Genomic DNA, 116,021 nt, shown 5'->3' with positions numbered 1-116,021 from the left:
ATATCCAACACAGTATATAGACGTTATATTGTGCCATTTTATGAGCTGCATTACTCAGGGACTTCCTTATCTATTGCATTATTTCCTGTTTTAGCAAAACAAATACCGTTTGCTTTTCTATTTTCTACAGTCAGAACCATTCAGTCATGCTTTTAGTGCCAACTTAAGCTTTACCTCTTGTGAAAGGTAAAGGTTTATAGATATAAATGTGAAATTAATGAATTCTTTCTGGTGTAGCTGTAACTGGATGTGGTAAAACCTGATTAGCAAATGTCCAAAATCGAAACTGTAATATCTGAACTGTCTTAGCTTTTATCATAGTTTTTAAAAATCTAATAAGTTACTACCACATGCCTCATGATCTTAAAAATAACAGTAACAAGATGTTGAAATAACACATGGACACCGTTTATAGTGTTGCATAAGTTCCACATTTATTTTATATCAGACAATGTGTTAAGGTGTAGCTACACAAACATTTTGACTCATAACTCAAACACTCACAAGACACATTGAACTACTACCCATTAAGATGGTACCAATGGGTTTCAACTGCATATTACACCATTCACAGCAAATCATGTTTATATACAATGCAAAGTAGAACTGAGAAGATAGAAAAATGTCAGTGAATGGAGTTTGTGCATATGATGAAAATGGAAGCACACAAAGAAATGCTGTTGGTGAAGAGAGCCTATCATTTGTTTTGTTTTATTTCTCTGATAGAGGTTGCTGTATGTAAGCTCTGTGATGGTGAATGAGTGAGAATTATAATGTCATGCCTGGGCGTCATTGTGTGTCGATGTGACGCAGGCAAGGAGGTGCAAGATTTCATCCAATGCACTCTCAACAACATTCTGACAGAGGTGCACGGACAAAAGACAACTGCACCCATGCACACGCCGCCGAACATAACGAATGATATATTTTTTTCCCCTTCAGATATGTGCAGACACAAACGCAAAGCTTTAGAAATGGATCAGAAGATTAAACCACAGTCTGGAACACTGGAGCACAGTTGTTTTTATATGTAGGCAGCTTGACAATCTTCCCATGCAAAACTGGACATACTTATTTAGAAGATGTTCTTTGCAAACAACACAAACAGCACCTTTCTATAACTGTGCAGATAACAATAACAGCATAATAAGAAGCTTTGATACATCAACAGTTTAAACTAAAGCAGCTTTGGTGATTGGTCAATTTCACAACAAAACGTTCATAACGTTTATACTTTTCTCCAGATTATAATATCTCTTATATAGCCTTGGCAGTACTAAGCATGTTCTGGAGGTTGGCCGGCCTCAGTCATGCTTCCTTCTTCATTACTGTTTAAGGAGACTTCAGGTAAATGCCACATGACAATCAATCTGGTTCCTAAAAGACATTTTAAGTTAGGATCCGTTCCAAGTCAAAGTCATAGTAACCAATATTTGCCAGTGCAGACAAACAGTATTAAGAAAAACCTCAAAAAGTAATAGTTAACTTTCATGAAAAAAAAAGCAGTTGAGAATGACCAATCACAACAGCACAAATCAGTGGTGTGTAACATTCCCGGGAATTTTCACCATGACAAAGCTTCTGATAACCAGCACTTTCAGCAGCGCAGTGTGCATTTTCACTCGTACACAAACAGAGGCATTTCGCTAACAACACAAACACAAGCTGTTTGCTCTTCTTTATTAAACATTAAGCCAACAGTCATAACACACAGCAACCAGTAATGAGAGAAAGCTACACTATGAGTGCTGTTAAAAATGCATACTGTAGCCTCTAAGCTTACAGTCTCCACTTTCGTTTTTTTGTAGTTTGTGGAAAGTTTAAGGTAACACGATGCTTGAAAAAGGTTGAATTATGTGAACATCACAAAACACGATGTACACAGTAGGTCCATTTCCATGTGCAGATTTGGTGAACTGTGCAAAAAAAAGATTCATGTTGAAAAATCCAACTTGGTCTAATCAGCTACCGGTTGCTAAAACACAAATGATACAGTCAAACTAGTAGATCATAATTTTATTTTGTTAATTTTCAGAATCTTTATTCCTTCATCGAATTGAATGATAAATTGTCTGAGATTGAGTTTAAAAGTGCTTTTTGTTTGAGTGTCTTTGCTGTTGCATTACTAGTGAAAATGGTTTGCTTTCCACTGGTATCAGTTGGCAAACACAGTCTTTAGTATCTGGTGTCAGCTAAAGGACTGTAGTCTAAATTCAGACCCTGAAAGTAATTGCAACAGATTGAGAGATTGAGTCTGACTGTTGTTCAGAGACTTAAATATGGCTTAAATAGACTAAATATAAACCAGCTCTGCTTCTGTAGTAGCTACAGGACTGAAGGCATTAGATCAGAACAGGAGAATGTTCACACAATTTGACATGCGTTCTGACAGCTAACAGTGTGGACAGATGGTTTAAAGACTATAGCCATTATGTTTTTTTTGCCATTCCATGCTTATCCAGACCAAAGTAAAGATTTTTTATAATTGGACATTTCAAAATGATCATATTTACAGTATGTGCCCCTCTTTTACCACTGTACTGAATGCTCCTGATCTACTATCTTGACTAGTCATGCTTGTGTTTTGGTAGCCGCTAGCTGGTCAGATAAAGCTGGATTTTCCAGCGGGTATATATGTGAAGTCGAGGATCTACAGGAGTCACAAGATATGCTTACAAAATGACTTAAGATATAATAAGTGGACAGCATCAAAACTCAACCTCCAATATATAAACCTTGGGAAATGATGAGCGAATGAATGGGTTGATGTAATTTGGGAGACTTGAAGAATGGCAGCAACAGTTGAGAATGTAGAAACATGGGAAGCTAGTAAAATCATATACAAGTTAAAACCTGCTGTTTGTGGTTATACAGACTTTTGTCTTATCTTGTCTGAGTAATGATCCTTTCTCTATTTTTAACTGGATATTTTGCAAAAGGCTCTTTCACCCTTCTAACAACTTCTAAATGAAACATTCAGGTGATTTACGCATAGTAGCAGTCATCACAGCATCACATCCTATTCTCTGTTCCTCTCCTGTGAAAGCATTCAGTGGGTCGAGGAGGGAAAGTCACATGGTACATAAGCAATTGATTATTAAAACTCATTGGGGTGGGGAAAGTGCCATTTGCAGATAATTGCATTAAACTTCATCAAAACATTGTCAATAAATACACAACAAAAATAAATAAATGCATGTTAAATAAATATCTAACTTGACAAGATTTTAATATAAACTTCAAAGTAAATCAACCAGAGATAAGATCTTTATGGTATAAGTTCATTTTAGAAAATATTAAACTGGATTATCATACAATTTAGATAAGACTCACACATAACCATCCATCTCTTTGTTTTTTGTTTTGTTTTGTTTTGTACACACAGCTATGCGAAACATGAGCGATGTTAATGTTTCTCATGGCATTCCCTTTTTAATGTCATATAATCGTATACAAATTTTAATGAAGACTATCCAAAACTTGCACTAGAGCCAAACCTGGGAAAAAATCTGGCTAAATCCCAAACTGCATACTACTATTCTAAACAGTATGTAGAACAGATGATAATTTAGTGTTCATTGTGGGATACAGCCCCTTTAGCATGTGTCTGTTGAAATGTGAAGCTGATAATAACAATGTTACTGGCTGAAATAAAATACTGACCGGATTCAACTGTAAAGAATACCGCAGTATGGCCATGTGATTTAAACATTCCTATATTGACCATCTACTTCACTGTTGGCTACTCATCTTTACAAATCTTGCTTAAATGTGTTTCACTTGATCGGTAAGTTTCAGGTTGTTGTTTCATTCATTTAAAGAGTGTTGGAGCTTTTTTGTGTGATTTAAGCAGCTAAAATGAAGCTAAGCAAATGCTTCTAATCTCCGTTACTACACTGATTCAAAACCTAGATTGGCCTTAGATTCTCAGGAGGGTTATGGGTTGAACATCCAGGTCCTGGTAGACACACAGGTGCTTAGTGCTAAATAGGGTGAGTGCAGGCACACACAAGAAGGAAGGAGTGTGACAGGCTTTAGAGACTTGGACCGGGCACTGGAACGGAGGACTCTATATACAGGGATAGTCTTTGTTTGTGGGCTTTGTTGTCTTTGTCCTCTCAAAGCCTCACCTGGGCTGCTCTTCTTCTGGACAGTTTGGACCTGCGACAAACGTTGTTCATATAATTATAGAATTGTTATGACAATCTGCTAGTACAGGAAGGAGGAAACACTTCTTGACATAATTCTATTTACCTGATGGAGCCAGCAAGGAGAGGGTTGAATGCATATAGCCAGTCATGCATCTCTTTGTCATTGCTGGCTTGCAGAAGTATCCCGCGATGCTCTGTGCACACGGCGAATGTGTACGGAGTCTGCAAAAGAATAAGACATGAGATTAACACAAAATACATTTTAGATTTTATTGTTTTATACAACCACTACATAGGGCTCAGTACATGCGTGTGCGTACAGATAAATGTCCATTACCTTCAGCATGGCCTGCTGGTCCTCACTGTACTCCACTTGTGCAGAGGACAGGTTAAGGATGGCTCTCTCCACTGTGTCTTTCTCTGAATTGTAGATGTAGACATACGGCCGGCGCACCACCACGTAGCGCTTAACCCAGCCATTAGTGTGCGGTTCCAGGAAATGCAGAAAGCCTTTTTTCGATACTATGGGGCTAGAAACAGCAAAAACAAGAGATGGTTTACAAGCTAACACTAGCACCCCTAATACAGTTGTCTTTTTATGACTAACAGACAAGTATGAAGAAAGCTTCACATTATCATTACATTGCTTATTATATCATTACCCATTTTATTTGGTAAATACATTCATTTATCTTTAAACATAGATTGCTGAGGTGTCTGCCATACATGTTGTTTTGTATGTTGCAACTATAGAAATGATCACATACCAATTAAGCGCATTCACATACATCAGTATATGAATTACAGCAAGCACTATTGTCAAAGCTGCTGTTATCAGATAATTAATTTACATAAGAAATTAATTAAGAAAAAGATTTCAGCAAAACAAAATTATATACTATTAAATGTTGCTTTCAGTAAATCTGTTAATCCTGCTTTTCCTTTTGTTCTCACTATTAAGGTCTGTAAACTGACCTGACGCGGATCTCCTGGATGTCAGGGACAAATGTGTGGTTCCTTGATTTGGACTCTGGAGCTCCGGTTGGGGACTTGTTGCTCTCTCCATCAGATGTAGAGCCTCGAATCGGGCTCACAGCACGTGAGCAAGGTGCTGGGGGTCTGCATATATAGGTTTACACCAACAGTTTATAACAATCCATTAAGAAAGTGTAGTCATAGTCATGATTTAAAATTAGGTTTTTTTGTAGTAATCTCTCTTTTTGCATGTTAGCACTCTCATGCTGGAGTAATGTGGGCTATGCCCCTTTTTTATTATAAAGATGCCTTAATGGTACAGCATGCTGCACAATTACTTATTGCATGCTTCCAGTGGTGTGCCAATAGTTTAGGGAAGCCTAGCTTTTGGGTGCGAGGGTTCAGTGTACACATTTTTTTGGCCATATAGTGTATGTGCTGCTACATACAATTTGTATTGTTCAAAGCAGTTTGTGGCAGTATTGTGACAATGAATTTATGTAAGCTAACATAAAAAATAAAGCTATTGTTAGTTCACCCTAGCAAAAGTTTTCCTGTGTTTCTTGTAAAAGAGACACACAGTCATTTATAGTCAGTAACTAGCATGCTATTTAAGGAAGACACCTTTTATGAACTTCCATACTTCGAGTACATAGTCTATACTTTAAGTCTATACATTTCTATTTTAACTTAATTTCAAAGCTTTACTTAAACAATATGAGAAAGTTATTATAGAGTAATGATTTTATTTTGTTTATTTACATGAGTAAAGAATTTGGATATTTTACCACCTCAAAAGGCACACGATAAAATCAGTCAAGTTCATCTCAGATTTTGGGCCATACAATAGAAGAAATACTTTTACGGCATTTGGGACACACTTTTACACAGAGACTTACATGAATTTCATTCATAAAACTGAGCAGCTATGGGCTTTGCTCAGGGGGCCAACAGTCGCAGGTAGTGGTGTCAGGGATTTTAACTCATGACTAAGACTACAACAAATAATCAATATAATTGCTAATAATCTATATTGAAATTCGTTGTCAAATATGGTGTTATCGAATTAGTTGAAATGCTCAAGTTGCAGATTAGTGAGATGGCAAGTTAACACAGCTGCTTGTGAAATGGTGGAGAGTACAGAGTCAACCTGGAAAAGTGTGGGTCCCTAGACATGCAAGGCAATGGAGGCAACAAAGAAGACTGTAACCTGCAAATTATGCAAAGCTGAGCTTGTGTGGGGTGGAAGTACCACAACAATAGATGAGCACATGAAAAGGAAACACACTGGTGTCACAGATGAGGGTGAAACATCAGCACGGTAAGCAAAAACTGTATAATCCTCATCATGTGAAAATGGCATAGTTTAATAAAGTGCTATTGTGTAAACTGTTTGCTAACTTTGGGAAAGTCGCACTGGATATGTTCTGTCGTGACTCGCGAGCATCAAGTTGTGCAATCAGTTTGTTTGCGACATTTTTAGTCACTGTTGTGGTTTTCAGCGAATGCTTATGCATTTGTACATCAATGCAAATTTTCTTTTTTATATTAAATCTAACAAGACATCTCCCATGCACTCCTTAACAAGCAGCCACTACGAGCTTTAACATATTTTTTTTCAAATAGTTAAACTCTGAATTAGAGTTATATATTGTTAAGAATAAGCAAAACATCTCATTTTAAAAGTTAATCGCCCGATTAATCGATTATCAAAATAATCGTTAGTTGCAGCCCTACTCATGACCTTTGGATCCAAAGTCAATGCCAGAACTACTAAGATGTCAAAACAAGTGAACTGTGGTTAACCTGACCTGAGCTCAGTGTTGCTGCTGTAGCGTCCCTCGACCAGTGATGGACAGGTAGAGGAGGGTGTGAGAGTGTTGATGTCAGAGATCGAGGTGGAATCTCTCATCAGAGTAACAGACATCTCACTCAGCTGAAACACAAAAAGATTATATAAAAGCTCACACATAATTATGCAAGCCAGGCATTTACACGAAGGGTTTAACAACAAAAACTTAATATAAGAGTATTGTTTCTTATTAGCAGCTAACCTTGCTCTCACTGGCACTCACACACACATGACTGTAGTCTCTGTTAAAGGTGTGGGTAAGCAAACGCAAACACTGAAATGAGAGGATAAAATAGTGAAAGTCTTCATTTACAGAACAATAGGGTTATATCAATTACGCCATGATTAATGACAAAAGGGTAATTGAATTTATTTTTTAACAGGATTATTTCAAATTTTTACCTTGGCAGCAAGCTTGCGCTGCCTCTCATTGGTTATTTCATGCCCGGGGTCAGCGTCAAGGTCGTGACCTTGCCCCAGATGTTTGGAGGGGGAGGAGGACTCGGTCAGATCTTCACACACGCAGGACAGCAGCACCTCCTGGCCCAGCAGCAGGGTGGACTCTAGCTTCTCCCTTAGGAGGAGGTAGTGCCTGGTTTTCTCTACCTGCAATGGCACAGTCACACAGAGAATGAAATGTAAATGTAAACATGTACAGCATATTGAAGATAGCTTGAATCAAAGAGACACTATTGCATTGTAAGTAAAAGTATGCTCACACACACATGCACAATGCATTTGCTAGCTACGCCATTTTGTTTGATTTTTAGCATGGTATAGGGAAATGCCTGTATGTGGATATAGGAGAACACGCCATGGTGTGTTGCGTCTTGTACCTCCTGCAGGAGGCTGAGCTTTTCCAGCTCCCACTGATGGTCCAGGATGAGGCTGTCACTGCGGGGCCTCCATCCAGCCAAATTCTCCTCCCCTCGCACATACGCCACGGATGTGTCTAATACCCGCCTGCGCCTCCGCTGCATCCCTACAAAACATCACAGCTATTTAATGAGACTAGCTTAAGTGAACTTTATGGCAGGTAATTCATTCAGTCAACATATTAAAAATTCTGTAATGGCACAAAAGAATCAAAAACATTTTCTCTTCACCCTAATGCACAGCATTAAATTAGAAATATATATGAGGATTTGGAGTAAATTTGTAGCTTTTAAGTACTCTTGACTAGTCAGGAACTAGCCAGGAGCCAGAGCAATACAAATGCAGATACTCTTTCTTTGATGAGCCTGAGTAAGGCATAGTCTAACTGGGTTTGCAAGCAACTGGTTGTTGGTTTTATTTAAAATGATGGCCATTATGATTCATTTATAGGTAAATGTTCAAATATTACACACAATTTTTAATGATTAAGGTGATCATCGATTTTTTCATAACATTTCCAGTTTCTGCAGAGTAGAAATCGCATACCCTCTTGATTGCACTCACCTGCTATTGATTAGTGTCTCTACATAAATTCTTACTTAGCATTCCCTGTATAGATAACTGTTATAGTGTCTGTGGGATATCACATCTTGTGTGTATAATGCTATGGTCTCCTAGCTATTGCTTCACTCTAATTGTTTTGCCTTTATTTGTTGTTTGTCATTTTTTTTTTATTAAAGCCCTTCGTTTATACTCCTACTGTTAGATTCTATGCCATGCTGCATACTTTTAACTTTTTAACTATTAACTATTATGTAGCAGTCACAGAGCCACAACAGGAAACATTTAAAGTACTATAAATTTCCCATAATATGTTTAAAATCCTGTTCATTTATATATAGAAAAGAAAATGAAGGACCAATGTTTTACCTGGGCTGCCAGCATCTGCCAGGTGGCACAGACTGAGCTCATACACTCCAGTAATTCGGTTCCTAAACAGAAGTTACAATATATATAAAGTAATAGTAAAACACAATCACAATGACACAAATGAAAGAGATAAACGTCTGTTGCAGTAAACGATTTTCTATGTATCTTGTGTAATTGTTGTAAAACATGTGCTCTGTGTGTATATGTGTGCGTATACCCTTCAGTTGGCCTGAGGGTCCCACTGCTAAACAGGCTCCTGATGGAGCGTGAGGCTGAGAGCTTCGCGTCCCGGGAATAAAACACCATGCAGAAGTCTTTGGTTATTACTGTAGGCTGTGTGCAGTTCTCCATCTAGAAGAGTTGGAAATCATTTTTAGACAATTTCAAAGCAGTTTTTTTAATCAGTCTGAGCTTGCTCATACGGGGCAAAAAGCAAACCGAGATTCCATTTAATATTTATTTAAAATGCATGGCAAATCAAAATGCTGCAATAATTGTGGCTATTCAATGCTATAAATAAATAGTTATCGCGAGCACAGTCTGATATTAATATTGGAGTGACAGTCGAACGTTACCTCTAAGTAAGCAGACAAAGTCATATAGATTTTCTCCCCATATGGAGTCACTCGGTTCAGCAAAAGCGAGTTGTGCATGGATGAATCCCAGGCAGCTTCAAAGCGGTAGAATGTCCTATACATTGTATCAAAGGAGATTAAGCATGATCAATTTCTAGTTAAAATGAATGGCTTTAATAAGTATTTAATTAAACATAGCATAAAATATTAACTTGGCACTAACTGAGGCATCAGTCATTGAATGTCTTATTCACATTAATCAGCAGAGATCTTAAAGCACTATTTTAGGATCTCAAAAGCGACTTTAAAAAGACACAGATTACAGGACATCATCACAAGATATTAGCATGCCAAAAAAAAAAAAATAATACACTAAACACTGAAGATTCTTTCTAAACAACACAATCACTAATATGATGAAAAATGACAAACATTATAATGGAAATAAACGATGAAAAGAACTGACTGGGGTGAGTGGATGTGGGACCATTTTACAACGTTACAAAAGCACAAGCCAAGTATTCATGTCCCATAACAACATTATAAATGTAGTAATACTCATTGAAACCCCTCCATATACAAGTTGTAATTGTAATAAAGATATATATATATTGCCTCATATCTCTTCCTAATGACCATCACAATACAAATTGCTGATGAAAAACCAGCCCATCCCAAAACATAATTAAGCATATGTTCAGAATTTACTGCTTAACTAGTATTAGATCTGTATGAGAAAGTATGAGATGTAAGAAGGAAGGGTTGCATCTCAAAGACCTATTCCACCCTAATGCTCCTCTATTTTGATAAATGTAAGTCTTGAACTTTCAGATAGGTTCATTTCTATTTCTGGCCTTGTTCCATGTATACACTGGCTCTGGGGGGAAATGTGAGCAAGGGTGAGTAGTTATGGAATCAGATGGAAATGTTGTACTTTAGGGCACTTTCACAAATAGTCAATTTCCTGAGTTTTTGTTTGTTTGTTGATAAATACATTATTAAATTAATCAAAAAGCAAAAATGTTCATCAGGGGTGTACTAAAATTGCATACGTATGCATGTTGGAAGAATGTACTGTAAATCTATATCTCACTTCAGTTCAGAAAAGACAGCCCTGGTACTCAATAAACTACAAGTTAACTGTATAAAACTTTTATTTGAATATACTTTGTGTATAGCAACAAGTTCACATTTCCGCAATACTGCAGTTGTCCTTTAGCGCAGATTAGCTGCTCACATCTACACAGCAATTCTAGACATAACCCAAAATACATGGCATCTTTGGGTTACTTCCTGAAGTCAGATCAAATTTAAAGATAAATTACTTTCTCACTGGAATCAAACCGCAATAGAGTTCACTTGGATCCAAACTGAGACCAACCTCGATAAGACACAAATAGACCAGTTGTTTTAGGCCACACCTGAATAGCACTGTATGAATAAACCACACAGAGGTTAATGCACCAGGGTTTGAATCAAACATGCTAAATGGCATTCTTAGATGAGGTGTACTCTGGAACACAGGACTGAGTACACAGGACCAAGGAGAACAGGGTGGTGTGGGACAGTCTCACAAAATCAGATGTGTCTTGAATGAGAGAACAGCAAGAGAGAGAGGCAGAAAGGGAGAATGTGGAGGAGACCTTTAATGCTGCTATACAGTTTTTGTGACCTCTCACATTGGACTCTGTCTCTCCTGTCACGCAGGCTCATACACACTCTCATACACAGCCTCAAAAACCTTTATAATTATCATCAACACATCTGAATACACATACAAACGAGAGAGCCTGAGAGCCTGAGGGAATGGAAGAAATTTGCACACATTCAACAAACAGGATTTACTCAGTGTTTCCTCCTCAGTATTTTTCACTTCATACTCTCTTAACAGGCCGTCCAGCCTCTAAGTCATTATTTTGGCAGGGTGTGCAAGGAAACCATCCATTCTATACTTTTTGGCTCCACTTCTATCAAGGGCCTAAATGAGATTTGAGAATTGTTCAGTGCACAGGAGTGAGCTAGCTATGAACTATTGAGGTAATAGTTCCATGGATTAGCTTTTAGTGTCTGAGCTTTGCAGGCATCGCTAACGGCCAGATTCTGCAGCAGGTTTCTGTTGTCGCTAACATTTAAAGTCACTGTTTAAAGGGTGTAGGGACATAAAATGCTGCCTTTTGTGCTGTTGCCAGAGTCACATGTGTTTGATGAGAGAGCTATGGTACTTCTTTTACTAGCAACCTCCACCCATGCTGAGTGCCATGCACTGGGTTTGGATTGGAAATTACACTTGTTTTGCTTCATTTCCATGGTGCATGTTTTTATTTGCTAGCGCTTAGGGTTAGACGGGTTCAAGTTAGAGGTGCTTTTTAGTAAAGCAATAATATGAGCAGACAAACTAATTTATTAATGAATCTTTGAAAAATACTTTATCATGGTAAGGGCCATGGTGGGTCCCTAGCCTATCCTGGGAATACTGGGTGTTAGGTGGAAAAACAGTCTGGATAGGACTTATTTGAACGGTTTCGTGAACACACACACAAAGTCACACACACACACACACACACACACACACACACACACACACACACACACACACCTACATTAAGTTAATGTAGCTAATCCACCTACTGTCATGTTTTGTGAGGGTGGAAGGACCCAAGAGAAAAAATATATGGGCGTGGGGAAAATATGTGCAGTTACCAAATCTTAGGATTAAGTTTTCCTGGAGTTGTATAACCACTATGCCTTATTCTTAAGATAATCAGTGAAAACTCACTAAAAACTATAGAGACATAACTGGATGCTACTAAAAGCCTGCACAGCACTGCCCACTAGTGGTACAATAAAACCCAGAGCTATATTTGAGAGAAAAAAATCATCCTGGAGCCTACTGGAGTGTTGACCTTGCACATGATAAGGTCTTACACTGTAAATTGTAGATTAGCTCACACCACTGGGAACAAGAAGCCTAGCACAACAACCTGAATATGAGGCCACAAGTCATGAAAAGCCAGCAGTTTGTGAAGCTTGATTCTCAATCATCACTGCACACAGCAGCACCCAAAGCCTTGACATTTGTGGTGGAAATCAATCAATGCTGTGGTACAGCCTTAATGAAGTCATAAATCGCTACCCAAGAGATGTGTTCTAGATGTTCCAGAACAGTAAATTTTACATGGGTGGATCAGTGAAGAAACAGTGACTCATTACGAAATGACACAGATAATTAAAAAGCAGATTTTAAAACTGTAATCCATGTTATGACTTCTTTTTAATAGTATGTTTGGGAAGTTATGCTTTGTACAATAAAACGGGCTAGAAAAATGATCTCTACCCCACCTCCTGCAAATATTTAGGCGAGATTCAGCCCATAGAAAGTGAAGCCATGCACCCCACAGTCAACTTCACATCCCAGACCATACATACACACTCACAAAAACATTTTCATAAGCATAGAAGAAAAATGGGAAGGGACAAAAAAAGAACAAATACTGAAGGACACAAAAAGCAGCAGCAAATGCAAGTGAAAAATGGGAAAAACAAAGTACAATGGAAAGTGACAATGATGAGAAGAGAGTATAAAATGATGTATAGATGAAATAGGATAGGGATTGGAAAAACAATATACCTAGGCATGTCCGAATCAAGAAACTGTCTGCAAAAACACAAAACAACATTCTGTTAGTGAACTTGAGGGTAGATGTTTCAGCACAAGCATCATCCATGATGTTACCCGTGAAGGTTTGTGAGGATACTGTTACAGCAGCCATCTTGACAATGGTTCACTGAACAGAACAGTCCAGTCAGCACAACTGGCTAAGCCTAGGCATTAGTGCCTGGTTCTGTCTTTCGGGTTACTCCTTCGGCTGTGGTCAGTGGGATTATGCTTGATGTAAGGATTGCAAGGAGTTTGTGACTGTATGGGAAAGGAACTGGAAGATGAAGTATGTCAAACAGAGACACAATCCTATTGAACATAATTTTATATAAATACCAGAGCTCTGACAATAATTCAATCACATCATTAGATTAATTTGTTCTAAAACATGATCAATTCTGTAGTAATAGCTATTTTGAAGGGACTTACAGAAGATGCTTTGCATTATTTTACTGTTGTTCAAAAGTAAGGAGGCACCAGCGTTACCTTTGTATAATGGTAAGTTATTTTTCCTCCATGGGAGTCCTCTGACCAGAGAATTTTGCACTTTTTATGGACATGACAAGCTGCGTTTGTTATTTTAAGTCTTTTTTTTCAACAGAGAAAGAAGGGAGGCTGGTCATGAAACAATTGTTTATACATTTATCGTGTGGATTTTATTTGCAACATTATCAGTAAAAGGTTATATGTATTATTTAATTATAAATAGTGAAAGATATAATATGCTGTACACTTAACACATTCCTTTAACTAAACATTGTTTGAGAAAGAGCTGTATTATGGAGAACGATTTTGCCACATCCTGCTATAGGGAAAATCAACTTCACAACAACTTTTTTTATTGATTTCCTAAAAACGCATAACCCAAAATGCTTTATTTGCTTATTCATTTAGGTTATTTAAGATAAAACATTTAAAAAATAAATAAAACAAAAACCCTCACAGCAAATAGTGTTATCCAATGTCAGTGCATGTTACGGTTTATGTGATGCTGCTCTAGGTAATGGTATAGATTAAGCTAGTGATTTTATGTGCATTTTACTCTGACATGAAATGTGGTCACATTAACTAGATTGCTCAACATGCAATGAGTAGTGGTTTCTAACAGGCATGAGGATTACTTTATCCAGGGATTTTTTTGTGTTAGTGGTTTTATATTGTTAGTGCTCAATGAAATATGCATTTAATTCCTATAGGGTTAAATCTGAAAAGTTTCAAGTGGTACATGCAGATCTCAACCATGCTGTGAATAATCTATCCTCAGAGTAGTGAGTTAGTAGTGGAGAGGAAATGGAGCAAAATGGATAGAGTTAATGGATGAATAGACAGATGGAAAATGGACACAAAGTCACACAGGCAGCAAGGAGGTGAACTAGAGAACCTTCAATGTATTTGATAATCCATTTAGGATTAAAGAGAATCTCATTCTGGATACAAGTGAAACTTAAAAAGGGAAACAAAATGGTAACATATTGTTTAAATGGTATGTGTTTTGGCCTGTGTAAAAATATATTTTGAATTAATTCTGTATTATTTACATCTGTGTCAAAACCTGTGTGACAGCAAGTTTTTAAAGGCATTGTGGCAGTGAGAGTATAGTCAAACCACCAGTTGTAAAGGGGTGAGGGTGAATGAGTCAGCAGTGTCTAATTGCAGTTAAAGAAACTTATTCATGTGCCTGGTGTTCTCATGTTTATGACGTGGTATAAACGCCCTGCGTTGGTTCCTCTTAAGTGGTAATAAAAACATCAGGAACAGGTGTCACAAGTTCTGTGTCCAAAGCTTCTTGACCCATAATCCACTGGGTCCCATCATGCATAAGGATCTAACAAAGATTTGTTACAGCAGCGGCAACAACCTTTCTATAACCCTATATTTGATATTATATGAGCTTTGAGAAAAAGTCATATTGGAAATGCTGACATCCTAAAGGATCTAAGTGAAGTCTCACAGGCCAGCCATGAGAGCTCCAGCTGCCAGACACCACTGCCATACAGAGCAGAATAAAAAAGTCAATACAGCTTTGCTCTCCAACAAAAACTGGCACTACAGCCAGTGCTGTGTGATTCTTGAGTGCCCTTATGAGTCAGGCCTGTAAAAAGTCCTCGAAATGCAGCTAGCAGTGTTGTCATTTCTTTCTGGCAAAAAAAGAACTTTTGCTTTGCTGACCCTTTTGAACAAATCTCTTTTAGGTTGTACAGCACACCGCTTGTCAGCGCTTTGGCTGTTTATCTGAGATTAGATGCCAAGGCAGAAAGGAGAGGAAATGAAGTGCTCCAAAGAGTGTAGCTTGTCATGAAAGAAAATTTCTGCTTAGCTTAAGGGAAGCTGAACTACTGAACGCCTGCTGTTATTTTGTAGTTAATCATAGCATCAGTGAACAAAGTAGATAGAATTCTGTGCATTCAGATTGTCAGTACGGTTACTTCTGTACCTTATAAAGAGTGCTACATCCCATTTTCTTACAGGATTTCATAAACATAAAACTCCCATTTAAGCTTCTTGATACACTCAATAATAAAGTGAAGTACTATCAATGCAAAATAATCTATGTCTAAAAAGTCTGGCAATGTATCGTGTAAAGTGATGTGGAATTAAAGGCTGAAGTGCTAACAACCACCAGAACCCTAGAAAAACAGTAAACCTATATCTAGACTGCAAAAGCTGGGATTCTAAGAAATAAGTTTTACAAGAACATAAAACTTTTAACATCGAAAGTAGAACCATCAAGAGAACAATATATACTATATATATATATATATATATATATATATATATATATATATATATATATATATATATATATATATATATGGTCTTAACAGTCTCCAAAAATAGCATTAAAATAATCATTTATTCAGATTATTTTTCAGGATCTGGTGACTATTATGATTATAAAACCTGCCTGTCATCTGGAAATGGCTGGATGTATCCAGCCGACAGGATGTTAAGGGACAGGATGTTGGGATCGATGATGGTTTCGTCTGCTTCTGGTGTGTTTCGAATGCGGCCTAGAATGCAAACAGACACATAAGCGGTCTGCATTTTACCCAGTAAAACGACTACTTTTACTTTTCAATTACAGGAAAAAGAAGAATACTTACCTACAACCAGCTCACGAACCTCTTTCCAAGTAATATCATCCCCAGTCTCATGCACTATAGTCACTGTCACTCTTCTTTGGATTCCCTGTGGATATAAAGATTCATGTAGTTTAGCAAGTATGCTTTAAGACATATACTCATTGTTTGTAATTTTATGTGTAAGAAGTGATCTGGACCAGGAGGAAGAGCAGACCTGGTGTAACAGGAAAGTGCCATGACAGGGCATTCCACCTCTGTGGTCCACTACAGCAGGGATGTAGCTATGAAAGAGAGAGAAAAAAACAGAAATTTTGCAACCAAAAAAAAGCCAAAATAAAGTTTAAACAGTGAAAAAGCACCTCCTAGACATAAAATGTGCTACATCTTCCAGTTAGGACAACACTTATTATCTATCTTTTAATATTGTTCTTCATTGCGCTATATATTAAATGCATTTGATTCTCTATTTATCAAAAGTGAAATTAAGCAAGGGATAAAAAAATTACTTACTCGCCATTAGCCTCCAGCTCACAGATTTCAAATAATACCATTAAGTCGTATTTACAGTGGCACGGTCCGGCTGTGGGTCGTGTGAGGGTCGTTAGTTTTGTAGCAGGTACTGAAAGAGAGAAAAAGTGTATTTCAATGTTTTGGAAATGTAAGGAATTGTATTTACTCACAAGCTGGAAAAGAGGAATCTGTTCAAAAGACAGGAGAAAAAGGAGATAAATATAGTAGTCATCTGAAGAAATGAGGCCAGGAGGTAAAACATGGTTTAAAAATTGATAAACCAGGAACCAAAAGGATCAGAGGAAAAGCAAACTTTGTGTCTGAATGATTGAACAATCACCTGAATAACAGTGATCCTTTTACATTTGCCATTTTCAATTTGTTCGATTTAATCTATTGTTTATTTATGCTTTCTATATAAACCAATGTATTAAAGACATTTTATATGATATACCTTCTCAAATACCTATACTCTACTTCTTAATAATTATCTGATGTAAGCAATATTAAATTTGAAGTAGAGAAATAAACAGCAAATGTTAATGGACAACTGCAGCAATAAACCGACATTCAACTCAAATGTGACACATCTCGTGCATGCAGCGTAGGTTCAGTAGAGGACACACAATACTACACCACAAGTATGTAGAAGAGTCAATATTTCTGATATGAAGGACTGAGAAAGAGCTGAACAGACACACCAGTAATTAAGAGGCCTGAGGAAAGTCCAAAAACAAAATGCTCTCTCTTTCATGCAGCTATTTGTTCAATAACATCTTGCAGCTCCCCTGTAAATTTACCAGTAAAGGAATTTGAATCTGGCATGCAAGTTATTTTTATATTTAATTGGTTTTAGATATAATTAACATTTAATCATATATAAGACTATATTTAAATATGTAATTAAAATAGTACTCATTAAAAAACTTTTTTTTGCTGTTTTAGTAGACTTTTTAAAAATATATATATATATATATATTTAAATACAATGTTTAAGTGACCCCACACAGCCTGACAAAGTAGTTGTGTGCATTATTTTTCTTATAAATACTGGGAAACAGTAATTACTGGACAGTAAACCTATATCTAGACTGCAAAAGCTGGGATTCTAAGAAATAAGTTTTACAAGAACATAAAACTTTTAACATCGAAAGTAGAACCATCAAGGGAACAATATATACTATATATATATATATATATATATATATATATATATATATATATATATATATATATATATATATATTTTTATTTTATTTGTTTAATTCTATTTATATATAATCATTCTATTCTGAATGATTATATATAAATATCTGTATGTTCTTTTGAGAAATAGAATTAAACAAATAAAAAAAAAATCTAATATTTTGGACACCATGGCAACTCTCATGTTTTATCACAGAAAATCAGTATTGTTACAGTTTAAGTATGTGGTTAAACATACAATTTCATTTCTGTGAATAAATAATGAATCACATTGCGACTGGGATCTAGCCAGTTTTCTTCAGTCAGTTGCAAAGCGGTTAACTGCATTGGATGAGCTGAGCACCTTTGTTTCAGGGGATTTCTCAGACCTCGTACAAATTTGACTATTACAAACCCGGCTTCTGAGCTTTAATTACTGAACAGATAGAGAGTGGCGGGGCTGTCAGCTTGGCTTGCCCCTCCCCTTCTAGAAGGAAGGAAGCTGCAACCCCGGCTGCGTTAAGAGCATGCCCTGAGAGGGAGTCCACCAACACCCCGTTGAACACGTCAGGCACCAGGTAGCGAATCAGCTCCAGCGTCTTCTCCCGATCTGACGGGGCATCACTGTCTGCAGCTGAATTTCAACCCCAATGATATACAACGAAAGTAACATGGACCCCAAAGCAACAAAAGTAAAATACAAAGCGACAACTACTGTACTGCCAAAATGCTAAAGCTGCAGTATTATCAAAAACAAAGCAAAAATTCACACTGCCCTTTAATGGGGCTGTGGAGTGTACAGTGCTTGAATGTAGAATAAATATTTATAATAAAACTGCACTCACCGGGTTTGGACAGAGGCATGACTCTTGGGAACTGTCTTCTGCATGGACGCAGTGGGCTAATGAGACAGAGAGAAACTTTAGACTGTCATGTAATAAGATGAAATGGCAACACAAACAGAATATAATGACATATATGAAGTAATTATAAGTAACCTTATAAGGTCCTTGCACAGTGGAGGGAAAGGCTGTTTCTGATAGTGACCAAACACTTCAAACACGATAGGCTGGGTTTTTATGTATTCCACGAAAGATTTAGTGACCTCCACTGCAATCTGAGGATTCAAACACATAATATTGTCAATCCAATGCAAAAAATGTGATAGTGAATAAAATGACTTTAGTGTTGAGTAGTCTTACATTCTGCACATGATAGAAGCCTAGTGGTGGACCTCGTCCAGTGTTTTTCAGTGGCTCCGTCGAAAATGCCTCGTCATGGCGGTGGATAAAACTGAAGGAAGAGGTAATAAAAAGCTTTATAGATCCAACACATATTAAATTAAATGTTTTTTTGTTCCTTTAAACACAGTTGCTGTTTGCGAGACTCTACAGTAGGGACGTACTTAAACTGGCAGAAGATATCTGCATACTCGGCCGAGATACTTGATGCTTGAAGCACGGTGACTCTGAATGTAAAAAGCTCGCCAATTTTCAGGTGGTCCAAAGCTCCATCCAGAATGCCATCTTTTACTGTGCTGTCCATGTCATCTGGGTCAGCTAAGAAGATATAAAAACAAATGTGGAAGACAAAACACATTTAAATACATTGTAAAATAATCCGGATTTGATATATATATTCAGCTGTGAAATCATTGCACACCAGCCAGTTTCATATGTATTATTACAGATTAATTACTGTTCTAACCATAGACCAAACAAAGCAATACACAATAGTAATTATATAAAGAAACCTGGATCTTATTGCAACTTATTAACTGCTTGCTCTCGGATCCTACTGGGACTCTAACTGAGAGATTTATTAAAGGTATGTGCATGTGAATGGTATAAGTTTTTTCAGCCTTTAAATAAAAGCTTCTCATATGTGGTGTACCATTCTGGCTTGTTTCCGATTAGATCGTTTTATTAAAATTAATTTGGTGAGTGTTGAAATAAATTTTACAGTTCACACAGATACATGACTACTTCATTCATTACCGGCACAGGTGTTGTTGTTGACCTCATCGGCAGATGGTACCATCTCCGCATTCTGTCCCTCACCCTCCACGATCCGCAGCTCTTCCTGGAAAAGTCCAGTCTGGGAGAGACCAGCTGGGGAGGACTCAGATTGGAACTGAGAGAGAGTAAAAAAAAAAGCTTGTTTATGTACATGTATATATAATATGTACTATACACACACACACACACACACACACACACACACACACACACACACACACACACACATATATATATATATATATATATATATATATATATATATATATATATATATATACACACGTGTGTGTGTATATATATATATATATATATATATATATATATATATATATATATATATATATATATATATATATATATATACATATATATATATATATATATATATATATATATATATATATATATATATATATAATTTTGAATTATAGTTAGTGCTGTCAATTGATTACATATTTTAATATTTATTCACGGTTATACGAATGATTGTCATGAATTAACTTACGATTATTCGCAACTTAATTGTACATTTTTATCTAAATGTACCTTAAATTAATACGTTTCAAGTTTTTGATACTCTAATCAACATGCGCATGGACAAATATGGATGCTTTATGCAAATGTATGTTTATTTTTTGTAAAACAATACTCATAGAGCATGAAGAAAAAATATTCTTATAAATGTTTTAAAGTATTTATGGTGTTTTAAATAACAAATCATTATTACACCAAACTAAACTTTTGCTATGTTGCAGTTTGTTGAGGCAAGTTTTACCTTCTCGAACTGCTGGTCTTCAAAAGAAATCTTGGCCGTTCCAGACTGCCTCACACCTGAGCCATAATCAGGTGCCTCCTCATCAGCTGGAGGAAAAACCAGAGAGCCTTCACTTCACTTCTTCATGAAGTCACACATACCCTGTTCTTGAGACTAAACAACCCCAGGCCTACACATCCATATTATTAGTTAGAGATTGGCAAATAAATCTTTAGGGAAACACTGTTGCTGTACTATTTTATTGTCACTAGCGTGTTGCTAAACCTGGGGTACCTTTTTATTGTTACTTAGAAATTTAGGGTCCTAATCTTACCTGAAATTGCCTGCACTGCTACACGTAGGAAACCCTTGACCTCTCCCTTCTCGCTCACAATGGCTACTCGATGTACCAGGGGCACAGGATATAGCAGATTACTCAGATACACAAATGCCCTGGTAGAGAAGAGAAACATTGGATGAGAGAAGCAAACAAGAAATGCTTTTTGTGAGCAAGACTGACATTTTGATACAATAGGCACAAACACAACATAGAGCTGCAAAGCAACCAAACAAGCAGGGACTGCAGTGGCCCTTGACATGACTGCCCCTCACTGGAATCTTAAATGAACTGCTAACATGCATGTGTACCTTTTTTTTTAAAGGTTTCAATCCTTTGGTGGGTTTTAGGAGCATTGGCTAGGAATACCACTAAGCTCATCATTTCATACTGATCAAAGTAGACATGAAGGTACTTATCATTGGTGTGTAGTTGGGTGCGTAAATTTAATCCTGCTCGGAGATATGGTGCTTCATAGGAAAGTTATCAAGGCTTTTAATCCTCTCAGCCTGGAAGTGAAGATCCCTAGTGATTTAATCAAGCCAGCTGTCCTTCAAAGTTGCACCTAGGTAAACTTATTTAAAAAGATCACCATGATCATTTATGCTTAAATGCATTTCATTTCCTTTTACATTCAAAACTACTGGGTTTCCCATTATCCCATGGAGGGCAGACTAGGCGAAAGGAGTGGTCATCAAAGGCAAGATTGGTGAGGTGCAAAGAAGGCATGCTCCGAACAAAAAGGAGTGATCAGCAAAGGCAAAAGGCATGCTCTGGATCTGGACAAAAAAAAAAATACACCAAAAGATTGACTCAAAAATTAAAAATGCAAATCAAAAATACCAAGCACTGCTTAGTTGAAACAAACACTGCCAGCCCTATGATTAGTGTGACATCCAGATACAAACAGTAAGAAGCAATACTCTCACTTTCACAGATGTGTGATGTGGCAAGTGCAGCTGACCTCAAAAACGAAAAGAAACGAGCATGAGCCAATCCAGTAATCCAACATCCATGTCCAACCTCACGAATAAATTATTAAAATAAATGTTGTGGCATGCCTTGAAGAGACAGCTGTTCTAGAAACCAGCTCTTTCATCCTGAGATATAGGAGACATCCTGAATGACGGCCATATTACAGAAAACACTTATGAAGTGGCTGGATGTATTATTTGATCACATTCATGGAAAAACCATGCCATGTATAGGGAGATCTGAGGATTATTGTTTCTCTGTTAGGCAAACAATCTGAAATATTTATGCAGGAGATAAGCGGTGATTGGCAAAATGGACCTATTATGGATTATTAGGTGCTGCTATGTCGAATTTAGCATGAAGCGATAAATTCATCCAAAGCAATTTCATGCACTGCTGATATATAGGGTTTAACAATGCGTTATAAACACAATGCACCCTGAAAAAAGAATTTATTCCAGATTTATCTAAAATCTTTTCAAGATGGATGCCAAAGCTATACAGTAAATACATATTGCTCAGATGAAAGTCGAAATGTATGGAAATGAAAAAAGGAAGGTTTAAAGCACTCAAATGTCTACCAAATTCACATTGAATAAGATGTGATTTTAATGAGACTCATACAGTTTCCAGGAGATAATATCATTATATTATTCTCTTCCTTTAATATTATTACATTATTCTCTTCCTGTGAGATGATATCCTGCCTGACTTTATTTAGGAAAGATCCTTTCCAAGATGATTTAGCACAAGCTAAGCAAATGCACCAGCAGTCGCATGCCAACAGTGCTGTGATTATAAAGTACAAACCATTATGTTTTATTTTGCACACTCACATTTCACTTTAATTGGATCATTTGTACACCTGCTCATTTATGCAGCCATCTGATCAGCCAATTATGTAACAATTAATCATAAGTTCATGCGTTCTAATGCCAACACCACCAAGCCGCCACTTTTGGGCCCTTGAGCAAGGCCCTTTACCATCAATTTCTCAGATGTATAAATGAGATAATTATATGTCGCCCTGGATAAGAGCATCTGCCAAATTCTGTAAATCCACTTTGATTGTGGTATGGTTGTTGGTGCCAGACGGGTGGTGTATTTTATTTAGAAACTGCGGATCTCCCGCTATTTTCAAATACAGCCATCTGCAGGCTGAAACAGCCTTGGTAATTAAAGAGATCAGAGAAGAATGTCTAGACTATAAACTGACAAGAAGTCTATAATAACTCAAACAATGAAATCAGTGAGCAAAAAAGCATCTCAGAACACCAAACCTTGAGGAGGATGGGCTTCAACAGCAAAAGACCACATCAGGTTCCACCCCAGGCTGCTAAGAACACGATCTGAGGCCATCACAAGCACACAATTACTCAAACTGGACAGTTGAAGACTAAAAAGACCACATGATTTTTTTTTCTGTCCAGTTTTTGGTGAGTCTGTGCACGTTAGCCTAAGATTCCTGCTTTTGGTCAACATAAGTAGAATCCAATGTGGCCTTCTGCTGTTGTAGCCCATCCACCTTAAGCTTTAATGTACACTAAGATGCTTTTCTCCTTACCACAGATGTAAAGACCGATCAACCTCTGCTATCACCCACATAACTGTCTGAATTGTTTTGTTTTTTTTGCAATATTCTGTCAAATGTTTAGATACTGTGAGTGTGAAATATCCCGATCAACTGTTTCTCAAACTAGTCCATCTGGCAACAACAACAATAGTGTGTATTTAAATTCACAGAGATTACACTTTCTGATGCTTCTTGAGAACATAAACTAAAGATCTTCACTGTATCTGCATGATCTTTTGGCTTGTGTTGCTGCCACATGATTGGATCATTAGCTAACTGCATGGATATACAGGTGTTCTAAATAAAGTGGATGGTAAGTGTATATGAACACTTACCATAAAATTATGTAGGAAATAAATCAGGGCACGCTGTTATGGAAAATAATGATGCTGTTTCCGTCCTATGATATTTTCCACTTACAGCATGTCTCAAAATGTTTTATGCCTCTTATATCACAGCATATAGCATAAATCCCACTATTATCCAAGCCATGCTTAGATAATAAATCAAGAAAATAAAACAACACCTTCTGCGCAATCATATGTACAATTCAGCAGCAATGTAGTATAGAATTCTTTTCTTGATTGTGTATGTGGAACATTTATCTGTTTGCATGCACAGGTCATGTTGGGTATCTGTACAAGAAAACAGATGTCCTTTGTCTCAGTATGAAAGAGCTAGTTTCCTTTCCCAGCATGCTCCTGAAACCTCACCAACCTTCCCACTACACTGAACAAAGGTGCGCGCTCATAAAATGGGTCCTCTGCTGCGCCAGAGTTTCTGCAAAGCCCCTTCTCGTCATCTTTATAAACGTCATCATCTTCATCACCGAGCTCAGAACACAGCTCGTCCGACAAGAGCTCATCTGTGAAGTCCTCCATCTCTGCCCCAGGCCCCCCGCAGTGCCTCGACTGGAGGAGCTCGGTGGGTTCAGTGGTCTCGGTGGGCTCCGAGGTCGGGGAGGCAATTGGGTCTTTCGCTTGCTCACTAAGGCATGAGGTGAATAGGAGGTTGCTGGTGTAGCCAAAGACATGGGAGCCCAGTTAGTATGGTAACCCTGTTAATTAATGGGTCACCAGGGTCACCAGATTCATTTGCTTGGTTTTTAAATAGACTTGAACATATTTAATTCGTACAGGGTTACCAATAGCACACCTTGCAGAACAGCATTGTCTCATCTTTGTCTAAATGAGCTTTTCATAACTCCATGTATGGAGAGAGCTAAGGTAGATGTTCGCTGTCCGATTTTTAACCCTTTAAACCCCCAGGAGCTGTCGGCACATATTCTGCAGTGTAACGAGAGCTCTGATCACTTGTCCTAAAATATAGCATCAACTTTAATGATAATGCAAAGCTTCATAAGGACCTTTTATCACATTCTACAATCCTTCCATGCACATTAGGTAACTATAATAATTATAAAAAGACAGAAAAGCTGTTTGTTAAATATATATTCTATATTTTCTGATCTGACTTGATGCAGGAGAAGTTTGTGCTGCTGCATGATGACAGTGTTTCTCAAAATTCCTGGGGGTTCCAAGCTGCATATTTCTGTGTCTTTCCTCGGCACACGGCTAATTCAGGTTGTTTTTTGCAAGTAGATAAGTGTGTCACATCAGGAAAGAACACAGAGATGTGTGGTACATGCCTTGCTACTGGGGCTGAGATGTGCTGTACATGCTGCATGCTTCACAGCACATCTGCACCATGTGACCACTCACCTCCCAACCAGGCGGAACCAAGGGAAGCGGTCGTAGAAAGGGTCTCCTCCCGTCAGCACATTGTCACACTCCTCTGCGGCACTGCTGGGAATCTCTGCAGCTCGGTCATACATATCTCTCATCTGGTCTAAACGCTGCCTGCAGGGGGCGTCATTACATACGTTCTAATTTTTCATGTTCATTATATGGCTATGAGTCACTTTCTTTTAAATTGATGCTAGTATGCATATAAAGCCTTACACAAAAAAGTTTGAATGTACATAATAGAGTTTTATGAAATAAGAGGAAAAAAGGGGACTCTATAGAATTTGTTTTATAATTTTCTTGCAGCATTTTCCCCCCTTTTTTATCGCTCTATTCAATACCACAATAATTTGAGGTACATATTTTTTCAAACCTCATGTAACAAAATACATGTTCATATACATAACATCAAACATAACCCCTACAAAATATGTACAGTATAATCTTACTCATAGTTATATGAAATGTTATGGTACATGCCTAAGCTTCTCCAGGGTCCAGTAATGTGTGGCTCCATTTTTCTGATCTTGCACCTCCACAGCCACAATGGTGCGGGGAAATGGGCTCTTCTCGCGCTCTTTACTCACGTCAGAAGGCAGTAGGTCGGGAGGAAGTGGAGAGTACAGTGTGTCGGTCAGCAACACAAACTGAAACTGCACCTGTGAGCAAGCAACATGAAAGTTATGCAAATATTCTGACAAAACCATTATAAACAACTGGCAGCACATGGCATAAATATAATGCATATGCAATATTAATGAAGCCTGTAATCAATTTGATTTACCCCATTACATACATTTTATATACTTTTACTATAAACAAAGTCATATTTAATAAAGGTCATTAACCATACTGTACATGACTGAAAATACAACTCCAACCTTCTTTTTGAGCTCCACACTAATAGCATTGGCTTCCTTAAGAAAGATGGCATTGCCCCAGAGAAGGTCTCTGAGAGAGGTAAACTGATAGCACCTCCATTTTCTGAAAGCCCACATTGCCAGCTCAGTCTCCCTCTCAGTCCATTGCACTGTGGATAGAAATGTTTCAGAGTAGACAGAAGCAGCAAACAGGTAATACAGTGGAACCCGGTTATGTCGATGTCCTAGGGGGTCGCCAAAAAGCATCGAGATAACCGATGATCGAGATAAACGAAAATCAAAATGGCGGCAATATATTAACGTGCTTGAAATTTCTTTTATGTACTTTCGCGAGTTCTTCTGCGGCTGCACAGCGCCGATCGACATAACTGACGTTAAATGGCAAAATTTCCCCCCCTTGTGCTCGAGATATTAGGGTTCGGCAACATAAAAAAGTCGACATAACCGATAAAAAAATGCTTAGACAAAGCGAGAATTTGGCAGTTCCACTTCAAAAACGTCGACTTAATAGGGTTGTCGAGTTAACCGAGATCGAGATAAGTGGGTTCCACTGTATATCATATATTATATAGCGTAATTATATTTCATTTATTTATGATTCTTTATGTAACGTGTTAGCAAAAGCACAGTTAAGCACATTGACTAATAGCAAAATAATAATACACGGTATGGCAACAATTATCTAAATACTTGACTATAATACCCATATGTAGGCCTTCTCTAAACTGTTGCAACAACATTTGAAGCACATGATTGCATGCAATGTCTTTGTATACTGTAGCATTAAACTCCTCTTTACCAGAACTAGGTGGCCTAAACCTGTTACACTATGACAAAGCCCCTGTGCACAAAGCGAGATCCACAAACACATAATTCCATGTTTGGATTGAAAGAAGTTCAGTGGACAAAGCCCTAACCTGAATACCTTTGTGACGATTTAAATGCTGATTGCACACCAGGCCTCCCCTCACGAATGCTATTGTGACTGAATCAACATATTCCAACAACCACATTCCAAAATCTAATCGAAAGCCTTTCCAGAAGAGTGAAGTTTGCAACAACATAGTTGGACTAAATATGAAATGGGATGTTCAACAAGCACATGGGGGTGTGCATGGTCAGGAGCTAAAAATAAAAATTTAAGCCCACCTTCTTCTTCAGGTTCATCCTCTTCCTCTGCTGCTTCAGGATAGTAACGATCAACCTGCTTTTGCAAGGCCTCTAACTTGCTTTCATAATCCTAAAAAAGATAGTTATATATATTTATATGAATATCTTTTTCATATAGATCTTTACTCTGTGTGTATCTTTATTTCCATGCATTCCAACTCTGAGTTTTCATTAGGTTTGAGATCATATTGAATTGCATTTTTTTGTCAATGTCTATCAATGTTTGTTGTATTGAATTTCAGTCAAATATATTTCTCACTAGTCTCTGTTGCTCCAGAAGATTATTGGCTTCCTCTCTCTCTTTGCGGTACTGGTCCTCGAGCTCCTGAAGTCTAACCACACACAGGAAAAGATGCACAGATGCAGCATTAATAATTAAAAATCTCTCCTTCCCTGGTCCCCCACCCCATTTTCATGTCTCCTACTGTACCTCTGGTCCATCTCCTGTTTCATGTCGATGCCCTGTTTTTCTAGCAGCTCTCTTTGAGCAAAAGCCCAGTCCACTGGCTCAGCCGGAGTCTCAGCACACGGAGTCCTTTCCCGCTCATGCCTCGCCTGCTCCGGGTGGTTAAAGCGGAAGACATGGCTCTTGCCCATGATGATGCGGTTCCCTGTAAGTCCAAAACATGTATAAATGGTAATAGCAATTCAAACTGAACCTCTACTGAAAAAAGGAATATATACATTTAGCGACCTGGTGGTAAAATTGTCTTAGAGTATATTAGAAGCATATTAAGCCTTTAGTAATTCTGTGTCACATGAGAAAAAAGCTAATTACACATGTTGTACTCAATTCGGTGTAGTATAATGAAATGAAATTCAGTTTAATTCGAACGCGAAATGGTTTGAGGAAATCGATTCCTCTAGTCATTTTAACTTTATATCATTATCTAATTACACAGCTGAACTAAGCAGTTTAAAATGCACCATAAAAATCACTTAAGTTTATTTAAATTACCCCAGGCGACTGGGCTTTTGTAAATAATAGGTTAAAAATTCATACAGTAAAGCTGCCATCTTGTGTTGCATCACTATGGTATGCAAACAAAGATTAATATAGCATGGAGACACACCTGATCTGAGGACAGTGGGTTCGGTCACATTCTTTCCATTTACATAGGTTTCGGCTCCTTCACACGGCTCCAGAATGACTGTTAGTAAAAACAGAACTACACTTTAATACAATTTTCATAAAATACTATACTATAGTATAGTACAGTACAGCAATATCTATTTTAATGTAAAAGGTCCATAACGTATGTAATCAATTATTAGTAAGTTCAAGTGCATGAGTAAGCATATGTGTATACCTTCTCCCATAGGTCCTGAACCGCTAGTGAAAATACAGTGCTCATCCTTTATGAAATGTCCACTGAGGACAATGTCCTGCCTTGTCATCGCATCCTCTCTTCCCACCCTGACACAAGACAGCCAGGTATAGAAACAGCATGAGAGGAAATAAGTTGCATTAGTAGTCAAATATCAAGAAGCTCAGTTAACACACAAATGCTATGTTATTATATTCAGCAGAAAATTATGGTAACTACACCGACCTGGTGATTCCATCTTTAATGTAGTAAAGAAGACACTCTGACATCAAAGGATCTTCATTCAAGTTCACCAGATGAGGTGTCTGAAATATGATGCAATAAAATAATTAGTAACACATTAAACCTTCAGTGAGCCAGTAGTAAAGACACCTTTAAAAACCAGTGTTGTATGAAAATCACAAACAGATGTAGAATAAATGTGTAACTATAAACTACTAATAGCTGTCAATACAACTGAGAAAACATTTCTCAGAGTTGTGTTTGTTGCACTAAATCTAGTCAACTAATTACTTAAAAGAATTAGTGTGTAATTCCTAGTGGTGGACAGTAATGAAGTAAATGTAATTCGTTACTATACTTTAGTTTTTTTCGCATATCTGGTCTTTACCCATGTATTCATATTTGGGGAGACTTTTGCTTTAACTTTACTACATTTAAAATTTAAATATCTTACCTTTTACTCAGCTAAATTCTGTGAAATCAGATGTTTCTTTTTATTTATTAGTGAATAAAAATGTAACCGATCAAGCACGCAGCAATCCACCAACCAGGGTAGAGCACATTCTGTTTTTAATTTGTTTTAATTGCCCCTTGCCAGAGGGCAGCTGCTCAGGGCGGCATCTTGCCAGGGGGTGGAACGATTGTCTACCCAAAAAAATACTATCATAATTACTGCTCATTTGCACAGTCATGTCAGTTAACCTGGTCAGGACTCAGAGTGTACACCACCGCCTGGAGAAGTTCCCTCACTCATACAATTAGAAAGGATAGGTGGGGGTTGGGTGACTTAGCCTTCAGGGTTTTCAGTGGGAGAACTGACAAGACCTGGCCTCACGTCAGTATAGAGAACTGAATTCAAATTTAAATGATGGATGACAAAAAATGGTCTAAACCCTCAGGAGCCCAATTCATGAAAAAGAGAAAAGTAGTAGGGGGGAACATGCAAAAGATAAAGGTGTGTATGCAGTTTATCTCGTTATGAGGTTAGTATAAGATAATGCATTTAAAGAAATAGGCTAATAACTGTATATCACGTAGGTTATGCTTTTGCCTGCTGTGCAACAATATTCCTTTTAGCTGCATAACATTATAATTTATAGTATGTAGTTTATCATAATGTGTGTAGCAACAAAACAATTACAGCCTAACTGGTCTAGTTGGATTGTAGTTAAACTAGCACTTATTGCATTTAGGGTGATATTTATCAATGAAATGGAGCTTTTAGAAGCAGAGAGGAGCTTTCAAAGCTGAAACTAATCAGTGGGGGAGTCTTTGGGTCAATGTGTGATTCACTTGGTTGATGGTATCTACTTAGCATGAACACACAGTTTAGCATCGGTTCACCAGCAAGCAGAACATTTTGAGAGTAATAAATGATGGAAGAACTCCTGAGGCTAACTTACCACAGTATCTGTGCCCTTGAAGTCATTGAAAAGAAGGTTTTGGTCTCATGATGATAATTTATTAGATATCAATCAGTGTTTGACTCAAAATATCATTCTATTAATAGGTTGGTTTGCTAAGGGTAACTTTAGAGTCTTTTCACATAAACTGAGATGATAAAGCAAGGGTCTTGTAAAATGATAATATGATGATATAGCCATAACAAATCATAGTTCTTGGATACTTAAGTACATTTGAAAGCAAATACTTTTGTACTTTTACTTAATTAAAAGTTTAAAGGGAGCTGTTTTAGAGGAGTAACATTTAACCTACTGTATCTCTACCTTTACTCAAGTACATGCTTTGTGTACTTTGTCCACCACTGGAAATTACATGGTTGTTGTGTTAAATTCCCCAAAGTACCCAAAATCAGTAATAATAATGATATAATGATACAAATAATACTGTTAATCACCTACCTATTATATATATCCTATCATACATATCATATATAATATTTGTAATCATCTATGGGTCTTCCTTAGTAAAAAACCCAACACTGCTAACAACACACAAGAAAAGGTGCATGCAAAAAAACTGAGACAACCAAACCCAGTCAAATATAGATAGATTTAAAGATATGATTCACACAAAACTAAGATTTCAGAGTCATTATAAAATCTTACAATCACTTTACCATTAAAATAATAACATCAATGTCAATCTAAATAAAATAAGACATACAGACGTCTAAATATAGTGCAATAGCGCAGTGAGGAAAGTGCAACACTAGGATAGTTTCAGTAGAAATGAACACTCAGGAATCAATCACAGGATTTCCATAGCACTCCATAACCAACCTCATTGGGGGAGAACAAACCAACAGAGTCTATAAAGATGGCCTGAGGTTTTCTCTTTTCTGCTGGCTTTAGAAGGATGAACAGGAATGTAATCATTCGGTGACTCCATTGACTAAATAAAAAAAACGTATCTAAAAAAACGTATCTAACATTATGGCACGACATTGATATGATGTGATTCTTAATACCTTTTTGGGCGAAAAGACACCAACAGTGCCTCCATCTTCCCTCATGGCCACACCCATCTCAGCGAGCAGTGCCTCTCTGAAAAATATGACAATATAGAACTGCTTGCAAACTCTCTGTACTTGTGATGCTGCAATAATTGGTCCCATATACAGTAGATACTTTAAAGACTGCACTTGAAAAAAAACACTTTATGCAAAAAAACCTCACTTTTGCTTAAGTGGATGATCTCACCTGGACAATGTAGATTTGTATATTAGTGCTGCTGCTGTAATCATAAAAATGTCCCTGTGCACATCTGATTTAATTCAGTCCTACATGTGGAAGAGTAATGATTAACAATCACACTATCTGGTGTCACTCAGTTGGGGATGGGCTCAGTAGGGGATGGGATGAAGTCTGGCTTCTCTTCAATGTTCCTGTCATTTGTAATCACTGGCCTGCTCATTAGAAATCTATATAAAAGTGCTTTATACTTGGCAAATGTGTATGACGGCACAGTGTACTTCCTTCTTCGCATATCCTAGTCAAGTTAGGAAGCTGGTGTCTGAAGCACAGGATGAGCCATGATACAGCGCTCCTGGAGCACAGAAGGTTAAGGGCCCTGCTCAAGGGCCCAAGAATGGTAGCTTTGCGATACTAGGGCTTGAACCCATGACCTTCCCATCAGTAACCCAGAGCCTTAAACACAAAGCTATTACTTCCTCATCTATATGTAGATTTCTGTGAATTTCTATATCGATTAAATGTATGATTGACGCCACTTGAAGAACTGACCTTTCCATTCTGATGGCCTCAGTACGGCGAAGCTTCTCCTCCCAAGTTTCATTTAGCTCAGCAATGATTTTCTCTGTTTCCTAATAATTGGCATCATGAGAGATTTTATGTTAAATAATCAGTACTGATTGGTTATAAGAGAACATGGATATGAGCTTTTGAAAGCTTAAAAATAAGGATAAATAAAGCATTTGTGGATTACTTATTGTTAATATATGTAGTAGCACTTCTGAGTATGTGAAGGTATTTTTGAGGGTATAATAAGATAACAAATTTATCAAGGCTAATATAACTGATTCTCTTTTCTGGCCCTAATATGTAATCCGACATAGGTGTAGATGTAGGTATATTGTGTTCACTAAGTCACCTTGAGCCTCTCAATGGCCTCTTCACTCCCAGGGCTGAACATGATGCGATCATGCAGGCTGCTGATAGATCCAGCACGACTGGACAAGGCGGAGAGAGAGGGGGAGGGACTCATCCCTGTCATGGCATTGGTCACTGCGGAGAGATCACCCCTTTCATTGACAGCTTGGCCAGTATTGTTATTGTTCTTGTAATCAGAAAAGTCTGTTGAGGGGTGGGGGGTTGTTGGGTGGGGTGGGAGAAAGCGGGTGGGGTGGGGGGGTGGTCAGAAAGATATGGAGAGAGAAACAGGCAGAAAAAGGGAAAGTCCAGAGAAGGAAAAGTAGAAAAAAGGACAGAGAGAAATATATATATATGTATATATGTATATAGCTTAAAATGTGTCTGTCCAAATATAAAATGGCCGATACATGTGTGTCCAAGAACCAAAATGTAACACCAGAAAAGGGAGAACAGACAGGTTGTACAGTCACGGCCCAAAAAAAAAGAAAAAGCAGCACAAGCATAAAGCAGCAAATATTCACCTGCTGTGCTAAGTGTAGTGTGACCTACTAATCATCAGCCAAAGCACTGCAATAGGGACTCCAATCCATAGTCCCTCAGTATTCTATAAGCATACATGCAGATTAATCATACTATGCAATATAATTCCTATCTGTGCGTGTTATTCCAGTGAGGTAGCAGTATTTCCTGTTCTTTTACAGTAAGTTACATATACACCAACAAATCCTCTCTTGAATGTACTACACCCTCTAATATGGGGTTCATGTTGCTGCTAAAAGCTAGCTACTGTCATTAGGCACTCTACTAGCTCTAATAAAAACCCCATTACTAGTTCCATTACGCTCTGAATAAAATCCATATCCAACACAAGAGCGGAAGCGGTTGCATTAGAGCTGTGAGCCTGCTGTATCTCATGTGTGAGAAACATCATCTCATCCCCACCTATCAGTCCTAATGTGGAGAGAATCACGTGTCATAAACCTCACATTAGCATACTAAATAATTACTGCATGTTATTGCACATTATCAGACATTCTATTAGTGTAAGGGTTGAATATAATAGAGTAAATGACTGTGAGGATACTGTCTGAGTGACCTGCTGCATAATCAGGGCTCCGGCTCTCACAATGCTGCTATGGAAACAAGTAGCGAGCATTCTGTCAGTTATAAAAGAGAGCAGTTACACCAGAAATGCTAGGAATATTCTTAAGAATAATGAGAAAAGTACATTTTTAAAGTAAAAGCTTGGAATTTTGTCTATCTGTATGTGGGAGTGGGAATGTGGTTAGGTTTCTGGGAAATACATTAAAGATTATCACTCACTCTCAGACATAAAATTGTGTGTGTGTGTGTGTGTGTGTGTGTGTGTGTGTGTGTGTGTGTGTGTCTCTTTCTTTCGCCTTTTTTATCCACCCTTTTAAAATCCCCTCTTTACTCTACACCACAAAATTCTAAAAATCATGAAAAGCAGACAACTGATCATTTACAACAATATTCTGACCCAGAATTTTCATCGCAACCATAATACATCTGGTAAACAAGCAAGAGCCATTTAACCAATTGCATCCATTGTCTAATTTTCCCTTTATACGCATGACTCAGCAGACCTGAGTCATGATCCAATGGATTTCTCACTAGCCATTAGACTGATAAACCTGTACACCAGTAAATGTCAACTGGTAGACCATGGTCCAAATTCAAACTGAGAAAAAAATACCAAGCACAATCATCCTATATATCATTGGGGTTTTTTCCAAAAACTTACTCTTAAGGAGAAAAGAAAAAAGCCTTTCTCTTGCAATTCAATAATATTTTTCTTATAATCGCCAGTACTGTATTGCAGAATAATTGAGTGAATCTTCATAATTGCAGTCATACACTTTCTACAAGAAGACATGGGTGAGTGAGTGAGACCAAATACACTCTACCAAGCAACATCTTGCACAAAAAAACTAAAGAGCAGAGAGAGTAAAAGAGAAAACGCAGCCCTGCAGCACCAGTGTACACAAAGCACAGAGAGCCGTGCTTAAGCATTACACACCGAACCAGCAAACAGGCTCCAATAAAAGTCAAAAGGTTTTTAATATTCAGGATATAATCCACTAAACAAGATTTTAACTTTAACATTAATGTATAATTTAAAGATCATGAACTGTTTTATTCCAGATGTTCTGCACAGACTTCAAGCAAAACAACATGGTGCATGACTGGATTCTCATCTTCTGTGAGTCACTAATGTAGCATTGCAATGGCAGTAATGAGCTGAGTCAGCAAAATTAATAAACGTCTTTACTCTGAGTCAGTCGATATGCAGATAAATGGACACAGACACCGAGATGTGACTGGACACTTTTTCTAATCCTTTAAAAACGCTTTAGTGGTAAATAGATGAATAGAATAGTGTTTTTTATTAATTTTTTTGCAAAAAGCTCCGCAATGACAAAACACTTTACAGTAAAAATATCCAAGTGACTGTTCCCCTTTATTTAGCATCGGATATATCATTAGTCAGTCAATCGATTATGAAATTGGATGACTGTATCATTGTCATTGTCATTTAAGCAAACTATATGGACTCTGACAGCCTGGTTGCTAGTCTACACATGCAGCTACATCAATTTTCTGATCCCAACCAAGCCAACATTCAGCTGAGATAGCAGGAGGATGATTATGTGATTGCTCCATTTTGTTTTTAAAAACCCTGGACAGGGCCCTGGTGCTGCAGAGATCTGCACATCCAGGAAAGCTGCTAAAAGCACAGGAAATAGAAATAGAGAGAAAGAGAGGGAGAGCCAAGGAAACACACATTTCAAACCCAAACCAGCATTGTCATCAACTGGACCCCGATAGGCTAGGGGAGAGAGTGACAACGGAAAACAACAGAGTGAGAAGAATAAATAAGGAGAGAATATCAAATGAAAAAAGGAAAGGGAAAAGAGAAAAAAGAGAAAGGAGAATGTGAGAGTCTTTTAAATAACACATGTCCAAAGAGATACAGGCAGCTCAAAATTCACAACTTCTGAAAGATGATAGACATGTAGGACTTATTTTTTTAATTCTCTGTTGTAGAAACTTTTAGCAAAGTGGAACCATGAGATTACAAGAAGCCAGATGAAAAAAAAAGTAAGGAAAGGAGGGACTGCAAGAGGAATGGGGTAAGTAAGTGACTGAGTGTGTGAGTGTATGAATGGGACATACTTATATCAATTTATAATTTTCCTATAAGTGTGCATAACAATTGTGCACAATTATTTGCCTGTTATTCTGCCCATTTTAACTTGGGTGTAACAATAATGAATCAATAATGAATACAAATAAAACATTTGTATATTCGTAATATAATGCCATTGTTTTTTGAACATTTGATAATGAAATCTTACCAGTAATCAGTAATCATAATAGTAATTCATATAAGTAATGGCAAAGCAGAAAACAAAAAAATACAATTTAGCGTTAAACAGTTCAATAAACGTTCAATATGTGTTTAGAATTCTACAACTGCAACAACTTTATTCAACTTTATTCCAATTCAAAGCTACAAGGCTAATGCAGCTAACAATAACAAACTATCTAAGTTATCCCAAAATGGGTCCTATGAATTGATGACCAAAATCATGTCTATGAAGGCAAAATGTGCACTCACGGTACTTTTAAAACTACATTATAGACCAATATACAGCAACTCTTTCAAACTTGAAACAACCTGTGACAGCAAGGGTGTGGTCATGCACCATTTTTGATACTGAGGGTAAAAGAAGAGGGTAATTTCAGTAATAGGCCTTAACATGTAATCTACTATGTTTATTATATACTACACCGATCAGGCATAAAATTATGACATTATAACTTTATGACAGGTGATTGAATAACACTGGTTATCTCTTCATTATGGCACCTGTTAGTGGCATCAAGTAAACATTTTGCCCTCAACGTTGATGTGTTATAAAGCAGAAAAAATTGGCAAGCGTACAGATTTAAGTGAGTTTGACAAGGGCCAAATTGTGATGGCTAGAGGACTGGGTCAAAACATCTCCAAAACTGCAGCTCTTGTGGGGTTTCCTGGTCTGCAGTGGTCAGTATCTATCAAATGTGGTTCAAAGAAGGCAGCCAATGCTCAGTGATGCATATGGGAAGCGAAGGCTGGCCTGTGGGTTCTGATCCAACAGATAAGCTACTGTAACTCAAATTGCTAAAGAAGTTAATGCTGTTAATGCTCGACGAGTCAACTGTTTTAGCAGCAAAAGGGGGACCAACACAATTTTAGGCAGGTGGTCATAATGTTATGTATGATCGGTGGCCATAAAGTTATGCCTGGCTGGTGTATGTGTCTTGCAATAAAGGGTTAAATTTGTGCCATCTTCTTACAGCATCTTGCTGAGTAACATTTTGTGGGGCATTTCTTATTTCTGAGAAGGCTGCCCTACTGAAAAGCGCAGTCAGAAGCCTTAAAATAAAATTCACTCTGCTATCTCTCACACCTGCCACCTGAGCTCTTCTCTGCCCTTCCTGCCAACCAGAGAAAGACTTTTTATGACTTTTTATGTGGGAAAAGTGATGGGGTTGCATATATATTGTAGCAATTTTTATGTCTACACGCAGGTGCAACCAGGGTAACCATAGCAACCAACAGCAAGTCAAGAAGATAAGTAATTACCAATGAAAAAGTGATGCAAGATGGAAAAACCATTGTGGAACATACTGGATTTAAAAAATAATAATAAAAAAAACCCTTTTGCCATCTTGCACACAGTCAAGCAGGAAATAAGTTATTCTAGTTGGAAGATCAAGTTTGGAAGATCTGTATATAGTTTGAGGCTAGATCTTTTAAGGAAAAAGTGTTTACCACATTAGCCTTAGAGCTTGAACACTTAACACCAAATGTTGACATTTAGTGTAATTTGTCATTGAACATTTTACACATTTTATATAAAAAGGCGTAAACATTTAACAAGGTGTATAAAGCTGAAAGAGTAGAAAGCCTTACTTTCAATGATGTCACCCAAACCCTGGGCGTAGAGGAGCTCTTTCAGGCGTGACACCTCATCCTTTAGCTCACGCACCAGCCGGTTGTTAGGATCCTCATTGATGACGGCATTACAGCGGATCTGCTTAGCTCTGTCTGCATACCTGATTTAGGAGCAATGTAGGCCAAATTCACCACAGAACTTCATTTACAGTGTAGTCATAGATACTAGTGTTCATATGGTGTATTAGTCACTGGAGTGTCTAATACACAGATCACAAATAATTAGCACTCTTATGGTACTTAATTCATGACAAGATGATGAAATTAATTGTTCATGTCTTTCAGACACACATATTCCTTGAGGGCTCAGTGTTAGTGAAGTAACCTTGGAAGGGTGTTTAAAGAGTGAAGCTACAGAGGAATTTTAGTCCAATACTACATGCAATGATTGGCTTTCAACACCTTAACAGTAATAATAATCTCAATAGAGAGAGTGAGAATGGGAGTGTGTGTGCTTGTCTGTGTGTGTGTGTGTGTGTGTGTGTGTGTGTGTGTGTGTGTGTGTGTGTGTGTGTGTGTGTGTGTGTGATAGACTAACAATTAATAACGCAACAAAATCAAAAAGACTTGATCATACATAATATGCACATGTAATTTTTGTTATTGCCAATTTATAGATTTAACTTACATTTTTATAGAAATATAGTATAAATGACTTTAAATGCATTTTGTACAATCATATCACATCACATTTTTGATCAAATTAGGACTTTTTTCCAATGAGAACAAATTGCATGTTTTGTACCATTCTTTATCATAATTTATGTTAGTATTTGTATTTGTTTAATGTATTAATTTTATAAATAAATGCTTACACTTCCATGTTCCCAAAAAGAATCAACTTTCTAAAAATTTGCCAAACCCACACTACTTCAAAACCTGCCAGCGTTATCAGCATAGTGAGGCTGTAAATATGTGGGCAAACATGACTGAGTTAGGGAGTAATGTTTATATCTCATAGCACCAGGTTAGATCCTGAACTTGGGTTACACTCTGTGTTGTACAGAACATGCTGAAAAGTGGATTTTCTTCTCTAAATTTCCCACAGTTTTGAACAGGTATTCTCAAGATATCAAACAAGATCCTGACCATGTGAAGCAGCTAGTGCAGGTAAAGTAATGTGTCTATAGCCCGAGCAGACATATTGGTTTTAATAACTTGTACTTGTAATTTGCAAGTTTTTAGATTTGCCCTGCCCAATAAGATGGAACGCTGGACTACTGAGAGACACCTGAGTGTGCTGAGAGTCTCATCATAGTTGATATCTGCAGGACTCAGAGCTGCTACCATGGCGGTCCGAGAATTTCCACCTGCACCAGGAGAAAGGTCAAAAAGGTCAATATCAGTATAAGCTTGGATTTAAATTGAGTTCAACCACTGATACCAATAGTACATACCTAAATTTTCTCGAAGTAACCATGTCAGCACAGAATCTCTGTATGGGATAAAACTCTCCACCTTCTTTTTCTTCTTGTTCTGTTGATAGGAACGGTAATTCGTATTTTGGCTAAAATTAAAAGTACACAATTTTCCACCTACCCCAAATGTAGTCACTTCAAAGTACATAAGATACCAAAGCAAGAAGTGAATCCCACTTGCAAATGGCTGATTTCTTTTTAGATCTAATTAAGCTATGTGACATATTATTGTCATTCTGTGTATAGTACAGAGTCATAAAGACAACAAACACAAACATGTATACAGTATATGTACACAAAATATTATAGCTTCTTAAATAGGTTTCTTTTAGTTGGTCCCAGAAATTACATAAGATGTCTTTAGCAGACTGCCTTTATATGAAATAAGTAGAAAATGTTATGTTCAACCAAAAGATTAATCTTTTGTAGTAAATATTTTCATACCTTGTTTGATCCTGAATCCTAAGGAAAAAGGAAATAAAAATGTTTGACTTCTTTCACTGGATACATCGTTTTAATGGTTCACACGAGACAAACATTTTACATGTTAATGCAAAAAGCAATACATACCACTTCAGCCAAAGCTGAAATGACTTTCCCCAGAGTGGTGAGGGATTTGTTTATATTTGCACCCTCCTGGAACAGAACAAAAATAGCTTACAGTACTGTGTTAAGAAAAATGTACATTTCTTACTAAACTCCAACAAGAAGCAGAGCCTTTTAATAAGCTTGGAGGACTTTTGAGTGCCCACTTTCAGCACCAACACACAATTTGTTTCCACAGATTCCTGAACTAGATTTTTATACACCTCACAGCACAATGCATACTGTAAAATGCAGAGAGATGGAGATAAGGCAATAAAAAATAATTATTGAGTACCTTCAGCATGTGTTTTTAAAACCTGTATTGACATCTGTGATAGGAAAATCAATGTTTAACAAGATTAGGGGTTATGGGATAGAATATTACAAATAGCTATAGCTGGAGAAAAACAGAACAAATAAAAAACAGACAGTACTGAAACAGACAATATTCAGTTAGAAGGTGAATGTAGAAAAAGCATCCTTTGTCACCTTGAGCCGAGTGCCTTTGGCTCCGGTGGAGTCAGCTCTTTCACTGCCGGCTAAATCCACCAGACTGATTTTGCTGACCTATTTGAAAGAAAAATACAGATTGGGATCAACAGAGAGAGAGAGAGAGAGAGAGAGAGAGAGAGAGAGAGAGAGAGAGAGAGAGAGAGAGAGAGAGAGAGAGAGAACAATGACAAAAAGTTTGACATATAAAGAAGTATAGATATATTTAACATGTACTGAACTCTAACTCTGTACTGATGCTCATATCTTTTTTGACCTGAAACAGCATTGTTGTTTGACAAACCTTAACCGCATTTCAAGCAAAGAGCAGTGATGATTCTCTGGCCTGTGTGTGCCCACTGGAAGAGGCTCAGTGTGATTGACAGAGTGCAAAATGTTCCTTGGCAGCCTACCTTTTCAGACGTGTTATCTGTCTCTGCATCGTGCCTCCTCTGTGTGAAGATGATGTTAAAGACAGCATGAGAGCGACTGCTTGTTTCGTTCATGTTCGTAGCAGCCACCGTCCTGCAAAAGAAATGAAGAAACATACATCATCCAGGCAAAATAACCATTTAACTGTGAGTACAGCTAAATGATCTATAAGGGAGATTCCTTCCTTAAATTGCTAGAATTAGGACAAGGTGAAGAGTATTAAAAAAAACTTCAGCATCAGGGTTTTGCCATCTGCTTCACATTTACAAACTTTACACTTACATTGGTGCTAGTAATTGTCACGTGACTCTATAATCACATTATTATTCCATAACATGTTTAAAGCTATTACTGGATAGACCAGATAGCAAGCTATATCGTTCTATTATCTATCTTTAATGATTTTAACACTGAAACATTCATTACTAAGTATGTATCCATGTCTATTGTTTCAAACAAAGAAAAACAGATTAATGACCCACAACACTGCAATTTATGACTAATTTATGACAATTAATGACACACAACATTCCCCTTCATATTTCAGTGCTAATGGCTCCAACAATGTTTAGATCTGAAGAGTAATGACCCTGAAAGAAAGAATTTATTGTTCTAAGAAGAGAATAGCCAAATCCATTAAACGAAGCAAGTGAAGCATGAATTAAAGACTGTCTAATTATCCACTGTGCTCAATTAGCCTGCTGGTTTGTGGCCCTGCTGCTGAGTTGTTTAACATTTGGTAATTGTTTGGTAGTAGAAAAGATAAAAGGTTTTAAAAATTTGGTTCTACTATAAAATAAATGAGAGCTACTGTATGTCATTTAATTTTAAATTTTGAGACCAAAGGAGTTAAAAAATGAAAAATAAATCATGATTTTTTTGGCCACTATGGCTTTTTACCCACAACTAATATAATGAAATATATGAAACTTTAAAAATGTCACTGTCTAAAATAGAAGAAATGTTGTCTTTTTGAACCTGATCCTTTATATCAGTCTGTCTTTGCATTAACATATTGTTTTCTCTATTTCCTGTGTGAAGCCTTAAGCTGTTATTCTTCTTCAGGCTTTATATGGATGTAACAGAGGTATAAGCTTGAGAAGAGAAGAGAAGAGAAGAGAAGAGAAGAGAAGAGAAGAGAAGAGAAGAGAAGAGAAGAGAAGAGAAGAGAAGAGAAGAGAAGAGAAGAGAAGAGAAGAGAATTATAACCTGGCCTTGTTTCCTGAGTCCATCAGGTCTTGAATGTCATTGTAGGACATGACAGCCAGTTTGGATAGATCTTCTACGTAAGGGCCTAACAGTGGGTGCTCTCTCACTCGCAGGTTCCCTTTGTTTTTAGGGTTCAGCAGGTCTCGCACACGCTCACAGTAAATCTCCATATAGCTCACCTGAAAGACCAAATAACTCTCAGTGAGCTGGCATTCATAAACTGTTTTGCCTCAGCAGAAACATGAAGAAAATTACTGTTATCAGCACAATTATATTGAGACATTTTTTTTTTTTTTTACAGAAGAGTCATATATAAGAACAAATTAAAGAAAACAAACCAGAGTAACAAGCACAATGATTGTCTACTCACCTCTACAGAATACGACATGCTGTTGTCTGTATTGCTGTCATTGATCTTGGTAAAAAGATCTTCACACAGCTGTTGATAGAGAAATAGGGTTAGAGTTAATGGATGAGACCTCAGACGCATTTATCTCATCTTCTCAGACACTAAATGGGTATTTGAGTATATCCTTCCGCTTACTGTTTGCCTCCTCATTTAATCTTGTTTGACTTCACATTGTTTATGCCACATGCCTGATTACAAAGAAGTGTGTGTGAAAAGCCTGAGATACTGCACTATGAGCAAATCAGTCACTAATAATAGACTGCTTTATTAGTGATCATTGTGGTACTGTGTAAACAGGAGCGCTTGCTCTTCATAGTACATAAACTGAAATGTAAACTCTGAGGCCTGATTCCCTTGTTAAGATAATAATAGTCCCATCTGTATGCACTGCCATTACCTGTGGGATTATTCCTTGCTGGTCTTTTTCTTGTTTGCCCATCATGGTATATGATTTGCCAGCACCGGTCTGGCCGTATGCAAAAATGCAGACGTTGTAGCCCTCAAAGGCATGGAGCAACATCTCCTCGCCGATGTCATTATAGACCTGCTGCTGAGACGCATAGTTGATGTCTTCTGGCTGCATGTACATGAACAAAACCAGAATAGATCAGTCAGTTTATGCCTTTAACAACTGTTGAATAAACAACAACAGGTGGATAAAACCAGACAAGGCTCCATACATTACTGAAGGACATAGGCACTAAAGGTAAATAGTATATGCTTTTAGTGTACTTCTGGGACAAAGTGAATCTGTAGTAGTAGAGATAAAAACATTTAAGTATTCAAATATAATAAATTCAACTGTCATGTGTCATTGTTTTGCTATTTGTTATGTACAAGAGTCAAGAAAAGACAAGCTAACAATAATAGTTGTTTTAATGTACTAATTATAAAAACATCACTATTATGATTTAGCTTTCCCAAGAGGAAATTAGTTATTAATTAATTGTGCAATTTTCAAATAATTATATTGTATTAATGTGTGCACATAGTATATACTGCCATTCAAAATACAGTATGATCATTTCACTTGTGATGTTTTTATGATAATCATGTATGTCTGTATATAACCGAGTCTGTAACTGTCTCCCACAGTACTCACCGAAGTATGTGACCAATAAGAGTAATCAAAACTGAAGCTCTTGGTTTCTTTGGGTACTTTGGGGTTGATGATAGCTGAAAGACAGGAGAAGACAATACAGGCCCAAAGTGTGAAAGAAGTAAGCTTACAGTGAAAATAATCATAGTTGATACCCAACACCCTGATAGAAATGGTGTGTCACGGTTGTCACCCACAAAGGGAATTAGTTAAGGTTTGCTGCAAATCTCACTCTTGTGTACTCTACTCCCAACCAACCATTCCACATTAGCACAATGTCAGTAAAAATGATTATTCTAGAAATGTATGTCTAACTAAACATATTGCAAGATTATTAGTCATAATAAGCAGGGTTTTTTTTGGTGGGAATGTTACAGCAGTTATTTTATGAATTCATACTAAACAAATTGCATACTAAAATGATTTGGGGGTGAGCTGCAAAAAGAGATAAATAAACAGAAAAAGGTTTTGCAAATAGACCAGACTTGTTATTTGAAAAAAAATATTTCTGAGAGCTAAAGGCAAGGTGGAATTTTGTGTGCGTTCAGTACTATGAATTTAAAATCAGTACTATGAACATGATATGGTTTATTGGTTAGTAGCCTAATTAATAGACTACAAGTGACATTTGCTAAGTACACAGTATCTTGGAGCATAAAAAGAAGAATGAATAGAAACACACAAACAGATGCTCAGACAGTCAAATTAAAAAGAGAAAAAGAAACACACAAATAGATTGTGCACTGCAAGAATTCTTACTCATTACATGACTCATCTTCTGTTTCTTTAGAATGTTTAAATAAAAAATATAGTAATTAGCACTAATGCTTTTCTCTACAATTCACTCAGTTCTGGCTGAGATTACGATTCTCAATTCTAATCCATGTATTCTGACTAGAGATGAAATTAGCACTCTAAATTGCCATTTAGATTTTGTCCTCCAAATGCATAGCTCTCCTGCCTCTGACATCACTTCCTATGTTAAAATCTTTCTGTTGTTCTCAGCAAACCGCCCACATACAGACAGACAAGTGCTTCTTCATGAAGAGCTGCAGAAAATCTTTATATTATTACACAGAATCCAAAAACTACTGCTCACAGAACCTCACCAGGTAAAACCAAACTGTCAGTTGCACCATTTATTACTTCCACTCAGTGCTGGGTCGTCAGGGCCAGCGAGGCCTTCTCTGAGCGGGCGAATCAGCCACGCAGGCCTAGCTTGGCCCCCCGGCCAAGGACATGGAGGGAGCTGAAAGAGACCTTTATGGCGGGAAAAGGCTGCCGCCTTCTCAACCCGCAGCTGGACAACTCCTGTCCATCGTGCCGGCTTGCATGAAGGAGATGTCTCTCCATTGGTCTAGCCCCTTCAAAAGCAAGCTTCCTGCGAAAGGGTGCTCTAAGCTGGAGATTCAAAGGGATGGGAAAGCTGGGTTTGACTGGACTCCCAGCGGTAGAGCCTTCAGTGGCCTACCACTCCATCCGAATTGGCGCTTTATTTCTGGCCCCAATCAAATTTTGCTGCCGGGCAAAATGGAAAGGCTGACGGCGTCCATCCATCAGAGGGTGTACAAATACGCGGTTCAGTCAGTGTGCTCGCTGAACGGGGTGAATTTACTGTCCGCGTACCATTTTGTAGGAGATGGGGCGACAGCTCGACACGGGAGTGCCCAACCCCGCACTCTGGGACGAGATTTGTGTGGTGAATGACCTAATTCCGCGCTCTGCATGAGGTGCAGTTCAGGGCTGCGGCCGCGTGATGGGCTTGGCTGTGTCAGGTGAGAGAACGTCATGGCTGAACCTGTCAGGCTTAGGTGACACACAAAACGCGGAGGTGAAGAATGATGCCTACTACCCTCTAAAGGTCTGTTTGGTCCAGCATTTTCAGGAAACAGGAGGACAAAGCTTTCAACCTCTGTTTACCTCGCAAGCTGACACAAAAAACACCCCCTCAGGCAGCGCAACAGGGCTTTGCTGTAGCCATGGCTGCAAGAGGGAGACCGGTGGGTGCGAGAAGTGCGAGACCGGTTCTCAGCGGGCAGCATGCTGGCCAGCGTTCAAGATCAGAAGCACCCACCCCGAGGAGCGAAAGAAGAATCGTGCAACCTGACACGCGAATGTTCCCCTATCCTTCTTTCTCCGCCTGCAAAGAGAAGGAGAAGGGAACACAGCCCAGTTCTGAGTTCTGTAAGGACTTTCTCCTCGGGTTTGAGGAATGAGGAAAATGTGTTTAGTGTCACCAAGCACTCACAATATATGTTCAGTCGCACGTCGGTTTAGAGGTTTGCACAATAAAGATTTCAGCATCAGATAGTGGTTGTATTAAGAGGTGGATTAAGTCAGGTAAGTCCCCACTGAAGGCCCAGGTACCAAATGCACGGCATGCCACTGCTTTCACTATACATGCAAAAGTAGTTTTGGAACTATTGTGGGCATGAAACATATTTAGGACATGTTTTTCTTTTACTGAGGGAATAATGACTTGTAGGTTAACAGGTTTGGCACACACTATGTGGGAACACAGCAATCAGCAGAAACAAAAGATGTAATCAGTGTCATGCATCTAGAAACTTCTACAACATACACTCTAGCAACTATTGTAATAGTCCATGCATTTTGCTTTTGTGTTCTTGAAAGGCCCTCTGATATAAAATTGCATTAAAGAATCTACAACTCTTCATTTTATTGTAGACCTTCAAGTCTAGATTATTTTTGTTTCTGAGTTCTAGTAGCAAAGTAATCATATACTGTAAATGCATCCCATTATTGTACTTTTTCCCATGGTTCCAAAGTGAAGATTTGAAAAAATGGCAGGTAAGTTGTTTTGTAATTCTCTTTCAGTCTATGGAATACAGAATGCTGAAAAACATTTAATTTAATAAATAAATAAATTAATAATAATAAAAAATTAATTAAAAAATCTCATTAGATCTGTCTCTAGTATTATCAGTAATAGCTAGGGGCTTTTGTATCAATGATGATCATTATTAATCATTTGAGAAGCTTCATCAGTTCTGCCCAATCAATGTTAGCACTGTGTGAGAATTACATGAAACTGACATGACACCAAGGTCTGAGAGTGTGAATTGGCATCTGTTCTTTCTACAGAGACAGTTGTTCCATTGTGGCATGGTGGTGATAATAGTTTATTTTACACTTCCTAATCAGATGTTTTATAATGGGTGTCCAGTTTTAGAAAAAAAGTTTAAAACCTAAACTGAGAAATCTCTTACGTTGGGAGTCCATTACATTCAACCAATACATTCAATAAGACCTGGATGACCAGGACATTTCTAAAATTAATGATTAATATTCAGTAACAGGTTTATTCATGTCATGACTGCAGATATTCAGAAGCCCATCCCTGCAATACAGTTATTTTTTTTTTTTTACAGAAGAAATGCATTCTGGATTTGACACCAGTCCTTTATATTGCATCATGCACCAACACATTAACACCTAGGGACAGTTTTTAGCATAAGAAGCCCCTGTACTGGCATGTTTTTGGAGGTAGGAGGAAAGCTGAGAACCTTAAGGAAACCCACACAATTGCAGGTAGAACATGTGAAACTCCACACAAACAGTAACCAGAGCTCAGGATTGAACTAGTGATCCAAGAGCTGTGATTCAGCAATTCTACCACCAAACTGAGCAGTGTTGTTGAGTCTGTTCCAATCTAAGGTATTCAGCACAAATATTCAAGGCATTAAAGTGGATATATCTGCTGTGAATACATACAATATACAGTATAGACACACTCAGTAACTTACATTTACATTTACATTTGCGGCATTTAGCAGACGCCCTTATCCAGAGCGACGTACAAAAGTGCTTTGAGTCTCTAGTAATGAATAAATCTACACTGGTATGTCAGATTACAAACTTAATATAAATATAACCCTTCAATTCTACAAACTTGGAAAGTGCTAATTTAAGTATTTCAGGAAGAGGCTCAGTCGTCGCTTGAAAATAGTCAGGGACTCTGCTGTATGGACATCTAGGGGAAGTTCATTCCACCACCTCGGTGCCAGAACAGGGAAGAGCCTTGAAGTGTACTTACCTCTCATTCTGAGAGAAGAACTTAGAATCTAAAATATCAATATATCACAAAACAACCATCTCATGCATGAGAAATATTCCAGTTTTCCACAAATACTTCTAACACATACAGTACTTCCTTTCAAGACAGATACTACTGCAAGAAGCCAACTACAGCATATATTTTTGTAACTGCTATCTCAGAAGGCATCATTAGACATTCATATAAAAGTGCTATATACTCTCCTTCACATGAGCTGCCCTCAAATGGCTAGTGTTGCTGTAATTGACAGGGCAGGGAGCAAATGTCACCCCTCCTACCCAGACAGCAAAGGCAATTTAGCTTGGTCAGTTCCCAACCACAGGTGCTTGTGGGATTGGCAGTATTAAAACTTTCAATATCTCTAAAAAAAGACTTGAACACTACTTTGTGCTAAAAGGTTCTCTGGGTTAAGGAGAATTTTTTAAAGAATTTATTATTTATAAAAATAGATTAACTGATTAAAGCTTTAGCAATTAACCTTCTCTTTCTTTCTCCTCATTCTCTGCATCTCAATGAAAAAAGCATTGTTACAAATCAGTATGGAATCATACAAATATAATTCAAGGCCCATGTGTCCGGGTAAACACAGCATAGTATAATATCTATAAATACATTAGATTAAGGCACATGATGTTTAATTAGCCATGGATAATTGTTGTGAGTGATGTGAGTGTAGAAAACTCTGCAGTGCAAAGAGATCCCAGTTTTCTGCTTTTGATAAATAAAACTGTAACTGATGCTTTTTATTCCTGATTATATTCAAGCTAATAAAAAGAAACTTTAAGCAATCTGTGTGTACTAAAATTTGAGGATCAGATTAATGACACACAGAACAAGCCTAATATTTTAATACCAATATACTTCTAGTGTATATCGTTTATAAGTACAGATATTTACTGTGTTACAGAAAGATTATGTTATCATGTAATTCATCACGTTGTAAGTGATCTGTACTCCAGAGATTTGCTTACTGGAAACACCTGTTTCCTTGGATTCTCAACAAATCATCTAATGACTTGCACCAGTCAATAACACAATCCTTAGCCAGCTATGCAACTACAGTTCATGTCACCTGATATATTACAAGACCATTATTCATGGTTACCATTCCCTGATTATAAATGATACATACTTTTTCTCAATTAAACTCATATTTATAAAACTCTGTTCAATGTAAAGTATCACTCCTGCTTTTTGTTTGCTTTTGGATTATGTTGTTAACTAATTTTTAACAATGAATCCATCCAAGAGGTTGTAAAATGACCAAAATCACATGAGCAAAATCACTCTAATCAGACGAATCCTAGATCAAAGCATGTCATTGACCAAATATAGCACATACATAAAAAAAAATACTATATAGACTACCTTACATAACATACCTTACATGTCCTACTCTAAAATGGCTGACTTCTCTTGAGAATCTGAAGTGAAATAATTAATATAATTCCTTTCCTAAAATAGAAATGCTCCTGGCAGTTTGTGTCTATGTCCACATTTATGCCATGCACATATTGCATTTGCCATGAACATAATAAAAAAAATCCCACAATTAAATGCTAAGGACAGATTCTGCCATTTGAGTCTCATTCCTCCTATGATTCCTTTCTTATGCATATGACCTATTCATTGTTTCAATAACTTTGAGAAACAGACATAGCAGACTGAACATACAGATCAAAGAAAGTAAACACTATCACAACCAAAAACACAACCAAACCTCCAATGACATACAATCACCAAAAATGCACACTGGATTTATCTAACTGTCAGCTATTTTTGAATATTTGTGATTATGCTGCTGATGAATATGCAAACAGAATTCATTGTATTGCCTGGCCCTGTCTACCTTGGGGCTGTTGCTAGGAGCCGAGTGACTTGTGCCTTCCTTCTGGAAACTCTGAAGGGTTGGGCCTCTACCAAGCAGCCAATGAAGCCATACCACATTAAGGATGTGGAGTGAGAATCATGCCTAAATTTTTCATAGACAGTAGTGTTTGCTTTCGAGTTCATCTCCTAGTCCTGCTTTGTTTTTATTGCAATACAAATGGGGTTGTCAAGTCAATCCAGTTTTCTTATAGATACCTAGTTAGAGAACTTGTTCACTCTTTTATTATTGACTCTATTGCTCTCTTCTTTTTCTCTTTTCTTTCCTTCATCCTTCTATTGCTTCATTGAGCTCCTTCAACGTCCTTACCTGCTATTATTGGAGCTCTCTACCTTCTGCGCACCCAGGCATAATAAGCAGGACATTTTTAATTACCTTTGATGCACACAAGCAGAAGTAGTGCCTGCTGACAAGTGAGTGTGTGCAGGAGGGGTGTACAATTAAAGCAGGCAGCAGTGTGTGTTATGGTCACCCGGTCCTTTATTTGCACACATTTCATTTTGTGCTCTGGTAAGATGTAAAAGTTTGTCTTAATATATTATAAGAACAGCAATAAAACAAAAGCAATAAATCCAGCAATTCCAGGCATTTCCTTGCACAAAGGCTCCGCAGTGGCAGCTTGGCATTGGGCCTTTAACCAATTAAACACTAAGGCATCTAAAATCAACACATCTAAAAAAAAGTTTGACAAGGTCAAGTTTACCACTGTGTAGCATCCTTTTAACAACAGTCTGTATAAATCTGGGAACATAGGAGAATGTTTCATTTGTGTCTGATACACAAATGATCTTATTCTCAACAGTCCAGGGTTTTCTTTATTTTCATTTTCGTTTCAAGTGCAAAATGTTTTCAACTGGTGAAAGAGACTGCAGGCAGGCCAGTTCAGCACCCAGACTCTCTTATTATAAAGCCTTGCTGTTGTAATAGATGCATTGTGGTTAATGTGGTTTAGCATCGTCTTGCTGAAATATGCATGGACTTCCATAAAAGGTACGTCATCTGGATGGCAGCATATGCTATTGCTATTCTATAGGTACTAATGCACACCTGTTCCATCAGAGATACAGACTTCAAAATTGAGAGCTAATAAAAAGCCAAATTGTCCCTCTCTTTTTTATTTAGGAGGACATGGTGTCCATGGTTTCCAGAAAATTATGAAAAATTTCCATTCGTCTGACAACAGAACAGTTTTCCACTTTGCCTCAGTCCATATTCTGGGCTTTGACAAGAAGTGTTTCTGAATCCTGTTCACATATGGCTTCTTCTTTGCATGGAAGAGCTTCAACCTGCTTTTGTGGATAACAGGGTGAGGTGTTTTTAAACCCATATAGTGATTTTGACTGTAGAATCATGCCTGTTTTCAATGCATTGCCACCTGAAAGGCCAAAGGTCTTGAGAATTCAATATTTTCATAATTTTCCATTGTGCACAGAGACTCTCCAGATTCTCAGAATCTTTTGATGATATTATGTACTGTAGATGAGATTGAAAGTATTTGCAATTTTATGAAGAGCATTATTTTGTAGAGGCAGTTATTTGCAGATAGGAAAACCTCTGCCCATCTTTACTTTTGAGAGATTCTGCCTCTTTAAGATACTATTTTTAAAATGGTAATTCTTAATTTTAAACATATGATATGTTTATGTTTTCCTGTGAATACAATTTGGGTTTATGAGATTAGCAAATTATTGCATTCTTTTTTAAATTTACATTTTCCCCAACTTTTTTGGAATTGCCAAAATGCCACTTCTGGGCCCCTGAGGGCATCTGCCAAATTGCATTAATGTAAATAATTTGCTTGCAAAGCAGCTGTTTTTATTTTTATTTTTTGGAAACATTTACTTATACTTTAAAATGTAAAGCATAAAATTGTATTTGCTAGTCCACTAAATGTTAGAAAAACATGTTGTTTCTCAGTACATGAAGTAAATGCATAAATTGTGTTCAAAAATAGCCTGTTACTAGACCACAAGTGTAACACTTTTTTGCAATAGTTTCCATGGAGTAAGGGTACCCTTATGGTTTGCCTGTAAAGTTTAAAAACTCTCTTTATATAAAACATGTTTGCACAAGAAAATGTCTCTCTCTCTCTCTCACACACACACACACACACACACACACACACACACACACACACAAGTTTCTGGACACACTTTTTTGTTTGTAGAAATCTAGATTTATAAAAAAAACCTTGTTTCATTTATTACTGTCTAAAGTGAAACGATAGATAGATAGATAGATAGATAGATAGATAGATAGATAGATAGATAGATAGATAGATAGATAGATAGATAGATAGATAGATAGATAGATAGATAGATAGATAGATAGATAGATAGATAGAACTGACCCTTAAATATTTTTTTTAGAACCCATGCCTTGTAATTGTTGTTGATTCAGTTTAGCAATCTCCCTTGAGATCAGCTCCCACATTCCCCACCCCTGTCACTAGAAACAAAAAGGGGTGTGGCAGCACAACCCCACTAAAATGGCAGACTACACCTACAAAGACAAATGTGGGTAAGACTGTTTCAGCGTCACAATAGCTTTATCAAAATGTAACGTACATTTAGTGATTTTTGCCTCCCATTATAGCAGCAGTGCACAAAAGTAGATCACCCTAAATGCAAAATATAAAGCCCAAAAGCCTGCTTGCATTCATGTTATATTCAGCACAGAGTGTACAAGTGCACAGTATATTTTACAAAATGTTATAATTGCGATTATTTAAACAAGATATTTTAAAGCATGTAACAAAGTTTATTTTTTAACATTAGAAATCTTCTATGTGAAAAGCTGATCTCTTCACACACTGCAGATTGAGATTCTTTCCAAAAACCTGAACTCTTTTCTCAGCTGGATAGAGTGCTGTGAGAAGAGCCTAATCAGGCTTGCCATCATAGCAAGCTGCCTCAAAGCATCCAGAGCTGCCAATCACTTAGCTCTGTGCATTCTACAGCCTTGTGGAAACCCAGCTATTGACCCATCTCCAGGCGACAGAGCAGACAAAGCAGGGCACAAAAGGGATTCTCTGAGCCCAGACTCCCATTAACAACCAGTCATTTATACCCCGACGATAGGACTGGCCTCATTCCAGCCAGCAGAGTGGACAAGTTCATTCATGACATCACCCATTTTCTTTCCATGCTACTGATTCTGAATCTTAATGCGGCAAGAGAAAATGACCTGCACACAGATCCGCCACTTAACCCACTTGCTCTGTTAACTGCTTAGAAACGGATGTCCGCATTAATGATTTCTCCATGCAAATAAGCAGTGCCAAAACTCATAACTGAAGAACAGAAGAGCAAGACTTTTTGGATTTCAGAAAGCATTATTTGGGTTCATAAACAACTGTTCTATGATTCTTTAACGATTTAATGATTCTTTTATTTTTATGCTGCCACAATGAATGAATTAATTACCATATCCGGTCAAGTTCTTGATTCTGGTCAGGGGTTGCAGTGCATCTAAAATCTATGCCATGATTTTGAGCCAGGATTACACTGCAGTGAGAAATCTAGAAAACTCCTCCTCATTGAATTTTAATAGAATTCCAATATTTGCTGATGCAGTATTCAGTTTGAAATAAATCTATAAAACTGATCTTTGATTTGTATTTAGTATCCTTCTGGAATTTTAACCTTATCCTGCAGAACATTGCCATCTTGCCATCCTATCCACCTCTCTCATTTAACCTTGTTCCTAAACCAGCTACAGCACTGCAGTGTATAATTACATCCTCTATCATTTGATTCTTAAAACAACAGGCTATCATTGTGTGTGCCAGCTTACAGAACGACAATCACAGGTTTCCTGATGTTTCTTTTGACTTTTTATTCATCATGACATGGAAACTCTATCAGACGCTTAACACTTCATGAGCAGGCACTGTGAGAATTGATGTACATCAGCAATATTGCTTTTTGTTCGAGCTACCGCTGATGGTGGAAGTGGTGTTAGGCTAAACTTTAAATATTTTACAAGACCTCATCCATTATTGACCAATGGCATTGCAGGCTAGAAATCAAATCTGCCTTTTCAGTCTGTTTCTTTTCAACTGCCCTGGGTTTCCTAACACACACATACACAAACAAAGAACGACTAGAACAACTCAGTAAAACATGAACAGCCCAGTAATGATGTGAAGAGTGAAAATGCTTGTTCAAAACATTAGAGAAAGATTAGTTCTGTTTAGAGCAAAGATTAATGACAAAGCAATGCTAAACTAATTTACCAAAGCATGAGTATATTACTATATATGCGTCTTGGTTGTAGTTAATTTTGAATCTATGAGAATGCAAATACAATACAAATCATAGACTCCATGAAATCTATGCATCTTAATGTTGTGTTGCAGTGAATTGATTTACTCATTGGCATACTTGATTTATACTGATATAATAATAATAATAATAATATTTAATAATAATAATAATAATAATTAAATAATAATAATAATAATAATAATAATAAATGTTTTTACTTTGTATATAATATATTTAGCTCTGAAACTCATGCAGTATGAAGCTATTCTGTTTCCAACATATCACTGAATAAATGTTTATTTCCGCCCATAGCTGAATACATTTTCAACATCTGTATGCATATTTAAAATCCTCCTGCACCTTTTTAGCTTGCTTGACATTAATATAATTAATCTAATGTCTATAAAATTCCCACAAATAAAATAGTGAAAGAATAAAATGCTAATCAAAAATAGCAGGGAAACTGCAAACTTGGTAACCCTGCATTCAATAAAAAAAAAATCAGCTGCCATCTAGTAATATTTCTGCACATTTGTCAAAACTAGTACATTAATAAATTAATTAAAAGAACTGATTAAAAGCTGGTTGCTTTTGTGAAATCCTCCTAGACCAGATAAACTACATATCTAATTAAAAACTACCAAACTACCATAGCAAATGAAAACCCTAGGAGCAATATTCAGAGTTTTGAAAATACAGTATGTATAAAGGCTCAGGTACAGTTGTATACTCACTTGTGGTGTTTCCTGACATCTGGATGATGCACTTGCTCTCTTTGCTCATCTCCCGCGAGTTGAAGGGGCGAACCCGCACCGCCACCTTCACCGAGGCGGCCGCCATTGTGCCTCCTTATGGCTCCCACTGTCAGCACCAACAAATACACTCCTGTTGGTGGGTAACATTAGATTTTCACATTAGCAAACAAATAAAGATGAACAGTAGAATAAAGACAATGTTCAAAATACTGAAACTATTTCATTTAAATCATAAAAAAAAATAAACAAATGCATCCAAGTTGTGAGCAGATTAAGATTGAAATCACAATGGTCAAGATTTCAATTAATTCAAAATAACATTTTCCCTTCCAAGAATCTTTTACATTTCTTTCACATGGCAGAAGACAATCGACTGAGAAGACCTTCTTAATCCACTGCAAATTAAATTATATAGGTTTAAGTTGGATGGGAATCGATCTCAGTTCCAAATTACCATAGCAAGAATTATATAGAATATCTGGTAGAATTTTTTTTTACAGACGGAGTGTGTATGATGTCAGTAGAAAAAGTCAGTAGAAATAGTATTGAGTCAGCTACAGTTATTCTAAAGTAGGCACTGGGTCCTGCAGCAACAAAAGAACTGCTGGTGTGACTAAATGTCAGGGTGCTTCCTAGGGTTACAATGACCCAATCACACACACACACACACACACACACACACACACACACACACACACATACAGTACACACACAGTAACCATTAGACATGAAGTCAGCATCCAAAGCAGCCTAAGTGCCAAAGCAAAATAAAAATCACAAGTCTTGTATTATAGTACATTTTCAGTTAAAAAAATTCACATAACTAATAAATAATGTGCAGTGTTTCCAGCAAAATTACTTCCCTGTAGCTTTATCTAAATAAGATAATGTTCAGTCTGGTGTGGGCTGGCTGACTAAAGATGCTGCCATTTTCTCTCAAAAGCAATATCATGCTGTGCCACGATCTGCGAATGCCAAATGAGTTTTTCTACAAGAAGTCATCATTAATTTATGTCTTATTAGAACCATAGGCTGATGACTATTTGTATTCTTGTAGTAATTCTAGTCCCAATGTGTACTGTCATGATTGTTCTTTTGTTTTATAAATCCTCCCTTTTTTTATTGTATGGCTAGTGGTGGTTTAGTATAATAAATACATTAGCTTTCTTATAAATATAAAAAGAAACATATATGACAATTCTTAGACCACAGTGATTAATTCTCAATTGTGATTGGTTAGAATGGTTCAGAAGTTTCTATACCTGATATTTGGTCTGACATTTTTCTCATTTGAAAGGTTTAAATTAATTGTAATAGGAAATTATATAATTCAGTATTGTTTCTTTGGAATTGTTTAAGAGTTATTTTACACAGACATCTTTGGTGGACACTCCCCATAATCTGATTTAGGAAAAACTGATGATATGGTGAGTTTTCTAAAAGGAGCTTTATTTAGCATCCACAAAAGTAGTCTCCAGTGTTAATGCTTTGGAACAGAATTCTGATCAATTGCTGTGGTATGAAAGGATTCTTTGTGATGTTCTGTTTTTAAAAATAGTAGTATAATGGCCAAATTACATTTTTTTACATTTACATTCTGCAGCCGATATTTGTTTAATCGACAAATAATGGTGCTTCCATGTGAAAAATCAGGCTCACACTTTCACTGGAAATGTATCAGTCATAGCTGATGAACCACTCCATCACTAGAAGGTAGGAGCAAATATTGAATACCTATAAGATCACAGCAAGGTTATGCAACAGCTGTTTTTCAGAGAGCTGGATAGGGCTAAATCACCATGCCTCCGAAGGTTGTCACTGTTAACCATCACAATAATTGTGCTAAGAAAAAAAAAATAAGCGTTTTTTTTTTTAGCTTTTTCTTAATGTTAGAAAATGTAACAAATGTCCAAATATTTTGTGTGTGTGTGTGTGTGTGTGTGTGTGTGTGTGTGTGTGTGTGTGTGTGTGTGTGTTTGTACATACAGGCAAAGGCATTTATATGGCTGCTTCACTTGAACACACCAATACAGACAGTGTTGATTGATGACATTTTTGATTATGGCAATTATATTTCTCAAACATTAAACTGTTCTGTATTTTTCTATAAAATGACATGTATGATCCATGTGCTACAGCAAATATTTATAATTATATTATATATATATTATATTATATATAATATATTATTATATAATACAATTAGCTTAAATGATCATATCCGGTAATTTGACCCCATGCCTCATCTGGAGTGTGTAACGCCTATGACGTCAAATACTGACAGATTTTTGGTCTTCGAGTGGCCTGCCCACACTATGGATGACTATGCATTTATCACATGTTCCATTATTAAAGATCTCAAACCCACACAGATCTCATATATGAGCCAGTAGTTGTTCAGATCTCCTATAGACCTTTTTTATGCCGTTATCAAGACAAACCCTGTTTTCCTCTGACCTCTTAGTAGCCGCACCCGAGAGCAATTCCACTTTGAATATCTAGTCTCATAAAATACTGCATTATCTGAAATATCACAATATAAAATAAAAAGCTCTTACCTTTACAGTGCTGTATTTGTCTCCTGAGCTCTATACTACACTGTAGATGTGTTGATTTACTCCCAGAGGTCTAGTTCTGGGACAAATCAAAGAATACTGCCCGTGTCTTTAATCCCCGATGGAGAGGGAGGTCCGTGGGAGAGGGGGGAAAGGGGTATTTGGATGCCCCAGTGAGGCCTGCTTGATCCGGGAGGTTTTTTTAAAGGAGAAGACTTGACGTCTGTAATGCAGAAGCCAAAATGGCTCTGCTGGCTGCTCAAAGCAGTGATGCTGAGCCTGACTGAGCCAGTGACATCATCACTGAGGGAGGCAGCACTATCAATGCAGCACTGACGGACAGAGAGAGAGAGCAAGAGGACGATGAGGGAGAGGGAGCAGGAGAGGTGGAGGAGGAGGAGGAGCAGAAAGGAGGGGGAGGGAGAAGAGCTGGTGAACAGACAGAAAGAGAGAAAGAGAGAGAGAGAGAGAGAGAGAGAGAGAGAGAGAGAGAGAGATTAGGATCCCCAGGGAATGTGGCACACACAATAACACAGTGTTATCCATCCTACACCATATATGAGCTTCAATACTAACAGTGAGACAACAGATTTCAATCTAGAAGCAAAGACATTTGTGACAAAACCATCTATTCAAATATTTGGTATCGTATATAAAGAATGCATAATTGTATTATGTATTTTTATAAATAATTTAAACCTTTGTTTATGTTAGTACTAGTATATATAAAGATATAAATATTAATAGATATATGATGGATTTTATTAGAGAGTAGAGAAACAAAAAGACAGGAATTTAAAAGTCATTTTCCATCACTGGTGTTTTCGCAGTTAAGGCTTGTCATAGGATTAGTCTCTATTCACAAATCATGAATCTTCCTCATAAACTCCGCCTCTCAATATATGCATCAAGGTCTTACACTAATTCCTTGTATGTATTGTGAATCTGCTTTAAAAATTTTAACTCAGTCTAAAGGAAGGCATGTTTATTAAGGAAAAATTTGCATATTCTCAGAGAATTTAAACACTTGCTATGAATATCGTTCATTGTTATATAAATATATATTCTGCTAAATTAAGCACCAGAACACAAACAGCCAGCTGTTCCGGCTTCTTCGTGTTTAGAGGTGGAAGGTGAAATATTACATTAAATAGGGACACAACTTTTAACAAATTTTTACCTGATTTCTTACATTTACTTTTTAACTCATTTCAATTTGTATAATGTGTACAGTTGTTTGCATAATTGTTATTTTAAACTAATAAAATATACTATATTAATTATGTGATTAATAAGCTACATAAAAAATACAAACAAAGCAATCATACTACTAATAAGACTGAATAATTCATGTGTAATATGACACATACAGTATAATGTATACATAACAATACATCAGTCCTCATACATCAGAGGTTTTATTGTTTGATTTGTTCAGGCATAATAGAGGACAGTGGAGGCAAACTGACTAGGCCCACATCCAGAATATACCACAGCGGATCAGGCAGATGCCACTCAGGTTTCACACAGGCTGAAACATAATGCAGTCTACACACTCCTCCCTTTTTAACACACACTGGCGGAGCACAAAGCAGTTTTATTTTGCTTTCGCTTGGCTGGGTCTTCTTCCTTTTTTGTTTGTCTACCGCAGACCATATTCTTAATCCTTCTTCACTCCATTAGGCCTATAAGACAAATCTGCTATCTGGGCAAACTAGGCATGGTTAATGTACTCTTTATGGAATACTTAAGCTCAGGGTGAAGTACACCATTTCAACACCACAATCGGTCAGCGATACTGAGCACTACAAGCTCTCAAACCCCTCTCCCTTCTTCTCTCTTAAATGACTTATTTTGCCAATGCAGACATGACGCATAGGCTGATTTCAATCCACAGTGTGTGATTCAGCCAGGTTTTTAATTACTGAAGGGCATCTTTGGCTTGACATCATCCATCGTAACTAACACTATTGTTATTACACTAGGTCCAGTGTACCTATCGCTTGTATAGTTCTGATCAATAGAACAAGCATTTAAAGGTGAAAGGGCAAAAGGATAGAATTTCCAATAATTTGACCAAGGTCTGGATATATCTTCTCTATCGCCTTCCTTCCCTTCCCTTCTCTTCCTCCCTCCTTCCCTTTTCCAACTCAGCTTAGTAGAGCACAGCTCTGAATAATTTATACAGCTAAAGAATAGTTGTTGTGGTTCTGCTGCATCAAATGGCTTTTAAAGGGGCACACACTTTAGGGGAAATCTGACAAATATATGCATGTGCAAAAATATTTTAGGAGACTTCAGAATACTTGACACTAAATTTATTCATAGAAATTTTAGTTTACATGTCATACATGCAATGTGACAAACACAGAAAGGTCACATCATAAACTCTATAAACCCAGAAAAAAAAACCTTATCAAAATAACAAAGCAATAAAATCCATTTGATCTAATGGAACACAACGTCATCCCAAATTAATGGATTCATATATGCTTTATGGCAGGATATGAAGCAAGAGATGGCCCACGTTTCTCTAATCTCAAGACAAACAAAACAGCCTTTATTCACCTTCGACCTTTATAGAATATGAACTATTCATTATCTGTGTCACTGATAAATATTTTATCAACTAGTCATACAGGTAGCAAAACATCAACACATGCTACCTAATGTTTTAAACAAGAAAAATAATTTAATTAAAAAGATTGGTTCAAAAATGTGCATGGTATGAACATTTTAATTATGAACCGATTCATTCATTATAAAAAGATTCTAAGCAGCTTTTCTAATGCAAGGGCAAATACTTAAACTTATTGATACACTTAAGTGATATATATAACGTAAATGCAAACTAATGTTTAAAATAATCAATTAAAAAATATATAGTTATTTTAGTACTCTACAAAATACAGATCATGTGCTTTACCCCATGCCACATGAAACTAATTAGCCATTCTAGTGGCTAATTACACATTTAAATATGGTGGTGATTCAGTGATGTGTTGTGATTGCTGGTTCATGTACAGTATAAACTGTTAGCATCATGCATTCCAGTCAGAGTATTTAAGCCCAGGCATGGCTTGTCCCTGAAGATATGACTTAGCCATAAATTAATCTTTCAACCTTATAACCACACTTATATATCCAAAACAATACAAAAACTTTAGACTTAGATGATGCTGTTACTGAAGATAAATAATTATATCAATAATACTGTGTGATTATAAAACTGTGAAACAGTCACATTTGTTTTGAAAAGAAGATGCTTTTTATTTGTCACATACACTGTACATTACAGCACAGTGAAATTATTTCTTCACATATCCCAGGGTGTTAGGAAGCTGGGGTCAGGCTTTGGGTCAGCCTCGTTTCTGACTAGCTGGTAATTTGTCGCTCTTTTTGTAAGTTTTAATAAAATAATAAAATTTTTTCATATTGGCTATTCACTGCACTTTGAAGTTTTCTTTATTTATTTTTTCTTTTAAAAAAAGGACCAAAAAGGACAAAATGTCTATTTATTGACCACATATTATAAAAATAAACCTTCGGAAACGCACGGTATCTCTTTACAGTTATAATAATAGTGATGGCGTTAGTAAGGGATCGTCTAAATATGGTGATGGTGTAAAATTCTGCCAAGATTATAGGACGTCTACTCGGCAGAATATGTAACTATTGCACTGTAAGTATACGCTCTAGATTAAGTACAGTGATTTGTCAGACTTACTATACGTACAATATTACAAAAAACACATAAAATGCAGAAATTGAGATTTCTGAGGTTTATAGTGGTAGGGGATATGGGAGATAAACAATATAAATAGATTAAAATTAATAATAATAATAATAATAATAATAATAATAATAATAATAATAATAGTTTTAGATGCCATATCTCTATAATTCCTTTGTGTAATATTGCACTTCTAGTGAGGCTTAAACTAAGGTGGATGAGTTTAGGTATCTGGGGTCAACAGTGCAAAGTTACAACAGTGTAAGGGTTACTTATTGATTTAAATAAAGCAAATGTCCTCAGTAGGGGACTGTCTAAAAAGTGCCCGGGTTAGGGGAAATTTTACCAAGATTCGAGGAGTAAGACATTTTAATTTGTGATTAAAATGTAAATGAGAGGGAGGGCACGGGAGCAGGGAGAAGAGGTGGTGTAGGTGGATGTGTTCAGGTATCTGGTATCTCTCAACAGTGCAAAGTAATGAAGAGTGTGTTAGAGAAGTGAAAAAAAGAGTGCAGGCAGGGTGGAGTGGGTGGAGAAGAGTGGCAGGAGTGATTTGTGATAGAAGAGTATCTGCAAGAGTGAAAGGGAAAGTTTATAGGACTGTGGTGAGACCTGCAATGTTGTATTGTTTTTGTCCCCAAAGCGTCCTACATGCGCTGTCCCTCTAATAAACATGTTTCTAATCCTGTCCATCCTCGTCACTCCCAACAAACACCTCAACATCTTCAGCTCTGCTACCTCCAGCTCCACCTCCTGTCTTTTACTCAATGCCACTGTCCCTAAACCATACAACATCGCAGGTCTCACCACAGTCCTATAAACTTTCCCTTTCACTCTCGCAGATACCCTTCTATCACAAATCACTCCTGCCACTCTTCTCCACCCACTCCACCCTGCCTGCACTCGTGTCTTCACTTCTCTAACACACACTCCATTACTTTGCACTGTTGACCCCAGGTACCTGAACTCCTCCATCTTCTCCTCGAATCTTGGTAAAATGTCACACAGTATCCAAAATCAGGCACTTTTTACACAGTCCCCTACTGAGGACATTTCCTTTATTTAAATAGATAAGCAGAACCTGCATTTCTGAAAAATTGGCTTCTGCGGGATTGCACGCCGGGACAATTATCAAATTGGTTTTGACTTCACACTTTCACTCTTTTTTTTTCCACTCTGAAGTAAGTCTATTTATTATACTTATATGTATGTATTGAATCTTAAAGGTATCCTTATTAAAATCTAAATGTAACCAACTTTATTGTAACTTAGGTTCAACTGGTGCAACTGGTCACGTCAGTTAATGGAAATAAACTAAAATGGAGGCAGGAGCCACTGTAAGTGCTGTACGGAGCTTAAAGGTGTTGATTGGCGACGAAATTCGACCTGCACTTATCACCATTAAGGAAGGCAAGATTCATGACATCCTGTCTGATCCAGGTGCCTGTGTACAAGCTGGAAAGGTGAGCTGACACTATATGTGGGGAAAAGCGACACCCTCTGTTAGACATGTGATACTACAGGTTTCTGACAAAAAGTACATTTAGAGTTGACTGTATATACGTGGAGTATAACCAACAATTGTAAATCATTAACTTCTTTTTAAAATTAATTCATTTATATTTTTATATAAAAAAGTAAAATAATGCTAAATATATTGTTTATTAATGTGCTTGGCCCAACTTCTGTATTAAACACATTTTCAAAAGGATGTGGACCCAAATGTGACCTCTGCTTTTTTCTGACCCGGTTTGTCTCACCCTTCATCAGCACTCTTACTCTGGATTTGGATGATGTTAACATTTATTTGATGCTTGCACACAGAGCAGTAAGAGAAGAAATGGTGGGGTCAATCATGCTATAGCTCGATCCACAGCAGGTCTCCATTGCTCTGCTGTACGTAATACAACAGTAGACATATCATGGTGTTATAACGTAAAAAAACAACGGACAAAAATAAAACAGTCTGAAATATTTCAACCTTCTCAAGACAATAAAACTGAGTTCTCTACAATTTAGTTCGCACTCTTCTTAAACTTTTTACTTTGGTACCGTATAAGGCGTTTAAATATCAATTAGGAAAAACGTGTGCTGGATAGAAAGCAATACACAAATGATATCATCGATTTTGTGAAACTATGTATTCACGTGAAATGAACGGAAAGAACATGACATTCTTTCTTTTAAAAAAAAAAAAGAGCTACGTGCTTTATGAAACACAGTTAGCACAAAACAACCACTTTACAAAACAGAATGTGCAATTGAGCAAGCAGAATTTCTTAAGCACTATATGATCAAGAAACAATTACCTGCACACAGCAGTAAAAGAGACAAACTGGAGGGGTCAAGCATGCTACAGTGCCATCTATTCCGAAATACAGATCACTTCTTTAGCACATGCAAAATGACACAAATTGAGGATTCGAAATTAAAAATAAAAATATAAAAACTGCACATATATGAACCGAAAACACACTCTCTCGATGTCTAAGATGTTCAAAATTTTTCAAATAGTGTATAACGTCACATTAAATAATATTATTTTACTTTTAGCATGGAGATACAGCAGAAACAACTCACCCACAGCAGGTCTCCATCACGTGCCTCTCGCACCACTCCTCGAACACACGCCACTTCTGAATGGCAATAACACGAGGGGGAAGCCCCAAAGTGTTTAAATTCGCCCTCTCACGGGCCAGGACCAGAGAGCCACCCTGTCTGGGTGAGGATGGTAAATCTCCCCGTTCGCTTGGGCCAGCAGGTCTTTTCACCCCGTCCTGTAGAAGGAGAACATAGGACAGTGGACGTTTTCATGCTAGGCGTAGAGATCGACGGCCGCCCGGCCAAACCTCTCCAATAGAAGCCCCACTATCTAAGGGGCGGAGCTCCCACTCTCCGTAGAGCGAGTTCCCCCTCGACAAAAGGTCTGCGTCCCTGTTCAGAATGCCCGGGCCGTGAGTCACCCGTAACGACAGAAAATGCCGTCTGCTCCCGACCAACAGTCTGTAAACTAGAGCATGAAGCTTGGAGGAGCGCATTCCCCCATGACGGTTGATATGTGCTACAGCTGTCGTATTGTCGCAGCGTACTAGCACATGATGCTCCTGCAAGCGGGACAGGAAATGATTTAGAGCCTTCCACACAGTAAGGAGCTCCAAATAGTTTATATGGGCTAAGTGAAGTGCCACACACCATTCAATGATCTGTCCTACTGTGTGGCTCCCCACTCTGCTAAGGAGCCATCTGTTGTCACCCATTTCCGCAGCATGATCGCCCCGAGAGGGGTCCCATGCAGGTAAAACTCTATGCCTCTCCAGTGGCGCAGCGCAGCTGTGCATGCGCGCATCACCACTTCATGTAAACCCTCACTTTTAGAAGACTTAGAGGCAAGACATGGACTCTGAGGCGCACGGCAGCTCGTTCACAAAGCTCCAGCAGTACCAATTGAGGCAGGGCAGAGGGAACCTGAGGGGCCCCGGACGACGGGATGGCCTCCTCGTGGTCCGCCTCGCCCTCATCCCCGGAACCGGTCAGTCCGTTAGGGAAATAGTTGTTGGCCGGCAATAAATCCTCGAACAAGGACAGGCACAGGTTGGCCCAGTTTAAGGAAGCTGCACTATATGTTATACGTTTTACAGGACGATTGTTGCCGGTCTTCTGCTATATTTGTGGCGAGTATACGCTTGTTCATCAGAGACGCTTAATGACTGCTCTTGTGAAAAAAACATATCATCTGTACTTCAGCTGTAAAATTGGTGATCAAGACAAGCAATGGGCGCCTCACATTTACCACTTTGAAAGACTATGCCATTTGCTGTCCCGATGATATGGCGGAAACAGAAACACCATGTGACAGACTGTTACTTCTGTTTGACTAATGTGTCTGGTTTCTCTGCCAAAAACAAGAAGTGAATTAAATACCCTAATCTGCCTTCAGCAATGAGACCCGTGCCATATGATGACAGTCTTCCAATTCCGATACCACCAGAGAAATGGACCTTAGATGAACCAGATGTAGAAACTGCAATGCAGGGAACTGGTAGTGGCATTGATCCGGATTTTATACCGTGCTCCTCAAGGGGATCCACATCTTATAACACAGTCAGAATTAAACGATTTGGTCAGAGATTTAGGTCTGTCAAAAGCAAAAGCCGAGACTGCAGGAATGGTGTTTGCTGTCACCAGGTACAAAAGTTTTTGTTTTTCGAAGCCACCAAGATGATATAACCAAATTCTTTGCACAAGTTGACAGTCTCTGTTTCTGTGTCGACATCGAAGGAATGTCCTCTGCTTTGGGTTGTGACTATGATCTGCAAGAGTGGTGTCTCTTTATTGAATCGTCAATGTTAAGCCTCAAAGCTGTTGTGTTACACAGTGGCAACGTTCACCCATCAATACCTGTTGGCTATGCAGCACACATGAAAGAAATTTATGAGAACATGGAAATGTTGCTGGAGCACATCCAGTACAGCAAGTACAACTGGAATGTCTGTGGAGATCTGAAATTCGTTTCTCTGTTACTGGGACTGTAGCTCGGCTATAAAAGTACTGTTGTTTTATCTGTGAATGGAACAGTCATGCCAAAGAGTAACAGTATTTTAGACAGAGCTGGCCACTCTGTAAAAAGTTAGTTCTATGACAGAAAATGTGGTGCCTAAACCGCTTGTTGACCTGGCAAATATTTTTTGCCTCCTTTTCACATAAAATTGGGACTTTCACATAAAATGTACGAATTTCATGAAAGCAATGAACAAAAATGTCTTTCCCAAGAATAACTGAGGGCAAGATCAAAGATGGCATTTTGTAAGCCCTCAGATCAGTCATGATATGAGTGACCAGCGGTTTGAAGATCTGTTAGTTGGCCCAGAAAAGCCCCACATTACATTTAGTTGGTAGACAAACTTCTCAAAGTATACAAAACAATGAAGTGCAACATTTCACTCAAGATTCATGTCCTCCACTTACACTTGGAATTCTTCCCTGCAAATCTCGTTGCTATCAGTGACGAACATTGTGAAAGGTTTCACCAGGACATTGCTACAAAGGGAAATCGATATCAGGGCAAATGGAATCCATCAATGCTTGCTGACTACTGTTGGACACTGCAACATGATGCACCAGGCATTGAATACAAATGAAAATCAGGAGATCACCACACTTTTAATTATGTTGAACTTAATAGCGTATTAGAAACATAAACACGATTAAATACATTATTTCCGGTAAACAAATAACTATCTATTTTTATGAGTTCCTACGTGATGCAGCAAACCGAAACTATATTTGTTCAAACCCACTAGGTACCTGTCACAATCAGCAAAAACGATGTACCTTAAGATAAGATATACCTTTAATTGTCCCACATTGGGGAACAAAAAAAAACAAAATTACGAATGTATACAATTACTGTAAAAAATCATCCACTTCAATGTGGTAACAGTAACTCCACATGTTTTTTTGTTTTGCTTTTGCTATACAGCATGCCCTCCCATGTTTCTTCCTCACTTAATTAAATTTATCTTACATAAAAACCAAACATTAATGTTTAACCAAAATAAATGCATGTTGATAAACCCCATAGGATTAGCATTATAATGTTATTGTTCTTATAATATTTGTTCTGTGCATTTTTTGATGTTATTATTGTTATACACGTTCTATTGCTATAACATGCACATTTTATTTTTATTTTATTCCATTTATTTATTTAGAAAATTTACAAAATAATGATTTTAGTCCCTGTCCCATATCTTAAATTGTTTGTCACCTGGAATGAGAATATGTTGCATAAGATATAAGGTTAAAGTCAACTATTTATGTTATATAAGTGTATGGTATGTGCCGTGTGTGTAGGTGCTGGACGTGGGAGACCATCTGGTGATGCCAGGTTTAGTGGACTGTCATGTTCATGTTAATGAACCTGGACGTACCACCTGGGAAGGCTACTGGACTGCAACGCAAGCGGCAGCAGCAGGAGGAGTGACTACTATCGTAGACATGCCGCTGTAAGCACACACATATTTCACCACATGTGGAAATTAATACATGTGGAAATTAAACAAAAAAAATGCATTGTCTAATGTAATAATTTTCCTATGTCTTTTTGTAAATTAAATGAATGCTCTTTGGCTCATCATCTATAGCAACAGCATACCACCAACCACAAGCCTTGCGAACTTCCATGAAAAGCTACAAGCTGTTACCGGACAGTGTTTTGTGGACACAGCATTCTGGGGAGGCGTTGTCCCTGGAAACCAGGTGCTGTCTGACCATCTACATATTATACAATTCTTAAACCGTTTCATTGATGTGCGATTTAAAACATTGAACTTGTTCTTGTCTCAGTTTCTCTAATGAATATGAAAAATGTAGTGATAGCAGTATCAAATGGAAAGTATTGGCTTTGCTCACCAAACTATCCATTGCTAGGTTACTAAACAGAAGGTAAACAATACTTGACTTGTTTTGTGTCTGAAATTGTATTAAATGTGTTATTTTGTCCTGTCTGTGTATCTCTCTATATCTCTGTACCTTCAGCTGGAGCTCAAGCCCCTGGTGCAGGCAGGAGTGGCTGGATTTAAGTGCTTTCTTATCAACAGTGGAGTTGATGAATTTCCTCGTGTAAGCGTGAAGGACCTGCATGCTGCAATGAAACAACTCCAGGGCACAAAAAGTGTTTTACTGGTGAGCAATGAGCTTATTTTTCAGTGACCCTTTTCTCTTGAGAGTTCTATCTCAGATCTATGCATTCATTAATTATCCTAGATTTCTGGAGAACAAGTTCTGAGGACATGGCGAATTCAATATTATTGTATTTATATATTACCGTAATTTCCGGACTATTAAGCGCACCCAAATATAAGCCGCCCTGAATTTTACAAAGATTTTTATTTTGAACATAAATAAGCCGCACATGTCTATAAGCTATAAAACTAATAAACTTTACACAGGCTTAAACAAAAGACAGTGTCTGTTACACGGTGTAACGGGTGAAATATTTTGTGGCTCCTTTAAGAGCAGAGCGTCATTTTGGGAATAGCCTGCCGCCACATTTTCCGCTATTACTGCATGTGTGCAAGACCGAGGAATATGTCCTTATTATTTTCTCATGCTTATTTCTAAGTATCTTTGACTAACCCGTAACGCTGTTGCCAAGACAAATAAAAAAAGCAAGATTTTTCGAAACCTGAGTCTGTGATTTCTGTTGCAACTGGAGTTAGCGAGCTCTCCCATGACCCAGACTCAACGCGTTACAATGGCGTGTATCTAAACAGTAGCCTACCAAGAAACTCATTGTTCACTGTCTTCCTCCTTCCTTTCACAACAATTTCTCTGGAGAGTTTTTCTTTTGGCATCGTCGTGCGTTTAAAAATCACCATCGGTGAAGCTTTTTTCCCGATTCCATGCAGCTCAGAACACAGGTGAAGTGTGTTTTTTCATGCCCGGTTGTTTTCAGCGTGACGAATGATTCTCCTTTCCTGTAGACAGTCCGAGTGAGCGGCAGGTCAAACATCAGAGGAACCTGATCCATATTTATGACGTGGTGCGGCCCGATTCAGTGGGAGCGCATCTGATTTAATATAAAGAGTTTCATTGGTTCACCTGAACCTGTTCGCAATTTTATTGGTCTAATATTTTGGTGCTCAGTTTTTTGGCTTGAAGTTTGTGAAACCGGAAAAAAACCAGAAAAAATCCATAAATAGGCCGCTTCGTTGTTTAAGCCGTGGGGTTCGAAGCGTGGGAAAAAAGTAGCGGCTTATAGTCTGGAAAATACGGTAATTATATATAAATATATATTATATTGTTAAATGAATGCTTTATAATGAGAGTTTTGTATTCATTTGAGCTTAATAGGAAAAATAAGAAAAAATAACAAATTATTATTAAATAATTATCATGAACACGATTTATTTAATAAATATTATTATATAATTTAAAAGTCTAATCAATTAAGAAATGAAGTGTGCAATTATTCCATTCTGATGATGTTTTCTGCTGTATAAAGTTTCATGCGGAGCAGGAGGTCCATCCACCTCCAGCAAGGGTTGGAGGTAAGAAATATTTTATTAGTACGAATGCCATAAAGATATCATTTGAAAAAATATATAAAATATATTTTTGTTGGTATATATAAATTGAATGGATAAATTCTTCTTAGATCCATGCGAGTACTCAACATTTCTGATGTCCAGACCTGATGTCATGGAGCTGGAGGCAATTCGGACTGTTACTCAACTCTGCCTGCAGTACCAGTCAGTCCAACAACCACCATTTAGTCCATTCATATAAATGTAGTCGATAAAATCATATTATTTTAACACTATTCGTTTACAGAGTACGATGCCACATTGTGCACCTGTCATCAGCCAAGTCTCTGAAGCTAATCCGAGCAGCTCGACAGGCTGGAGCGCCATTAACAGTGGAGACAACACACCACTATCTCAATCTGAACTCAGAGGACATCCCATCAGGTGCCACACAGTTTAAGTGCTGTCCTCCTATTCGGGACAAAGCCAACCAGGTTAGATAAGAAACAGTTCCTCAGCGTTTATCATCTCAGTACACTTGTTCCTTAAACATTTTATACCACATCACTGTTGAATTCTCAGATCTTATTGGTTGAGAGTTGTTGATTTATGTTCGGTTTATCAGCAGCTCTAACAGTAGTGTCTATAACTACAACTGAAATCACAAGTTTATTTCCTTTAATATGTTATCATTCCTAGATGCAAAGTTCTCACATGCAGCAATTCTATCTGTATCAATGTACTATAAAGTTATTAGTAGGGGTTCTTACTACTGGTAAGAATGAGAATTTTAATTGAGCATTTTAGCAATTTGAAATTATCTGTTGATATATTGCTTAATATCTTTTTATAATTATTGCTGTCTACTCAGGAGAAGCTGTGGTCTGCACTACGAGCTGGTGATATAGACATGGTCGTATCTGATCACTCTCCATGTACCCCTGACCTGAAAAGCTTGGACACTGGGGATTTCACCCAGGCATGGGGTGGCATTTCTTCTCTGCAGTTCGGTAAGTTATTTGGGTCAAAGTTCTGTTAGATTCAGAAAGTGCTTTATTGTTGGTACAGGGTCTGTTGACTGTAAATGAATAATTGACAGCCACATGGGCTAATGTTTAAAGATCAGGTTAAAGTGATTACCTAAGGACAACAGGAATTTTTGTAACAGGTTATGATCTATATTTATTTAAAAATGTTGATTTGAAACAAATCCTGTTAAATATTGCTGTGGCCCAATTATGGAAAAAAAGCTTTTATACCTCAGCATTTAAAATTCCATATATACAGTATATTTGACCAAATTCTACAAAGATTATGTAAAATAGCTGGTTTAACAAATGATTTGTATTTATGTTTTAAATTGTGAGCAGGATCATATTTTAATTTAAATATTTTATTTAATATTAAAATCTTTTATTCTACTACGTGTTAAATTGAATATAAGTTGAATGAAAATGAATAGAACTTTTAGTTGTTTAGTGTTGGTGACTATCAGTTGTATTTCCACATAGCGAGTGTCCAGTTTTCAACACCCTGTCAGAATGTCTCTGATGCTCCTGCACTCCATTTGTCTGACATAAAGCTCTGTTATATATTTTGTTTTCAAGATCTACCTCTGTTTTGGACCTCAGCTCATAAGAGAGGCTTTGCTCTTTCTGATGTAGTAAAACTCCTGTGCAAAGAACCTGCACGTCTTTGTTGCCTTGACAACCAAAAAGGCAGTCTCATGCCAGGTCACGATGCAGACTTAGTCATCTGGGATCCCGAGAAGGAATTCACCGTGAGTGAAAGAGCGTTTTATATCTCTCAGAGCTTTGCCTTTTTGTTTATACCCACCTGAAAATGACCAGAATGTCAGAATGTTCTAAAGCTTATCACAAATAAGAATTTTATATCAATTAAATATTTAATATTAAATATATAATATTTATTATATATTTAATATTTATTATATATTTAATATTAAATATATAATAAATATTTCTGATTATATGCACATGTATTTCTGCTATGTTCTAGGTAAAAGAGGAAAATATACATCACAAAAATAAAGTCAGTGAGGTTTTTATTTTTTCCATTCTTTTTTTTTTTTAGTATACTTATAAAAAGTTTGAATTTTATTAACTCTTTCTCACTCTTTTTTCAGCTAACTCCATATCTTGGCATGACCTTGTGTGGTGAGGTAAAGGCTACCATGGTCCGGGGAAAACTTGTCTACTTCAATGGCTCCTTTAGTCCCCAGCCTGAAGGACAAAGTTTACTCATAAACCAGAGTCTTAAACAGCCTTCCCTATGAACTTCCCTCGCTTCCAGAAGAACCACTTACTGCACATCAAGATTCCCTCTTAACATTCCTGCAATTTCCGTGGAGTATTTCTTCCTCTTTATGAATTTTCAAAATACTTTAATATGCTTGTGGTTTTGGGCTGTGTAAATAAATATGATTTTGCTTTAAATTCCCTATAGATTGTTTATTGCATTATACAGCATTTCATAAATATAGGATAAAGAATTCAGAACTAATGTACAAAGGCTATTCTTAGCAATAAACCTACAATATAAATGATTGTGTAAATACAGAAGCTGTTTGCTAAAGGAGCTGATCGACCAACTGAAAACAGATTAGTGACAAAAAAGCAGAATGTACTTTTTATTTTTTATTATTTCAAAGAAAGACTAATTTCTTTGACTAACGTACTACTCTACAATTTTTAAGAAACATAAAAATCAGTGCATTTAAATCGCCATATTCAAACACTCATAAAACATTTTTTTTATTTAAAGTGTCCCTGTCTATTAGAGACTTAAATTTCCATGTCATTTTGCTGTACAGTTTTTGCGAAAAGTAAAGGCAAAATCACCCCAAACATCTGTGCATTGTATCATGTCTCATATTTAAACATTCATTAAATATATTCCTTTATAGGTTTGCTCAATCCTTTAAATAATGATAATTTATAGTGTCACTGTCTATTATTCTTTTAAAGTTCAGGTCATTTTACTGAGTTTTTGCAAAAAGTAAAGGCAAAATCATTCCAAACATCAGTGCATTTATATCATGTTCCATATATATATGGAACATGATATAAATGTATGAAAGATGATTTAAATGTGTATATATATATATATATATATATATATATATATATATATATATATATATATATATATATACACATTAAAATCATCTTTCATACTGTATATAACCCCCAATCTAGCAAAATTAACAAAAAAACAACACAGTGGATTCCCCCCTATGATTATATTTAGAAAATACCAATTTTATTTTGTTGTATTAATCTGCAACGCCTTAAAGGAAATATTGAAATATTGAAAATATTGTCTGACATTAAAAAGATTTGGGGACAACTGGTCTAAATCATGTTTGTGTTGGAGACAGAATAAGTTAATTATTGACACTTAGTGATCAGCAAACGAACTTATAAAGGCATTTCTAGGATTTTTTTTTTTTTTTATGTAAGATTTAAAACCGTACAGGTTCATAAGCATATTCATTATTATCCATATACTGAATTTAAAAGCACATTTGTAAATCTAAATTATATATATATATATATATATATATATATATATATATATATATATATATATATATATATATATATATATATATAATTATTATTATTATTTTTTAGAAATCATTTTATTGCATTTTTTATGCAATACAATTTTTTTGTTTAGTTTTGTTTTCTATATTTTCTAGGAGTGATTGTATTTTTTGATGATTAAAGAATAACTTTCTGTACTTTAATCTTCACACTGGTTGAAATGCAATGATGCATACATTTTCATCGTGTGGTTTGGTCACTTTACACTCAACTCACTGGACTTGTGGACCCGATTGTGAAACACACTTTTGAAACCTTTGATCAACCATACAGACTACACACATTCCCACTTTAATGCTTTTTCCCGCTGTCACGCTAAAGCAGCTGCTCTTTGTCTCTCCACCATGTCATCTCTCTCTGTCTCACCACCACAATGTCTCTTACGGCCTTTTGTAGTCCCACACCGGCTTTTGCTGGGACCTGGGCCTTCCAACGTATCTGCTCGGATTGTGACAGCTGCGTGTCAACCAATGTTAGGACACCTGCACCCTGAGACCATAGAGGTACATTTAGCATTACAGTTAATACTGTGTGTTCATAATACAATCAATTAGGACTTTTTTTGATGAATTATTCATTGTTCATTGTTCATTCATTGTTATCTACATGTGTGTGTGTGCATGCGTGTGTAGACTAAAGTTTTTATATACTGTAGCAAACTTAAATGTCCTTATTATTTAGGACATTTTAGAGAAGGTTACATTACTGCAACTTGATGTAATCAAATAGTGAGACACTATCAGTGTAGAGCCCTTTATATATATATCTTTGTAGAATTTGTTTTTTTTTTACTTATGTCCTAGATTATGGATCAGATAAAGAGTGGGATCCAGTACGCATTTCAGACTCAGAATCGCATGACTCTGGCAGTGAGTGGGCCGGGTCATGCGGCTATGGAGTGTGCTATCTTTAACTCAGTGGAGCCTGGAGATAGTGTACTCATTGCTGTCAACGGCATCTGGGGGGAGAGAGCTGCTGAAATCGCACAGAGAATAGGTACTAAACTGTTAATCACACCATAATTATTTAAATACTTTTAATCTACTTAGTAAAATCAACTCCTAGTTACCTGATAAATTATTGATGTGTAACAGGTGCCAAAGTGAACACCATTGTAACCTCAGCTGGAAGGTACTTCACAAACAATGAAATAGAGCAGGTAATGTTATAGCAATTTGTATGTGCACTGTATTAAAATGCTACATCTTCAAGATTTGTGGAAGAAATATATAACATGTCCATGTTTGTGTACAGGCATTAGCCAAATATAATCCAGTTCTGTTCTTCCTCACTCATGGAGAGTCTTCTACAGGAGTGGTGCACCCCATAGATGGCATTGGAGATCTCTGTCACAAGTGAGAAAAAACCTGGTGTATTCTTTTACATTCATTAACCTTTGCACATCTACTTTATTCCTTCCATAAAGTTCACTGTGAATCTCTTACTTATGTACTTATTGTTGCCTCTCAGGTATGGTAGTTTGTTCTTGGTTGACTCTGTCGCAGCACTTGGAGGTAGTCCAATCTACATGGACAAGCAAGGTATGATTAAAAGAATACATATACTGTATATTTCCCCTTTGTCTGGAATTTTGTTTGAAGTTTTTTTGAACTAGAGTACAGACTTTAAGTGTCTCCATATTCATTTTCTGCACACAAAAAAACGCCTTTTTAAGGTATAAAGGTTTACAGACTCACATATACACTGCATTCAGAAGTATAAGCCAATTTTCTATTTCATGTAGCAGCCTGATACTACATTCATTCAAATAATTTTTTTTACATTAATCTACACTCAGTACCCCATAATGACAACAGAATTCTAGAAATGATGGCAATTGTTTGAAAAAAACAACAACCTGAAATATCACGTGTAAATAAGTATTTAGACCCTTTGCAACAACACTTAAAATTTAGCTCAGGTGAATCCTATTTATCTTGATTGTTGCTGATATGTTTCTACACCTTAATTGGAGCCCACCTGTGGTAAATGAAGTTGATTGGACAGGATTTGGAAAGGCATACACCTTTCTATAAAAAGCACTTACAGCTGACAATGCATATTAAAGCAAAAACCAAGCCATGAGGTCAAAGGAACTGCCTACAGAGTTTAGAGACAGGATTCAAAGCATAAACCTGGGGAAGGATACAAATAAATTCTGCTGCACAGAAGTTGCCAAGAGCACAGAGGCCTCCACAATTCTTAAATAGAATAGACGTTTGGCGCAGCCAAAACTGTTCCAATAGCTGGTCGCTGGTTGCCTCAGAGGAGAAGGGCCTTAGCAGGAAAGGTGACCAAAAACCCGATGCTCTGGCTGTGCTGTGAGATCCTGTGAGTAGATGAGACAAAGTTCCAAAAAGGCAACCATCATTGTAGCCTTCCACCAATCTGCTTTATGCTAGAGTGGTTAGATTGAAGACTTTGCAGCAAAGCACCCAGAGTCTCAGTCTGTTAGAAAAAAGATACTCTGGTTTGATGAAAGCAAGATTAAACAGTTTGGGATCAATTCTAAACGTTTTGTTGGTCAAGAGTCAGTCAAGAAGCTTTTTTATTGTCAACTTTCCCCCAGAACCCTGGTGCTACATTTACAACATAAAGCTACATAACAGAAAACACAGAGCTTAGGACTAGTAAGTGTCCTCGCCATAAAGTGCATCTTGTGCCACCTGGTGCAAACAGTGCAAGACAGACAGTGCAAAGACAACACAAGACAGTGTAAGACAAATACACAAAACACAAAATAGTGCTGCCAGTAAACCTACTGTATATTACACAGTGCGGTGTGTAAAAGAGAACTGAGTACAGGAGTGTACATGTAATTAAACAAAATGTAAACAAAATGGAAACAAAATGGTTTGTGCAAAAAACACAATAGCAGCAGTCAAAAAGATGTACAAAAACAGCATGTAGTAATGAGGTAATATAATATGAGTGGTGCTGAAGACATGGATGTGTGAAGTGAGTATGATTGTGTGTTTGAGTCTGGGTTGCACAGATCAGTCACACAGTTGAGTGTGTGTGTGTGTGTGTGTGTGTGTGTGTGTGTGTGTGTGTGTGTGTGTGTGAGTTTTTAGTTCAGTTCTTTGTTAAGAAGCTTGATGGCTTGAGGGAAGAAACTGTTGCATAGTCTGGATGTGGCGACCTGAATGCTTCGGAACCGCTTCCCTGATGACAGGAGGGTGAAGAGTGTGTGTGAGGGGTGTGTGGAGTCGTCCACAATGCTGTTCGCTTTGCGGATGCAGCATGTGGTGTAAATGTCCGTGATAGAGGGGAGAGAGACTCAGATGATCTCAGCTGTCCTCACTATCCACTGTAGGGTCTTGCGATCCGAGACGGAGCAGTTCCCAAACCAGGCAGTGATGCAGCTGCTCAAGATGCTCTCAATGATCCCTCTGTAGAACATGGTCAGGATGGGGGGAGGGAGATGGGCTTTCCTCAGCCTTCTCAGGAAGTAAAGATGCTGCTGGGCTTTCTTGATGATGGAGCTGGTGTTGAGTGACCAAGTGAAGTTCTCCGCCAGATGAACACCAAGGAATTTGGTGCTCTTGACGATCTCCACAGAGGATCCATCGATGATCAGTGGAGAATGTTCACTCTGTGCTCTCCTGAAGTCAACAACCATCTCTTTTGTTTTGTCAACGCTCAGAGACAGGTTGTTTGCTCCACACCAGGCTGTTAATCTTTGCACCTCCTCTCTGTATGTTGGCTCATCGTTCTTGCTGATGAGACCCACCATAGTCGTGTCATCCGCGAACTCAATGATGTGATTCGAGCTGTGCATTGCTACACAGTTGTAAGTCAGCAGAGTAAACAGCTGACTGAGCACACAGCCCTGAGGTGCCCCAGTGCTCAGTGTGGTGGTGCTGGAGATGCTGTTTCTGATCCGGACTGACTGAGGTCTCCCAGTCAGGAAGTCCAGGATCCAGTCTGGATAAACCAGGCATCACCCATCACCTGTCCAATATTATCCCAACAGTGAAGCATGGTGGTGGCAGCATCATGCTGTGGGGTGGATTTTCAGCAACAGGGACTGCTAAATGACATGGAAAGTACAGAAATATCCTAAATAAAAACCTGTTTCACAGAGTTCAGAACCTCAGACTGGACTGAAGGTTCAACAAGTTTACTATAGTCAACATGACAATGACCATAAGCACACAGCCAAGACAATACAGGAGTGGCTTAGGGACAACTCTGTGAATGTCCTATAGTGACCCAGCCAGAGCCCTGACCAGAACCCTATTAAACATTTCTGGAGAGACCTAAAAATGGCTGTCCATTGTCGGTCCCCATCCAAACTTAACAAGCGAATTTGCAAAGAGGATTAGTAAAGGATTTGAAAGAATTTGCAAAGAAAATCAAATTTGCATCATACCCAAAAAGACTCAAGGCTTTAAAAGGTGCTTCAACTAAGTACTGAGTAAATGGTCTGCATACCTACGTACATGTGGTATTTCAGGGGTTTTTTAATACATTTACAGACATTTCGAGAATTCTGTTTTCACTTTATTATGAGGAATTTAAACAATTGTAGTATCATGCAGTAACATAAGAATATTGGAAAAAGTAAGGGGGTCTAAATACTTTCTGAATGCTCTGTATGTTATAATTTCAGGGTCATTTGTTAGTTTCACCCAAGCTGGTCAAATAAATCCAGCAAGGTTGTAAAAACAAAATAGAAGAAAGAAATACTGGGGAAATGAATGCAGCATGTTCAAAGAAGCAGTGTGCATATTGATTTCCTCTGTGTTTTATACTTCAAAGCAACTTACATATGAATTATATAGGCCTTGTAGACCAAACTTAAAACCACTTTATGGATTTCACAGAAATTGACATTTTGTACACTGGCTCTCAGAAGGTCCTTAACGCACCTCCAGGAACTGCACCAATCTCCTTCAGTGAGAGAGCATGGTGAGATGCGACATAATGACAAAGAATTTGAGTATACATTTCTGATTAACCTAAGCTGAAATGATGATTTCCTATTTTTCATTTCCGACAGCCACAAAATCTTCAGCAGGAAGACAAAGCCTGTGTCTTTTTTTTTGGACCTAAGCTGGCTTGCCAGTTACTGGGGCTGTGATGAAAAGCCTACTCGCATGTAAACTTTACTCTATCTTTCATGAATCCATTTCTGTAGGTGATATAACCAGCTAAAGATATAACAACCGAGAAGACGTCCTAGGACAGTGAGAGTCCTTATAACAGCAAATGAGGAATGGGATGTTCAATAAGCACAAATTTGTGTGATGGTCAGGTGTCCAAAAACCTTTGGCTATATAGTTTTCATGGTTGTAATTCTAGTACTTTGATGAAGACAGGCATTAAAAAAGGAAATTGAGGTTTATTGACCCTTTGTGCAATTTGTTAGGTGAGGGTTTCTCATAAATACCTCTGAATTCAGCTTTATAAAATTTATAAATTCCTCCACATTTACACAGAACTTATAGATTATGCTGTTTTTATAGTTATCATCACACTGGACCTATAACTGCATTATACAGTCTAAGAGAAGCTCTTGCCATCCTTGCAGAAATGGTAGTATTATTAATATTTTACAACATATAAAGTTTAAAGATATACAAATGCACAGACTTTTTTTTTTTTTACAACTAAATAATATACTGTTTCTATCCTTTTCAAGGGGCTTGAAAAATCATTAAAACGACACAAAGATGTGGCTGAGTACTTTCATGCAGGCCTAGAAAAGATGGGTCTCAAGCTGTTTGTGGAGGAGAAGGTAGTACTGTGTGGAGTACTTTAATATCACAGAAAACTCAACTTACATAGCAGATGTTATGACCAGGTGTTATGACCAATGTTCTAAATGGTTATGTTATTTTCTATAACAGCAGCTCTTACCAGTAGTGCCAGCTATAATTCATCTTACCAGTTAATCATGACATGCTTGTTTTCATATGTTATAGTTTCTGTATAAAAAAAAAAAAGAAAAATAGTCATTCACTATGTTGGTATGGATATGTTACTTTAAGGAGACATTTATGGAAAAACTCTCTAGTGTCAGTCTGTTTATAGCTGCTGTAATTTATGCATAAATACATACATACTGTACATATATTATATATATATTATATTATAATATAATGTAATAATGAATAAATAAAAATATATGGCCAATTACTGTGGTATAAGCAGAATAGAACACTTCAGGACACATGCTATTATTGGAAAATAGTCCAATCCTGCATTTTGTGAGGCTGTTTTACTATAACAGCATGCCCCCCAAGTAATTTATTCCTAACTTAAACCATGGGCCAGTTGCTATGGTTTGTTTATAGTTTATTTATATCTAGAGTGATCAATCTTTTCCACAAAGGGTCGGTGTGGGTGCAGGTTTCCATCCCAACTAATGAAGCGCCACACCTGATAGACACATGGTAGTAAAACTAAAAATCTTTCGATTTAAGCAGGTAGAATTTGGTGAGGACTTGGTTGGAATGAAAACCTGCACCCACACTAGCCCTTGGAGGAAATAATTGGACACCCCTGATTTTTATGTTTTGTTGTCTTTGCTGACAGAAAGTGAGACTGCCCACAGTTACTACAATTGTAGCACCACCAGGTTATGACTGGAAGGAGATCACAGGCTTTATTATGAAGAATCACAACATAGAAATTTCTGGAGGTCTGGGGCCATCGCTTGGCAAGGTAGGGTTATTTGTTGCTAATTTATTAATCGTATCAGTAATCGGTTATGTTACCTGTATGTGTGACATTTTCTTAGATATTTTTTTAAGTGTGTGTTAATGCATGTGTCACTGACCTTTAATCATGTTTACAGGTCCTACGTGTGGGTCTGATGGGCTGTAACAGCAACAAGGACAACGTGGACATGATTTTAGAGGCTCTTTCTGAAGCACTGAGACACTGCCACAAGAGTAAAGTCTAACACAGCTTATTTGGCAAATGCACTCTCTGTCTTAACATTAATGTATAAAACGTATACTGACTTAAAATCCTCCTAATTTTTTAGTCACAACGAAAGAAAACAGAAAGCAGTTTATAGTGACATTTGTACATTTGTAAGACTGTAGCTGACTCATAGGAATTATAGCAGCAAGCTCTGTTTTATGAATTTCTGATAGTTAAGTTGTAAATCTCTAATAAAAACATTCATTAACAAGGTTTTTACATGACATTAACCAATATACTAATTTGTAATTGTTTCTATCAATGTTACAATTTGTATTGACTATCTGTTACAAATATTTGCTATATTTAACAAATAAAAGTAAATAGTAAAACATGATGACCAGTTTTATTGACCAGAACAGATTTAAAACATGCTGATGTAGTTCTAACATTAATGATTGATTTATGATTCATACACAGTATACATGAAAACTAAAACTCATTCTAAAGATAATTATAATGTTTAATATGAGCCCCAACAATGGCAACAATATTAAGTTAAATACATTGAATGCTTTATAATGAACACTTTTAAACCAGCACATTCATGCAATTATCTAATCAGCCAATCATGTGGCAATAGTGCAATGCATGACATCAAACAGATATAGGACAGCAGCTTCAGGAAACTTTCACATCATAATGGAAAAATGTCATCTCAGTAATTTTAACTATTACATGGGTGTTAGTGTTTAACCCAGCCATTATGGTTGCACAAGCCAGTGCACACTTAGTGCCGGTCCCAAGCCCAGATAAATGTGGAGGGTTGCATTAGGACGGGCATCCAGAATAAAACATGTGCCAAATCAAATATGCGGATCACAAATCAGAATTTCATACTGGATCAGTCGAGGCCCAGGTTACCAATGACCGCCACAGGTATCGTTTATCAACAGGGTAACGGTGAAAATTGGACTACTGTTGGCTGAAGGAGGAGAAGGAGAGGAGAAAGACATCTACAGAGACAGCAGAAAATGGAGAAGTGTAGGAGAGTGGACGTTCGGGTTGGTACTTTTTCTATGACTGGTAAAGGGAGAAAGTTAGCTGATATAATGGAGAGGAGAAATGTAGATATGTTGTGTGTTGAGGAGACCAAGTGGAAAGGGAGTAAGGCCAGGAACATGGAAGGGGGTTTAAACTGTTCTATTATGGTGTGAATGGAAAGAAAAATGGTTGTAGGGTGATTCTGAAGGAAGAGTACAGTAAGTGTGTAGTGAAGGTGAAGAGAATTTGATCATCATTTGAAAATTGAAGCTGGAAGTTGAAGGCGTCATCATAAATGTCATCAGTGCTTATGCTCCACAAGTCGGCTGTGAGATGGAGTAGAAGAAAAAGTCTGGAGTAAATTAGATAAAGTGGTAGAAGGTGTACCTAGCAATGAACGATTGGTGATTGGGGCAGACTTTAATGGGCATGTAGGTTAAGGGAACAGAGGTGATGAGGAGGTGATGGGTAGGTATTGTCTTAAGAAGAGGAATGTGGAAGGGCAGCATCAGGTGGTGGTCTGTAGGATGGTTTTGGAGGTGAAGAAGAAGAGAAGGAGAGTGAGGACTGAAAGAAGAATAAGATGGTGGAAACTGAAAGAGGAAGACTGTAGTATGAGATTCAGGGAAGAGGTCAGACAGGGGCTTGGTGGTGGTTTAGAGGTGCTGGAGGATTGAGCAACTAGTGCAGAAGTGATAAGGGCGACAGCTAAAAAGGTACATCTGGAAATAGAAAGGAAGACAAAGAGATGTGGTGGTGGAATGAGGAAAAAATTCCCAAAAAATTGGGATCGACAGAGATGAGAAAAGTAGGCAGGAGTACAAGGAGATGCGGCAGCAGGTAAAGAGGGATGTGGCGAAAGCCAAGGAAAAGGCATATGAGGAGCTGTATGAGAAGTTGGACACTAAGGAAGGAGAAAAGGATTGCTGGAAGGATGTGCTGCAAGTTAGAGCAATAAAGGATAGAAATGGAAATGTGTTGACTAGTGAGGAGAGTGTGTTAAGAAGATGCAGAGAGTTTTTTGAGCAGCTGATGAATGAGGAAAATGAGAGAGGAAGAGGGAGAGGGAGAGAGAGAGAGAGAAAGAGAGAGAGAGAAAGAGAGAGAGAGAGAGAGAAGGTTGGATGGTGTGTTTAACAAGATTCTGGAAGGTGGGAGGATGCCTGAGGAATAGAGAAAGAGTGTGCTGCTACCGATCTTTAAGAATAACCGAGATGTGCAGACCTGCAGTAGCTACAGGGGAATAAAGTCGATCAGTCACAACATGAAGTTATGGGAAAGAGTAGTGGAAGCCAGGCTGAGATAGGAGTCAATTCAAGTCAAGAGGCTTTTATTGTCATTTCTACTACACACAGTGGTACACAGTAAAAACGAGACAACGTTCCTTTAGAACCCTGGTGCTACACTAAACAACATAAAGCTACAACACACAACATAAAGCTACATAACATAAGGCTACATAAAGTGCATTGAGGGCAACCTAGTGCAAACAGTGCAGATAAAAAACAGAACAGACAGAGGCAACACAACAAAAGACACAAGACAACAAAAGACAGTGTGGGACAATTTACATAATACAAGATAGCACCGACCAGTAAACCTACTGTATACTCTAAATATACAGTACTGTGCAAAGAGGACAATAGAGACTATACCCAGAGTATATGTAAAGAAACACAATGCAGTGCAAAAACAGCAGTAGCAGCAGTTGAGAGGTGCAAAAAACAGCATGTAAACGGTGTAATATGGTTAAGTATAAATAATAATTAATAAATGGTGGTGGAATGGATTGAGATAAGTAATGAGTGTGTGTTAAGTTCAGCCTGTACAGTTTGATAACACACAGTTGAGTGTGTGTGTGTGTGTGTGTGTGTGTGTGTGTGTGTGTGTGTGTGTGTGTGTGTGTGTGTGTGTGTGAGTTCCAGTTTGGCTCTGTGTATTGAGGAGCCTGATGGCTTGTCGGGGAAAAAGCTTCGTAATCACTTTCCTAATGGCAGCAGGGTGAAGAGTGCTGTTGGCTTTGCAGATGCAGCGTGTGGTGTAAATGTTCGTGATAGAGGGGAGAGAGACTCCGATGATCTTCTCAGCTGTCCTCACTATCCTCTGTAGGGTCTTGCGATCCAAGACGGTGCAGTTCCCAAACCAGGCAGTGATGCAGCTGCTCATGATGCTCTCAATGGTCCCTCTGTAGAACTTGGTCAGGATGGGGGGAGGGAGATGGGCTTTCCTCAGCCTTCTCAGGAAGTAGAGACGTTGCTGGGCTTTCTTGATGATGGAGCTGGTGTTGAGTGACCAGGTGAGGTTATACGCCAGATGAACACCAAGGAATTTGGTGCTTTTGACGATCTCCACTGAGAATCCAGTGACCATCTTTGAGCAACAGTATGGTTTCATGCTGAGGAAAAGCACCACAGATGCGTTATTTGCATTGAGAATGTTGATGGAGAAGTATAGAAAAGATCAAAAGGAGTTGCATTGTGTGTTTGTGGATTTAGAGAAAGTGTACCACAGGGTGCCGAGAGAGTAGTTGTGGTATTGTATGAGGAAGTCAGGTGTATAAGAAAAGTATGTGAGGGTGGTGCAGGACATGTATGAGGAAAGTGTGGTGATTTGTGGTGAGAGAAGGGAGCAGGTTGAGAAGAGCCTGGAGAGGTGGAGGGACGTGCTGGAGAGAAGGGAAATGAAAGTCAGTAGGAGTAAGACAGAGTGGTGCATTTGCAGGGAGAAGAGGAGGAGAAGGTGGAGGAGGTCAGGTACCTGGGGTCAACAGTGCAAAGTAATGAAGAGTGTGTTAGAGAAGTGAAGAAAAGAGTGCAGGCAGGGTGGAGTGGGTGGAGAAGAGTGAAAGGAGTGATTTGTGATAGAAGAGTATCTGCAAGAGTGAAAGGGAAAGTTTATAGGACTGTGGTGAGACCTGCTATGTTGTATGGTTTTATATTATTATATCACAATATTATGTAAAAAAGAAGAAAAAAAAAAACAACAATATTATGTAAAAACAATTAAATTACAATATATAATATTGTATAAATAATATTGTAATTTATTTACATAATATTATTTTTTCTTTTTTACATAATATTGTAATATAATAATATTATATAATGATATGAATAATTATATTAATAATTATAATATTAAGAACAGATTTCCCAAAAAACACCAGCAATATTATTATTATTTTTTTTAAATAATATTGTAATATAATAATATTATATAATATATAATTATATAATGTGATAAAAATATTATTGCTGGTGTTTTCTGGGAAATCTGTTATTTTATTATATAATATATATATATATATATATATATATATATATATATATATATATATATATATATATATATATATATGCTTTATTTGTTGTTTGTATATATAATAATTATTATTTTTTTCGGGTTGTAATTTTAATTTTTAGTTTAAAAGGTACCGCTATTTTGTTACCGGAAACGACTTATTTTATCAGCGGGCGCGAAGTGTGTTTGAGCGGAAAGGCGAGAGGATTTGTCTCTGTTTTTGTTTTACTGTTTATTGCATTAGAAAACATTTTTTTAAAAACTTTTCTAAAGCAATGTCTTACCGAAGAGGTGCTTTGATTGTGTTAGAGGGAGTGGATAAAGCCGGAAAAACTACGCAGTGTAAGCAGCTTGTGCATGCTCTGCAGCAGAGTGGGAGACCAGCTGAGATGATGCGATTCCCCGGTAGTAACATGTCCAGTTTTTCACCCCACATTCACATAAAACCCATTAAGATAATTTGTTTTACATATTCTTTTGTGCAAATGGGGTAGTTTATGGAATGGCAGTCTTCTGACAAAGCGCCGGATATTAGTATTAAGAACATCTCATTTCCTCTCCTGTTAGCCAAGGACAACAATAAGAGTATCATAGTCATAGACTCACTCATACTAAACAACTAAAAAGACCAAAAAAATTTTTCAGATTTGTCTGGTTCTGTTGATCTAAATGAATTTTATTCCTGCCACGTGATTGGCTGATCAGATAAATGCACAACGTTCCATTATCAATCAATCAATCAATTAAATGTTTTATTTGTCACATACACATACATACAGAGTACGACATGCAGTGAAATGCTTTATACAACTGTCCGGCATGAGGGAATAGGATGGGTAGAAAAATAAAACAAAAGAAAAAGAGAAAGGCAGAGAAATAAAGAGTATAAACTATGTAATATATATATATATATATGTATGTATGTGTGTGTGTGTGTGTGTGTGTGTGTGTGTGTGTATATATATGTATGTATGTATGTGTGTGTGTGTGTATATATATATATATATATATATATATATATATATATATATATATATATATATTATATATAATATGGATAAAATGTATATACAAGGTATGCTGATGTACAGTAAACAGTAATCACACAAGGTGGTTGATGTGATTGTCCCTAAAGTGGCCGTGTGCGGTGTGGTGTGGTATAAAGTGCACTGTGCTGTGCAAGTCCACAGTTAAAGTGACATTCCAGAGTTTAAAGTGTTGTAGTGCGAAAAGAAAAATTTTTGCGGAAAAGTGTGATGATGGAGAGAGTGGACCAGCTTTTAGATCCTGGGTGTTTCCTGGTTCAAACTCTGAATGGCCTGTGGGAAGTTGCTTAATGTATTACATGCATTAAAGTTGATGAATGTATTCTGTGTGTACTTTATGTTCACACAGACAGAACAACACAGATTGGGCAACTGATCAGTTCCTACCTGGAGAAAAAAAACAATCTGGAGGACCACACTGTACACCTGCTGTTTTCTGCAAACCGCTGGGAGATGGTGTAAGTCAATCTCAAACATCTCTGTCTGTCTCATCCTGGCATAGACCAATGATCACTAGCCTCGACCTGTGTTTGCATAAAAAGACCCACAAACAAAATCACAGTTTACATATTTAAATTTTTCCATAATTTAAATCCCAATTTACAATTATGTAAATTATGTAAATTGTGATTTGAATCGAAATTACTATTCAAATGTAAATTTTAATACAACACCAAAGGTCTCTTTTAAAAGGCCCTCATTAACTGTAACACCCAATTAAGCAATAAAATTGACCATGGGCAATCAACCGTTTCCCTCACTTGTTGCTATTGTGATCTGCTCATGTCGATTTCTTCTCTACAATAGTTTAGAACAACTGTGTTCATCTAAGCAAGGAAAAACATAGTGTAGCGTTACAGGAATAAAAATAAAAAATGAAGACGTGATTTATTAGTAAATCATTTAATATATCCAAGGGTGCTGGTCCATTTCAGTGTTTTGAATCCGATGCATGCAGCTACCGGAAACCAGTGGAGGAAGCACAGCAGTGGTGTGGTGTCTGAGACCTCAGTCACAGAGTTGCATTTTGAGTCATTTGCATCGGATTTGCAGTCAGAGGTAGACCTGCCAGCAGAGCTGCATTAGTCTAGTCTAAAAATAACAAGAGTCTGAACAAGCACATGAGAGCAGCCTGTGTGGATAAACATATTGTAGAAAAGACATTAACAGCATTTAGCAGACGCCCTTGTCCAGAGCGACGTACAAAAGTGCTTTGAATTTCTATCAATGAAGAGATCTACACTGGTACGCTAGATTACAATTTAATCAGCCTCCGTCCCACTCTTCCCTCCGTCCCTCCTGGGATTTATGCCAATGGGTACGAGTGTGTGGGGCGAATGCGGGCCCAACAGTGGCGTGTCGGATTTTCCATTCATTTTCTATGGGCTCCTGAAATTTCACAGAATTCCAATCAGGTATAAATAAGAACGGGGAATATGGGCGAGATCTGCTTAACACTCCGGACGAGTGGATATGTCGTACTGGCATGTCAGGGTGAATGGGGGGCCGAAAAGTGCATAGGAAGCTAAATTTAAATATGTAATACTAGGAAAAATGCCATATGTGCATGTCGGATGCTCGAGGGCCGAGCTATGACACAAGTTTTTTGCCCCATTCATTTTCTATGGGGTAATTAATTGCCCCTTAACCATCGTTTCCGGGGTTATCAATGAATGCGGGGTGTATGTGATCTGCTTGCCAATTCGGATGAATGGATGTGTCATACGAGCGTGGGGGGGCGAATGCCGGCCGAACTGTGGTGGGTCGGATTCTCATTAATTTTCTATGGGGCGGGAATGTCACACTCCGTACCCCGCACAAGTGGATATACCATATGTGCATGTCGGACGCCAGAGGGCCGAGATATGACGTACGAATTTTCTGCCCTATTCATTTTCTATGGGGGGGAAAATGTGCCCTTTTTGGTCATGTGAGTTTGGTCCGGAAGAAGGTTGTAATAGTGATGCTTTTCAAGCACCACTAAATATACAGTGGTACTTCGGCTTGCGAGTGTAATTCATTCTGGGAACGAGCTCGCAACCCAAAATGCTCGTTCACTAAAACAATTTTTCCCATAAGAAATAAAGGAAATTCACTCGATGCGTTTCACACACCCACAAATAGATGGAGGAAGGGGTTACTGCTTGGAAGGATAATCTCCCTCCATGAGAGGTTCTGGTACAATATTGGGAGTTCTCACTTACTAACGACTTTCACTATCAGAATCACTTAATTTACGCTTTTTTTTTTTTTAAATTAACACGTGGAATTATATACATAACAAAAAAAGTGTGAAACAACTGAAAATATATCATATTGTAGGTTCTTCAAAGTAGGCATCAAGAGAATGCCAAGAGTGTGCAAAGCAGTAATCTAAGCAAAAGGTGGCTACTTTGAAGAACCTACAATATGACATATTTTCAGTTGTTTCACACTTTTTTTGTTATGTATATAATTCCACATGTGTTAATTCATAGTTTTGATGCCTTCAGTGTGACTCTACAATTTTCATAGTCATGAAAATAAAGGTCTGTACTGTGTATACTGTACTGTGTGTGTATATATATAATTTCGATTTTAATATTTTATATATATATATATATATATATATATATATATATATATATATATATATATATATATATATATAAAACTATATAACTGGGCAGCGATATATACACTATACGCGATTTATACACTTGTGTTTCAAGTGTATAAATGAATGTGTATTGCACGATTTTTTAAACAACTGGGAAGTGCCTATTAATAATTAGCAAAATAACTTTGAATGTTTTGGCAACACTTTGAACAGTGAAAAGGAAGTGCAAAGTAGGCAGGTCCATTTTTATTGAAATGGCTGTAAATGATGAATGGATTGAGATTTCAATTTTCATATCACTTGATTGATCATCTCATGCTGAGACTTTTGCGAAGTATTTCTATGTTTTTCATCTGCTCATAGCCAACTTAATTCATAAATGTTTGCTGGACAGTGCTTTTCAATAATAAAAAAAAAAAAAAAACAAACATTTTAAATGGTCACAAAAATGGCAAATGGCACTTTGAAAAAAAATGCTTATAACTCATGAACAGAATGAGGTATCTTTACCAAACTTGGTGGACATATCTCTGAGCTCAATCCTTGGTCAAATAAAAAAATGCATAGCTTTGCCACTTGGTGGCGCAAAACAAAGAAAAAAATAACAGCTTTAACCGTTCATCTGATCAACTTGATCATTAAAATATTTAAAAAGATAAGGAACAGCTGTTATCACTTTTTGTTAACAGAAAGTAACACCTCCAAATATTTAATGTGATTGACAGTTCTAATGTACATTGTTCTGTCATACATTTTATTGCTGTGGTATAAGAGAAATAAAATCCTATGGGATTTGTTGTTATATTCAACTAATCATTGGGCCACATCACACCTAGTCATTGTTGAAATATTTTCCTGTAACTGTACACCATGTGTTTGTCCTTGTTTAGGTCAATATAGTTGTTCTGAACCATTGCTGACTGTGTAGAATGTGAAATAAGTATTCGTTAATTAATCGTTAATAATCGTTAATTAATTATATGTGTATTTGAAGCATTAAAACATTGTGTTCACAGTACCTTCACTTCGTCATTATAAGTCGTCTTCTTTGCCTGCTCCCATCAGGTGTTGCCACAGCGGATCATCCGTGTCCGTACCCCTGTCCTCTACATCTGCTTCTTTCACACCAACTTACCTGCATGTCTTCCCTTACCACATCCATAAACCTCCTTCTTGGTCTTCCTCGTTTCCTCCTTCCTGGTGGCTCCATCCTCAGCATTCTTTTACCGATATACCAAATGTCCCTCCTCTGCACATGTCCAACCCATCTCAATCTCGCCTTCCTCACCTTGTCTCCAAAACGTCCTACATGCGCAGTCCCTCTAATAAACTCATTTCTAATCCTGTCCATCCTCGTCACTCCCAAAGACCTCAACATCTTCAGTTCTGCTACCTCCAGCTCCACCTCCTGTCTTTTACTCAATGCCACTGTCTCTAATCCATACAACATCGCAGGTCTCACCACAGTCCTATAAACTTTCCCTTTCACTCTCACAGATACTCTTCTATCACAAATCACTCCTGCCACTCTTCTCCACCCACTCCACCCTGCCTGTACTCTTGTCTTCACTTCTCTAACACACTCTCCATTACTTTGCATTGTTGACCCCAGGTACCTGAACTCCACTTTCTCCACCTCTTCTCCCTGCAAATGCACCACTCTACTGCCCTCCCTCTCATTCACACACATGTACTCTGTCTTACTGACTTTCATTCCCCTTCTTTCCAGCTTACTTCGTTATTGTAAGTAATCACTATCTTTACAATTTTCATTTATTAATTTTGTTACTTTTCACTGTCCTGTCTTTTTTGTCTACCTTTTTAGGCCACTAATAAAGAAGAAGTTAGACCAGGGCATCACCCTGGTGGTGGATCGCTATGCTTTTTCTGGAGTGGCTTTCACAAGTGCCAAACCTGTGAGCATCATAATCCTCAGCTCACATTAGATCCTGTATTTATTGTGGTTACATTGATCACTAAAAAGGTGTATATGAAAATGTATGTGTGTTTAGGGCTTCACTCTGGAGTGGTGCAAGCAGCCTGATGTGGGCCTGCCAAAGCCAGACCTTGTGATGTTCCTGCAGCTGAACCCCAACGTCGCAGCTGAACGTGGAGAGTTTGGAACGGAGCGATACGAGACCAGCGTTTTTCAGCGTACAGTGCAACAGAGGTTCGAACAACTTATGAAGGACACCTCTGTTAACTGGAAGGTAAGCTGTTTACAGAGATGAAACAATTCTTAGTGAATGTAGTTTTATTATTGTTATTATAGACATTACAATTTTGCTCTTTGTCTGCTGCATGTGGAGTTGAGACTTTAGGCAATCTTTGAGCTCTGGAGATCAGATTCAGAAAATAGTAAACGTATTCTGTAGAGCAGCGGCCCCCAATTTTTTTGCGCCACAGACCGGCCTTTAAGGTGTGGTGGATAAATGCAACAAAATAAAATGATATGACCGGCATAAAAACTGGTATTTTCTAAATATAATAATAAACGTGAATCCACTGTGTTGTTTTTTGTTCATTTTGCTCGCTTGGGGGTTTGAATTTAGCGGTAATGTATTATGTGTTAGCTTTAAGAAGGTAGCAGCCCCTTTAAGAAGGTAGCAGATGTAGGTAAGACATGTGACCGAGGCATCATGACATGCATCAAGAGTGAGTCATAGATGGATGTGGCAGAGAGAATCCAAGAATTTTCCCAAATAAAACACACACATTCTTTCTGTGCGGCCTGCACAAACCCACAACCCACGGTCCGGTGCCGTAGACTCGTACTGCTGTAGAGAATACAGTTGGATTAGTATGGATTCATTATAATGCTTTCACACCCATTTTAGAATAAGCCTAGCATAATAGCATAGCTAGAGCACTGTGTCAGGCTTCTGGTAGCCTTGGTAGACATGTGGAAAAATCTCATGTTGTTGTGTAATGAATGCTGGGTACATTTACAGCATTTAGCAGTAATAATCCACACTGGTTCACTAGGGTTCAGTATTAGGATACTATTTTAGTCTAAAGCTCTGCCAGGACGAATGATCGTACACTTTTAAATAAATATATAATACAAAGAGCACAAAAATGAGCTTTAGTTTAGGTGTTTCAGGGAGAGGTGGGTCTTCACCTGTTGTATAAAGCTATCCAGTGACTCAGTTGTTCAGACATCTAGGGGAAGCTCATTCCAACACACCAGAGTCATGATGTTTACCTACTTCTTACCATAAGAGATAGTGGGACCAGTCTAGCAGTTCTAGAAGATTTGAGGGAGCTTTGTGCAGGGTGAGGAGTGATAAGAGCTTTGAAGTCCATTTTGGTCCAGTTTTGAAAAATGGAGGATAAATATGTCCGAATCCTTACATGACGACTGCTGATACATCTTGCCTCAGTGTACGTAGGCCTAGGAAATGAACATATTCTTATTCTGTTGTCCTTTTTTTCCCTTTCAGGTGATTGATGCAGCCAGAAGCATAGAAGCAGTACACAATGATATTAAAGTGCTGTGCGAGAACTCAATCAATGAATCAGAAAATCTGCCACTTGGAGAACTCTGGAAATAAAGATTCGAGGATAACACTTTGGATATAACATTTTTATTCTGTGCACAGACATTTTCTTGAAGTAACACTTCTTAATTCTCCTTTTTATTAAAGTATAATACTCAATTTAACTGTATGTACACATATTTTCCATATTATTAGGAACATGATCATTAAAGCAGAGATTTATCATACAATCACGTGGCAGGTGTGCAGTGTAAAACATCATTCTGATACATATCCAGAGCTTTACATATGTTTACATCAAAATATCAGAAAGAAAGAGTGACTTTGATCCAGGCATGATTGTTGGTGGCAGATGTACTGTTTCAAATATTTTATAAATGACTTAGATCTCAAGTCTCGCGTTTACACAAAGTGATGTGAAAGACATTCTGTAAGGGGGCGTGTCTGCAAGCAGAAGATCATTAAAGAATAACCAGACTAGTCTGAACTGACCCTGATGTCTTTAGTAAATCAAATGATCGCTCCTTAGCACAATGGTGAGCAGACAAGCATCTCAGAATGCGTATCAGAGCCTGCAGTACACTACAATAGCAGACCCCATCAGATTCCTCTCTAATCAGCAATGTACAAGAATGTGATCCTGTCAGAGGCTTGGCCAATTAAGAGTGATTTAAGTTGTGTGCGGTTTGGGTGACCTCGTGTACTTTATAGCCTCAGACTCTTGTTCAAGGCTGACGGGATTAAAACTGATGTGTCTATTGTAATCCTCTACCTCAAATTTCTGCGTGTGTGCTAAAATTATTTTCAGCTTACCTCAGTTGTAAAAAGTGCCTTTATACGATACTATATTCTTCCTGGTGCTTATATCAATCTGGTCATTTTCCTTTCAATGTTTTTTTTTTTTTTAGGTCACTGAATTTTATTTTTTTTTGGTCAATCGCATTTTTTTTGTGTGTGAGAGATTCCTGGAATTGTACTCTTTCATGTGTCGCATGATAGGAAGATTAGAGACCTCAATGACTTTGCAAGTGCAAAGGCATTCCTAATATTTGGATGAACATTTTTATTTGGTATTTTTCCATCTGGTGTACAGTTGATTAAATAAATAAATCTTAAAATAAACTCGTGTACAGATAACATTAATAAATGTACTGTACTATACAAGCTAGCCTACTCGGTCTGTAACCTTTACGTCTTGGTTTTCAATTACAGTTCGCTACAGACATCGAAGCAGTGTGGGTCATGAGCATGTGCTTCTGATGACCACCGAAAGTGATTTATGGCAAATCCGCATTAGTGTAGGTGCATAAAAAGGCACAGTCACTTCATAACAAAAAGTGTTAAGACTTGGAAATGGATACACGATAACTGTTAATATGAACATAGTGAGACTCCTCGGGGCCTGTGATGATCATCTCCGACCTCAGGACTCATAATGGTGCAGAGAGCAGTCACTGTAGCAGGAAGCTGAGTTTTACACAGGTGACAATGCCACCAAATGCCAGGCAGGCCCTGTTTCAGTCATACTACTCCTCTCTGGGAGTGTAGCACTGAGCTGTAAATGTTGAACAGCTCATTCTTTACTTACAAGGACAGGATCTCGAACTCTTCATCTTCAGAGTCAAAAAATCGCTCGAGCCGGTCCGAGTCGGAGAAATCTGCAAAGGATACTTATAACCATAACCAATCGATAAAGCTACATTATTCTTTAAGAGCAGATTCTTTACAGTTCTTTATTTTACATTAACACAGTGAGGATTGCACAAATACATCTGCTTACCAGGAGTGAGATTAATGGCTTCAGTGCTGATTAGATGTGATGGCTGACTGTCTACAAGTTCGAACATGGGAAGACCTCCTCTGCAGCTCGATAACTGCATGACAAAGGCTGCTAATTAACAGACAGCTTCACCAAAATAACAACACTGAGCCTGAATACATAATGTGAAGTCACCTTTCGAATATGCGTACACCAATCATCAAAGTCGTCCTCCGTTTGACAAAAGAAGCCCTGAAACAAGAAATCGGATCAGGTTTAATATCACAAAGCTAACTGGATCAAATGCTGACTTTCGGGGGGGCAATGAAACAGTCATTCAATGTGTTCAAAATGATAATGAGACGGGCTGCAACAACTAGTCGATAAAATCGATGATGAAATTCATTGTCAACGAATTTAATAGAAGACAACACGAAATGGCGCAGAGTACAGGGTCAACCGGCGGCAGGAAATAGTGTGCATCCCGAATACCCAGGACATGGGAGCATTTTATATTAAACACAAAGGACTTGCAAGTTATGCAAAGCCAAGATTGTGTGGGACGGAAGTACTGATGCACGAGCACGTGAAAAGAAAGCACACTGGTGTCACAGATGAAGGTGAAACATCAGCACGGTGAGCAAAAACTGTATAATCCTCATCATGTGAAAATGGTGTAGTTTAATAAAGTGCTATTGTGTAAACTGTTTATCGGGAAAGTCGCACTGGCTCTGTTCTGACGTGACTCGCCAGCATCAGGTTGTGCGATCAGCTCGCTCACTACATAGTGATGGATTCAATTAAAACTGCGAACAAACACAATCTAAAAGCAGCAAATAACAGCAGCAAAACAATTACATTACATTTAATTACATTTAATCACTGTTGTGGTTTTGAGTGAATGATTATGCATTTGTACACAAATGCATATATATATATATATATATATATATATATATATATATATATATATATATATATATATATATATATATATGTATATTATATATAATTTTTTTTAAGCTTGTTAACTTACTGTGTTTCTTCGTGCTATTCTCCTGTTACAGCATTTGTCTACTATAACAGTAAACTTATCTTTATTCAAACATGAGTTACTGCGGCTTTACTGCACTCATATGCTTGTTTTTTGTATATTTAATTTGTGCAATTTAATTATACAAAATTTGTACATAGCCAGCAAAATTTTATTTTTTAACACAAGCTTTAATTAAATTGTTGGATAGCTGAGCAAAACAGAGATAAACTAAATCTAATTCATTCAGTTTGTAATCAGATACTGGCTGTCATGTTGCATTGATGCTCCTGCACTGCAGTCAGAATAGTGTCTTTGAACGTCATTTTTCTTTCTTTACAGTTCAGCAGCCAGATTTTAAATTGCAATATTTTTTATTCATATAGAAGAACATAATTTTCTTTTCTGGGCTGCCATACAAATACAGCTATTAAATATATTTTACATCAATCTAAGGATAAGAAAAACTAGATGCCCCATTACAGAGAACGATTAGAAAGTTACTCACAACAGCTATGGACGGGTCGAGCTCACAGATGTGCATGCGACATGGCGGGTGTTGGCAGTGATAGGAGTCATCCTGAATCTCGCTGCTTTCACAAGGCTCCACAGCTGGCTGAGTTGTATGGGGGTCCAGGTAGATGAGCTCCTCTCCTGCAGGGGTCAGTATGAGTGAGGTACAGCCATAAAGCAAATTGGAAATGGCAAGTGCTGAAGTTCTGCATTTCAATTGTATACAAGTTTAAGGGGAGTTAGGAAGGAGAGTTAAGGGGAGTTAGGTAGGAGAGTTAAGGGGAGGTAGGAAGGAGAGTTAAGGGGAGGTAGGAAGGAGAGTTAAGGGGAGGTAGGAAGGAGAGTTAAGGGGAGTTAGGTAGATAGGTTGTCTAGGTAGGAAGTTTTGACCCTACCTACCTAGAAGGCATTATTGTGTAACGTATCAAGAAATGAAATGTAAAAATGTTGTGACTATTAATGTCTAATATCGAGTAAATAGACCGTAAAGAATGAGTATTGCGCCAATTAATGTTTTATTTTGGTCTCTGAAGTTGATATTTTTATTGGCATACAATTAGTTTTGAGTAAAAAAACATTGTCCTAACTAATATTTGCAAAATATTGATTTAGTAATAAACAATTGAGCCTGAAGAAAGTGACTAACAATTTCAAGTGTGTTTACTCTATTTTAACTTAACATTTAGCTATTAATGCAATCCTCATTCCAAAAAAGTTGGGACTCTGTAAAATGCGAATAAAAACAGATCCAATGATTTGCAAATCTCATAAATTCCTATTCTATTCACAATAGAACATAAAAAACGTGTCTAAACAATGTTTAGACCGAGGAAATGTACGATTTTAAGCAAAAAAAAAAATAATAAGGTAATTTTAAATTTGATTGCTGCAACATGTCTCAAAGAATTTGGGAACAGGGCAACAAAAGTCTGGAAAAAGCAAGCGATAATAGTGCATTTGATATGTTTTATGTTCAATTGTAAAAAGTAAAAAAAAAATAAAGTTTATTAGCAATGATTTGCAAATAATTGTATTCTGTTTTTATTCACAAATTACACAGTGTCCCAACTTTTTTAGAATTGGGGTTGTACTTGTTTCTTCCCTTTTCTTAAGTGAATGACAAGAAAACTCAAAATCTCCCCAGTCAGAAATCGAAAAGAAAAAATAAATAAATAAATAAAATAAAAAACCACATGGCACACGGTTAACAAAACAAGGCAACTAGAACCCCTTTAGCTGCAATGTTGTTGCTTTGAGCTGAAAATTAGACTCAGACCACTGTGATGAAGTAAAGAGATGTCAACAAGTGCGTGTTAAAACACTACTGGAACACAAGGGGGTATCAAACAGTTTAGAGACTAGTTTTGTAACATACCAACAAATGACAGCACACGGCAGCACGCACAGTCACAGGGAGCATCGACCTGCATAAGTCAGTGCGCCAAAAGACATTGTGCTGTGTATATCAGGAGCTGCGCAACCGGTGCTATTCTGACCACGTGAATGACCACATCCACGAATTCAAGTGTGGCGCGTGAAAATCTGAATGCTCCATGACAACAATGCACCCAGTCACCGAGCTCTCCTCACACGTGAGTTTCTCTTCTCAAAGATGAAAGTCCAGCTCAAAGGTCGATGTTCTGACACGCCACTGTGACAGCAGGAACGCTGTGAGCACTCCATTGCTGCGTAAGGGGACTATTTTGAAGGTGATAGTGTGTAAACAGAGATAAATAAAGTACTTTCTTGTAAACAGAGCTAGTCTCGAAACTTTTTGATACCACCTCATATCTCTAATATTCATATGCCCAGTTATGAACATTTTAATGCTTACCAACAAAGCCAATAAAGTAATGAGCGCTGTTTGGCTTCCCACCAATGACCCCTAAAGACTGAGGCATCATGAAGCATTGCTGTGGAGACAGATAAAAATATAAAAAAATAAAAAGCAACACATCTGAATCCCCAGAGCATTTTTTTTCAAATACTGTAGAATATAAAAAGGATAAATAAATATTTTTTTGCAGTGTGAGTGCAATCAATCACTTATTCACCTTTAAAGTTTCAATGTAGGCCTCGTTGATGTCGCTGAGTCCCAGGCGCAGGGGGATGAGCAGAACAAGTGGTTTCCACACAGCTGCATCATCAAAAGCCATGGCACATGCCCCCTCCATATACCCGTTCATCTCTAGAGGGTCTGCACTGTGCTCAAAGTCCAGCCATGGCATACACAACCGCTCTAAAAAGTAAAAACACACAATCAATGATGTGATAATTCTCTTACAAATTACTAAACGATGCCTTGATCCTAAATCCCTCATGCTGTGACCTGTAAATCGATTAAAGTGTACCAGCTTTAAGGACAAACCAATTCTTAAAGTCATTCGGAAGAATCGATGAACAAGGAGAAAGCTTCTAGATCAAGGATTTATGCAGAAATCTGTGCTGTAGTATGTGATAAATAAATGCTTCTCCTCTCCAAATAAACAAACTCCAAAAAATGGTGTACTAATAATCCAAAAGTAGCAATGTTATTTAAATTATAATTAAAAGAATATATACTCAGACTTAATAAAATGCACAAGATCTACAAACCTAAAAAAACTATAGGTCTATCATTATATTCAAGTCTGCATACATCAAATATTTAAATTCTTTATTATACTAATATCAACTCACTGATTTCCTCAATTATCACAGTGTTGTCCATGGCCACATGAACTGCCAATCGGCTCCATCTGTCAAACACTGCAAGTTTCCTACATAAAGACATGTTTACTACACATTTAGCTGCACAAAACAAAATAACAGGATTTCAAGTGACAATTCTGTATGGGGCATTATTATCGGCTTGATGACTTACTTGAGTACCTGTGCCACTGTATTTGGGCCGTACCACTGGCCTATGGACTTGCCCTCTCCCACTCCCATCTGAGCTAAAGTTAAGAGAGACAGCTAACTGCAAGGTCCTCAAATAATACATTTGATATGTAAAGACTGACTGCTCTGTAATTACAGAACACACTAAGTAATTACAGACTAACTTTTACCTATCTGGTGAATAGAGTAGTAGCTGTCTTTCTTGTCTATAAACGAATTAAGGATGCGTATATACTCCTCTCTTGGCTGCTGACCTCGTACCCATCTCCACTCTAAAAAAACAAACAAACAAACACACAGGCATTATTTTAGTGTTGTTGGATGTGCTAGAAAAATAAATGTAGGTCTTTTACAGTGGAGACAAAACACACCACGACCCAAGTGTCTGCGAAGCAACGCTTCAGCAAGGATCATCTGTCCACATCGCAGCATGCATCCCCAGCCCGTGTCAGATGTAGGCCCGGTTCCTCCTGTAACAGAAATACAACTTGGACTTTACAACAAAGCTCCACAGATCAGTACGTTGCTACCGCACAGTAGTTTAGTACATGCGAGATCGCTCACCGATTGCCTGGAAATTCTTTCTGTAGGTGAACCACAAGCGTGAAGTAATGTCTGACAGAATCTCATCTTTCTCTGTGAAATGACAAGCATCTTAGAATCCCACATCAACACATCAGCATGCAGTTTAATTCCTCATCAGTTACCTGTCAGAGCATTGGACTGTTTGCCCAGAATCCACACAGGATCGGATGTTTCTGGGAAATCCTCAAACTCCCCAAATCGAAGCGTGTCGTAGGTAAGAGTAGCTGTTTGGAGAGCAATAAATTCAATCTTAGTGGTGTCAGACCATTTCAGAGGTTGGGTGGTGGGATGAAAAGAGCAAGCATTTTTTTATTGCATTTCAGTGAAGCAGTGTTCCCATCTGTGATAAATAATGTATTACACTGTAGATATCTAAGAGTTATCAAAGGTATAAAATGTGATCGGTAGGTGAAAGAGTAGCAACGCTAACTTTTTTAAACATTATTTCTCATCGTAAATTCTTTGTGAACTCCATCACATCTGTTTAAGGGGCGTCTAGGGTATTTACACCCTGAAACGGATGAGTAAATCATCACTTTGTACCTTACATAGTGCACTTATTTGCATTACAGAGCGTTGTTAAAGTGATCCCTCCCCGGTAGTGCCACATCAGTTGTTTTGTAATGAAAATCGACTCTATCCACTGTCCCAACTGTTCTGTTTGTGCCTGAAACATCAGTCTACCAGCTCAAATCTCTCACACCGACACCTGACATCCGCTTCAACCCACGTGGAGACGTGAGTTACCCTTTACAGCACGTCGTTTATGGTTCATTAGATGCAACAATGATAAAGTTTCACCAAAAAAAATAAAAATGCAGAGTAATAGTGTTTTTTGGGAGACTTACCCGCATCCATCCCGGCAGTTCTGATCCACCCTATCTTGTTGACTAAAATCGGAATGACACCAAAACGATCCAATGAAAATCATCCTCTGGGAAAAAAGAAAATTCTAACGTCCAATGATACCAAGCATGTAGGCGGGACGCTTTGTAATGTCACACAGATGACGTCGTTTCAGGCTAACCCGGAAGTTGAAGTATAAAACCAGAAGGTTTTTATGTAAAAAGGAAAAAAATCATAAAGCAAGAAACTAACACGTAAATTAGCAAACCCAAAATTGCTGTTAAAGATTTATTGCCATTACTCCTGATGCATGACACGGATGTATATATATATATATATATATATATATATATATATATATACATATATATATATATATATATATATATATATATATATATATATATATATATATATATATATGGCCACTGTGAAGTTTTCCATCACTTCTAAACTAGCATTCAGTCTGACCCAGCTGGTTGTAATAAGAGTACTGGTCCCTCATGTGATATTGCACAAACATTTGAGCCTGATGTCAACAAATTCTGTGTCGCAATCACTTTTCTTTCTTTCTTTCTTTTTTTTTACATTTAGTGCATGTTCTTTAAACTTTTCTTCTCCTACTCCTAGTAATATTTAACAATGGCCTTTTATATCCCCTTCACTTCATTTATCTATGCTCAATACTTTTATGATACTTTTTTTATTTGTTTTACTAATATTCTACCAGCTAACTTTCTGCAACAGACCTCTGAAAAGCACATCTGCATGCATTGTGTTTAATAGACAGGTATACATTTACAATTGAAGAAAAATGTGCACTAAAGGATGTATTCCTATAACACAAAATTATCACATATAATAAACATCACATGGACACAATTAAGGATTCAGTTCACTTGAATTCTGTGGTCTTCAATTGTATATCCTTAAACAATAAATCATATTTTAACCACGGTATTGATTTTTTTTTTTTTTAGAGAATAATGGTTGCTGTTAAAATTGTATGTCAAAATGTTTCACACTTCTAAGTAATTATTGGACACCATTTCCTGTTCAATGACAATTTTTTAAAATAATTATAAAAAATAAGTTATTTAAGTCCACGTATGTAATATAGAAATGAAAGGTTACGTAGCCAAACAAGATTTAAAAATTAATTTAATTTTAATAAAAAAAATAAAAAACAATGAAGACATTAAGTAATATTATGATACCCACTATAAGTTCTTATTAAAATATTGATACTATATAAACAATTTTGAGGAAAAACACATAACACTTTGGATCACTAAATAAATTCTTCTTCTTCTTCTTCTTCTTCTTCTTCTTCTTCTTCTTCTTCTTCTGGCTTCTCCCAATAGGGGTCGCCACAGCGGAGCATCCGTCTCCATACCCCCCTGTCCTCTACAGCTGCCTCTTTCAAACCCACTACCTGCATGATTTCCCTCACCACATCCATAAACCTCCTCCTTGGTCTTCCTCTTTTCCTCCCTCCTGGTGGCTCCATCCTCAGCATTCTCCTACCGATATACCCCATGTCCCTCCTCTGCACATGTCCAAACCATCTCAATCTCGCCTCCCTCACCTTGACTCCAAAACGTCCTACATGCGCTGTCCCTCTAAAAAACTAATTTCTAATCCTGTCTATCCTCATCACTCCCAACAACCTCAACATCTTCAGCTCTGCTACCTCCAGCTCCCCCTCCTGTTAGTCAATGCCACTGTCTCTAATCCATACAACATCGCAGGTCTCACCACAGTTCTATAAACTTTCCCTTTCGCTCTTGCAGATACTCTTCTATCACAAATCACTCCTGCCACTCTTCTCCACCCACTCCACCCTGCCTGCACTCTTTTCTTCACTTCTCTAACACACTCTCCATTACTTTGCACTGTTGATGCCAGATACTGAACTCCTCCACCTCCACCTCAACATCTAATTCCTGCAACCGCATCACTCCACTGTCCTCCCTCTCATTCATACATGTACTCTGTCTTACTCCTATTGACTTTCATTTCCCTTCTCTCCAGCGCGTACCTCCACCTCTCCAGGCTCTTCTCAACCTGCTCCCTACTTTCACTACAAACACAATATCATCCGCAAACATCATAGTCCATTGAGACCACTGCAAACAGGAAAGGGCTCAGAGTTGATTCTTGATGCACTCCAACTTCTACCTTGGACACACCTAACTTCCCGATAAATTACCACAGCTCCTCTCTCGGCACCCTGTCATACGCTTTCTCTAAATCCACAAACACACAATGCAACTCCTTCTGACTTTCTCTATACTTATCCATCAACATTCTCAAAGCAAATAATGCATCTGTGGTGCTTTTCCTCGGAATGAAACCGAACTGTTGCTCACAGTTGGTCCAACCTTCTCTCTCTCCTTACAGTCTCCAATCTCCTTCAAGTTGCATCTCCTACATAGAACATAGTCCACGTGTGCACCTTCCTCCACTCTTACTCCAACCTATGATCCTTCTTCTTAAAATAAGTATTCACCAGTGCCATTTCCATCCTTTTAGCAAAATCTACCACCATCTGCCCTTCCACATTCCTCTCCCTAAAAACATACCTACCCATCACTTCTGTTCCCTTCACCTACATGCCCATTAAAGTCTGCCCCAATCACCAATCTTTCATTCCTAGGTACACCATCTACCACTTCATCTAACTCACTCCAGAATTTTTCCTTCTCCTCCATCTCACAACCCACTTGTGAAGCATAAGCACTGATGACATTTATCATCAACCCTTCAACTTCCAGCTTCACGATCATCACCCTATCAGAATCTCCCTTCACCTCCACTACACTCTTACTGTACTCTTCCTTCAGAATCACCCCTACACCATCTCTTTCCAACCACACCTCCAATTTAACCCACCTCCAATGTTCCTGGCCTTACTCCCTTTCCACTTGGTCTCCTGAGCACACAACATGTCTCCTCTTTCTCCTCTCCATCACATCAGCTCCCTCTCTCCCTTTAACAGGCATAGTACCAACATTTAAAGTACCCACTTTAACCTCCACTCGCCTACACTTCTCCTTTTCCTGCTGTCTCTGTAGACGTCTTTCTCCTCTCTTTCTTCTCCTTCGACCAACAGTAGCTCAATTTCCACCGGTACCCTGTTGGCTAACCTTGTTGGTAACCTGGGCCTCGACCGATCCGGTATGAAATTCTGATTCGTATTCCGCAAATATGATTTGGCCCATGTTTTATTCTGGATGCTCTTCCTAAAGCAACCCTCCCTATTTATCCGGGCTTGGGACCGGCACTAAGAGTGCACTGGCTTGTGCCTCCCTAATGGCTGGGTTAGATCACTAAATACATTGCATGTCAAATTATTTATTGTGCGCTGTAACTAAAGTAATGTATAGTTTTGATATATAAATAATTTGTTTGCCCATTCTTTCTCCAACACGAGATTCAAATGAACTCAATCTGAGCATGAGGCTGTTACTGGAGTCGACAGCAGTAAACAATGCTATTTGACTAGTCAATTGTTAAAACCTTTAACAGTAGGTACAGCCTAAGCTTCGCACATGAAAAGGAATTATGAAAAATTATTGGATAGGTTGAATTTGCATGGAATTCATTTGTCAAATTGCCCAATTAAATCAAATTAATAGTGATTGTGATGATTAGGAATATTCATACAACAATGATACAACTATAACCCCTTTAGATGTTTATTTCAGGGGTAGGCATTTTACACTGACCTTGTTTTAATATCTATATATGTATATCTAATATGTATTTTAAGTTTCTTGTGATTTCATTTAAGTCTCTATACAGGCCACAACAGTCCGAATGCTGAAACGTGTAATCTTTGTGAGTCTGTGCAACCAGCATGCTGTATTTTGCCACTCCCAGCAAAGAAAATTACCATTGCCATTTCTAATACCCTGAATTTTTCTGGTTTAAAGGAAAACTGTCTCACTCATTATTGCACAGATTTTGGACAAAAGATTCCCTATAATCCAGTAATTAGACAAAGTTCAGTTATACTAATTATTTTAATGTAAAAATAATCCTACGCAATTCCAATAACAGGAAAACTTAAACCATTTCTTAATTTACTCGCATTTATTCTGCAGACATTCGATGTGGAAAGGCAATCTACACACAATAGTAAATCGTTATTCCTAAAAAACGAAATTTTTATGTATGAAACAGAAAAAAAGTTGTTTGTTGCGATTGCATAATGCAGTAAAGGTCATAGAGCAACATTTATAATGCAGCACAGAGCTATAACGACACACTGGATACACCTAGGCCCTGTTGGAAGCACCTTGGACAAAGTGCTTTCAGATTTTTTTTTTTTATCGTCAACTTAAGGATTCTGATATATTCTGTTTTGTTATGTTTAGAGTAGACAAGAAATAACAAGCCAGATCTGTTTACTTCTTTCATGCTTTTTAATCTCTCTTACTTTTCTCTCATTCGCTCTCTCTTTCACACACACATACAAACATTTCTCATAAAAAGTTGCTCTGGTCAGCATAACTCAACAATTCTGTTCAGCTGAGTGAAATAAACACACCAGGTTTTCTATCTTGACCAAGACAATTAATAACACTAGATGTATTTCAAGGTGTCGCTATCAAAATGAGTGTATTACAAATAAAACAGTGCAGTCCACTAAGAACATGGATAAACTAATAAGAGACACTATGTGATAGTGCAGATGAGGGTTAGACAGTATGGCTTTAATGAAACACACTGCTGACTCACACTCTTCCTGTTTCTGGGGAAATAATCTACAGTTTGTGTTCTAACTATAGTTGCCCCGGGACATAAGCGCCCTCTAGGTATCGTCACTAATATAGATCAATCCATTGGAAATCCTTACAGCACCTTGAAGACAATCCACGAAGACATCCAAGAGCAGCTCAGCAGACACAAATGTCCATTGAAGGCACAGTGCAAGGCACAGTGCAACTATACTGCATGTGTAAACACACCAAGAGCAGTAACAGGTCATAAGCGGTGAAATGGCAGTGCTCTCCACAAAAAAACAAAAAAAAAACAAAAAGGGAGGCTCCATGTTCATCATCCCTCTGTCAGGCAGTTACTTCTCCCTCAGGAGGTAGAAGACAATGGCCTTTAGGTAGTGTGCACACGTACAGGCTGCCGCCACCAGCCAGTGAGTATGGAAGCTGGGATCTGTGTTCACTACGCACTTTGTAATGTCAGTCTGCGGAAAACACACAAAAGGTCATAACACATCAGTGCATAATTACAAGCATATAAATATTTTTTTTTTTAACAGACCAATTTCCTTTTGTGATATGTATGTTGTCTTTGACCACCGGACATGTGCCTGTTTGGATTGTAAAACACCTCATTCCATGTTAAAGGTTTGAACAACACACATTTCACAAGACTAGCTGTAACCTACTTTTATGTGTTGTACACCACAATCTAAGCTTTGAGTGTGCTCTCAACTAAAGATCCTTAAGTTTAGCATCGTCTTGACACACAGACTTACACCTGCATTCAGCTGTTACAACAGGATACTGTTTCACCGCTAAAGGTAATGCTTCGTCAAGCATGAAATGGACACATTTACAAATATTTGCTGTCTGCTCCCATAATGAATGCTCTAAATCTAACTACAAAGTGAAATAAGACTCCAGTTGAGCATCAAATAATCATGTGATACATTAAGTAGACACTGCTTTGGTGTAACGCCATTCAAATAAACCTTTAAAAGCTGAAAAAAAAAAGGGGATAAAAATAATTATGCAAAGCAAATTAAATTCTTGCTGTCAATCAAGTCAAGTCGAGTCAAGAAGCTTTTATTGTCATTTCAACCATATATAGCTGACGCAGTACACAGTGAAATGAAACAACGTTTCTCCTGAACCCTGGTGCGACATACAACAACAATCACAGAAAACACAGGGCTAAGGACTGTCAGTGTCCTCGCTACATAAAGTGCATCGTGTGCAACCTGGTGCGAACAGTGCAAAGACAACACAAGACAGTGTAAGACAACACAAGACAGTGTAAGACAGCACAAGACAGTGTAAGGCAAATACACAGAACACAAAATAGCGCCGCCAGTAAAAAAAAAGATGTGCAAAAACAGCATGTAAACAGTTTGTAGTAATGAAGTGATGTAATGAAGTGATGTAATGTGAGTGGTACTGAAGACATGGATGTGTACAGTAAGTACGAGTGTGTCTTGAGTCTGGGTTGTACAGATCAGTCACACAGTTTTGTGTGTGTGTGTAAGTTTCAGTTCAGTTCTGTATCAGATTTCAGGTGTGGGTTCCAGGGTCTTTGTATAAATTGCAGAGGAAAGGTCTGTGCACAATAACTATAAAATGATAAAGGCAAGTCTATGTGAGAAGAGTTTAAGGAGGTGGGATTGTGGTCTGGGGAAAGATCCTATTCAAAAGTCTTGGGTTCTTAACAAAAGCTGAATGTTAATGGTTTGGCTGATTCATTTAAAGATCATGCATGGTGCCATCCTGCATATAAGGGTTAGGAGTGATTTGAGGAAGTTGTGGCTATAAAATGGCCAGCCCAATCATGTGATTTATCTTATCACAAAATCTTAATTATACTTTGTGTGAATCACTTTGTGAAATTTCATTCAGCTTCTGGAAATAATGTGGACAGCAGCGCAGAGTGCTATTATAACCTGTGCAGTCTTGTAATTTTTTATGTTTACATACATTATGCATTCGTCATGTAAAAAAAAAAAGCAATTGTTTTTCAGAACCTCACCTTTGAGCCACACCTCCATTCCAAGTCTGATATTTGTGTGGGCTTACACCAAACTCTGCTATACATAACAGTGAAGGAAACCAGAAAGTCAAGTCTATCTGAGATGCAAAACTCAACACTTTTTGAGACCAGTGTGTGAAGGGTTACTCATGCCATATAGACAGCAATAACGGTATGTTATAAGTCAGCCACACTATTAGGTCAAACGTTTTAAAACCCCTGATTATTACACCCATATGTGGCTCTTCCCCAAACTGCTGCCACAATGTAGGAAGCACAGAACTGTCTAAAATCTCGTTGTATGCTGTTGCTTTAAAGTTTCACTTCATTAGATCCACTATATTCTTTAATAAAAAACATTGTCTAAATTTCATTGAAATGTATAAAGTCTCTAATGAGTGCTTTGTAATAGCCAGTACATTTTCTGCAATACAAGAGTATCCTACTGTTATACAATATTATTATTACTATTATTATTATTATTATGCAAGCTTAATTTTTTTTTTCCAAGTTTTGTTTGAAAACTAAGAGGCTGGTGAGAGAACTGTTTGTAGCTGCTGGAATGCAAGTGGTAACACGGAGTTACTATCTAATGGTAAAAAGTATAACGTGCTGTTTATTAAAACCTAAAAAGAATATGTTGAAAAATTGCTGTAGATGAATAAAACACTCGGCACATGCTCATTTTGAAAAATCAACCACTGGCCACAGCACACCATATCATCATTTTTTATTTTCCAATAAATATATTTATTTTTTACTTAACTAACATTATTCAATGTCATTTTCTTGTTTCATTAAACGAATGAATTCAGATACTCGATTTATAGAGTTACTGAGCTTTGTCAAAATGAACAAAGCTTCATTATGAGAACATACATAAGTTCCCTAGCAAACAAGAAGAGTACACAGCTATGTACTTTCCCAGCCAAAGCCAACACACGGCCACTTTTCAACACACAAAGTCATGGAGGGTCCAGTTGTGAGTGGCTAGAAAGTGGCCTAGCCAGCCACTTCAAAGTCCCCTTCACATGGATTTGGAGCATTCGAACATATTACGCAGCCGATAGGGAAAGGAGCACACATCTTTATCTGAGGCACATTTCACTCTAGTATTTCAAAACAGCATGACCTTCAAAGCCAGGGAGAACTACATGTGCAACGAGACGCATGAAATGGGAATGACTCGATGGTTGTCTGTGCCAGGAAGCTAGCATGAGGTGAAAATTTGTTGCTTTGAAGTTGCCGAACATTGGCTGTGCACACAACGGAAAAGTGTGCCAGCATTTCATGGCCTGATAATCCAACTGTGAAAATGACTTAAGATCTATAATGAATAAAATAAGAAATCCCTTAAGATCTATAATGATCATAATGGGGGAACCACATCATTAAATAAGGAATCCTTTATCATGACATTAAAACCAAATCCTGACAAGTAAAGCATGTGAAGGCACAGCATATTCACATTTCACAGATAAATGCTTTCTGTAATATATATTTTTTAGTTAGACATCCAGTATGTTTTCATTCCGTTAATGTCAAGTGTATTCTTGTTTCAGGCTGGTTCAGAAATAGTTAGAACACACACCTGAGACTGAGCTATGTCCTGACACTCCTCAGCAGGACACCTTAAAAAAAAAAAACAGCTAACGACTTTGCCTTTGCGGTTTAGATTCACCTTTTGACTGATCTGGATTTTGATTTCGCTTCATGCTCAATGCTTCATTAATCATTATAAGAACAACCAAAAAAGCTCCCATAGCATTCAGTCACATAAAGTATCTGAAAATTAGTAAAATAGAAAACTGGCCAGACTGGAAGAGCTTTGAGGCAAAGGCATGAAGAGAAACGGAGTAAAAGCCTCAGGGGCATGCACAGTCTAAATAAAAAAAAAGAGAAGAATCACATTCATAAACATCAACGTGTGGAGACACAGCCCACTGTTCGCAGATGCACTTCTCTGGGTGTGTCGTCTTAATCATAACAACACTCAACACAGCATTTCTAACTAAAAAGTAAGTGAGAGCAGTTTGTTCTTTTGGACACGGACATCAACGGCAGATCTATATTTTTCAGACCGGTTTGCTGAGACATGGCAAAACACTGTGTTCTTGTCTTATAATATATTATCACCACTTTATAGCAACATGCAGTACATACCATTTAGTAGTAGAACTTGAGGCTCAGTGCTGTATTGAATGCTGCATTTCTACATGCAGCAGTGAAAGTGCAGTCAGAAAAGTTTGGCTGACACGATGTAACAAGTTTTGGTTCTACAACAGCAATAAAAAATGTTCAATGCAATCTTATAATAATCTGAGCTATGAAATAGAAAAATAATTTAAAAAAAAACGAAAAACAAAAGCAGCAATTTAAAAATGAACTGTAAATTGATTGGACTGAAATCAAAAGTTCACAAATCCTTTTCAATTCATATACTACTCAGTTCATAAAAATAGTTATAGACTTTTCGGTCTTTCTCTTTCTCTTAAAGTCACATTAAACCTGTTTGGCGGAGAAGCACTGTTCAAATCTGCTAAAATTCAACAAAATCCGAACACAACACCCTTGTTTGTTTGTAATTGTCAATATTTGAACAGTGCCACAGAGTGGTACTGTACTGCTGATTCGATCCTAATCTCGGGTGTCTGTACCGATTAGTGGTTAAGGTGTTGTCCTATTGTCCTATGAAGGTTACAATTTCAAATCCCAGAATACCACACTGCCCTAGTTGGGTTGTTAAGCAAAACCTGTACCCTTCAAATGCTTGAAGGACAGACAGTTGTATGTCTCAATTATAGGTCACTTTGGATAAAAGCCTCAATCCCATGAGGTATTTTGTTCTCCCCATGTCTGTGTGGGTTCTGTGCCAGTTTTCTCCCATTTTCCAAAAACAGGCTAAAAGCTAAAATGGCTTTGCTAAAAATAAATGATTGTGTAAATATTTACATGAACGAGGTTGCCATATACTCTATTGACAAAAGTATTGGGACAATAACTTATTTTTCTAGGCATGTGTGAACAAGCTTCAAATTGTTACCACAATGTTGGAGGCACACGTGCGTCTTTGAATGCAGTAGCATTACATTTTCTCTTCACTCCAACTAGAACTTTAACACAGAATCCTTCATTGGGGGAAAAAATAAATGCAAATTGGAATGGTGGATTTAAAATAAATGTTCCCAATCATGGAATTGCAACTGACGGAATTACTACAAGGCAAAGGACAAAATTAGCTACAGTCTTTAAAATCTGTAAAAAAAATAAATAAATAATAAAAAAATTATAATAATAATGATTAAATAAAAATAATAAACTGAATTGCATAAATAAAAATATTGGGTTTTTTTCCCTTTTATGGGCATGTAAATGAGTAAGAATAATAAAAAGTGTCATCTAGTTATACCTGAACTGAAAGAGAGATCGTGTTTTACATCACTGCATGTTTTAGATCACTGAGCTTGAGTCAAAATGTAGCCTTGTGATATGGCAATTTGCTGTGAATGTTTTCATTGTTAAAAAGTACACCTTATCATGATGGTGACTGAATGTCTGCACAGAACTACAGGTCAGTTAGCAGCAGAGTATATTAGATTAACTTATTTATTTCTGTGTTGTGTACTATAATATGACTTCTTGAAAGACACTGAAATTTAACAGCAATTTACTGCAGGCTAACTGCAGGCTAATTAATAGCTATTTGAGTTCTGTGTAAACACAATTTATTTTTTAGAATAAACTTAGCTTTGTTAGGTTTGGATTTCAGTAAAAATCTTGTATAATTTATCAGTAACATAATAGTTTGATTTTTTGCGCAAGCAAGCAAAAGAGTAGCTTCATATTTCCATATACTGATGTAGACCTGACCTACACAAGCCTGTTGTATAATTTAACCCAAAAAACTGAAAACATTTAACAAATGAAAAATAAATATGGGGGAAAAAAAAAATAATAATAAAAAATTAGATTTTTGTCCCCACAGGTCAGGACACAAATTAAATATCCAGTCACAATAAACACTGCAAATAATTCATGTCATGTGTAATACTATCAGCCTCTAAAGAAAAAGCTTCGTTGCAGTAAGATCAATCTTAAAAATAAAAAAAACATGCAGCACTTTTCTATTATTTGCCTCTTGCAACACTGGCATACAGTCATTGTTTAATTTCAGTTGTTTCGCTTACATTTTACAGCCTCTCTCTCTCTCTACAAAGAGACCACCATGGTAAAGACTCACAAAATATCCAGCACTTTATGTCCTTTGTTCCCTACATCCTTTTCATTCCTTCCATCCCCACTGACCACAGAGATGTAGAAGATACAAGTATCGGGTGCAGAACTATATAGTAAACAGGGGATCAAATTTTGTGCAATTTATGATGATAAAATTGTGCTAATTGTTTGCCTTCACAGCCTCACGCCACCTACTGCACCTCTCACAGTGTGTTTTCTGACAACGCTGAAAATGCAGGTCTTCCAGCAATCAGCATAGCTACAGGTACTTAAGTACCTCCTTTCTTTCCAAATCTACTCATGACAAAAGAAAATAAAAGTTGGTGCAAGCTAGTAAAGATAATTGCATTTAGGTGTAAAAAATAAACATTATATTGTTACTATAGACTGATAATATTTTTGAATGAATGCATTAATTTAAACCCATGAGATACAGCAATCAGGCATAACATTATGACTGCACAACCGCCTAATATTGTGTTGGTCCCCCTTTTGCTGCCAAAATAGTTATAAGCATTAACTTTTGCAATTTGAGCTACAGTAGCTTGTCTGTTGGATCAGACCACAAGAGCCAGCCTTTGCTCCCTACGTGCATTATTACCCTTGTAGACCCATTACAATTTGGCCTTGTCAAACTCACTCTAATCCTTACCCTTACACATTTCTCCTGCTTCGAACACATCAACATTGATGCCCAAAACAAATATATTCTGTTTTTCTTTGGCCATGTTGCTCGAGCAAGTGCGAGTGTGATTCCTTACCCAACCGCCTCTCCTCTTTAACCAGGGCACCAGGCTTTTGCGAACAAACTCGCCCATGCAGTCTACAATAGTGTGTACCATGGCTGGGTAGCCATGCCGAACACAGTCCACTGCCAATGCGCCAGCTACTGCATACAAAGAGACCACCTTACCCCACGTCACCCCTGCAAAGAAGGAAAAAAAAAAAAAAAAAAGGGTGTTCAGTTGCACAATTAAAACACGTCACACATAATCTCATCATCAACTTTAATGTTGATTGAATAACCGTTATTAATTTAGATAAAATCACACTTTGGAATTCCTGACCTTAGCCTTAGGGGTGTGTGTGTGTGTGTGTGTGTGTGTGTGTGTGTGTGTGTGCGCGCGTATGTATGCATAAAGACAGAGATGTGCACGACAAAGATACTGCAAGGCTTCTAGAACACCACATGGCGGAAGGGAAGAGGAGGTGTGTGTGTGCGCATTACATAACAGTCAGGGGAGCTGTTGAGTGGTCAGGAACAAAGCAGCCGTTTCCTCCTAAAAATCCACTGCCTCCCCATGACACATGGCTCCATATTAACACACTGACAGCAAAATGCATCGCTGCAAATAGGTTTTTACTGAACAAAGCTTTCAGCTTGAAGCACTCACTGTGGTTAAACTCCAGACAGCATTCATCTAAATAAACGATGGCTGTATATCTCCATGCATATAAATTTCTCTCAGTAATGATCATAGGATGACTAATTTTCAATGTATTTTGGCACCTATATTGTTCATTAGTTTATCTTTTTTTAACATTTAAAACTTTTCTTGTTATACTAGGAAACCACCAACATACACTTAAATTCAGCTATTTGGGCTGTTTATAAAATATTTAAAAATAATTAAATTATGTACAAATTATTAATTGTATTAGGATTTCCAAATAAACACACATCAATAGAATTATGAGTATGAATAGACAAACATTGTGAAATTGTGGATCTTTTTTTAGCTTACATAACAAAAAAATATGTAATTGATATGTCCAGAGAGAGGAAGCAGGAGCAGGCAGATAGAATGTCAGTGTTAACATCCAGGCCTGGACTCAGTGATAAACATTCTAGTTTGAAGTTCTGGCCAACCAGAAAACACCCACGTTTTCCTCCCTCTCAAAATCGCTTAGTCCAGATAAGGAAGTCAATAAATAGACTTAACTGCCTGTATAAGAAATGTACAACAGGGAAAACACTTCCCTTATGGAAGAAACCCAAGGCCTCACACAATCCACCCAAAGGTCTTTCACCTGTTACTCTCATTGCAATCTGTGTCCTATTCGAGTAACACAACACTTCTTCTTTCCTGAAGTCTGTACCGTGATTGTGAAATATCCATTTATATCTCCAAAACAATGAAACAGGTCATGTTTTATTGAAATTGCCTGTAAATTCCTCTGTCCAAAACCAGTAAAAAAAAAACAAAGTACAAAATTGTTCTCAATAAAAGGAGACACACTGAAGAGCTTAAGATCATGTGTCACACCTACAGAAAAAGCTAGCAAGTGTCTGACTCATTGTTACAGCTCATGAAGACAAATCACCACCAAAATAGGAGTTTGTTCGTTTTTATTGACGTTTATTGCTCTCTGTTCTGGGTTTGGCTGCTTACTGAGAAATGCTGAATATCTAAACAGACCTACATAGCACTTTGCTAAAGAAGGAACTTTTATTTCCATGAAAAATATTACAGAGAACTATTAAAGCAAGGCAGCAGAATATCCAGCAGTGAACCATCTACAAACGTGATATTACATGCAAAAAAAATTCATTCCTGAAATAACTTACTGGCTTATTTCCTAATACAGCCACATAACGGTGTATCCAAGAGTACTAGTGTATTTTTTAAAAGGAAAAGTGTGATCAAACTAAAAATTGGACACAGACATGACAAGAAATTGCACCCAAAATCCAAACAGATCATACCTACTATACTTTACATACTTAACTATGCACAGTAATAATACGGGGAACTTTAGGCACCTTCGTAAATAAATATCCTGCTTCATGAACAATCTAAAACCATTTACGAGAGAAAAAAAATGAATAGAGGAGCCACTATTCTTCCAAAAATAGTCTGGGGTCTAAGTTTGCGCCAACTCTCTACTCCAAAAGGATGAAAATGGGATCTCAGGTTTACATATCCTCTAAATGGTTTAAGCCTGAAAGAATGAGCGAAAGCCATGGAGACATTCTTCTCCAAATTCTACACAGACTGGAAACTTGCAGAGGGCAGGGGGAAATGGGACTTCTCGCTCTTCTCTTCTCGCTCTGAACACAGACATTGTTTACACTGAAAGATCTGATTGTGTTCTCTAGAAAAGTGCAGCACTCTCAGCCCATGTGTATATAAATGTTAAAAGACTCCATTTTCAGCTGCTTCGAAAGAAGAAAAGCTTAACTTCATAGATAAACCAGCTTTAGGCACACTGGATATGTGTGTTCCATATTAATTTGTGGGCTTCGCTGTCTAAATGTGGACTGCATATTGGGTTTCTAATAGAAGCACAGTAAGCCTGGGCTGCTTCTGCATTATAATTCAGTGACAGTGTTCAAGAAAGGACAAAAACATTTAAAAACCTACACACACTTCTTTTAGCAATCAATAAGAGATCAATTATCAAATCTGGGTATATGGTGTATAGCTTAAATATCATTCTTTAAAAGTATAGACAATAAAACCATTACTTTCAAGGTGAGTCAGACATAATTAAAAGAATTGAAAGACATTTGTTTGAATAAAGTGTCAGGTAATGTTTTCTTTTGAAATGACTTAAAAAATAAATAAATCATACCCATTAAAAAAAAAAATACAGGATTGTTTTGTTATCATTTTTAAATCCTATTCTACCCCTGAATTAGATTCCCATGTAAATTACTGATAGGACTAACCTGTGGAGAAGATTTCTGCAGCTACAGCCAGAAATGCATCTGAAACAATACCTTCTGAACCCACGGTGATATTCAGCTGTTTTGCCACATTGCGGTACACGTTGGGTCGCAAGTATTCAAGCTCATCACCTAGGAAACAGAACAACGGAGAAGCAGTGGATTAATGTAGCATCAAGCCATGAGTCTACTGTATGTCTCTGTGTTATTGCACAGAACGTCGTGAAACAGAACAGCCATATGCACACATTTTGGGCAGATAAATGATTCTATGTTAATAAGCACAGAGCTGAGATTTTTATTATATATATATATGCGCATAAAATCAGAGCCTAAATATAATTGTAAAACTTCTATTTGTTAACATAACGTTTTCATATGCATCAAGGTCACGTCAATAATAATATTTCCACAAGACTGTAATTCTGATCGCTGTAAGTATTCGAGTTTCCCCATACAACAGCAATCTTTCATTTTACACAAGCATTTAAATCTAACCCGAGTTGAAAGGGTTAAGCAGGGTAACCCGTAGGCGGGAACCTCCAGCATTTCCCCAGCCAAATCAGATCTGCTCTGTGATAAAAGCATGTTTTGCTTGCTTTCTCCCTACACAGCACTTAGAGGAAACCCATCCAAAGTATATCAAGTCTAAATGTGAGTCCAATTATTTGTGCTGTGTTATTAATTCTTTGGAAAATTACAGATCAGTCCTGAGCACAGACACAGTCCATAAAGTGTGTCATGTAACATGAGCTTACAGTGTACTGTGAAAGAAAGATGTAGCTTACTGCTATAGGAAACATAAAGGAGTTTGCTATGCGAATCAAAATATATGAGGTTGAAATACAGAAATACAGTGGTGCTTAAAAATGTGTGAACCCTGTAGATTTCTCTAGATTTCTGCATAAATATGACCTAACACATCATCAGATGTCCTGTTGAAAACTGTTGAAAAATAAGACAAGGGTTTTATACGGTACTGAATATTACATATCTGGGGATGGCCAAAGTATGTGCATCTTTAGTCATGTTAATTTGAAGGTGAAACTTGTCAGGTGTATTTAATCACTTGGGTGACAAGCAGGTGGCTCAAACACGTTTTAGAAAACCTTACAAAATTAACTACACAAGATCACAGAAGATACCGAATGCAATGAATACAATACTTATTGTATTTACACTTGGATATGTAGTATTGGATCATTTTCATATGACAGAGTAGAACATTTTTGTCTCCTTTGTTTTAGCTGGGTCTACTTTTACCTTTAACCTCATCTAATCTGATGTTTTATGTCAGATTTATTCAGAAATACAGAAAATTCTAAAAAGGTTCAGAAACTTACTAACACCATTTTAAGTTTTAATATAGTTTATACACGGGTGAGGCCTAGAGGCAACTGTGAAATGCACTTTAAGAGGTTATGAAATCAAAATAAAGGAAACTTTAAGAGAGCAAAGGTATTGCATGATATCTGTGCATGACTCAAGTACATTTTCATAACGCCAATGAACAAAAATAACATCAGGTTCACACGGAGTCCTGTGCCTAATCTCTCCTGGTTAACCACACTTAACCTGCCAGACCTACCAAGTGTTTTTATTGCATCAACAACAATACACCAGCTTTGTTTTGCCTACCAGCATGTGCAGTTGTCTATACGTCGATTAAACAAAACAAACAAGTAGTACTATTGCAGAACATCTTCATATCCTCAGTTTAATCGTTCCTGGTCCACCTCCGACTCTTTAAATGACCTTAATATCAAGTGTGCCACAAGAGTGTGATGTTTCCAGACTGTTCTAGATCAAACAAGTGTTACCTAACCATTGAAGAACAGAGGACACTTCTGCGAGGGTTCCTCCTGTAGATCCAAGATCAGGTTTGTTAAAACCAAGTCCAGCCCGGTTAAGTCTTGAGTGAATGTAGTCCCTGCACAACATTTTTGCCTGGGACACGAGTTCTTTGTCTGTAGGGGAGCGATCGAACACATCCATGACTTCTGCTGCGAAAAATGAGGAGCGACGGAGCATCTCCATGCTCTTCATCAGTCGCCCGTGTGTGGGGGCACGCTTTCTCCTCTGCGGATGCGGAGAAGAAAACCTGCTTTAAAAGAAGAGGTGGGCTGTTAATGCCTTCATGTGATGGATTATATAAGGATGCAAGTAAAAAAAATCCATGTAAGAAGTTTGTTTTAGCTTTAGGTCAATTTATTTCAAGGATAATGTTTTTCTTTCTCTTCTAGATCATACCAGATAACTTTCATTCTAGAAGATTACATTGCAAGGGTCCCTTTCAACTGTGTAGATCAGTACAAAATATCCTTTTACTCTCCAGTTCAGGTCCCAGTAAAGATCTCTCCCTGTCTTTAGATCACTTCATGGGAATGATTTCTTTGTCTCTGTAGATCAGATTGGATCAGTTGGATCTCGCGTTGATTACACAAGTCCACCTACATGTCTGTGCGGTGCACATTATCGCATTATTTCACTATGTTGCAGTTACACAAACAGGCTGGTGTGTATTTTGTGTTAGAAAGATGGAAACAGCTTACCTGTGTGTATTTGTGATGACACGGTGCCACTGGTTTCTCCTGCTCTCCTTAAAGCAGGAGACGCTTCACCACTGGCGCTGATACCGAAATGCACAGCGGAGTCTGATTTCTCTTTTTTTACGCAAAGTTACAGCTATTTGTAAACAAAATAAAATAATAAGATAATATTAATAAACTTATCGCCGCTATTAACCGTCATATAGAAGCCATTTTTTGAAAGGACAGCCTGGTTTAAGAGTGTAAATATCATTCCTCTGCTCACAGCGTGTGTTCGTGTGGAGCTCCTGAGAGCTACAGATACAGAAGATCCGAGGCGAAGTTTCCTTCTATGGCCAATCCCCAGTGCCAAAGGGGAGGGTCTGAATACAAGGCGGGATACAGACTAATCCCTTCAATCGTACTATAAAATTGTATACATTGTATACATTATCATCTATACCTAAACAAATAATTTCCTTAAAAAATTATATATTTCACCGTTGTATAATATCCGCAATGCAGGCAACCTTCTACCTCTCTACCCGTGTTATGTCTGCCGGCCAATATCGTGTGTTTTCTTTTAGAACGTTGTTGTTTATCTAGATTTTATAAAGCATTGTCTACATTTTGCGGCTTTGTTTGCGGAACTATGTTGACTTGTTCTCGTTTTCAGACGGACAAATATTAAACTGCCTCTGCAGCCTGATGAGCAACGCTTCCCCCAGTCACCCGCCCACAACACACTTTGTTACTTTACAATGTTGAATTTCACTTGTTTTTACAACCTTTCCCGTGGTTATTATTTTGATCTGTTTTGGTCAAAAATACTTTTAAAGTAAATAAATTCACCAATTTGACTCCCAATGATTTCAGATGG

General features: G+C 37.5%; 6 protein-coding genes across 23 annotated transcripts; 3 read left to right on the top strand and 3 right to left on the bottom strand.

The window, feature by feature from the left end:
* Positions 1 to 412: 412 nt before the first annotated feature.
* On the bottom strand, positions 413 to 56,922 carry kif1aa (kinesin family member 1Aa). Of its 15 annotated transcripts, none has more exons than XM_046845667.1 (50): positions 56,591 to 56,922; positions 54,012 to 54,162; positions 43,047 to 43,120; positions 42,342 to 42,521; positions 41,906 to 41,974; positions 41,536 to 41,714; positions 40,308 to 40,419; positions 39,895 to 39,972; positions 39,391 to 39,456; positions 39,265 to 39,282; positions 38,800 to 38,878; positions 38,634 to 38,712; positions 37,361 to 37,503; positions 35,183 to 35,227; positions 32,375 to 32,577; positions 32,008 to 32,087; positions 31,233 to 31,308; positions 28,805 to 28,884; positions 28,562 to 28,668; positions 28,325 to 28,402; positions 27,682 to 27,862; positions 27,511 to 27,583; positions 27,231 to 27,321; positions 26,082 to 26,230; positions 25,681 to 25,859; positions 25,177 to 25,314; positions 24,173 to 24,469; positions 20,905 to 21,023; positions 20,592 to 20,698; positions 19,793 to 19,928; positions 19,201 to 19,354; positions 18,998 to 19,088; positions 18,794 to 18,912; positions 18,641 to 18,696; positions 16,611 to 16,719; positions 16,315 to 16,381; positions 16,122 to 16,206; positions 15,923 to 16,028; positions 12,988 to 13,014; positions 9,360 to 9,474; positions 9,002 to 9,135; positions 8,785 to 8,846; positions 7,815 to 7,960; positions 7,381 to 7,584; positions 7,181 to 7,252; positions 6,938 to 7,062; positions 5,127 to 5,270; positions 4,489 to 4,681; positions 4,255 to 4,373; positions 413 to 4,161 (listed from the first exon to the last, which is right to left on the bottom strand). In XM_046845667.1, the coding sequence occupies exons 2-50, from the start codon at positions 54,115 to 54,117 to the stop codon at positions 4,119 to 4,121; spliced, it is 5,493 nt and encodes a 1,830-aa protein (XP_046701623.1). In that variant the 5' UTR covers positions 54,118 to 54,162; positions 56,591 to 56,922; the 3' UTR covers positions 413 to 4,118. The 15 variants fall into 15 exon arrangements, with proteins under 15 accessions (XP_046701623.1, XP_046701635.1, XP_046701668.1 ...); XM_046845679.1 differs by having other exon boundaries at positions 24,173 to 24,442; XM_046845712.1 differs by having other exon boundaries at positions 32,375 to 32,508.
* Positions 56,923 to 61,400: 4,478 nt separating this feature from the next.
* zgc:103559 (Allantoinase, mitochondrial) lies at positions 61,401 to 71,205 on the top strand. Its single transcript, XM_046864899.1, has 12 exons — positions 61,401 to 61,501; positions 61,593 to 61,783; positions 66,174 to 66,325; positions 66,464 to 66,578; positions 66,858 to 67,004; positions 68,326 to 68,371; positions 68,479 to 68,572; positions 68,655 to 68,841; positions 69,219 to 69,357; positions 69,955 to 70,127; positions 70,367 to 70,399; positions 70,494 to 71,205. The coding sequence occupies exons 2-12, from the start codon at positions 61,640 to 61,642 to the stop codon at positions 70,641 to 70,643; spliced, it is 1,380 nt and encodes a 459-aa protein (XP_046720855.1). The 5' UTR covers positions 61,401 to 61,501; positions 61,593 to 61,639; the 3' UTR covers positions 70,644 to 71,205.
* Positions 71,206 to 72,223: 1,018 nt separating this feature from the next.
* On the top strand, positions 72,224 to 79,220 carry agxta (alanine--glyoxylate and serine--pyruvate aminotransferase a). Its single transcript, XM_046862439.1, has 11 exons — positions 72,224 to 72,479; positions 72,780 to 72,972; positions 73,071 to 73,135; positions 73,231 to 73,331; positions 73,447 to 73,517; positions 76,806 to 76,890; positions 76,982 to 77,080; positions 77,448 to 77,517; positions 77,624 to 77,719; positions 78,520 to 78,648; positions 78,782 to 79,220. The coding sequence occupies exons 1-11, from the start codon at positions 72,321 to 72,323 to the stop codon at positions 78,887 to 78,889; spliced, it is 1,176 nt and encodes a 391-aa protein (XP_046718395.1). The 5' UTR covers positions 72,224 to 72,320; the 3' UTR covers positions 78,890 to 79,220.
* Positions 79,221 to 83,349: 4,129 nt separating this feature from the next.
* Positions 83,350 to 90,411, top strand: dtymk (deoxythymidylate kinase (thymidylate kinase)). The gene is made up of 5 exons (XM_046855647.1): positions 83,350 to 83,601; positions 84,592 to 84,700; positions 88,667 to 88,757; positions 88,854 to 89,051; positions 90,285 to 90,411. Exons 1-5 carry the CDS (start codon positions 83,472 to 83,474, stop codon positions 90,393 to 90,395), a joined length of 639 nt encoding a protein of 212 aa, XP_046711603.1. The 5' UTR covers positions 83,350 to 83,471; the 3' UTR covers positions 90,396 to 90,411.
* A 1-nt stretch (position 90,412) lies between these two features.
* On the bottom strand, positions 90,413 to 98,073 carry atg4b (autophagy related 4B, cysteine peptidase). Of its 2 annotated transcripts, none has more exons than XM_046855624.1 (13): positions 97,960 to 98,073; positions 97,234 to 97,335; positions 97,091 to 97,162; positions 96,898 to 96,996; positions 96,697 to 96,798; positions 96,510 to 96,582; positions 96,326 to 96,405; positions 95,701 to 95,885; positions 95,481 to 95,559; positions 93,642 to 93,787; positions 92,296 to 92,352; positions 92,122 to 92,215; positions 90,413 to 92,011 (listed from the first exon to the last, which is right to left on the bottom strand). In XM_046855624.1, the coding sequence occupies exons 1-13, from the start codon at positions 97,967 to 97,969 to the stop codon at positions 91,926 to 91,928; spliced, it is 1,185 nt and encodes a 394-aa protein (XP_046711580.1). In that variant the 5' UTR covers positions 97,970 to 98,073; the 3' UTR covers positions 90,413 to 91,925. The 2 variants fall into 2 exon arrangements, with proteins under 2 accessions (XP_046711580.1, XP_046711590.1); XM_046855634.1 differs by having other exon boundaries at positions 90,413 to 91,999.
* A 4,291-nt stretch (positions 98,074 to 102,364) lies between these two features.
* Positions 102,365 to 115,782, bottom strand: boka (BCL2 family apoptosis regulator BOK a). Of its 3 annotated transcripts, none has more exons than XM_046848051.1 (5): positions 115,166 to 115,782; positions 114,434 to 114,714; positions 112,617 to 112,745; positions 109,705 to 109,868; positions 102,365 to 103,166 (listed from the first exon to the last, which is right to left on the bottom strand). In XM_046848051.1, exons 2-5 carry the CDS (start codon positions 114,657 to 114,659, stop codon positions 103,041 to 103,043), a joined length of 645 nt encoding a protein of 214 aa, XP_046704007.1. In that variant the 5' UTR covers positions 114,660 to 114,714; positions 115,166 to 115,782; the 3' UTR covers positions 102,365 to 103,040. The 3 variants fall into 3 exon arrangements, with proteins under 3 accessions (XP_046704007.1, XP_046703998.1, XP_046703991.1); XM_046848042.1 differs by having other exon boundaries at positions 114,434 to 114,717; positions 115,166 to 115,778; XM_046848035.1 differs by lacking the exon at positions 115,166 to 115,782 and adding an exon at positions 114,864 to 114,885.
* Between the last annotated feature and the right edge of the window lie 239 nt (positions 115,783 to 116,021).

This window comes from Silurus meridionalis, chromosome 1 (assembly GCF_014805685.1).
Source record: "Silurus meridionalis isolate SWU-2019-XX chromosome 1, ASM1480568v1, whole genome shotgun sequence".
In the NCBI taxonomy this organism is placed as follows: domain Eukaryota; kingdom Metazoa; phylum Chordata; class Actinopteri; order Siluriformes; family Siluridae; genus Silurus; species Silurus meridionalis.
This window is presented reverse-complemented; position numbering and strand designations above follow the sequence as displayed.

Coding starts and splice junctions, on each gene's coding strand:
- kif1aa (XM_046845667.1), bottom strand. CDS start 54,117: ATGGCGGCCGCCTCGGTGAAGGTGGCGGTGCGGGTTCGCCCCTTCAAC. Junction 39,457..39,894: donor CCAAAGGCACTCGGCTCAAG/GTGACAAAGGAT, acceptor GTTCTGTTCCAG/GAGGGTGCAAATATAAACAA. Junction 7,253..7,380: donor AGCGCAAGCTTGCTGCCAAG/GTAAAAATTTGA, acceptor CTCTCATTTCAG/TGTTTGCGTTTGCTTACCCA.
- atg4b (XM_046855624.1), bottom strand. Junction 96,583..96,696: donor CTACTCTATTCACCAGATAG/GTAAAAGTTAGT, acceptor TCTTAACTTTAG/CTCAGATGGGAGTGGGAGAG. Junction 92,353..93,641: donor TCGACCCGTCCATAGCTGTT/GTGAGTAACTTT, acceptor TTCTTGTTTCAG/GGCTTCTTTTGTCAAACGGA.
- dtymk (XM_046855647.1), top strand. CDS start 83,472: ATGTCTTACCGAAGAGGTGCTTTGATTGTGTTAGAGGGAGTGGATAAA. Junction 83,602..84,591: donor TGAGATGATGCGATTCCCCG/GTAGTAACATGT, acceptor ATGTTCACACAG/ACAGAACAACACAGATTGGG. Junction 84,701..88,666: donor GCAAACCGCTGGGAGATGGT/GTAAGTCAATCT, acceptor CTACCTTTTTAG/GCCACTAATAAAGAAGAAGT.
- zgc:103559 (XM_046864899.1), top strand. CDS start 61,640: ATGGAGGCAGGAGCCACTGTAAGTGCTGTACGGAGCTTAAAGGTGTTG. Junction 66,579..66,857: donor GCGTTGTCCCTGGAAACCAG/GTGCTGTCTGAC, acceptor CTGTACCTTCAG/CTGGAGCTCAAGCCCCTGGT. Junction 67,005..68,325: donor GCACAAAAAGTGTTTTACTG/GTGAGCAATGAG, acceptor TGCTGTATAAAG/TTTCATGCGGAGCAGGAGGT.
- boka (XM_046848035.1), bottom strand. Junction 112,746..114,433: donor CTCTGTTCTTCAATGGTTAG/GTAACACTTGTT, acceptor TCTGTTTCCTAG/GTGATGAGCTTGAATACTTG. Junction 109,869..112,616: donor TGCAGAAATCTTCTCCACAG/GTTAGTCCTATC, acceptor CCTTCTTTGCAG/GGGTGACGTGGGGTAAGGTG.
- agxta (XM_046862439.1), top strand. CDS start 72,321: ATGTCATCTCTCTCTGTCTCACCACCACAATGTCTCTTACGGCCTTTT. Junction 73,518..76,805: donor AATCTACATGGACAAGCAAG/GTATGATTAAAA, acceptor TGGATTTCACAG/AAATTGACATTTTGTACACT. Junction 77,720..78,519: donor AGCTGTTTGTGGAGGAGAAG/GTAGTACTGTGT, acceptor CTTTGCTGACAG/AAAGTGAGACTGCCCACAGT.